At 40.1% G+C, this 106,251-nt stretch overlaps 2 protein-coding genes and 1 long non-coding RNA gene across 4 annotated transcripts; 1 reads left to right on the top strand and 2 right to left on the bottom strand.

Moving 5' to 3' along the window:
* Positions 1-21,585: 21,585 nt before the first annotated feature.
* Positions 21,586-33,791, bottom strand: arrdc3b (arrestin domain containing 3b). The gene is made up of 8 exons (XM_022202864.2): positions 33,291-33,791; positions 28,000-28,081; positions 27,379-27,526; positions 25,954-26,056; positions 25,572-25,828; positions 24,001-24,154; positions 23,747-23,901; positions 21,586-22,705 (listed from the first exon to the last, which is right to left on the bottom strand). The coding sequence occupies exons 1-8, from the start codon at positions 33,568-33,570 to the stop codon at positions 22,628-22,630; spliced, it is 1,257 nt and encodes a 418-aa protein (XP_022058556.1). The 5' UTR covers positions 33,571-33,791; the 3' UTR covers positions 21,586-22,627.
* On the top strand, positions 33,768-39,223 carry LOC110957046 (uncharacterized). Its single transcript, XR_007937676.1, has 2 exons — positions 33,768-33,892; positions 35,483-39,223. It is a non-coding gene; the product is annotated as an uncharacterized LOC110957046 (long non-coding RNA).
* Positions 39,224-42,324: 3,101 nt separating this feature from the next.
* mctp1b (multiple C2 domains, transmembrane 1b) lies at positions 42,325-103,117 on the bottom strand. Of its 2 annotated transcripts, XM_022202862.2 has the most exons (21): positions 102,254-103,116; positions 70,345-70,444; positions 70,131-70,273; positions 69,971-70,050; positions 67,985-68,108; positions 62,555-62,593; positions 58,238-58,405; positions 58,026-58,156; positions 56,721-56,907; positions 56,541-56,634; positions 56,316-56,418; positions 55,560-55,662; positions 55,329-55,430; positions 55,024-55,098; positions 53,424-53,543; positions 53,238-53,348; positions 53,090-53,143; positions 52,506-52,615; positions 52,173-52,282; positions 49,410-49,507; positions 42,325-48,713 (listed from the first exon to the last, which is right to left on the bottom strand). In XM_022202862.2, exons 1-21 carry the CDS (start codon positions 102,797-102,799, stop codon positions 48,642-48,644), a joined length of 2,670 nt encoding a protein of 889 aa, XP_022058554.2. In that variant the 5' UTR covers positions 102,800-103,116; the 3' UTR covers positions 42,325-48,641. The 2 variants fall into 2 exon arrangements, with proteins under 2 accessions (XP_022058554.2, XP_022058555.2); XM_022202863.2 differs by lacking the exon at positions 62,555-62,593 and having other exon boundaries at positions 102,254-103,117.
* Positions 103,118-106,251: the final 3,134 nt, after the last annotated feature.

Raw genomic sequence — 106,251 nt, 5'->3', positions numbered from 1 at the left:
AGGCACATGTTTCAGCAAGTACAGCTGCAGTCAAATGTTCCAGCCTGCTGAGTCTGTCAGGGAGAACACATTCAAGTAGAGCCCAACCGATATCACCAGCCAACATTGAGCTAGATCAGATGTATCGACATCAATGTATGTTGTCCAACATGTGCTGATATGAAAACTTTTTTTACAGAATATAATGCAGAAAAACAACACATAAGGTAGTGTAGAGATGATGTCATCACATAGTTTGCAAAGAGGAGTTGCTCTGTTGTGTACAGTGCACTGTCTGCAGCGCATGTAGCAGAGTATGCATCACAGCTGAGTAAGTGGTGTTTTTATGGTAAAGTAGTACTGCATTGCTAGAAGTATAAGAAATGACCCAAACAACAACATTTTCTTTTCTTTCTTAATATCATTCTACATCTCTACATCAACTGTTCAGAAGAGACTGCTCCAATCAGACCTGTATGGACAAATAGCTGCTAAGAAACCATTAGTAAGGAAAAACAACAAGCAGAAGAGATTTGTTTGGGCCAATAAAGACACGGAATGGAAATCTGTGCTTTGGTCTTATGAGTCCAAATTTGAGATCTTTGGTTCCACCAGGACTGTTGGAAAACCGTTTCAGGTGACGACCTCATGAAGCTCATCCAGAGAACGCCAAGAGTGTGCAAAGCAGGAATCAAAGCAAAGGTTGGCTATTTTGAAGAATCTAAAATCTAAAACATGTTTTGACTTATTTTGTACTTTTTTGTTTACTACATAATTCAATATGTGTATCTAAAACTGATATCAGTCCCAAAATTCACTATTGCACAAGCATTTACTGATCAGGGGAATTTGAACTTGACTGAGCTTTGACTGACACTAGTTTCATTCCTCTTTTAAACCTGTTATAACTTGATACAGTCAAGACTAGGTTATTACTTTTCTTTGCCAAAGCACTCACCCACATATGCTATCCTTTCATTTTCTTTTTCTTTTTTAAAAGTGACATTAAAGAGGAAGGAAAACTATGAAGACATAAACTTGTATTAAAAAAATATTGGTAGTTATAAGAAAGGGTTAAGGTGGTTTGATACCATTTTTCAGGTCACATTCTTTATGTACACAGAACATTGAAAGCAAAACATGTTGAGCAAAAGTGCTTTTAGTGAAATACAATGAAGGTTAGAAATTCACTTTACAAGTTTAGATCTAATCAAACTAACTAATTTAAGGTAAAGATCATAAATGATAATTTGCTACATACCACCTGACTCGTTCTAAATATTATGCCCAACATCCTATAATATTTTATACTAATATTTATACCAAATGATCTTCCAAAAGTCCAATACAAAAACATGCAGATTTTCCTGTTTCCAGCTTCTCAGATGTGATAATTGCAGTAAAAAGGTTCATTTTCAGATCTGCCTGAAAAACACAACATCTGAGGACGTCAGTTCGAGTTTTTTTGTGATCAAGAAAATGATGTATGCATGAAAAATCTAACTGGTTCTCTGCATTGAATATATTTAGTTTTGATACATTTTCCTGGTGCTATTCTTCAACATTTACTTACAGAGTGCAATGCAGCGCTGCAGGTTTACAAAGGAGTACAGGTAAAGATGCTGAATACTGATTTGGTTCAGGTTTTGCTCAGTGCTTCATATTGGCATTAAATAGGACTAAAAACTAACAAACTCCCAAATGTACACTTACAGTACTTTGTAGTGGTAGTAGAATCTACATGTAACATGTGTGTAACTGCATGTACACGTGGAACAGAAAGAACACCAAGAAATGATGGAATGAGCAACAATAACTCTACTTATCACATCATGACTGTTGCTGCAGATTGACCAGCAGGAGGCGCCACACACCTGTAGCTCCTGCATCCACATGTTCCTCAGGGTCCTCTGATCCGAATAATGCTTCTCAACAGCATCAAGAATTGTCATTTACTTTTGTTTAAGCTCTGCAGCTCTTCATTATCAGTAAACCAGAAAATCAGTTATATTCCAGTGCCTCGTCTGGAGCTGTCTGTTTTATAGTTTTCACATGCAATGAGATAAATGAATCATAGTTTTTATTTGGTGTTTTGTTGTGTCTGCTTTTCTATTTAACTGCTGTAACACAAAAATTTCTCTGTATATTCATCTGTCGATATAAAAACAAAATTAGAAAGCAGAGATAAAAATGCATATCACTGAAGTGATTTTTTTCAGTGCAAAAATCCAATTAAGTAATGAAAAAACAACAAATTCTATCACAAAAGAGTCTATAAAATGACTATACCTGGTCACTTTTGAGGCTGCACAGGGGAACGGTGGTTAGCATTGTTGTCTGGCACCTTGAAGATGCCCGGCTCGCGTCCTGGCCTGGACCTGGGATCTTTCTGCATGGAGTTTCCATGTTCTCCCTGTGCATGTGTGGATTTTCTCCAGATACTCTGCCTTCCTCTCATAGTCCAAAAACATGCTGAGGTGAACTGGTAACTCTAAATTGTCCATTTGTGTGAATGTGAGTGTGATTGTTTGTCTGTATATGTAGTCCTGTGACAGACTGGTGACCTGTCCAGAGTGTCTCCTGTCTTCACTCTAACTCACCTGGGATAGACTCCAGCCCTCCATGACCCTAGTGAGGATTAAGTGGTGTATAGATAATGAATTGATGGCTACCGTTGTGCGTGAAAATGATACATTTTCTGTCAGATCATCAGACAAACATGCAAACACATTTTCCTCTTGAATGATGTGAAATCTGTGCTGCTGCCAGTAACAGTGTGACTGGTCGCTGCAGAGGTAGTAAAGGCAGTAGTGAGCATATAAATGTCAGAGATGTAAAACAGAATATTGCGTACAGCAATAAATTTAAAAAATAAACTGGAATTAAAAGATTAAATCAGGAAAAATTAAATAATTTTTAAAAAAACAGCAAGTGTATGTCTGACAATGACACTGTAATATTGCAAATGAGGACAGTGTAGTTATTGTACATGAAAAATATTGCACAGAGCTGAAGGTTATTGTAATCCCTTAGAATTCAAGAGGAGAACAGCAGTGAGGACCAAGGTCGCTCTCCTTCTCTTACAGGGATAATATTGCTGCATCTACAGAGCATACATATGTGACAGTGTACCACACGCTATTTTACACGTTCAGGTGTCATTAGTGAAAAGTGTAATACAACATATTGTAGTTAAACAATATCCTGCATGATTTCAACCACGTCTTGCTGATAAGTCTCCTGGAACAGAAGGTTCCCGTCCACATTAAGCAAACATTTCCACATTTTCACTTTACTGATCCAGAAATTCAACTCATATGAACCTGAACAGTCAAAACAGAAGCAAACTGCTGAACTCCTACAAAACAACACCAGCAGCACCCAGCTCTGAGCTGTATGAACTCATCATTATGCTTACATAGATTTTCCTTTACTAAATAAAACATTAAAAACTGTACCTTTTTCAGTCAGCTCCCAGACACGCTGGTAATGTCTTGACACACCAGGTGAACAGAAATAAATCAGCAGATAAATGTTTGTTCTTTTTCATCAGGATGATCTGGGATCTACAGTTAGTCAAAGGCAGCTCTTCTTTGGATACATCATAAGCAGTGGCAAACGTTATTATCAGTTCTGGCTCCTTACTGCTTCAGTTTATGCTGAAACGCTGTAGGGAGGGAGGCTGCTCTGCTGAACATGTCCAGGCTCACCACTTTCTTGGAGACACTGTGCTTTTATAATTCAGAAGGTTGATGCTCCAATGCTGACAGCTGGTCCCAACCATGCTTTAACTGCAGTTTGTGTAATAATTGCATCATCTTGCTGTTTTAGCAAACATGTTTCCCACATGCTGAGGATTTATCGGTAATATTGCATTTACCGGTAGAAACACTCCCTTATTAGCATTTAGCTCAAAGCACTGCTGTTCTTAAGTGCAGCCTCTCACAGCTGCTAGTGAGACTGTAGACTGTTAGTCGTGTTATCTGCTGACTGAAGAGGAAACAAACTGACCGTCTTCCCAACAAATACATCAACATCAGCTATTTTAACAACTGCTCAAGGAAACACAGACTCAGCGCTAAAAGTCACAGGAACCCAGAGGAAAAGAAAATTCAAAAAGAGATCTCAAAAATGTTTCATTTACTTCTCCTAGACAACTTTGAGATCTGTGTGACACCAAACTGAGACTAAGGCTTATTTCTCCTGTGTCTCATTTTTTTCTCCTGAGCAATAAGATGCATTAAATCTCAGTTTAGTCTCCTTTAAAGTTTCAGAAGAGATCTCAACAAGCTCTCATATAATTCTCAGAGTTTCTCAACTTTTGTGTCTCTTTGTGATCTCAGGCAGAGAAATCAGAGAGCTCTCTCTAAGAACTCAATCTGTTCTCATCCCAGCTTCAGTTCATGCATCTCATACTAAGCTCAGAGAGAACAAATGAAGAGATCTCCACAAGCGCTCACTGAATTCTCAGACTCAGGTCAACGTTTTGGTTGTTTTTAATCATCTAGCATGTTGACTTCATTGTAATCCACATGATATTTTTTTAAATTAATTAATAAAGATTCAGATTACTTTATTCATCCCAAAAGGGAAATTCATTTGTCTGTCAGCTCATCTGCTATTTGCTATAGAATTATAAAGCCTGATCGCTGTGGGTACAAAGATCTTCTATATCTTTCCGTCCTGCAGTCCAGAGAGAGGCCCATCACGATATTATGAGTGGATGATCCGTGTTGTTTAGAATGATAAATCCAGTCAAGTGGGAGGAGAGGGTGACATGATTGAAGTCACCATATATTATTATAAGTGCCTCAAGATGTTTAGGCTGTATCCTGGCAACTTCTTATTTGTTGCAGCATTTATAAGGTGTGTGTGTGCAGACTAATATATGCATAGGGTGGCATAGCTCAGTGGGTAGAGTGGCTGGCTGACACCCAGAAGACCAGGGTTTGATTCTGAGTCTGTCGTGCTCATGTGGAGGTGTGAGTGAGTCTCACATATTGCTCTGTAGAAGCTCCACTATTGTTCATTTTCTTTTCCAGAGGAGAAATAAAGGAGCCATTAAACACACTGTATTGAGATTAGCAGGGTATCTCCCACAAGTCTCAAGTATGACTCCCTCTAATTATCCTGTCTCACCTATTTCTCCTAGTGAATTTTAGGAGAAACATATGAGAAACCTTTAGACAAAATAGAAACTAAAATGAGGCTGACATGAGAATCTCAAATTTGTCTCCTGAGTTGTAGAAGAGCAAGCTTTGAGCAGTAAAATTTTCCTCTGGGAATCACTGCAGGAAAAAAAACCCTACAATGTCATAAAAGCAAATGCTTTTAACCAAAGTGACATACATCTGAGAGCAGAGTATGCCGGGCAGCACTGAGGACCTTGTCTAAGGGTCCTCACTGGACAACTGTGTCCTCACCAGGATTTGAACCATCTGCTGCTACTACAGCTGATAACTACAGAGCTGCAATGGCTACAAAAAGAGGAGCTCTGGGCAGATGGAGGGGTCAACAAAATGACATTAACCACATGTTTACCAATGTAACAACAACAGCTGAGGTGCCCTAAGCTTAAAGGTCCTATACTGCTCCCCCTTTCAGTGAATTACTGAAAATCTCACATGAAGACATTGTATGTACTTCAATTTCTCAGCTCAACATGCTGCAAAGCCTGTTTGTTTCGACATGAGTTTATAACTGCTGGTTTTAGATCTGTTGGAAATTGCCTGTTTCTTTGTCTGTAGATTTAAATGCAGCTGAGCGACTGCTGTCCACGTCTACTCCAGGAAGAGTTCTGTTAGCACAACAAGGAACTTTGCTCAGCATTACGTTTCCACAGACCTCTGACCTGTGTGCATACCATAAAACTAATGGTAATTAGCCATGCAAAGCTAACACCGGGGCTGCTCAGTGGCGTAGTGGTTAGCACTTTTGACTTACAGCAAGAAGATTCCCGGTTCAAATCCCCGGGTGGGCCTGGGATCTTTCTGCATGGAGTTTGCATGTTCTCCCTGTGCATGCGTGGGTTTTCTACGGGCACTCCGGCTTCCTCCCACAGTCCAAAAATATGCTGAGGTTAATTGATTACTCTAAATTGTCTGGAGGTGTGATTGTTTGTCTGTATATGTAGCCCTGCAACAGACTGGCGACCTGTCCAGGGTGTCCCCTGCCTTCGCCCAAGTCAGCTGGGATAGACTCCAGCACCCCCTGCGACCCTAGTGAGGATAAAGTGGTGTATAGAGAATGGATGGATGGAACACTATCACTGAGTATTTTCCTTTTTTCTCTGCTGGTCACTTCTTAAGATGCTGGGAGTGTATGAGGACTTTTATATTCACTCTTAGAACCAACAGCCAAACATTTGGTGAGCTTTTTGCTCATGCCTGAAGCATTTTAGAGATAGCAGAAGCAACTAGAAAGACAACAACCTGGTGGACTGTGAAGCAGCAAGGAGGCAGTTATACAAAGCTTGAGCTGGATGACTATTAGTTTGTGTTTGTACTAAGCAGATCGAATTTCAGCTGACTTGCAAAGTTGGAAAGACTGTCTTGCTGGCGAGCTTGATAGGATTGGTAGAACTCAATGTCTTAACTCAATGCCAAAACACAATAAAAATGGATTTCATCATTTGGAACTTTAAATGTAGCCCTCATTTGAACCCAAACCATCTTGACCAAGTCATCTAAGCCACCCTTCAATATAAAATGGAAATCTTTTAACAATGAATGTACTGTTTTTTCATTGTTTGAATGACTGCTTCTCATCTGACGTCTATGCAAACCTTCTCATCAGGACTGTTCTAATGCTGATTACAGGATATTACTCATCTTTTTATGGCTGTTTTCTTACTGAGGCACAAGCCTCACATACATTCTGCATCACAGCTTCGAAGTGAACTCTGTTTGACTGTTTGTGTGTATTTTTGGCAGTCTGAGTGATGTACATAGATTGTTGGCTGGCTGTGCACATGGACAGGATACCAAAATAAAGGGCAAAGGTTTGAGCCGTTCTCACACCTACAGCAGGATGTAATCAGGTGGAATTAAACTGAGCTACTGTAGAGACAGACTAAACAATAAGATATGTGTCTGTGCATGTGCATGCCTACATTTTACACATGCACGATTTAAAATGGATTAAAATAAAGCTTCTGTTGCAGGTTCTGAAACAGCCGATCCACACACAGCGAGCGCAGCCCCCAAATCTGAGCTGTGTTTAGAAGTAGTCAAGGACAGCCTGTGAACTGGACACCAGCCCAGATTCCTGTTAGGCACCTTGCAAGAACGTGTCTGTTTGTGATGTGTGTGCACAAGCACTGGGATGGATCTGTTTGCTTTATGCACATATGCAACTTTTAAAAATGAAAGAATCCCAATTATCAAGTTAGACAACAACAGGTCAGGTGTCCATATGAACAGTATCTTCTCCTAAATGCTGTTCGTGTGTTGTCAGAGGGGTGAAGACTCGGTTGATCAAGGCATTTCTTTACTGATCTGTGTCTGCACATTAGAGGTGCGAATGTTCAATGCTTTTCTAAATCGGTAATTAGCAGCATTAAAAACAGTAACAGATCAGTTGAGAGCACAACAGACATTTGTCCAGAGCTGATTATAGTCAGCAGTCAGTATGTCACATGTGTCACCGGGATGTAAGGACGCCGACGTAGTTCATCCTGGATCGTCTCAAAGCCAAGAGCTCTGGCCAGAGACCATGAAGTATGGATGTCTTTGTCATGGTGGTCCTTTGTTAGCTTTATCCTCACAATGCTCTCTGCTTGCAAACACAGAACTGTTTTGGGGGGCTTGTGGAATGCCGTACACCCAATCCTCTCCACAGTACGCTAACACAGCTTTATCACAAGCTTGGTGACCACATATGTAACTTCTGGGAATGGCTTGAATGCAGATTTTTGCAAAGGTGTACACCAGACTGATTTGAATAACTTCACTGTATTTGAAGTTATGTAGGGAACCGTGTCAGATTGGGACACCGTATCAGCAGGAAGTAAATATTAAATAGCTTTGGTTGGACTGGGGGTAAAACAAAACAAAACAAAACCTAATATTTGATATTTTCCTGGTTGTGTTGTTGCACAGCACTGAGCTCAAGGCCACCATACTTATCTCTTACCTCAAAGTGCATTAGGATTTCCTAATGACCAGAATAAACATGAGGAATGCTAACGCCTCAGAAAATTTGTTTCCGTGTTCATATGTGCATCTGATTCTTATCTTACAACAGTCTCGAAAACATTGTGCAGCGATCCTTTCAGTATTCCCAGGCTGAGGTAAGAATGACCTACATCTGTGCTCTGTATTTCACTGGATGCCTTTATTCCAACACCTTCCAGAGGATTGTATGTCTCTCACAGCGGTTATTCAACAATTCAACACAAAAACCGAACCTTCCCAGTCAGCTGAGGAATACAAAGCATCGTCTTTCATGGCAGCATGACCAGGTCCTTCTAAAAACACGATGTGTATCTGTCAGTTTGTCTGCTGGCACGTACTCTGCTGAGCTTCTTCATCCAGTTCAAACCAGTTTCTGTTTATCAACCGGGTAGAAGCAGCCTGTATAGCAGAAGCCAAAACACTCTCCATGTGACCTCTCATCGTTGTGTTGTGTGTGTGTGTCTTGGTATGTGAGAGTGTTGTGTTGTTATGAGTCAAGGTAACAGTGAGCTGAGCAGAGACACAAAGCCCTTATCAACACCGTATATTTTCATATTAGACAAAGAGGAGCTGAGCGGCTTTGATTCATCAACAACAGCTCATCCTGAACGTGCAGTGACAGCACAGAAGATTGGTCTAAAACGTGCACAGAGGCGCTCGGTCAGTCTGATAATGAACAATCTGAACACCATTTTTCTTCTCTCTTACACATTCACGGATGCATGTGCACTCATGCAGATGTTCTCAAAGCCGAAAACGACCAACACAGCAATGCAAAAATACTCCAAAGTCCTGCATTCAAAGTAAAAAAACAAAAAATCTGAGCATCCAAGTCTGCTGAGAGATAATCCCTCAAATCAAACAGCTGCTGTCTGCTCAGGAAGTATTAACATGAAGCGCATTAGAGCCCCGATGCACCGTCCTGATTTACAGAAACACATGCTTATATATTGTATGTGTCACATCTCTCCAATAACTAAAGAGAATCAGTAGTTTAGCTAAATGTTTAATCATAATGAGAGAGTAAAGTAGAGCAACTGTGAGTCAATACAAAGAGACAGTCACCAGAGAAAATGTTCCACACTAATTCAGAAGCAACATTATTAGAAACAGCACAAGAAATCAGCTCCACTTCCTCACAAGGTGCCATCCATCCCGTATCTATACACCGCTTAATCCTCATTAGGGTCATTGAGGGGCTGGTGTCAATCCCAGCTAAACATGGCTTTGTTGAAATTTTAAATCCATCTGCTATCTTTTGATATATCTATCCATCATGTCCACTGAGAAGTACCAGTTCTCATTTAATCTGTGGGGGCAAACAAATTAGAGTTAACGAGATTTCCTATGTGTCCAGACTTTAAGGACACCCTGTAGTACAGAGAAAATGTGTTCCATAAATCCAAATACATGCGCAATGACCACAATAACACATAAAACAACCATAAAGATACATGCAAAATGACCACATCAACATAAAACAGCCATAAAGACACTCAAAACCACCACAAACAGGCACAAAATTAGTTTAAAAACACACAAAATGACTTTAAAAAGACACAAAATGGATTTAAAAAGATGTGAAATGGCCATCCAGAGTCAGACAATACCACCAGAAAGACCAACCACAGAGACACAAAACAGATGCCTGGGTGCTTGAATCAATCACAGAAAATCACATTTTCTGTTTGAAAAAAACCACAAAAGTTATGAATATGAATACCAGCATGGCAGTAAATGTACAACACGAGACAAAAAAAATGACCACATACACTGAAATGACAACTAAAAGACCCAAAATGATAAGAAGTGTTCCCAGAGGATTCCTTGCTCCATTACACAAACAAAAAAATCAGTTTGTCCCACTAACTTTCATCCATGTTTGGTGTATCTATGTACTTCTATCTTCCACTCATGTTGACAATCTGTGACTTCTGACCCACTGCAAAGAGAACACCCCCCATCATTACTACTGAAAAGTTATGAAACAGCTTGTATGAAAATAGCTTTACTCTAAAAGACAGTTTCTATTCATGCCAGTCTACAGTAGGGAATTAGGTCAGCGGCTCACGTGAGCTCTGTCCTACATCTGGTTAGCTGTTTCTGCAGTCGCCTGGAGGCTGAAATGAGGCTGAAGGAGTAGCTACAGCAGCTAGCCACACCTCCGGGTGTAATCCAGACGCTTCTACACAGTGGCACCAAAATCAGGTCTTACTTCCATGTGGGAGGAACATTTTTCCATTGTACGGCCTTCAGTTCTCCTAATGCTCTGAGTGGTGAGTTAGCTGGCCTGTATTAGTCAGCACATTATAAGATGCTGAATTAGCTGTTAGCAGGTCCAGTTTGTGAAGCACTCCCTCCTGTACACATTCATCACTGCAGCATTTTGACATGTGGGAAAACATAAAAATGTGATGATTCTTCAGTTAAAAGAAATCTTTCCCCTGATGTATAAAAGGATTTATGGGCATGTTTTATTAACTGATTGAAAAAATAATGCTATTTTCAAAAAGTGTAGCTTGAAAGCAATGAATCTATAAATATGTGGATGTTGTGTGTGGGTTCAGTTTGACTAAGTTACTGCTCTGGGAGGTAATCTGATTACTGATTTGCTTTGCCATCACTGTCTACACCCTTAGTCCTGTTGATTAAGTCTTGACTTGTTCATATTACAGTTCACCGGCACCATCAAAACGGTGCCAAATTACCCATTAGCAGGTCCTATTTGGATGTACCCATAGATGTACACTCGCAGTCAAAAGTCTGCACACCTTCTCATTCAATGGTTTTTATTTAATTATTTTATAAATTGTAGATTGATGCTGAAGACATCAAAGCTATAACATAATACTTATGGAATTGTGTTGTAAACAAAAAACTGTTAATCTTCAGTATTAATCTACAATGTAGAAAATAATACAAATAAATAACAAGCATTGAATGAGAAGATGTGTCCAAACATTTGACTCGTAGTGTATATAAAACTCACTGGATCGTTATGACATTGAGAACCCTTAATGATTCTCACGTAAGTTTTGAAGTTTTGAAGAATATTTTCCCCTTATAAGATTTAAATGTGTTTATGGGCATATTTTAAAGAATTATATAAAAGATAATGACACCATCAGAAGCTGTGAGACACACTGAAGGTGAAAATACGTGTGTGATGTCTATGCTTTCAGATCTGACTGAGTTACGGCTCAAAGAACAAGCCTGATTTTTCACTAGGTTGCAATGACTTCATTTAGTAGCACTGTGACTTACACCCTGAGTCCAGCTCATTAAGTCTCGACCTAGTTTACGTTTTGGCGAATTAGTGTCACTTACAGTAGCTGAATTAGCCATCAACAGCTCCTGTTTGAAAAAAAAAAGAAAAAAAAAGCTGCAGCTATGAAGACAGTCAGATTTTTTTCTGGAAATTCTCTGAAAGTCAGCAGATACATATCTTACAAATGTACATTGCAAACAGTGTTTCAGATTTGCAAATGAACAGACATATGGAACAAGCATAACAAAATAAAAAACAATTTAAAAAGAAACAGAACACATACACAACCAGTCAAAAAATTTGAGCACATCTCATTTAACGATGTTTCTTTATTTTCATGACTATTTACACTGTAGATTCTCACTGAAAGCATCAAAACTATGAATGAACGCATATAGAATTATGTAGTAAACAAAAAAATGTGAAATAAAAATCAGCTAAGTAAAGAGAAACGACAGTCTATGATTACTTCAGTCAGTCTGGAAAATTGCAAAAACCATCAAGCGCAACAATGAAACTGGCTCACATGAGGACCGCCCAAGGAAGACCAAGAGTCACCTCTGCTGCTGAGGATAAGTTCATCCAAGGCAAGTTAACAGCACCTCGTATTAGAGCCCAGATAAATGCCACACAGAATTCTAGTAGCAGACACATTTCTATATCAACTGTTCAGAAGAGACTGCACCAATCAGATCTTTATGGTCAAATAGCTGCGAAGAAACCACTATTAAAGAAAAGAAACAAGCAGAAGAGATTAGTTTGGGCCAAGAAACACAAGGAATCAGGGGTGGACTGGGGCAAAAAATCAGCTCTGGCATTTTTGGCCCAGACTGGCCCACAACATTATCGGTTGACTAAATCAAGCACTAATTTTTGAATGACAAAAAACTGACAGAGGTCGGATTTTCAAAACAAAAATTCAAAAACATCCCTCGAGACCTATACAAACTTGTTGACAAGTTGGAAAAAAAACAATTGAAGAGTTCATTTGCAAAAACAGGTAACTCCGTTTTCAGAAAACTCATTTTTTTATTGTTTACTTGAGATAATAATAATAATAACACTAATAATTTATTTCTTCTCTATTTTGTCATGTATTTTTCTACTGAGTCAAATACACTCAACTTCAGTTTGATTGATATTATCTCAAGTAAACAATAAAAAAAGAAGGTTTCTGAAAATTTAACAAAACGGTGTTAATCTGTTTTTGCAAATGAACTCTTCAATTGTAATCCAGTAGAGCAGGGGTATTCAACTAAAATTCTAAGTGGTCCAGTCTGAGAAAATGTATTAAAGCAAATGTCCGGCACATCATAATGTCAAACCTGAATTAGTGCGATAGCTATATGTCTGTATAATTATATGTCTCTTTTTGCATTCTTCATATGGGATGGAAATAAAGTAACGTTGGTTTAGCACGTCCATCAAATGCCTGTAGGTGTAAAGCAGGAACCCCTCTACAATGAGGATGTGAGTCTCCTCCTCCTTCTTGTGGTCAGACTTCGGGACAATCTCTGTGTCCAGAGTGTTATTAATTATTATTACTCATCATGGCGTCCATGTCCAGAGCAGTGATGACATCGTACTGCTTAAAGCTATCTTGCAACTTCAATCTGATCTTGGGGCTTGAAGAACTCATTCTGATGGACTACGCAGCAGTTGGGCAGGTTCTTGATCAGGCGGATGGTGAGGGTGGTTTTCCCTCCATTGGTTACGCCACTGATGCAGATGATGTACTTCATGTTCTCGGATCGTCAAAGCTCAGAAAAAGGGTCAAAAAGGTCAACAAAAACCGGGTCGGGAGTGATGGGACATGGAAGAAAGCTGAGAAAGAGAAGATTTCAGGAGGAAACATCAACTACTCAAGACCTCCATGGCATTTGAGTTTAGTGAGTAAGATAAGAGCAGAAATGGAGCTGCCACTCGGATGCGGTTCTTCCACCCAGAGAGGACCTCTTTCTGCTGTCGCTGCTACACATACTGCCCTAGTTGAGGTTTTAGGTGGAATATTCCTTTTAACCAGCCCCTCAGGTCTCTTTAAGGATTTTGGATGGAATACTCGGTTAAACCAACATTTTACGTGCATGTCCAGGTATTTTTGGTGGAATGTTCCTTTAAGGTGGATGTGTGAGGACCTTGTAGGTGGAATACTTCCTGAAACCAACCTTTGAGGTCAACATTCAAAGATTTAAGGTGGAATATTCCTTTAAACCAACCTAAATGTCATGTTTTGATCATTATCAAGTGAGTAACCTCAATCCAAACTCCTCATAATGACGTTTGAGATTTATGCTGCTGTTATTTGTTTAGTCCAGACTAAATAACAGAAATCCACAACTGTTAATTTATTTCAGGACTCGGTTATTAAATGTCAAAGCAATCCATGTGACTCTAAAAACTCAACAGCTTTACAAACTCTAAGATTAAACTCTCCACAAGGATCCAAAATAAGCTGGACTTCTACATGAGAGATTTAATTATTCTTCATCTACTTCCTGAAAAGTTTGGTCAATAAAAAAGACAAAAACTAATATTTTCAGCTGAACTAAAGACAGACTTTGTGATTTTTCTGCTCACATGTCATGTTATTGTAAACTTACTCTTTCAAATAAATAGCCTCCTAATCCTCTGGAAACCAGCGTTTGTTCCGTTTTTGTGTCGCTCCTCGGCGACCGTAGACAGCCGGTCGTAATGTTTTTAAAGCAACACACCATGCTATGACGTTTTTACAATGATGGTTCTACTATGAAACCAGTTTGCCATGTTCAGGCATTCTTTGTGTGAAAACTCAGAGATTTCAGGTATCAGAAGATGGTTTTCAACTTTCTTTATGAACTTTCTGCTTCAACTTTAAACTAAATTTACTTCATTAAGCCAGCCCTCTCGACTTCCAGTAAGCTGTGTTCCTATTGGCTGTCCAGGTGGCTGCTTGGTGTTATCAGGAACACCTGAGCAGCTCGGTGTCTTCCTGCTTTATGTCTGCAGTCAAACATTTCCTCTGCTTCTCTTCACTGAACAGAGTTTGGCTCCGTTGCTTTAGTTTGTTGTTTAGGCGTTGGCTTGCAGCTTCCAGCATTAAAATCATCTTTAATGTGTTTCTTGGTGTGTTTTAGGGCTTTGTACTGGATAGTTGTCTTGGTAAATGTGGTTCTTTAGCCACAGTTAGCACATGGTGCTAATGTGTGCAGTGATTAGTGGATTTGGTGCAGCTGAGTTGTCTTTATCTTGGCTGTAGTGAGTCTTTAGAGGTTTTTGGTCAGACACATTCTGTATTCTTGTTTGTGAACCAACGTTGGTTGTCCAGAAGGTAAGAGTTCCTGTCCTGATTCTCTGTTTAAAGAGCTTCTCTGGTAGGCTGCAGGAGACTTTAGTGTTTGGGTTATGCTAGTTTGGTTTTTGTGTGGTTTGATTTGGACAACTATCTTGAGGCCCCTCCATGTGGTTTAGTGAGGTTTTCTGTAACAGTTCCACAAAGCAACCTGCAGCAGAAGAGACTTTGAGAGTTTTTAGGAAGTTCTGGAAACCAGACTTTAGAGCAGCAGAAACATTTGTCAGCAGTTTGAGCAGGAGAAGGTGAGCTTCAGAATAGAAATGAGAAGGAAATGTTCTTGACCCATGTGGTGAGGTCCTGTACCAAGAGTTTGAGAAGGTTGTGAAGAGTCTGTAGTTCTTTGGTCTGAAGGCACAACAAGGGTCGACTCATTAAAGGAGAAAACAGGAGATATTGTTGGTTCTTCTATCACTGTGCAGTTTCCTTAGACTAAGGGGCCGTTTACACGAGGACCATCCTAACAGAAAACGCAAAAGTGGTGTCCTGTCATTTCACGTTTAGACGAGCGGTTTTGAAGGAAATCTGCGTGTATACGGTGACTCTATAGTGTGTGGAATTCGATTGGATATGCATGCCAGGCAGCTGGGTGGCACTGTGATAAAACTCCGCCATTTCTACGCGTATGCGTACTATCTCCCTTTTCGGATCTCCGCCGCGGTAAATGTTCATGAATGGAATCTGTACGTTTGTTGGTATGACTCCTGCAGTGTACATAGAACTGCCAGAGTTGCTTGAAGGTACGAAGGATGGAAATAATCACACATCTTTGTTTACATCCTTGTACCGGCCGGCAAACCAAAGCACCGGCGCACGTATGTGACGTAATCGCGTACACGACGTGGTCAGATCTCGGCAAAGTTTTGCATTTTGCTGTTTAGACTGAAACGTAACGGCGGAGCATTTTCTACTTTTCCACTCTGGAGGCCGGTTTCAAATTTTTGCGTTTTCAAGCCCCCAAAACGCCGTCCTAGTATAAACGATAGGGCGTTTTGTTGAAATATTTTGCCGTTTTTACCTGCAAGCGTCCTCGTGTAAATGGCCCCTGTATATCAAGTTTCTATTTTCAAATGATTTACCGTGTGACCCCAAGAAGACTTCAATAAACTCCCTCCATCCCCTGGACACAACATATTTTATTACCATGTTAAATCTTTTTAAAGATGTTTTTGAGTTTTAATCATAGTTTTAGCAGAGTTTTTTTTCTTTGCTTGTTTAGTTTTGTCATCTGTGTGAAAGATGCTAAAAAAATAAAGTTGAATTGATAAACTGAATAATTGACTAACTCATGATTGTGACAACAGAAGTATTTATATTGTGATTTAAGGGTTTGTTTCATTTTTAAGGTTGGGGTTAAAATCTTGACAGGAAAAAGATAAAAGAAATAAACTACACTAAAACAGCAACTAAATCAAAGGAAAAAACATTTAGTACAATAAAACTTTTAAAAAGAAAATTGAACATTAAATACCATTAAATTATATTAAGCAAACAATATTTAATTACATAATTAAACAGAAGATACAAGACATGTAATTCTGAAATTAAACAAAAATATTAAACATTAAAGATGAAATATTTTAGATAAATGTTTTAAAAAACACTATTAAGAATATTAAACATTTAAAAAATACAAAAAATAATTAGATTATTAAACATTTAAAAAGACAAAACATTTAATTAAAAAATTAAATGTTTAATTAGAAAATGAAATCTTAAAGACAATAAAACTTTAAATAGTAATTAAACAGAAAATACAATGAAAGATTTAAAAAGAAAATTAAACATTAAAAGGTGGTGAAACACTTAAAAAGAAAAACCCTAAAGACTTAATCAAAAAATTAAACACTGGGAAAGAAAAGAAAATTTTTAAAACAAGCTAATAAAACCTTTGAAAAAACAACAATTAAACATTAAAAAGACCAAACATTTCAAAATCAAATCAGACATTAGAAAAGAATAAAAGGCGAGAAAAGAGCAAAACTAAACATTTAAGAAAAGTCAAACTAAAGACAAAACATTTGAAAAGATACCAGTTAGATTTTAGAAGATCAAATTAAACAGAAGAGAAAATAAAACCATCAAAAAGAGCAAAAACAGATACAGGTCTTAAAGCGTTTTCTAGGCTGAAATGAAAACATCAAGTTGTTTCTTCAAACATTTCCTCTTTCTATGTTCTTGTTTTAATTGTGGACAGATTTACTGAGTGCTCATTTCAGAAAACTGCTTTCCAGATAAAGTCTACCAGTAGTTGAAGGCATCGATCAAACTAATGTTACCTTCTGATCTCCACAAATTTCACTGTTCAGTGAAGAGAATCAAAGTTTGTTCAGGATTTCTAAAGAACCCACAGGTGAAGGTCTGAGAAGAACTCAGATGGATGGTCTAAATGTGAAATCAAGACTCATGGTCACAAGGTTTAAGACTGCTGTTAACCAGAAAGTTCAAACTAACAGAGAGGTACTGAGAAACTTTTAAAACTTCAGTCCTCAGACTGTCTGAAGGTTCAAACTAACAGAACAACTCAAGAACTTTTAGGATTTCAGTCCTCAGGCTGTCGAAAGGTTCAAACTAACAGAAAATTACTCAGGAACATAGAAGACATCAGTCCTTGGACAGTCTGAAAGTTCAAGCTAACAGAGATCTACTGTGGGACTTCGAAAATTTCAGCCCTCAGACTGTGTGAAAGCTCAGGTCCTGAGGACTCGGGAGGTCTGGAGGCTATGGAAAGTCTTGGAACTGAGGGTTCAACCCTCCAGCACAAAGGCTGAAGTCCAACCTCCTGAGAAAAATGGTTGAGATGAGACTAGAGCTAAAAAGAATTCAAAAATGACAATGCGCAATAAAAAGACATGTTAATCTCTGAGTGAGTAGCTCAGGGGTTAAGAAGAGAGACTACTAAGTGGAAGGTAGCAGGTTCAAGACCCACAACTGGCCTTTGTCTTTGTCAGGATTTTGATAAAATTTAAGAAGAGTCTGCTCTTGAACCAGCAACCTGCAGCTCCACAGCCAAACCCTTAACTCACTAAGCTACAGATCAGATAAAATGATATGACTTCGTCGTCCCTTTGACATCGTAGTTTCCAAGTGACTACATGGGCAGACCCAAGGTGGAGTCAGGGTAGAGCCAGGGCGGAGAGTAGGCGGGTGGCGGCCTCCCCCCTCTACTCCCCCATCTCCCCCCACCGCCCACCACACCTTCCCCCGCCCGACGAGTTCTTCGAGTCTCGACAGGTTTTCCCAAGTTTCTGGAGTTTCCACGAGGTCTGAGGCAGAACAAGTTGTGATGAAGAGGTGTTGAACTTGGCGAGGATGGAGTGACTTTCACAGCGACGAGAAGAGCAGGGGCCTCATTTATAAAGCTTGCGTACGCACAAAACAGGGCTAGAAAGTGACGTACGCCACTTTCTACGCAAAGGTTGTGATTTATAAAAACAAACTTGGCGTGAAAATGTGCGCACCGGTGCGCCAACCTTGATGCTTGATGCTTGCTTACGCACAAAACAGGGCTAGAAAGTGGCATAAATCACAACCTTTGCGCAGAAAGTGGCGTACGCTGTGTACGTTGTGATTTCTAAAAACAAACTTGGCGTGAGAATGTGGGCACCGGTGCGCCAACTTTGATGCTTGCTTAAGCACATTTTGGAGACAGAGGGAACGGCAGTGCCGGAGGGTGAAGTGGTGAATTGATCTCAAACCTTTATTGTTTTCACATATTAGACTTGTCGAGCCAGATAATCATAACTGAGGTTTTAGTCATCAGTCCTGAGGCCCTGAGAGAGAATATTTTACCCAAATTACAAGAATTTTCTTTTAATCCTTCACCACACGTGAAAAACCTGGGCGTGATTTTTGACTCTGAGCTGAATTTTATCCCACACATCAAGAACATCACCAAAATCGTTTTTTATCATCTAAAAAACATAGCCAGAGTCCGCCCTATTCTCTCTCGGGCCAACACGGAGATGCTGATGCATGCTTTTATTACCAGTCGTATTGACTACTGTAATGGCCTGCTTTCTGGTCTTCCGAAGCAGAGTATTAGAGGGTTACAACTTTTACAAAATTCAGCAGCTCGTGTCCTGACGAAGACCAGAAAGCAGGCCCACATTACACCTGTTTTAAGATCGCTGCATTGGCTCCCCGTGTTTTTTAGGATCGATTTTAAGGTCCTTTTAATGGTTTTTAAGTGTCTTAATGGTCTTGGGCCTTCTTATCTTTCAGAACTGCTTTTACCCTACGAACCTTCGCGGACCCTGCGCTCCTCTGGCAAGCTTCTCCTCCAAATTCCTGATGTCAGTTTAAAGACTCAGGGGGAGATATCTTTTAAGTTCTATGGTCCTAAACTCTGGAACGACTTGCCGCAGGAGCTCAGGGATGCAGAGAATGTTCATATTTTTAAAAGCAGGCTCAAGACCCAGCTTTTTAATCAAACTTTTAACTAATATTTATTTTTAGTTTGGGTTCTATGTTTTTATGTTTTATTGGCTCTTATCATTTTTATCTTATTACAGTGTTTCCTCTGAGGGAGCTCTCTGCATCGGGAGCGTGGCTCGCCTGTGGCTGTCAGGATGCTGTGCCGATTGAAAGATTTCAGTCAATTAAAGCTTAAATTCATTTACCTAAGAAAACTGTCCTTTAATATCTTACCGGAAAATGATCAACATTTTTTAAAAAATATAGCTGCACAGTAAAAGTTTCACACTAAAGATGAGTCAGTGATGAACATTTAATGGCATTAACTCCATCATTATGAGGAAACAGATATCCATTATGTGTGTAAAATGTCTATAAAATGTACTGGACATCAATAAAAATGTCTGCATAGTGATATATATATATATATATATATATATATATATATATAATTTATAAAATGCGACTTTGAAAATGTAAACGAACTGTAATAAGCGCTAGCTAGCTGCTCCACTTGCTCTGAATATTTTTGTTCTCGTCTTTGTCAAGCCCAAATGAAAAATTAATCCATATTCTGGCTACATTACCGACAACAGCATCCATGGAGTGACCGGAAGTTAGCCGACCTAGCGGAAGTGCTTATGAGTTCTGCTCTGGCTCAAATTATTACCGTCACCGTCACACATGTAGCTTTGAAAATAAATCTTCTACAAGACACAGAGCTGTAGCTCCGTTTCAAAGTGAGCTCTAATGTTTCTCTGTGTGATTGTCTCTGGCTTCCTCTAATAAAATCCTCCTCACTGGGAGCTGCAGCCACAGATATTTATCTATCTACTGATTCATATCTATGCACATTAGTCTGGTTCAATGCAGTCTCGATGATGACGTTTCATGAGTACGTGAGAACGCAGGTACGGACAGTTACTGTACTGAGAAACGGCCACAGTCTTCTTACCGGAAAGGTATAAAGCTGCTCGTCTTCTCCTCCGGCATCAGGAAACGTCTTCAAAGCTTCTTCAAATCCAAACAAAATACAATCAAAAGATCAAACTAACGTCATTGGTGCATTCAGGTGCAGTCGGACAACGAAGTTGCGTTCAGGAACGTCAGAAATCGGGGCATCGGTAATGTAAATTATTGTTCTGGTGACACATGCTGAGTCACTGATCCAGCATGGCTTCCACAGCATCCTGCAGCGACATGCCATCTCGTCCAGTTTGTGTTTAGTTGGAACATCATTTATTTTTCAAGAGGACAATGACCTCAAACATACCTCCAGGCTGTGTAGGGACTATTTGACAAGAAGGAGAGTGATGGAGTGCTGCATCAGATGACCTGCCCTCCACAGTCATCTGACCTAAACCCAGTCCAGATAGTTTGGGATGAGATGGACCACAGCGTGAAGGCAAAAGACCAGCAAGTGCTCAGCATCTGTGGGAACTCCTTCAAGACTGTTGAACTTACACACCAGAAAAAGAAAAAGATGTGCTGATAAACTCAATCCAACCATTCCAACATTTATCAAACTAATCTATTTTGAGTCTGAGAGGACTGTTACAAAAATATCAACCAGTCTTCTGTTGAGGGTGAGTCCAGACATAGCCATCATTTTTGTAATGGCTTTTTTGTTGGCAACCAGCAGAATTCTAGACAAGTATGTCTTAGGGTAACAATGAGTTGTGGTAGCATTTTACAAGACCTATAAAACAAAGACCCAGCTTGATTCGTAAAACCTTCTCCATGCTATCTCTGACCACCTTCCAGAAGCTGTGAATCCTCGGGCACCCCAAAAACCCAAAATTATTTGCCCCCACATTTCAACATACTCTCCAGTATGCAGTCTGGATAGCATGTGGAAATGTTCTCTCCCTCAACTGTTTCTGAGCCGGTGTTATAAAGAATATGACCATATTCTTCGAGTTAAACAGTGAGCTGGTTGATTTCCATTGCTTGGCATTCAAATCTTCCCAGGAGAAGTCTGAGTTTTGATCCCTCCTCTCAATAGTGATTCAGCCATGTTTATTTTACATCTGACCACACTGGTACCAATAAAACTCTGCTGAATTAGTCATTAGCAACTCCAGTCTGTAGCCAACCCATGAATGTACAGACAACTAGTGTTGAAGAAAAAGAAAACCTAAAAATGTGAATACCATCAGGCAAGTTCTGCAGTAATGAGGAACCCTTTCCCCAGTATATCCAGGCATATGTATGGACGTGTACAAAAAGATAATGATGCTATCAGAAAATCTAAGTCACGTTGAATCTAAAAAGAGAAGTGTGATGTTAGTGACTTTAAATATGACTGACTAATAATTAGAGAACGTATGCTTTTTGATGTAAATTTCACATCGCTACTGACCTGGTGGTTGTCATAGCAACAGATGTTAAAAACAAAAGAAACACTGCAACTCGTCTCATTATTTTATAAAATAAACTTTTTATTTTATCAAAAGTTGATCATGACAGCAATAAGATCATGACAATAATATATAATGCACAGAAATGGAATAAACAGCAACAGAGTATATGAAAAATTAGTGCAAAAAAAATCACAAATACAAAAATATATTGCACTTGGTAATTTGAAGTTTTAGGTGGAAGAAGTCATGTTTGAATAACATTCTCAATTTGATATATTCATCTGTAAACATTAATCTTTTATGCTTTGCCTTTGTGTTTGCGAAGCTTCTTAGCATCCACAATCTGGAAAAATCTACAGCAAAGAGGAGCTTCAGTTCAGAGCAGAAACCAACAGGCGATTTGCGGTACTTTATCTCGGTTGGTCAGAGTTGTGCTTTTTCTCTACACCTGGTCATTTAAATCCACACACACTCTCTGTCTCTCTCTCACACACACACATACACACATTCACACACAACTTGAGCTTGACTTTTAGTGCTCGAGGTGGTCGTTGACGCAGTTTGTCATCAGAAACATATATTTTTTGTCTTTTTTTAAGCTCTTATTTAGCTTTGTTCTCGAAAAGAGACCACCTGAAGTCTGGTTACTGAGCTCAAACTATCATTTGAAGATAGCTTTTGTCCTGTCGTAAATAAGCCATTCAAGAACAATATCTGTGTTTACATCTGTGGACAGAATCTACTGTATCATATAGGCCTGCGGCAATCTGCAGAATATAAAACCACTGATAGAAAAACAGTAATTACGGCATGTGCAAACTTTACTGTGAGGCAGGAGGAGGCTTCTTCTGACCGCCAGCAGTGATCTGTCAGAGTCAAACATTGGCGTCAGAGAAGGTTTGTTCTGCCTCGTCCGGAGCACAGGATATGGAGGATTCAGCATGGCTGGAAATCCCTGGTCCATGGTCACCGAATGCTCTGTCGGCGGACTCTTCCCTGGTCAAAGAGGATTATTTATGGTCTTTTACAATCTGGTGAGAAGCTGGTTGTGCAGCCAAGAGTGACGGTGTCTTTGTTTGAGCAGAAGCCTCAGAGCTCCTCAGCGGGACGGACACATGTCGGGTCTCCTGACGTCGGCTGCCCCGCTCACCTCCACCGGGTCGGGGTACGGGTCCACCTGGGGGGGCAAGGAGGCAAATCGTTAACACAACTCGGTGCAGTGTTTTACAAGCAACACAACACAGGTGCTGAAAAGCAGATTTAAAGATCATAACTTAAGACAAAATAACAGATGACTAGTTAAGAAAAAGATAATACAGCAATAAAAATATAATTCTTTATTCTATAAAATTATATTGATACAATGAAGTTAATCAAATAAAATACAACAAAATAAATATTTATAATAATATGATTATATTTTGCATCTTAAAGGAATGTTTTGGATGTTGTTCTATGTTATAGCTATTCTATATTTATGTTTATATTTTGAATTTTAAAAGATATTTGATATATGTTCAAGTGCATCATAAGATATTTGATATATTTTCTTAGTGAGAAACTAACTGCTACTATTTTAGTTATTTAGGTTGACTTAAAAAAAACAACTCTAATAGGATATGCTTCATTTTCTTTATATGAAGTCTTAGAACACATTTGATATATTTATACATCTTAACAGCATATGTTTATTGAATTTTAAAGAGAAATATTACATATTTATAATATATATATTTAATTTAGATTTTTGAGATTTTTGTAGCACATTAGAAGGATCTTATATATATATATATATATATATATATATATTATCCTTTTGGTGATTTGTTAAAAAAAAGTACAGTTACAAAGATATTTTAATTTATTTTTAAAGTCCTGATATATATTGTTATTTTAGATTTTTCTTTTTTATCATTGCATAAAATTATATTTTATATACTTCAATAGCTTTCTGATGAGACATGCTGTTGTGTTTCATTATGTTTTTATTTATATTATTTTTTTGCTATTTAATTTCAATTAGACTTTTTTCCATTTTATTGTTAGGACTCTGTGTGTAAACTCGTATTAGTCATGTTGGAATATAAATCTGTTTACGAAGGTTGGCGAGGACTTGGTGTAAGATCGAGGTAAAGTCAAGGGTTAAGTCAGTTAAATGTCGTCTGGAAACACGACTCTTGTGTGTGTGTGTGTGTGTGTGTGTGTGTACTCTCTGTACCTCAGAGTAGAGTGGTGGGGGCAGATATCTGAACTCTGTGATGTATGTTAGCAGAGATGTCTGGTCTTCTCCCTCCCCCTCAGACCTATCAAAGCCCTGCAGACAATCCCGCCTGTGAGACTCTGATATTGCCAGCTCGCTGTAGCTCGGCGGCGCTGCGGTAAACAAACGGGCATGAGAGATTGTTGTGTTCTATATGCACATGACAAAAAACAGAAAACATGCATGTCTGCTCCTGTGTTTACACTACATACCTTCAGGCCTCTCGGGCAGGCCCAGCCAGCTCAGACTGCTGCAGTTGCTGCTGATGCTGGATGTGCGGGTGGCGCAGGCATGAAGAGGGATGGTCCCGATCACCAACGGCAACGACAGAGACAGATTCAGTCCACCAGGAACATCCACGTACACCTGCAGGCATGTTTTGTGTTAGTGGGAGCCAGTTCTGCCTGTTCACAGCAGTATGCTCATGTTCACATGACTTTCGGCGGCTGATGTACAAACTTTGAAGGCTGCATGACAAATAGAAACATGTCCCTGCCTCCAGCTGTATTATCTGTTTTTTCACTCATGACATCACACTGTGGGACAAAACAGTCACTTTACTCTTTATTAATGTGCATTTTCTACACAAAATTGTTTCCTTTCACCTGAAGCTGCAGTCGAAAACAATTCATGTTAATACTTTTTAATTTTATTTATTTATTGAACCTTCATTTTATCTGGTGAGTTAGTTGAGAACAAGTTCTCATTTTCAAAAATACAAACTTTGAAGGTTAATAAGAGCTTTTTGGTAGTTTGTATAGTGTTTTTTCATCCAAATTATTAGTAGTTTTTAGTGTGTCACTAGAAGACTATGAGTAGTTTCTGGGTCATTTCAGAATTGGAGGACATTTTACGTCCCACCCGTCAAATTTCAAATAATCAAATAATGTACAAAATGCTAAAACATGCAGTTGTTGTTTAAATGTACTTGTCCTGAGACAAAATCTAAAAACAAATTAGAAAAGAATGTTTGAAAACATTTTTTGAAATATCAAATTAGTCTGGAGTTCCCCCTAAAATGTAATTTCTGTCTTGACCCACTTTCCCAGTGACCAAATTGAATCTCAAATAAAACAGTTTAAATTAAATTTAAATCTCCTTTTTTTGTTAGGATTTTTTTCATTGATGTCTCTTGTAATTGTGGGAACATTTTTTTAGTCAACATAATATTTTAAATAATTATTATTATGCATGGAATGTGTGTCCTACAACAACCCTGTTAGCATGGCCTTTATAGCTGATAGAAGAAGAAGAAAACAATATATATAGAATATATAGTGTGACATCTGCAAGTTATTAGGAAGTTTTTAGCCAATTAGTAAATTCATGTATTGTTGTACAGTTACTCATTACAGTAGTTACTCTGCCAAGGAACGCAATGGAGTTATGTGACGACTGGCCTTGGTTTGTCTGTCTGTTTGTTCGTCTGTGCACAATAACGGACTTTGATGAAATCTTCAGGGAAGGTAACAAATAACACAAGGACCTAGTGATTAGATTTTGGCAGTGATGCTGCTTATAGTCTGGGTCCATGGATTTGTTAAAGATTTCTGTATCATTGCAAGATAGTGGCACAGAATCACTGTAACTATGACTGCAAGTGAACACTACGTCAGCTGCCTGCTGATGATCACATGATTGTGATTCTACTACAAATCGACCGCTGCGGGCCATTCATTCATTGGAAATCATGTAACAACTGGGCAGCCTTAGCGGAGTACTGCAATCTCTGAGTGCTTTTCTTGTATTGTTGAATGAGCTCACAGAAACACGCTGAACTCACCACGAGGGCGTATTCCACCCTGATGATGGGGCAGTCCAGGATTGAGGGTGACACCGGAGGAATTTTCAGTAGTTTGCCCTCCCAGCTCTGGCTCTTGCCCTGTGGCAGTGGATCTCCCCGCAGGTTGGACACCAGCTGCTGGATCTGCTTGCCCTTGCCCTTAGCAAAGAAGGTCTGGGTCTGGTACAGCGCTGCCTTGGGCACTACGACGCGGGACGAACAGTTCTCCACTTCAGCGAAAATCTGGATGGACTCACCTTGGAGAGAGGGGAGAAGACATCAGTCTGACAGACTGAGGAAGAAGCAACATGAGTGAAGTGTGAAAAGTAAAGACAGAAAAGAGGAAGACGAGCAGGAGTAGTTTGGAGGAGGCGCTGCTTACCTGGTGTGTAGCCCTTTCGCTCAATCTTGGCACTGAGGGAGATCGGGCCTGAAGCACAGAACCAGCAGCACAGCGTCTTCTCCTTGGTACCAGCCTGAGGGGCCTGGAAACACACATCATCTGGTTTAACTGCTGCAGCAACACTGCAGAAATCACATCCACTCCTGAACCTTTACAGGAGTTCAGCACTAAAAAAAAACAGCATACTTGTCAGGAATTAGCTAAAAAAAAAAACTGCAGGGAAAGAAAAAGTAATCAACAAATTTTTAAAAAACCACAGTAAAATTTCTCAATAAAAAATACTAGTAAGTAAGTAAAGAAGGACTTTCAGCAAAACAGTACTTAACATATGAAAAGTTAAAATTAACTTTTAATGGTGTAGTTCAACAACATGGAGCCAATTCTTTTCTTTTCTTTATACAGACAACACCTAAAGTGCTTTCTGAAGGGGAAATAACATGTCATCTTTGCCAAAATTAAACTATTTCTCAGCCAGAAGCTGTAAAAACAGAAAGAGAAGTTGTTTATTTTTACTTTCTGATTGCCCTTGAATAATCACCACCAAATCTAAGGTGTGACATCATGACATTTTGTCAAAATCAGTATATTCTAAATGTCTCTGGGAAATTTTTTTGGTCAAAAATAGAAAATTTGCTCTAATCAAGTCATGTAAAAAATTAAAAACTCTGCACTAAAACTGTGAAGCTATAACTAATTCAGCTAAAACTGGACAAAAACCCAGAGTTTCCAGATTAACTGCAGGCTGTGCTTCTACAGAGCAGAGAGGAGACGACTGAGAGGAAAATAAAACCTACTGGATCAATAAAATAAGAAAACTCTGAATAATAACAAAATAAGAAGAAAAAAAACAATTGTAGAGGCTTTAAAATGTCAATTTTTACTGTTGTACAGTAAATAAAGAAATTAAACTTTGGTCATGATTTCTGTTATTGTAATGGGCTACACAGCACGAAGGACATTTCTGAGTTCTGCCTCCTTCCAGCCATGCTTGTTCTGTTTCCACAGAGGTGCAGGACTTTATATTGCAGTGAAAAAGGAGCTCTGAATAAAGAAAAAAGAGGTCGTAGCAAATGGAGAAGGAATTCAGCTGTTTGGAGTTCAGAGGGTTTGTGACTCTTGTTGTATCCTTACTGTCTATTTAAGCTCTTTGTAACTCCAACTTATTTTCATTCACAGCTACATTTACTATACATAAACTACTGTTGAAAAATTTGAGGTTATCCAGGCAATTTAATATTTTCCATGAAAACTTACATTTTTATTTGTGTGCTAACATAAGTGATAAAAATAACTTTTGATCAGTAAAACTCATGTCTTCTAGTTAGAGCAGTGTGCGCCGTGTGGGGCTGATTTTCTGACCTTCATATTAGCCATACAGAGCGCTATCAGAGTAAACGTGCATACCAGCAGCAGTGGCGTGTTGATGTCGATGTGCTCGAACACAATGAACTCCTTCTTGACTTTGACGGGGAGCAGCCACGGCCGGTGCAGCTCAGCCTTCACCCAGTACCTCACGCTGCCGTGCTTCCCTTCAAAGGACGTGGCCAGAGCCCTGACAGCCGGAGGAGGAAAAACAAGGGCAAGGAGATTAGGAAGTGTGGGTGGTCTGTGGTCGGGCACTCAGATCCTTCACTTCACTCTGAGTCACAACATCAGCAAAATGTGCCTCAAGTTTCAAAGTAATTGCTGCTGGAGGTGCAGCAGGTGGGGCTTATTTTTACATGAAAACCCCTCTGAGCCTCCCACCTGACATGCTCAGAATGAGTGGGTTTTTATGCACAATGTAGTTACTCTTGAAGTCCATGCTGGTCGATCAAAACAACTTTCAATTTGTGTTACTTTTTAAATCCTTTCTGAGCCTTAAAACTTCACCAGTACAGCAGATAGACATGTGACATTTTCGAAGATTAAAAAAACATCTGATCTCTGTTAAAAATGGCAACCAAATCCATTTTACATCCACTCACAGCATCACAATGTAAAGCTGAACTTGTTGTATGTAGCATTAAATACTCAGTAACTCACATCTGCGGCAGGTTGAAGCTGAAAGCAAACTCGTGTAAACCGGCGTGCAGAACAGTCATCCCCTCCTCTGGACAGTCCTCATCTGAAACACAAAGAACACATTTCCTGATACACCTGCACCGTGCAGCCAGCCGCCACCCTCTCAGCACACACAGGCACGCAGCCACATTACACAACCAACTCCACCTCACCTCGGAGAACTGCTACAGGCACGTCGGGAGAAAATAAAACACACGTTTCTATCAGAAGGACAAAAAGTTATGAGATTACAAGACCAGGGCTGCAACAAAGACCAAATATTCTCCCCCTCTGATATTTGTCCTACTCGGATTTTCAACTCTACTTTATGCTGTTTTAGGCCACTAGTATGTCAAACACCTGGATTTTTAGTTTTTCACTATCTATGTTATTCTGTGTAAAAAGAAACAGTACTGAGTTTTCTCCACTGTATCAATGCATGTGTTGCCCCTATAGATATGTAAGGCTTTAGGAGTAATTTTGGACACATTTTGAGTCATTCTAGTTTTCATTTTTGACACATTTTGGGTGATTGTGGACAAAAATACAAAGTTATGTGTAAGCACCGTTTCTTTTTCTTTACAGTATTAGGGAAAAACATGTGGACACTTGGGAAAATGCTTGACATGTTGGTTCAGACATTTAAAATTTTTGACAAAAAACAATCGAAGAAATGTTGTAACATTTTACTTTTGTAGTCTGCCAAGAAACGCGGCAGAGTTATGTGATGATCGGTGGGTGTTTGTCCATCCGTTTGTCTGTCTGTACACAACTTTACTCAAAAACAGACAAGCGGATTTGAATGACATTTTCAGGGAAGGTCAGAAATGACACAAGGAGCAAGTGATTAGATTTTCGCAGTGATGCAGCTCAAAGTCTGGATCTATGATTTGTTAAAGTTTTTGGCATTGTTGCGAGATAGTGGCATGGCATCACTGTAACTATGACAACAAGCCAATAGTATGTCAGCTGCCTGCTGATACAAATCAATCGCTGCGGACTTATCCCTTGGAAATGAGACAAGAAACAACTGATTAAACTGTTGAGGTGTTTCCAAGTCCCATCAATTCCCACCGTCCACTACATATTTAGGTCCCGCGATTTGGTATCCGTACATACACATGCATAACACACGCCACAGAAAAGTCGTTTTTTTCTTAAAGATTTTATCCGTCGGAAATGATACAACGACTGAACATCCTTGATGGAGTACTGCGCTCTCTTGAGTGCTTTTCTTGTTTCATTCTGTGTCATACTGTACAGAAGACACTTCTGTAGTCATGGTTTTACTGTTTCATTAGTTTACATTTCAGTGAAAACGAGCCCACAGTGAGAGAAAGTGTGAATAACGCTGCTCGGGTTCAGACATTTAACGGCATTAACAGGCGCAGCACACCCTGTGGCAGAAACACTTCCTCATTTCTCCTGTTCTTGTTTGTATTTTAAATTCTGTGTAAATGTCTCCAGTCGACCCTGCTGAACTTCAGCTTCCTGCCACCTCAGCCTGCATCTCTGCTGCCTGTGTGTGTTGAGTGCTGTCATAAACAGCCTGCATACATGTGTGTGTATCAGTGTGTGTGTGTGTGTGTGTGTGTGTGTGTTGCCATGCCCGTGCGAGCGTGCACGCCCGTCAAGTCACCGGCAACACAGAGCAAGCAGGAGTAGACCGGTATGAACCAGACTGAGCAGCTTCCTCCAGCTGGAAACTCCAACGCATGCATTAAAACTCGGCCTCTCATTGGAGGACGCCGCGACACGCAGCACAGGCCGCGCTCTGATTGGTGCAGCGCCGACAGGCCCCTGCCCACATTTAGCACAGCCATGTGGTGTGTGGCATGAGGGGGGGAGGAGGGGGAGAGGAAGGGTGTTGTACTCCGCCAGCAGTGAACTCCAGGTAGACCTGCTCTCACGCAAACACTTGAAATGATGACAGAAGATAAAACTTCCAGTTTCATTAGAAATAATAGTAGAACTACACACTAAAAACTGTTCAAACTCACAACCAGCATTGAGTTTTGCTCATTTCTCTTTCTGTACAACCTCACGTTGTCACTCTCAATCTCGGAAACAACTGTAGATAATAACAAAGAAATAAATAGAAAGTTGATTCCTGAGCTTTCTATCAAGTAAGATAATACTTTATTGCATGACGGCAGTTCCATGGAGGTTTTTACAGCTTTTTACAGCTCCACAGAAGTACTAACACACTAAAACAAAAGTAAACCAACTAGGCACAGAATAAACTATAGAAACATGTCTGAACATACCACACATTCACACAATTGTAAGACCTTTGTACCTACTGCACTCCAGTTTAGTTGTCGGAACTAAACAATAAATTGTGGCAAAAAATTCATTCATTAGCAATTTTTTTTTTTTTTGAAGCACAGCTCAAATGATTTTTTTTTTCCTTTTTGAACTAATTTATAGCTAAAGTCTAATGTGTGAACAATTCTCTGACAACATCTTCCTGAATGGGAGTATTTGTTGCTGCAAACTGAACTTTTATGGGTTTTGTTGCTGCTGTTCATGTAAAACCAGAGGTCTGTAAATTGTAACAGCCGTTTGTCACCGTTCTCTTACATTTTGTAGAGCAAAACAAATAAAATAAAAATTGGATATTAATGCCACAAAGTGTCAAAAAATCTGGTCATTACTGTGCTAAAGTGTAAAAATTCTGTATATAAATGCACAAATGTTGTAAAAAACAGAATATTACAACAAAAAAACACTATTTGGCATTTTTAATCCTATGACATGAGACACATTTAATTTTCAAATGACCTTTTCATGATTTCTGATGAACTAATTACTTTAGTTCTAACTTACCTGCTGGAATAAATGAATCTGCATTGGAGCAACAATGAGTTGATTAACTGAATTAACTCACAGCTACTTTAAAAATCAAATAAACAATTGTTTTGTTTTGTTTAACTGTTGCTGTCTCAAAGCTCTCAAATGTTTGCAAAAAAGAATTTGCTGGTTTTATCTTTCTTATGATATTGTAAATGTAACATTTTGAAGTTTTGGATTGTTGTTAGGGCAAAATACCATGTGAGGACAGCCCCTGGGACTCCACCATCTTGTGGTTTACATCATTTTCAACAACTTACCGTGACATAAGGAGCGACCTAAATGTCGTTGAGGCTATTAGCTGATTGATCAATTCATCAAATTTACAGGCAACTATTTTAATTATTGTCTGAACTTTTGTTGAACCCTGAATGTGACCACAGATTTCTGGCGTTTTTACACTACAGTTTAAAAGTTTGGGGTCACTTGGGGAAAAGATCCTCATTTTTGAAAGAGAATTAAACATTCACTGGATCATAAATCCATTCTAGACATTGTTAATGTGGTAAATGACTATTCTAGCTGGAAACGGCTGATTTTTAATGAAATATCTGTATAGGGGTACAGAGGAACATTTCCAGCAACCATCACTCCTGCGTTCTAATGCTACATTGTGTTAGCTAATGGTGTTGAAAGGCTAATTGATGATTAGAACACCCTTGTGCTAATTATGCTAGCACTTGAATAAAAGTGTGAGTTTTCATGGAAAACATGAAATTGTGTGGGTGACCCCAAACTTTTGAACGGCAGTGTATGTCTTTTATTACTTTAAATGTAACATGAACACCTGCAGAGGAAGCTCGCGTGATTCAATCAAAAGCTCCAGAAACAGAAAGATGATTGACGCAACACCCGAAAACCAAAATGACAAATGTTTGGTTTATGACAGCAAACGTGGCCACAACCTGTATCTTTGGGTTGTGGGCAAGTTTACTGTCCTAAAGTAGGAAAGAAACCAGAAAATATTCTCATTTAAGAAGCTGCATATTAGACTATTTTCTTGAACAATTCGTCAGAGATTAATTGATTATTAAGATAATCGACGATTATTTGATAGTTGACATCTAATCGAACAATCGAGTAATAGCTGCAGCTCTAAGGTGGAAAACCTTTCATTGTCAAACAACTGAGAGTGAGCAAAGGTTTTACATTTGTCTTTAAACATGACATGAAAAACTACTCAGTTATTCAAAGAGTTAAAAAGCTGAAACTGGAGAACTGAGGGTGTTTTTTTCCATTAAAAATATCTCAAAATAGTTGCTTTTGAATGTTCCCGGGACTCTGACAGACTTTGGCAAAACAGCGTTCTCCCATCATGCACCATGGTCATGGAATAATCTTCAAAAAACTCGAAACATTCATATCCATTAATGAGTTTAAGAATAGAGCGAAGGAGGAATGTCGGTGTTTTTCTTGAGAGGTCTCTGTCCTTGAATAGCTGTGAATCTGTTTTATTGTTTGTTTATTATGTTTCTGTTTTATGTGACTCTTTCAGTTGTGTGGCTGCTGCCTTGGCTGGGTCTCCCTTGTAAAGAGATCTCTAATCTCAATGGGACTTCCTGGTTAAATAAAGGTAAATAATTAATAAAAAATAAATAGTTGACACCTAACTGATTAACTGTTGTATTGTCTGGAGGTTTAACAAAAATCCCTGAAAGTGGAGAGGCAGTGAAGTCACCACCTTTGACCCAAACTGCAGCTACCAGCAGCCCTCATGGGGAGACAAACCGACCTGAGAGCAGCTCTGTCTGACCAACACGCTGCAGGATCATCTCTACACATTTACATCACGTTTCCATCCAACTGTCCCTCCACTCATTTGCATGAGAAACGCAGCAGAGCAGCGCAGGTAGCGGACTGTTTTGGAGGCGGCAGCAGCAGCTCTAGCTCTTTACTCCACAGTCTGCCTCCCCTCCTCCCTCCTCCCTCCTCCTCCTCTCCCCTCCCTCCCTCTCTGGCAGTTTCTGAACAGGTTTGAACCGCTTCTAACAAAGGGAGTTGCCTGAGCTGGTCTTACTTCAGGATGTCATCAGTAAAAATGTTCGTTGCGCATCACTTTGGCACGAATGTTGCGTTAAAAGCACGAAGCCACGTCGGCTGCTTTCGATTTTGGTGCGTTTTTCTCCGTTTCGAACGCGGATCGGAACTTTTTTTTTTGTTTTCTTCCGCGAAGCAAATGTGAGGATGCGGAGTGTGCAGAAAAATAAAATAAAGCCCCCTTCGTGAGACTCAGGAGCGTTAATGTGCGCTTATGAAACGGGTTCATTAAATAATTCATGCGTTCATTGGCAGGGAGGATGTGTGCGCCGTCGATCAGCTGTTGCATCAGTACCACAGGCTGGGATGTGTGCGGCGCTGACGCATGACTGCGCCCTCTGCGCTAATAAAGTTTGTCATGAGGAAAGTTTGCCGGCTCTTACCTCTCTCCTCTCCGATCAGGGTGTCGTAGTGGTGCAGGTATTCCACCTCCTCCGTGTAGTTCTGGGTGTAAGCCGTGTTCGCTCCGGCGTTCCGAGACTCCGTCCAGCGGACCTTGGCGACTCCTCTGGCGGTTATGTCCAGACTCCTCACCCGCACGTCCCCGGTCACCTCCACCACCACCCGGCCGGACACCAGGTCTCCGCCGGAGAACACGGGCAGGTTGTTCTCATTCAGGCTGTCAAAGTAGACCGCCAAGGCCCTCACTTTGCCCAGCACCATGGTGAATTAACGAGAAAACAAGATGAGAAATAAAGAGTCTATGGAGTTGGGAGTAGAGCCGTGCGGCACAGATTCCTGCGCCTCGCTCCGGGTGCCCAGCGCAGAGCCGGGTCTGCGGCTGTCACTGGCCGCTCATCTGGGTTCTGATGGTAGGCTCGGCTCTCCGCTGTCCTCTCTCCTCCTCCGGTGCTGCCTCAGCTACTCTCCGCTCTCTGCTGCCGTCTGCCTCCAGCCGCTGCGCTCTTAAAGCTTCCGTGCGCAAAAATAACCCCACTGAGCATGTGCGCTCAGACCGGCCGGCCTGCTGACAAACACTCAGGAGGTAGGTCTCCACTTACAGCCCGGTTTCCTTATCACACCACACATTACATACAATAAAAATGTGCTGAATAATTCTGTCATCAATAAAAAAAGAAAGAATGTTTTTTCATCTTCAAGCAATAAAGCCAGAAAATATCTCCCCAAGCTGCTCACAGCATTTCTTTTTATTATCTGTATGTCAAGCACTTATTTTCTTATGTGTTGTGTAAAGAATCAGAAGATTGTGAAGAAAAAGAAACAACTTTAACATATTCAAATGTGTTGTTTTTGTCAGAACAGCATTAAAACCACAGAAATATTCAGTTTGCCCTTCAATTAAGAAGCAAATTCTGTCATTTAATATAAAAGAGTCATTCCAGACTTGTAGGACATTTGAACTTCAAAATTTATGAGAAATAAACCCCTTCTTTCACATTTTTCTGCTACATATTCATCAGTAATAGGTAATAAACTATCAAAGGCGTGATTGGCACACCTTCCATGCATAATATACTGTAGTATAATACATAATATTATTTAAAGTAAAATGGTGATTTCTAAAATACCCCCAGAATTACAAGATACAATGAAAAAAGGAGATTTAAATTTCATTTTAACTGTTTTATTTCAGATTCAATTTGGTCATCAGAGGGGTGGGACAAGAGAAAATGGCATTTTAGGGGAACTCCAGACTTATTTGATGTTAAAAAATTTTTTCAAGCATTCTTTTCTCCTAGTTTTTTTTTAGATTTGGTCTCAGGACCAGAACATTTACACAACAACTGCATGTGTTAGCATTTTATGCATGGATTATTTGAAATTTGATGGGTGGAACATAAAATGTCGTCCAATTCTGGAATGACCCATATAGTAAATGAGAATTTGCCATTTTTGTTTTGAAAAAATGCTAAAAAACTTTTTACAAATGATGAAAAAATGAACCAACTTATTTTCTCGTTCATGTGTAACGGGCCAGAAAATAGTAAAAATTATTTACATTTAAACGTTACTGTCTGAAGATGAAAATTTGGAGTTTAGCTACATTTTAAAATCTGATACCAGACATTATTTTATGAAAACAAGACAAAAACTGTAGTCAAAAGATAATCAATTATGAATATTTTTACCAAATTTATTTTCTTATTGGGAAGCCAGTTCAGCTTTGAAGTGATCATACCTGAGAGTTTTAGTCAACAGTCAATCCCATATCAAGACAAGTTTATTATTGTTCGATGTATAAAATGTCAGTTCTCCGAAGCCCAACTTTCGATATTCAGATGTTTGGTTCTTGTCAGCCTGAACTGAAAAATACAAGCATTTTCAGTTTAATGTGTAAAACCTGCTGATACTAAACTTTAAACAGCTGATATTTTACTATTTCTGACATTTTATACACCAAAAAAATTAGAAAAAAGAAAATTAATTAGCAAAAAATGACAATTATTTGGCATCTGCTTGGAAAAGTTGATCATTTGCTGGTTTCCCAGTTTAACAATACAGAAAACTCAACATTTGTATATCTTTTTTGTGAAACAAAAACAAGGCAACAGAAACCTTGAGTCGTGACATTCATGTGGATGTTTGACATCTACCACCCACCTAAACCCTGCAGGTCAAACAACCCCCCATGACAACAGCAGTCCTTGATGCCACCCTCAGCAGGACAATGCACCCCGACACGCCACAAAAACTGCTCAGGAGTGGCCCAGGGAGCACGACAGAGCTAAGATGTTCACCTGGGTTCATCACTCCCCAGATGCAAATCTTACCGAGCATCTGTGGGATGTACCAGGACAAGTCTGACCTAGGTAGGTCCCACCCTGTAAATCACAGGACCCACAGAATTCACTTTCACTATCCCGCTGCCATAGGACATTCCCAGAGGTCCCACTGGGTCAGAGGAGTTTTAGCAGCATTAAAGGGACCAACACAGTATTAGACAGGTGGTCATAATGTTATACCAGATCGGTGTACACTACTTCAAAAGTTTGGGGTCATCAAGACAATTTTATGTTTTCCATGAAAACTCACTTTTATTCATGTACTAACATAATTGCACAAGGGTTTTCTAGTCATTAATTAGCCTTTCAACACCATTAGCTAACACAATGTAGCATTAGAACACAGGAGTGATGGTTGCTGGAAATGTTCCTCTGTACCCCTATGGAGATATTCCATTAAAAAAACAGCTATATCCAGCTAGAATAGTCATTTACCACATTAATTCAATTCAAGTTTATTTATATAGCGGCAATTACAGGTCAAATTGTCTCAAGATGCTTCACAGAACCCATATGACCTGAACCCCCAGAGCAAGCCCTAAGGCGACAGTGGCAAGAAAAAAAAACTGCCTGTTAATGGGAAGAAACCTTGAGCAGAACCCGGCTCTGTATATGGAGGGACCCATCTGCCTGCTGGCTGGTGGGTTGAGAAGGACAGAAGAGGTATAGAGGTAGAGGTAGTGGGGGAGAGGTGAGGGGAGATGGAGGGGGAGGGACGGGAGAAGAGGAGGATGGGCAGGAAGGAGCATACAACACACAATTGTGCATTAGCAACGTGTAGACTGGATTTCTAATTCATTTAATGTTGTCTTCATTGAAAAAAAACTGATTTTCTTTGAAAAATAAGGACATTTCAAAGTGACCACACACTTTTCAACAGTACTGTATGTCTAGCTGTCTGCCCTTTGCACTTCTTTGTTCCCTCTTCTTTTCTTCCATCTCCTCTTCCTATCTTCTACTTTAGGGAGCTGCTGCCGATCCCTGACTAAACCTTCCCCACATCACAGCTGCCAAATCTCAGTCTCACCAACACAACACTCATTTCAATTCAAGAAACGATCATGTTTCATCTGATGGCGGGTTCCTAGCTCGAGAACTCGCAACACAAAATGACATTGCCCGCACCAGCCTTCGACAGCGTGGCTTATCACAGCAGTGTGTGTGCTCTCCAGGTGTGTTTGATATCTTTAATGAACTAGTGCATTCCATTTCATTGAGCTGTGGTTGCAGGTGTTGGTACCATTTCCTCATGGTCACACCGAGCAGCTTTTCCTGTACTGACATGTCTGCTCACTACATAACCAATCATTTTATCATCATCATCATCGTAAGTGTAAAGCGTCAGGTGTTTTAGGTATTTCAGAGCAGTGAGGAGCTCTGAGTGGAGCTGGTTGGACAGCTATCAGGGTTCTGTCCAATCAGGTTTTCTCACTCTTCCCTCCCTAACAGAGAGACGTTAAAGCTTCCTTTGTGATTGTTAGTCAGCTTTCTTGAGCTGTCATGCCATGACGAATCTTTTCTGTCTAAATGCATTAAAAAGAATATGACATTTAATTGACTGATTAACCAAATACCGCTGAAAGAGAATGTGTCGCTTCCAGCCGTTTAGTCATTTTTCCTCTGAGTTTATTAAATGCATGCAGCATCAGGATCCTTATGAGCGTCTCTAGAGTGATTTATCACAGTGGATCAGCTATTTGTTTCATCAGATCATCATGTCAGGTTTACTCTTTTGAACTTTTCTCTTGAAGTCTTGCAGTATTTTCTGTAGTGATGATTGTATCTGTGGATGTTTTCCCCTAAATGTGTGAGGGATTTGACCTTTCATGTACAATGAAAAACCACCACAGGTCACCTTGTAACAATGACAGCTGCTGTAATTTGTGTCATTTTGTGTAATTAAGCTTGGTGCTCAGTGCCGTAATGTAATGAAGAGAGATCAACCGACCAGCTGAATTATGTGATTCACCGTTTTCTTCTTTTTACCAGCTAAAAAGGTTATGTTAACATGTTGTAGGACACACCTTCTAAGCATAATAATCATTTAGGATATTATTTTGACTATATATATATATTCCCACAATTGCAAGAAACATCAATGGGAAAAAAAACCCCCAAAAAAGTAGATTTAAATTTCATTTCTACTGTTTTGAGATTCAGTTTGGTCGTCAGAGAGGTGGGACAAGAAAAACGAAAAATGGCATTTACAGGGGAACTCCAGACTTATTTGGTATTTTAAAAATATTTTCAAACATTTTTTTCCTTTTTTTTAAGATTTGGTCTCAGGACTACTACATTTACACAACAACTGCATGTTTTAGGATTTTGTACATGGATTTTTAGAAATTAGAGGTGTGGGACTTAAAATGTCGTCCAGTTCTGGAATGACCCATATACTGTCACAATGCTGTGTTTTTATACTATTTTCAGCCAAGTGGTTGGTTATACATGAATGCCCTAGCATTGAAAAATATTTTCAAAAATCCTTTGAAAATGTAATAACTGGAGCCGATTATGTAATTTAACGTAAGTAGGACTGCATTTCTTGTAAATAAGATTTTTTTTTTTCAATTTTTCCTGCAGTTTGCTCATTAAAAATAGGTAAAGTGGACGGCATAGTCATCACATTAATTCATCAAGATAGATTTAAGGTAGCTCTCACTCTCCTTAATTCTAGTTGTAAGAGCCAGTTTGAGAATTATTTGTTGTACAAAATCTTTAGAATATTTTTTATTTACTCATATATAAATTCATACTTCCATGTCAGCATCTCTGGTGGATGTTGCATTGTCAAATGAACTTACTGCACTTTTTCCTCAGAAAACATTTTTTAAGACTTTTCAAACATGGAAAAAAAACAATTCAGTCCTCACTTAAAATGGTATTTAAATAACTGGACTGACATTATAATAACACTTGACTCCAAAAAACTGAAGACGATTATGTATATAGTGAACTAAGGGGAAAACAACATAAAATTGACATCATTTCTTCCAGTAAATGTCCTTAACTTTACACATTACTGAGAAGAATCCAGGCTTCATCCACTGGCTGTTCTCAACTAATAACTGTTTTATGTGTGAACTTAGACACTGTTGGTCCAGCAGCCTTGTAGAGCTTCACACTACAAATAGAAAAGTCATCTTCTGTCTCATTCTAGGCTCTCTGCAAGTACTTCTCTTATAAGAAGAAATGCAGTCCCATTTATGTGTTATTACACTGTTGGCTGCAGTTATTACATTTTCAATTATTTATTGCTAGACCATGAATGTAATAATCAAAATATTACTTTTGGATCAAAAACTAATGCATTCTTGACTTCATTGAATTTAAAATGGCTAAAATTATTACATTGTTGGCTGCTGTTGCATGATTATACATGTAGCTATGTTTAGTTCCTTTATCTACCGTCTGCAGACCTGCAACTTGAATTTCCATTTCTTGCATAAGTTTTGTCAATATTTTATTGTCTATGTTTTTGGATTCTATCCTTATGTGAACTCATGCAACAGAACAATAAAGATAAAGATGTTTATTCCTTCTGCTCTAATAAATACTGAACAAACTTTTTATTCTGCTTCTCACAGTTTAAAACATGTTTTTATGCAGCCACCTTTCAAAAGTCAGCTCTGACTCAAGGGGCGTTAGGATCTTCTGTCCTGATACTCTGTTGATGTTTGTCACACTGTCAATGACACACAAACCATGATTTGAAAACAAGCAAACAAAAATACAAACTTATTTTATTCTATTTAACTTGTACATTTTAAATACATCTGTACAGTCTCTACAATCTTTCTCACTTGGCACTGCATATAAACTCCAGAAAGATGTTCCATCACGCTGAATGTATCCTCCAACAGCTTGTTCCTCTATGTACCATTTTTGAGCCATGCGACATTCATTTTAATGACTGTCTTCTCTCCGCTCTGTGGAGCAGGAGAACCCAAACGCAGACACACAGAAACAGGCTGACAGGCGAATAACGGGAGGAGATTTATTGAACTAAATAATCAACCAATACATAAACGGAGGGACAGAACTAAATCAAACCACCAAAAACTCTACAAGCAAAACCCTAAGAACTACAAAACTGAAGAAACAACTAAGCAAAAGGGAGGTACTCACAACATGGGGGAACTGACAACCGAGGGGAAAACGGGCTGGGGAAAATCCAAAACAGACAGAGGCACAACAGAGCCCAAGAGGGGAAGTAGAAGAGTCCATGTAGCAGTCCAGAGGGGGCAGGTTTGGTGGGGAATGGACTGACTGAGCAAGGTTTAAATAGTGAGGAGAGCTTGTGGAAAGGTGAGCTGAGTTTACTGATTATTGCAGCTGACAGTCATTGGGGTAATCAGCAGGCAGAGTGCAGGTAGAGCAGGAGGGCGAGTGGCAGGGAGAGAGAGAGACATGAGGGAGAGGTGACAGACAGGGAACCAAAAAGGCAGGACAAAACGGAAACAGATCAGGAGACAAGAAAGGAGGAAAAAGAGGAAGAAAGGGGGAAGAAGGGCAGGGGCCAAAGCAAGAGCCTAACAAAAATACATTGATTTGAATTAAAAATAACACATAGAACCTTATATTAGGTCAATTTTCCTGTCAGAACTGTATGTCACAGATGATACCGTACATTCAAGGACACAGTTGATAGCACAACAGTTTTTTCTGTTGCTACAATTTCTGGCTGACAGAAAGTCATCTTGATGTTTTTTTTTTTAAAGATAACATGGCTTTTGGGGTTCAGAGGATTGACAAACTGTGGAATCAAAATATCCTTCAGAAATGACCTCCTCTTATTTCATTCAACCCTTTTCCTTTAAGCCAGTAGACTGATTTAATGTGAAGGTGTGATTGCGTGGCCATTTCAAATCTCACTGTGATCCTACCTGGTCTAAGAAAAGAGAGCAAACCTGAAGTGGGACACCTTCTAACAACTGCAGCGGCTACAACTAGAAGGCTACAATGACAACAGAACAAACCACGATGAGCGAGATCTTACTGAAATGACCTCCACTAAAAGAAACGCTTTATCAGACAGCATTAGAGACGACACACAGAGCCAGAGATTTTAAACACTACGTCACTCCGAAAAAAAGATACTGTAGTAAATAGTACAATAGTAAAGCATCGTACATGAGATAATAACAGATCTGAGCTGTCGTATTACTGCCTGACTCTCCGTCCTATTTACACTTTAACATGCCAACTAGCATGGGTCACTGCATATAAAATCTCTTTATAAGGTTCCTACCTGACCTACTCAATTGTTAGCTGATTAAAAAAAAAATCTATATAAACTTTCAAAACATTTTTTTAGCTGTTCCACAACTTATCCAAACTTATTTTCACAGTACAACTTTTAAGGTTTAATGTAAATTTCTGCAGCAGAATTTCTTTTCTTTTTTTTTCTTTTTTGGTCTCATGAATGATCTCACAGCCCTTTAGATTTATCTGATGTCACTTTAAAGAGGCTCAACCTCAATGCTGGAAACCACTAAACTAGTAAAATTACACACAGGTGTTTCAGTGAATTGTTAAAATTATTTTTTTCTTAAATGAGCTTCCAATTTTATTATGTATAATAAAATATTTCACAACTGTAGTGTTAATACCGGTACTGGGTACAGTTTCAGGCTCTTGATTCAGGTAAAAATTAGGTTTGAAGCCCTCTGCTGGTCAAAAATACAACATTGAAGTAGATCAGAAGGCGTCGCCACAATGACATGCTAGTCAATGAATAAATAAAAGAGACAATGTTCTGACAAGCTAAATGCAGAGCTGTGTTGGCCTACAGAATTTATCATTCATATCGTGCAGAGAATCACTTATAACTTGGGAATTTAGAAGGAACTGAATCACCCACTGTGTATCTGTAAATGAATACATTTAATTTAATTGAACTTAACTACATTTTAAAACATATATTATCTATTTGGAATGGCTGGATTGAACCGGGGCACTACAAGCACAAAGAACCTCAAAGTGGAAATATTTATTTAAATGACTTGAAAGAAAATCAATTTAGCACCAGTTTCTGTTATGAGTTGAATTTCTTCACTAAGTATTTAAAAAAAGAAAAAAAAAACTGTTGTTATAATTCACACTTTAAAAAAATCATACAGCTTTTTCTTCAAAGAACACGACTGCCTGTATAACTTTTGGTTGCGGCTTTTTACCAAAGATTTTCTGTGGTAAGCACAGAAAAAAATGAACAATTTGATAAAACAAACTCCAACAACTCAAGTCACTATAAACTACAAAGAAAGTAAAGAGAATATTGAAAAATAATGAACATATCAAGGCAAACCTAGAAAGTCATATTCAGAGCTTGGCAGTTTAACTTCATCAAATGCTTTAAACATTTCAAAAGTCAGAGATTCACATTATTTTACAGTCAGTATTATGTCTTCAGTACAACTGACAGTTATCAGGTTTAGATAAAAACTGAATGTCACCAAACTTTATGGAGTGGCTGAGTGTGGGCATCAGCTAAAATCTAATACGGTGCATCCCAATACAGCCGTGCTCCTCATGGTTTGCATTGTTTTCATTTGGATCAGAGGCCTGTTTAGTCATCTTCTATGCTTCAGTACCACCTCTGCAAATATCTCCTCTAATGTTCTTGCCTAACCTCCGTCTTGAAACTTTAAATCAGCACATAAAGCCACATGGATCTGTGTAGAAATATGTTTACTCAGACAAATACTGCTCAGTCATTACAGTCTGTGTTTGACTTCAGCAGCACATCGAAACAGAAACAGAACATGTGCAAAGCATCAGAAGTGATGATTTGGTGGTGAGACAGTAAACAGCGTATCAGATCGATAACACAGCTTTCATTAGATGAGCTTCACATTCAGTATCCAGAAATGCACTTGCATATAGTTTATGTTCAGTCATGCAACAACACTCACAAACAGCTGCTTACACAGACATGCAGGATCAGTGAAGCCTTCCACGATCATTACAAACTGATTCAAAGAAAAAAAAGACACGTTGATGTTCATTAACTCTGATTAAATAAACTCAGCTTCCTGGAAAAACCTTTAGGGACCTTTTATGGAAGACTTAAAATGCCAAAATAAAAATATTCATATATATATATATATGTGTGTGTGTGTGTGTGTGTGTGCCCATGTTTTTGCTACATTGTGGGGACCAAATGTCCCCACAACTGTAGGAAAACCGAAAATTATGTCACTTGTGGGGACCTCATTTCGGTCCCCACAAGTTTAAACAGTGTTTTCTTGGCCATGTTGTTGTTACTGAAAAACGTAAAAGTGCAAAAACGTTTCTTTAGGGTTAGGCATTGTTTTGGTTAGGGTTAGGGTTTGGTTAAGGTTAGGGTTAGGGTAAGGGTTAGGGGTTAGATATGAATGGGAGTCAATGGTATGTCCCCACAATGATAGCAAGACACACACACGTGTGTGTGTGTGTGTGTGTCTGTGTGTGTGTGTGTGTGTGTGTGTGTGTGTGTCTGTGTGTGTGTGTGTGTGAGTTTTATGCCACCAAGGAACGTGGTAGAGTTATCCGTTGTCTGTCTGTCTGTCTGTTCACAACATTACTCAGAAACATATTCTTTTGAAATCTATTCTTTTTTCTTTGTTCTGTGCACTGGTACCAGTGCTGGATGTAAATCACAATGAGATATTGGTGTTTGGCTGAGAAAGAAGCACAGTATTTTACAGTTTTTAACCATATTTTGGGAAAGCGGTACATTACACACAATGTAATACAATCTGAAACTTGTGTTTTTGCTACCAGGCATCAAATATGTTGCAATCAACACTTTGAAACCGATTCCTCAAACTCAGTGTAGTTTGTTGGTTGAACATAACGTCATTAGAGGTTTAATAACTTACAAACATTAATGAAAACCTTTGTGTTTTGTGATAGTTTTCACTCAAGCATTTAGCTTTTACTTGAGTGAAAATTAAATAAAGTAACAGTACTTTTACTTTAGAATTTATCAGCACTTTCTCCATCTCCACATAACAGCTTTTATACTTTCTAGTCCTTTTTGATCTGAAAAAATAAGGACATTTCTAAGTGACCCCAAACTTTTCAACGGTATTGTACACAAATTCAGTGAAGTAAAACACAAACAACTAACTGAATTATTTGGAGCACAATCAAAGGTCCTTTAAAAATGTATTGTTGAAAAAAATACTTCCTATGTATTAATAATGAAAATAATCATTGTTGAAGCCATGGCTGATCAGCTGTTTCTGCTTCTAGAGACTACGGGCAGCATAAAAAACATGGCTGACACTAGTTGACTTAAAAAAAAATCAAAAACAAATCCTGAGCATTTATCTCCTTTATTTTCTTTGTAGATGGACAACGTTTTGTGTGTTGCTTTTGTTTGTGCAGGTTTTTACGTGTTTAGCAACCAACTGTATTTCTTGTATTTATTTTTATTGAGGCATCTTAAATCTTCCATACACTCTTAGTTGTTGTCGTTGGTGGTGGTAAAAGAAAAACATGGCTCCACTCTTACATCCATACTCCTAGTAATCTCTCGAGCTTCCCAAGCACACCACAGAGAGGCACATTTGTCAGTAAACACACATCCATCGATGAATTAGAGCTAAATGCTTAAAATCAGTGAACTGTCACACCTCCTCTCCACGTGACAGTCACCAGTCATTATTTCTGTATCTCCTTCTTAAAATTCATTCTTATCTTATGGCTTTATACCAATCAACTACAACACTAAAAACCACTGACAAGTGGAGTAAATAATATCAATCATTAATAAACGAAGCAGTGCTCTGCTGAGAATCCTTGTCTCCTGCTATTCATGACATCAGCACAACACCTGAGCAAAAACTGCTCAGGAATGACTCGAGGAACACGACCAAGAGCCCATTATGCTCACAGAACCTTCAATAATCCCAGATCTCATTCTGCTTATATTATTGTTATTATTATTGGAAGAAGTTCCCTTTTTACAGAAAAAGGTTTTAAATGCACAAAAATATCAATAATATTTTTTAAAAAAAATTAGACTGTCCAAAATAACATTAAAAGTTGAAACTTTGCATAACCTTCAAACCATAAAATGCATTTTTTTTTACATGACAAGGTAGTAAAAATATATTCACAAATGCATAATATTATTACTATTTTCTTGCTATTTAATAGATGAAATTGTCAGTTTAATTCCTAGATTTGTTTAGAGATTTCTTGTGCACTCTACCGTTCAAAAGTTTGGGGTCACTTAGAAATGTCCTTATTTTTGAAAGAAAAGCATCTTTTCCATTAAAGATAACATTAATCAGAAATACAGTCTAGTTATTGTTTTTGTGGTAAATGACTACTCTAGCTGGAAACAGCTACATTGTGTTAGCTAATTGTGTTGAAAGGCTAACTGATCATGAGAAAACCCTTTTGTGCAATTAAGTTAGCACATGAATAAAGTGAGTTTTCATGGATGACATGAAATTGTCAAGGTGATGCCAAACTTTTGAACGGTAGTGTAATTCTGATGATTTCACACCAAAAAGGTTAGATTAAAGTGTTTTCATCAGTGCATACTATTCAGAAGCGGTGGTACTCAAAATAAAGCTTTTATCATATAACTTGTCTTCTATCCATGTATCTATCGGTCATCATATACATTTATTGTCATTATTATAGGTAATTTCATTGTTTTTAATCATGTAAATATGATTCATTAAACATTAAAAAGCCCAAAACACAAATGATCTCAAGTAAAACTGACTCAACTTTGATTCCAGCAAATGAATATTTTCCATTATTTTTCTGTATTTTTTGCACCTCAATCAATGAAAAATGTGTGTTGTTGTTTTTTACATTTATGGTGTAGAGCTGAGCTAATTTGCTGATTAATCAGGGGACTCTTAGAAATTGAACTGGCAACCCCAATATGCACACATTTTCTTCAACAGTAAAAGCAACATTTTGGAGTTCTGACTGCTGGTCAGACAAATAAAGCATCTTGCCTTTGCTGAAATGTTGTTTTTCACTGTCTCATGATGTTTTATAGAGTGAACATTCAGTCATTAACTCTCTGACTGCTGCATCAAATGACTTTACTATACAAAATACGAAATAATCCTTTACTATATGATCAAAGCAAGTAGCTCAACCTTGGCCTGTTTCAATGTGTTGTGATTTTAAACACACAAAAACAATGAAGCTGTTATTCCCTGCTTGGACTGCTTGGCAGTGGATTATATTGCTGCACATTGTGTATTGCACCCACATACGCGTAAACTGAACTTAAATCACATGATGTCTGCAACATAAGTCGGACTGAAGATCTTCTGCTTTCATGGTACAAGAGTGAAACCTGCAGCTTCGGCATCAATAACAAGTCATAAGTGTGGTAACTTTGCATCTCAAAGGTCTTGAAACGACACCGACCAAATGTGAAGCTGCTGTGATTCACTCTCGAAGGGGAGCTTGTAGAAGGGCTCTAAATGCAAAAGATGTGCCAAAATGCCACAGCAAATTCAAACTGGAGTAACTATTGTGACATTCTGGGGCATGGCATCAATAGGCTTTTTTGTACATAAAACCACATGTGAAGGCTGAAACTATAAGGTTTTGTAGTGGAGATTATTGAGCCATTTGCCCCAGTCATGCCATAAAAGAACTAGACATGTCCTGATCAAGTTTTTGCCCCTGAGCCATTCAGTCATTTAAAATTTAGCATCTGCCAAAACCCACTCCCAATCTGACTCCATTCTAATTGCTAATACACACTTCAAAAGTTAATAAAAATAAATCCAATATACACTGCCAGTCAAAGGTTTGGACACACCCTATTTAATGGTTTTTCTTCATTATCATAACAATTTGCATTGTAGATTCCTACTGAAGGCATCAAAACAGTGAGTGAACACATATGGAATTATGTAGTAAACAAAAAAGTGTGAGATAAGTCAAACCATGTTTTATATTTTAGATTCTTCAGAATAGCCACCCTTTGCTTTGATTACTGCTTTGCACACTCGTGGCATTCTCTCCATGAGCTTCATGAAGTCGTCACCTGAAATGGTTTTAGGTCAGGTGACTGTGGAGACCAGGTCATCTGATGCAGCACTTCATCACTCTCCTTCTTGGTCAGATGGTCCTTACTCAGCATGGAGGTGTGTTTGGGGTCCTGTTGAAAAATAAATGATGGTCCAAGTAAATGCAAACCAGATGTGATGGCATGTCACTGCAGGATGCTGTGGTAGCCATGCTGGTTCAATGTGACTCCAAATTTGAATAAATCCCCAACAGTGTCACCAGCAAAGCACCCCCACACCATCACACCTCCTCCTCCATGCTTCATGGTGGGAACCATACATGTAGAGATCATCTGTTCACCTTTTCTGTAAAGACACGGCAGGTGGAACCAAAGATCTCAAATTTGGACTCATCAGACCAAAGCACGGATTTCCACTGGTCTAATGTCCACTCCTTGTGTTTGTTGTCCCAAACACATCTAGAAGAATCTAAAGTACAAAACATCTTTTGACTTATTTCATACTTTTTTGTTTACTGCATAATTCCATACGTGTTCATTCATAGTTTTGATGCCTTCAGTGAGAATCTACAATGTAAGTAGTCATGAAAATAAAGAAAAACCCCATAAATGAGAAGGTGTGTCCAAACCTTTGACTGGGAGTGTATGTGTTTGACAGTAAGTCAGAGATCATGTGTTTCAAACAAACTGAGACTGAGGACAGCGTTGTTATACCACAGTGACTTTTGTAATGGAGCTACATTTGCAGCTCGTTTGTCCACACAGAACAAACATCCACTGTGATCAGTGTGTGTTATCTGTGAATCCATTATTGATTGTAAATGCTGCTGATTACTAAGAAAATAATTCTAAATTTGCATCCTGCCACAAACTGTGCTCTTCCTTTACAACACCGGTGTGACAGCAGATGTAAACAAAGGATCAGGATTAGGTTTGTGCCTATACTGACTGGTTAAAAACTGCCTTGGTGCTTTCTAATCCCAATCTTTAACATCGGATTGGGACATCCCAAAAAGAAAAAAAAAAAACACTTAAAAAAAGCATTTTACCACTTCTGAAGCAAAGTTTCATGAGTTTTCAAGCAGCTTTAGACCCTCAAAAATGTTGTTCTCAACACTACAGGTCTAATAATTGATAGTTGCAGTCCCAAACATGTGACAAAATAACACAAGCATAATCAGTTGTTTATGGGAATTAGTTACTTTACATGTATACAAATTTAAACAAAAGAGCAATATATAAACCTAGATAATTTCAGCCATGAAAGTAAATTCTGACACAGAGTCATGCTAAAAGAGAAGGAAGACAATTTATGATTGATAAAATTATTTCGCATATCTGTGGATTCGGGACCCAGTGCCAGGTTTGCTCTTTTCTCTTCAGGATAAATCGAAACTTTACATGTAAAACTGGGTGCGAGTACCTCTTTTTCTTTGGTCTAAATCCCCATAGCAACACTTTATTCCGGCTGAAGTCCAGCTGATGCTACTAAGAACATAAAGGAACAGTTCATAAATCGAACATGCAGCGTGGTAGTGTGGAGTTTATGAAATATGAGGCATTATTTACTGAGTATGTGTTCATACTGTGATTACATGGAATAACAGCAGCAGCAATAACATGCAGCTCTATCTTTAAAATAGCTTCACACACTGACAACACATCCACTTCAACACGGCACAAAAAAGAAATAATAAAAAAGGAAATGCACCGGTTCCATGCAGCACACCTTCATCACATGCAGACTTTTTATAACACACACGTACAGACAGATTGTGACATTCATTATCAATAATATTATAAGTTTGTGTGGAGAAATAAAAAGGATTAAAAAAAAAACTCAAAGAGCTTCATTGTGTCCTTTACAAGATTTAGAAAATAAATCTTCCCACAGTAACAAAACAAAAACAAGTTCTCATAATAATGAGAATATACAAGAAATTTATAAATAACGTATTTGACTTTGTTTACAGGTAAAATGTTTACAGCTAGCTCAGGTTGGTCCTCCGGCGCTTGTTGGGACTTTGTCCAGGATCAACCCTCAGCTCACGATACTGCATCTGTGCACCAACAAACACAATCACAGTTAGCCACATTAGAATAGAAAACATAACACATCTACAAGTGCTCAAATGTTTGGGCTCACTTAGAAATTTCCTTATTTTTGAAAGAAAAGCATTTTTTACAATGACAATAACAATAAAAATCAGAAATACAGTCATGTTTTCCATGAAAACTCACACTTTTATTCATGTGCTAACATAATTGCACAAGGGTTTTTCTAGTCATCAGTGAGCCTTTCAACACCATTAGCTAACACAATGTAGCATTAGAACACAGGAGTGATGGTTGCTGGAAATGTTCCTCTGTACCTCTATGTAGATATTCCATTAAACATCAGCCGTTTCCAGCTACAATAGTTATTTACTACATCAACAATACCTAGACTGTATTTCTGATTCATTTAATGTTATCTTCATTGAAAAAAATTGCTTTTCTTCCAATAATAAGTACATTTCTAAGTGGCCCCAAACTTTGGAATGGTAGTGTAGTGATGACCCTTAAACATGCTTTTAGTGCTGCCATTAAAAGGTGCATGAACTGTGCATGCAAGAAGTGTGAGCAGCAACTCTCAAGAAACTGGATTCAGTGTGATGTTGTGCCATCAGCGTTACAATTTACTGACTCCGCATGCTCCTGCATACAGTGTACCTTACAGAGCTCCTAGTCATGTGTTCCTGTCTGCAGTTACTCACCACTTGAACATCAGAGGGCACCCTGGATAGGAAGTCAAGAAGCTCGTTGTTGTCGATCGCATACGGATTTCGCAGCTTCTTGGTAAACTTATTCACACCTACAGAAGAGAAGAGATCAGGGTGTGACTCCCTCCCCCATCATGATATGCTGCACACTATTACACTGTAACTATCCAGTTCAACAGTACAAGTCACAAGGATAAAAAAATGCTATATTCCAATAATTAGGTAGAAAAGCACTCAGAGTGCACAGTACTCCACCAAGGCTGCTCAGTCGTTGCGTGATTTCTGACGTATAAGTCCCAATAAGTCTGCAGCGGTCCATTAGGATCACTAATGTTGTAATGTTGCGCACACACAAACAGATGGACAAGCATAACAGATAATATGTCTATTTCTTACAGCAGGGGTGTCAAACTCATTTTAGTTCAGGTGTCACATACAGTCCAATTTGATTTCAAGTGTTCCGTAACAGCAAAATCAGAGCATAATAGCACATAACCAACCACAACCAGCGCCAAATGTTTCCCTGTGTTTTAGTGCAAAAATGTACACTCTGAAAATGTTCACATTTAATCAATTATCTTTTCACAAAACATTATAATCAGCCTGAAATGTCTAAAGAAAAATAAGCTCAGTTTCAACAATATTATGCCTCAGTTTATCATTTACACATTACAACTTACAGATCACAGCATGTCTACAAAGACACAAAATATTTAGTAGCACATATCTGGAACTAAACAACATAGTATTTTACTTTATGATCAAAACAACTTGTCAAGGTCTAGATACAGGGATTAAAGCAAAAAAAAATTTTTTGACTGAATTTTTTTTTCAGACCAGTTCATATTCCCCTGCAATATGCTGCACTGCACATTAAGAATGACACCTTTTTCGGGCAATAGTTTCCCAAAGATTTCAAGAAAAAAGGTTAAATGCTGTATTAGTCCCTCAGTTTCTCTAATACAGCATTTAAGTTGTTTTGAGAGGTTTATTTATTGTTGTCATTTGCTTTTAACTTAAATGTTTTGTTCTATTCAATTAAAACTGATGCTTTTTGCAGGGCTTGACTCAGTTTGTATTGGAGTCAAACAAGTAACCATCTACAAATCTTTTCTGTTCAGGTTTTATTCCTCAGGAACAGGACAGAACAATTATAAATAGAACAATTAACAAAAGTGTAATAGTGCCAGAACTAAACACAAGTTTGAATTATTTATTTTGTTTTTTAGAGGTAAAACCAAATAATTTAAGCACACTCGATGTTCGTTTCTGGGTTTTCTTTGGTGTTGCTGCGACTCCAGCTGGCTGACAGTTCAATTTGGTGCTGAACAGCAATGCCATGTGTGCAGAGATAGGAGGCATGTGCATTTGAAATGGACAATCTGAAGAGTGCTCTCAGATCTTGTGCAATGGACTTGACTAGGTCAACGAGTGGCTGAGACATGGTGAAAGACAGGTCATGCTCAGCGATATGCGAACTTTCAAGTTACACACACAGTCAGTCATAGTTGCACAGATCTCACTTGTTGTTGTAGCACCTGGCAAGGAGGTAGTGTGCTGCAGGGAACGAACAGCACTTCTGCCTGATGGCGCATAAGCACTTTTTTTTGCCATTACTGCCATACGGAATATTTTTGTGGCACACAACACAAACACAAGTTCCTGGCAGTTTTAGCTTTTTGCACCAAGAGCTAACTGGCTTTCCGTCGTCGCCTGTCTCATTAAGCCATGCCCATCTCCATTTGTTTTTTAACATATTTATCAATTCTGAAACGTTCGAACCTTCTTTCAGAATCAGTGCGTCCACATTAGCATGTGGAAAATACGGCAAACTCGGTGCGGGACCTGACGTAAACAGGCACGGGCGGGGGTGAGCGCGCACGCGGGCCGCGACTTGAGTGTCTCACCACTGTTGGAGCGAAGCAGCCGACGCGGGACAGATAACAGGTGGTGGTGGAAGCCACTGGTGACACGCGCTGGGCTAGACCGGACCCCTGAGCCCCGAACGCCTACTGGACCTCCGCTACCGCGTCATGGACGTTTCATTTGTGCATTAGCGCGGCACCACAGCCCCGCTTGTCCGGCCGGCTGAGGAGGGGGTGCTTTTTTTATTTTTATATTTTCTGGTTACATTGTCCCCTCATACCAGCGGACCCGTTCGTGCTTTGTTTTTTCATCACTGGAGCGGAGTGGCTGAGAGAAGCTCCAGATCCTTCTCTGGGGGGCAGTGGTGAAGCCGCCGTCCTGTGTTTCTGATTGGCTAATAGCAAGGCTCTGACTGGCTTTACTGGTTTACACCAGCGTCATTAATTCCATAGTCAAAACTCAATCACAACAAATGCGCGTGCAACTTTTTTTTCCCTCCCTCTTTTTCCAACTGACGGAAATCCGTCTACAGACGGAGAACTTTAATCCCTGTCTAGATATTATTTTAAATACAGTTTTAAAAGTTTACAATTTGGAGTTGATGTTGTCGCTTTAATTTTTACACTTTGCAAAGTTGTTCTGTGGGCCAGATTGGACCGTCTGGCAGCCCAGTTTTGGTCCACTGGCCGTATATTTGACACCCCTGTCTTGCAGTATGTGTTTTTATTTTAATTATTCTTCAGATGACAAAAACTGCAATATACAAGAAAACCTATACCAGTTACATACACAAGATAACATCTATCTATCTATCTATCTATCTATCTATCTATCTATCTATCTATCTATCTATCTATCTATCTATCTATATAGTTATTGTGTGAAACTCACCCCATGCGAGCACGAGGTATCGTAGAGGTATGAGGTAGAGCAGAAATGTGGCAAAACATAAGGCAGTGATCGCCAGCCAGCTTAGAAAAGGCACTGTCCAGTTAGCGGTGCTGTAATAGAAACAAATAAAACACCAAAAATGAATAAAAACTAAATATCAAGAAGCATTTCATTCATTCATAAAATCGACATCAAGAAAGCTTTAGTCCTCTTAACTAGAAATCTTAGCAGAACTTGGTATAGTGTGAGGTTCAGACAGCTCATTTAAAGTTCAGATAACTTGCTGGAAACACCACAAAGGAAAAAAACGATGCACATGTTCCTGATACCTACTTCTTCATCCTCTCTCCGTAGGACGCCACATCATCCAGAGCGCTCTGCACGCTGATGAACACGTCCTGGATGGCGTACAGTTTATCCATGAAGCCCTTGTGCTCTGAGTCCTGACAGAAACAAGGACAAACATCCGCGAGTGTGTTTCATACACTCATCAGAGTCATGCCTGTGTGATGTTTTATTCATGGAGGCAACCATATTTCAAGAACCTGGATAAATCTTGGATGTGGTTTTGACAAACCTGGAGTCTTTTTAAAGAAAGCAGGAAGATGTTGTATGTGTGAATCCTGTCCAGGTTTGCGATTGTTGTCAAATACACTACCAGTCAAAAGTTTGGAGCAGCAACCATCACTCCTGTCTTCTAATGCTATATTGTGTTAGCTAATGGTGCTGAAAGGCTAATTGATGATTAGAAAACCCTTGTGTAATTATGTTACATGAAAAAAGTGTGAGTTTTAATGGATTATATGAAATTGCGTGGGTGAGCCCAAACTTTTGAACGGTGGTGTATGTAAACACCAAAACATGAGTATAGTTGAAATTTCTGACATGGATGTGTAACAGTTTTATAACAACACTACCTTGTCTTCCTTATCCTCGTCTTCATCTTCCCATTCAAACATGGCCTCCATGGACTGCAGCAGCACAGAAGTCAACAATCATTTCACTTTTTTTCAACACATTTGCCGTTCCTTTGTGCCTCTTTGTGTTCTGTTCTTGTTTTCTCACCATGTCAGTCATGTCCCTGCTGGAGGAGAAGAAGTAGTTCCAGACCAGCAGCAGCAGCAGGCCCAGAGGCAGCATATAGAGCTCGAAGTTCCACACCACCACCACAAACAGCTGCAAAAAGGCAAGATACTCAAGCACAACACAACAACACGTGCGCATGCAAGTGTGTATCAGTGCTTTTCTTACCACCAAAGAGATGGTGCTTCGCTGTGCAGACTCCCATTCAAAGCAGCTGTTGATGTATGTCCCATAGCTGATCAGGACCATGATGCACCGCTTCACCCGGTTAAAGTTCTGCTGGAGCAACTGAAGGACACAAAGTAAACACATTTCTGTCATTTTCAGCTGTCAACATGTGCAGAAGCAAACCAACAGTGGATGTATCCTCAATAATCTGCACTGTAACGTCACTATATCAACACGTATTCATCTTCAGTAGTAATCTGCAACGTAGAAAATAATACAAAGAAATAAAAAGCATTGAATGAGAAGGTGTGTCCAAACTTTTGACTGGTAGTGTACACTAATGAAGTTAAAAAATGCTATAAAATTAAAAAATAAAAATTTCAACTCACCCTTATGTACTTCAAGGGCACATAACTAAAAGAAGCTTCATTAAATATACTAAAGATATTGTACATAAAAAACAGCTGATTCCTAAGCTGTCAGGTGGGGGCTTTGACTGATTGTTCACGTGATGAGTCCATAAATAACAAGAAAAGCATTTAGAGAGCGCAGTGCTTCACCAAGGCTGTTCATTCTCCCATATAGCATTGACAGAAATGCAGCATTTTTTATAGAAATCCATCCTTTGTTTATTAGTTATTGATGATCAGAAATCACGGCACTACATAGCGTGGTCATTTAATCTAGATAAAATTATCTTGCGCTGGGCACAGGCGTGTGTTGTGCACGCGTACGTTATGTACGGATACTGAATCACATCACCTAAATGTGTAGCGGGCGGCGACAATTGATGGGACTCGGAAACACCCCCGCAATTTAATCATTTCCGATGAATAACTCCCGATAAGCGGTCGATTTGTAGTAGATTGCAATCATGTGATCCTCAGCAGGCAGCTGACGTAGTGTTCACTTGTTGTCATAGTTACAGTGACACCGTGTTATCTTGCAATGATATAGAAACCTTTAACAAATCTGTGGCTCCAGACTATAATCCGCATCACTGCCAAAATATAATCTGTTTAACCTTATGTCATTTCTGACCTTTCCTGAAAATGTCATAGAAATGTGTTAGTCCGTTTTTGAGCAATGTTGCTAACAGACGAACAGACAGACAGACAAAACAACGCTGATCGTCACATGAGTAACTAGAAAAGCACTCAGAGAGCGCAGACCTCCGCCAAGGATATTGACATTCCCACAGAGAGGAAAACAGGAAACCCATGCAGTAAAGGATCATGAGCTGGAATCAAACCTGCGTCTCCGACACAGTTCTGTTTACGAATCACCTTCTTAACCAGTTGAGCTATCTGGACACCTTGCTCCAGTTTGTTGGACGACATACTAACCTATGATGTTTTTGTCCTATTTTGGACCACATACTAAAACATACTAAAAAATTCAAAGTGATCCAGAATCCAGGATCCTTTCCGGATTGCCACCAAAATTAAATCAGCTCTTCCTCCTACCATAGTCTACATCCCCTCAAAATTTCATGTGAATCTGCCCAGGCGTTTTTGAGTTATCTTGCTAATAGACAGACAGACAGACAGACAAACACCGGGTGTCACATAACCTCCTTGGCGGAGGTAATAAAACACACCTGCTTGGAGACTTTTGGTTCTTCCTCTATGTATTTCTGCTCTGCGGGGACCACAGTCCTCAAAGCAGCTTTAACCTGAAGAGGAAAAACACCCATGGAGGTCACATCACAGCTTTAGAGTGCTTAGCTAAGAACAGAGGAGGGACTACAGACAGAAATGTGTTGTATTGTGCTAAAGCTTCATGTAGCTAAAGCTGTTTCGTTTCATATGGACCATCATGACGGAGACCAAACGTCTCCTGATTTCAGCATAATGGAGACAGACTGAATCATTTCTTTACTTCACAGCACAGTGTGACGCTCACAGTGTTGTAGATGACGTCGATCTCCAGGTAGATGGCTCCTTTGGTCGGGCCCGTCAGCTCCTTGTTCTTCAGCACGTAGCCCTTCTGCTCACCATTACGGATCTAACAAAGAGAAGGGAGGTCACAGTTTGGGTTTACTCACTTTAAAGTGTACCTACATATTCTGAACAGTCTTTCTAATGCTTCGTAGAAATGCATGTCAGACTGTAGATTGTCTTTTGTTGTGCTCACACTTAATAAAGGAATGACCGCTTTTCCCAGAAAGTCTGCGCTTCTGTCTCTGTCTTCATCCATCACCGTCACCTCCAGCACTGAGTTGATGTCCTTCACATTACTGAGGAAGCAGAGAATCAACATGACAAAAAGAACGTCACTGCAGCTCTGTGTAAAAATGTCTTTTGTGGAATCTGATACAGTTACACAAATCATTAAAAAATAAAAATGAAAGTTGAATTTCTTGAAATATCCACATTACAAAAGAGCCCACATGTGTTACCAACAGTGGAAACAAACAGTGGCTCTACACACTACAGATATTTTACTGTGTAGATTTTTACAGATTCTATAAATCAGGTTACTCTGCATATCAACTCTAGATAAATATTCCACTTCTGAATGTAACTTAAAACAACCTGTTGACAACTTGCTCCTCTGTGTACTGTTTTAGAGTCATGCTGTATTTATTTTATTGCTCCAATATGTTTTATTTTACTCTCAGTCTATGAGATTGAATGAACCATGTAGAATAATATGAATTTAAAGAAACATCATGACTTTAAGCTCAGATTTGTTCCATTGGAGACGACATTATGATCTGTTCAAGGGACTGTTGGAAATCTGAAAATCTGATGATTCTTTCTGTTTTTAAAGTTTCCGGCTGATAAATGACATCATGTTTATGATTTCTGAGTTTTTGGGGTTTAGATGGTTAGTTCTGCTCTGCTATTGCCTTTACCAAAACATGGAGACAGAGAAATGTTGACTCACAAGGTGAAGACTTTGTTCCACTCTGGATTGAGGTTCTTGTAAACAGTATGTGTCTGCAGTCTGTCGTTATTCAGTTCCAGCACACAGAAAGGGTCGCTTTTACCTGAGAGAGCAATCCAGTTAAAATGCGTAATATCAGATTGACAGTTGCTGTATACTGGAACACATCAAAGCACATGAGCATGATGAGCAGAAGACAGCAGAAAATCCAACTTTTTTTATTACCGTTTACATCTGCAGCCATGAGTCCTTCTGCTCTCATCACCTTCACCTGTACGATGCCCACATCTTTGAAGTTGGAGAGTGACTTCAACATGCCCTGGACAACGAGAGCGGTCACACAAAGTTATCCTGGTTTAAATTTTGTAGACGTTCCATCTGGATAGTAATTAGACTTCTGCTTACGTATCGCTTCAGTATCTCCCTGCGCTCCTGTGGGTCGTCCAGCGGCGTCACGGCCAGGTCGGCGATGGAGACGGCAGCCGAGGCGGTCAGTGTGACCAGCAGCACCACGAAGCCCCGGGACTCCTCCAGCGGCAGCTCCAAGTGATGAGTCCGCTCCTTGGACAGAGTGGAGAGGTCCAACTGGCAGCTGGACCACAAACACAGCACACACACCCTGATTTGTTAAAAAAAAAAAAAACTTATCCCATAGAACTGCATCATTTCAGTGATAATGATCTGCACTTTGTTTAATTAATGTTAAACATCTAATTAGAAGCATTGTAGAACAGGAAGGAGATACTTTGTGTTGACATCAAGCTAAGAATACAGCCATGGCCATAAGTTTGGACACAGCATGACTTACTATGTCTGTTTTGATGTCTATTACAGAACATAACTAATATTTTTTGACAGCACCAGTTTAATTAGTCAACAAATCAACAAGGGATATAATATTATCAATAAATTCCAACAATTGGAACAACTTTGTTCCCAAAACATAATATTAGAAGAAAATAACAAAAAAAATGCAGTACTTTCACAACCGAATTTGGTAAGAACAACAAAATGACACCAAACTCTTTGATGTTTTCTTTAAATATGAACCTAATATAGTTCTCAGGAGTTGTGTACTGTATTGTAAGTGACAATTTTGTGGTATTTTCTAAGATTCACAAGCGTCATGGTACTTGTGTCCAAACCTATGGCCATGGCTGTATGCATTAAGAAAAAACCATTTGTCCATCCATCCATTCTCTATACGCCGCTTAATCCTCATTAGGGTTGTGGGGGCTGGAGTCTATCCCAGCTGACTTAGGGGGAAGGTAGGAGACACCCTGGACAGGTCACCAGTCTATCAGAGGGCTAGACCATAGAGACAAACAATCACACTCACATTCACACCTACAGACAAATTAGAATAATCAATTAACCTCAGCATACAGTGGGTACGGAAAGTATTCAGACCCCTTGAAATTTTTCACTCTCTGTGTCATTGCAGCCATTTGCCAAAATCAAAAAAGTTCATTTTATTTCTCATTAATGTACACTCAGCACCCCATCTTGACAGAAAAAAAACAGAAATGTAGAAATTTTTGCAAATTTATTAAATAAGAAAAACTGAAATATCACATAGTCATAAGTATTCAGACCCTTTGCAGAAATGACAGAACACATTTTTAGAAGAATGGTGTTCAGAAGGTGTGAAGAATCTCTGACAAGGAGCACTAAACACTAAATGTGCCCGACACACAAAGACTGACTGACCGTCCAATGAAGTCGTCTCTCCTGCCGGTGTCTCTGTCCCACACTGTGATCTCCAGCACCCCTCCGGTCTCTTCATACAGATGCAGGTCGAACTGCTCTCTCCACTGAGGACTCAGGGTTTTTGGCACCGTCTGCTCAAACACACACATCTCATTACTTCCAGATGAAGCAGACATGAAAGTGCCTCACCAGTAAACAGACAGCTGATGTACCTTGCTCTTGTACTTCTGTGGTCCCAGTCTGAACTTCACGTACGGGTCGCTCAGACCGTTGTCGTCCATGGGGATGAGGTTTCGGCCCTCAAGTAGTGCAATGCTGACAATCCCTCGCCAGAGCTGGGACTTCCGATGCAGCTCTGAGAGACGTATTGACTGCTGGTTCTGGTCCACAAACAAAGATACACACAAACACACACACACACTGAAATGTATTCACCAGATGGTAGGAAAAACGACATAATGCAGGGCTCTGCTCTTCTTCATCTGAATGGTAATGATTTAACTAAAGCCTAGATTCCTGTTCCTCAAAGGAACATAAAAAATGTTCAATTACTTTGTCAGAATTAATTTGTCAAAATAATGTCCTGTATCTACAGTATAGCTATCCAGAGTTGAAACTGAACAAAAATAGAAGCAGTTCGCTAAAGCTTCTGTCTGTTATCAGGCCCAAAAATTCCAAAACCGAGTAACACCGAACAGACACGGTGTTATCAGCATATTGAAAAAAGTCTGCTGTACTTAATTCATTTCAACAATGAATCGATAGTTAAAGAAGTTGCTTAAAATTTGCCTTCCAAGTGGTGATTTTAGAGGATTAGATTGTCAATAAATTGCATCAAGTGACCCAAACCAACAATTCGTTGTGGGACTTCTCCACTTTGCTTGATGCTCTTAGCTCAAAATCTTTAAAAAAAAAACAACAACAACAACAAACAAACTCAGAAACACATAAATTATATTTATTTAATTTATTTTTAATAGAGATTCTGCAGTTCAATAAAAACAATTGGCCACTGCATATTCATCCACAGCTGATGGTACAGTGAGTATTTGCTGCAGTAGGATGATGTGTGTGGGACTTGAGTGCTTTCTGGACAACAATGGAGCTCTGTGGCACAGAGGAATAACATTCATCAGCCTCTGATATGCACACAATACTAGGAAACAGTCATTGTTGGTTTTGAAGAAGCATAAAATTTCTTTTCATTGTTTTGCACACGATATATGAATCTATCTGCCCAATAAAAATACAATGCAAACACTAAGTACAGCATTTACTGTTACTGGACCTTTTGGCCGACTCCCTTGGCCCCTTTGACTTCATGTAGTCGAAATGAAAACAAAAAACAAACAAACACACAAAAAAACCCTACAGTGATCTTCTTCATTTAGCAGGACTCTCTCATCGTCACACTCTGGTTAGAGCAATGAGGAACCATGTGTTCTTGGATGTTCTGAGATCCAGGAACAAAAACAGGTGATGGAGCTGTGTACCTTTTCATGTAAAAACTGTCTCTGCTTAAGGCCCAGCTCTTCTCATTTGATTCAAATAAAGCTTGACACTCTGATTTAATCTCTTTGTACTCTTATTATCAGACCATGGCCAAGACCAAAGGCAAGTATGAAAGTAGTGAAAAAAGTATCAAACAAAGTCCAAGACCAATCCAAAAAAAATTTTGTCTAAATCTAATCTAAAAATCAGTCCAACACCAGCCTAAAACCAGCCCAACACCAAGTATGAAAGCAATCTAAAACCAAGTCCTAAAACCAGCCCAAAACCAAATTCAAAAGCAGTCTAAGCAAATCTAAACAAATTCCAAACATGTCTAAAGCCAGCCTAAAACATAAAAGTACTCTAAAATCAGTGTAAGACAAAACCTAAAAGCTATCAAAAAACTTCAAAAGTTCAAAAGTCTAAAACCAGTCTAGAACAAGTGGAAAATCAGTTGAGGATCAAGTTCAGAAGCAGTCTCAAACAAGGTACAAAAGCAGTCTAAACAATTCAATCAAAACCAATCTAAAATCATGTCCAAGTCTAGTCTAAAGTCAAGAAAAAACCTCATCTAAAATAAATCCAAGATTCAGTCCAAAACCAGTTCAGAACCAGCACAAAACTAGTCTAAGATTAGTCCAAGGCCATGTCCAAAATCCAACTAAAACGCTTTCAAAACCAGTGTAGACAAACCCAAAACCACATCCAAAAGCAGTCTTAAACCAAACTAAAAATACATCTGGAAGCAATGCAGAGCCAAGTCCAGAATCTCTTTAAAAACAATCTGGAACTAGTCCAAAAACAATCTAATACCAGCACAAAACAGCACCTCTTCTTGTTGGCATTAGATCCAAGTCGAGTTCGACACCCTGACTCCATCTCTTACTGTGTTGTAACTCTTTTTTCAAACTATTTTACTGTCTTTTAATTTAGATTGTTGTTTAGTCATTGTGATATACACACGTGGACAAAATTGTTGGTACCCCTCAGTTAAAGAAGGAAAAACCCACAATTCTCACTGAAATCACTTGAAACTCACAAAAGTAACAATAAATAAAAATTTATTGAAAATTAAATAATCAAAATCAGCCATCACTTTTGAATTGTTGATTAACATAATTATTTAAAAAAACAAACTAATGAAATAGGGCTGGACAAAAATGATGGTACCCATAACTTAATATTTTGTTGCACAACCTTTTGAGGCAATCACTGCAATTAAACGATTTCTGTATTTGTCAATGAGCGTTCTGCAGCTGTCAACAGGTATTTTGGCCCACTCCTCATGAGCAAACAGCTCCAGTTGTCTCAGGTTTGATGGGTGTCTTCTCCAAATGGCATGTTTCAGCTCCTTCCACATATGTTCAATGGGATTCAGATCTGGGCTCATAGAAGGCCACTTTAGAATAGTCCAACGCTTTTCTCTCAGCCATTCTTGGGTGTTTTTGGCTGTGTGTTTTGGATCGTTGTCCTGTTGGAAGACCCATGACCTGCGACTGAGACCAAGCTTTCTGACACTAGGCAGCACATTTCTCTCCAGAATGCCTTGATAGTCTTCAGATTTCATCGTACCTTGCACACTTTCAAGACACCCTGTGCCAGATGCAGCAAAGCAGCCCCAAAACATTACTGAGCCTCCTCCATGTTTCACCGTAGGGACAGTGTTCTTTTCTTCGTATGCTTGGTTTTTGAGTCTATGAACATAGAGTTGATGTGCCTTACCAAAAAGCTCCAGTTTGGTCTCATCTGTCCAAAGGACATTCTCCCAGAAGCTTTGTGGCTTGTCAACATGCATTTTTGCAAATTCCAGTCTGGCTTTTTTATGAGTTTTTTTCAGCAGTGGTGTCCTCCTTGGTCGTCTCCCATGAAGTCCACTTTGGCTCAAACAACGACGAATGGTGCGATCTGACACTGATGTACCTTGGCCTTGGAGTTCACCTTTAATTTCTTTGGAGGTTGCTCTGGGCTCTTTGGATACAATTCGAACGATCCGTCTCTTCAATTTGTCATCAGTTTTCCTCTTGCGGCCACGTCCAGGGAGGTTGGCTACTGTCCCGTGGGTCTTGAACTTCTGAATAATATGAGCCACTGTTGTCACAGGAACTTCAAGCTGTTTAGAGATGGTCTTATAGCCTTTACCTTTAAGATGTTTGTCTATCATTTTTTTTCGGATGTCCTGGGACAATTCTCTCCTTCGCTTTCTGTTGTCCATGTTCAGTGTGGTACACACCTTTTCACCAAACAGCAGGGTGACTACTTGTCTCCCTTTAAATAGGCAGACTGACTGATTATGAGTTTGGAAACACCTGTGATGTCAATTAAATGACACACCTGAGTTAATCATGTCACTCTGGTCAAATAGTTTTCAATCTTTTATAGAGGTACCATCATTTTTGTCCAGGCCTGTTTCATTAGTTTGTTTTTTTAAATAATTATGTTAATCAACAATTCAAAAGTAATGGCTGTTTTTGATTATTTAATTTTCAATAAATTTTTATTTATTGTTACTTTTGTGAGTTTCAAGTGATTTCAGTGAGAATTGTGGGTTTTTCCTTCTTTAACTGAGGGGTACCAACAATTTTGTCCACGTGTGTATTGCGCTTTTTGGCCAGCTATTCAAATTGTACAACACTTTGGTTGAACTGTTGTTGTTTTTGATTGTGCCTGACAGATCATTTTTAAAAACATATTTTTTGTTACACTTCTAAAGGGATTTATTGACAATAATAAAACTTGTATTTGAAGAAGTTACTCAATCAGTTTAGCCTGATAACATCATGTTAGTCTGGTTTGAAGAGCAGAGTCCTGTTTGTGGCCAGTGAATAGAAATGACAGCAGCAACAATGCATGAAAACAACATTTAAGGATCCCACAGCATGTATTGGAACTCTAAAAAGAAAACAACTTCGACACGAGATGGAAAGTGCTTTCCGAAATACAGACAAAATAAACTGAACAGTGATGAACATGAAGGCATCAGGACGTTAATGAAAAGCTGCGATAGCACACAGACGACGACAATGATGATGGTTATTTACCTTAGTGGACCGTTTCCAGGACCTCCTGAGCAGCATAGTCTGAATATACATTAAAATACATTATTTCAACTGGCTCCTGCAGGGTGGGAAACACTGTAACTATAGGGCTGCTACATGTCTGCATTTTAACCCTCTGAACCCCAAATCCCACTGACGGGTTTAAAAGGCAGGTTATCTTAAAAAAAATGACACCATTTATCAGCCAGGAGCTGCAAAAACAGGCTTTCAACCATCAGACGATTGGTGCAAGTATCGCGTGAGGTGTGCTAAATGTTTGTGGCTACAATTAGGCAAAAAATTAGAAAGGTTCTGTACAAAACCTAAAATTCTGTGCTCCTCGATACAACTGTGGAGTCATGACTGACTCAGCTGTGACAAACAGTCAGACACATTTTCAGGTAACCGGCAGGTCTGTGTTTACACAGAGTAGAAAGAAGGTGATTGTGGAAACACAATAAAATATCAATACAAATTTTGAGTATTTCTAGACAAACTTTGACTCATACTAGACAGTTTTTGGGGAGTTTTGGACCAATTTTAAGTAGTCTCTGACAATATCTGGGTCATTCTGTACATATTTTTTTTTAGCAATTTTGGAAACATTTGAAGTCATTTTGGACATTTCTTGGAACTTTGTCCAGAATGACTCAAAATTTGTCCAAATTTTTGAGTCATTCTGGACAAAGTCTGAGCTTTTTAGAACATATTGCAAGCAATTCTGGACAATCTTTGGGTCATTTTGGTCAAGCTTTGAGTCATTCTGGACCAACAGTTGTGACAAAAATATCAGAGTTACTGCAGGCTGTATGTACACAGAGTGGAAAGTAAACAATAAGAGAGACTGAGTGGAAAGTAAAACATCTTGGGTTAATCTACACTACCATTCAAAAGACTGGGGTCATTTAGAAATGTCTTTATTTTTGTACAGAAAACATTTTTTCCAATGACGATAACATTAAATTCACATAACATTAAATTAATCAAAAATCGTCTAGAGTCTAGACATGGTTAATGTGGTGAATGACTATTCTAGCTGGAAACAGCTGATTTTTAATGGAATATCTCCATAGAGGTACAGAGGAACATTTCCAGCAACCATCACTCCTGTGTTCTAATGCTACATTGTGTTAGCTAATGGTGTTGAAAGGCTAGCTGATGATTAGAAAACCCTTGTGCAGCTATGTTAGCACATGAATAAAAGTGTAAGTTTTCATGGAAAACAAGAAATCGCCTGGGAAACCCCAAACTTTTGCAAGGTAGTATGTTTGTTTTGTAAAACAAGTAATTAAAAAAATCGCAGAGGTGTACCCCTTAACTGTTATACTGCATTGGTGCTGTTTCCACAGAGGTACAGGACTTTATATTGCAGTGAAAAATTACTCTACTGTGAGGAAAAATGTGAAAGGAGCAAAGACATGTTCAGAAACTGTTTGGAGTTCAGAGGGTCAATAAAAGAAAAAGAAAGCAGTCAGAACCTTCTTTCCTTTAATCAACATACCATCATTTCTACACCACTAGAGGAGGCTACAGGACAGGTTGAATTCTGACTACTAGCAGCTAAAACGTCTTAAAGGGGATGCGCCCTACTTCAATTAAGCCTCATGAATAAAGCACCCAAAAATAGATTCAGACAGTGAAAAATGCTCTCCACCAGTACTCAGCATTCATTATTACTGCCTCTCTGGTGTGCTCATTAGCTTTAATGAGACTTTGATCAATCTGAGACACTTGATTCAGTGCGTTGATTCTTCTGTTGGTATTTGTTTCCATATCTTCATTTCTCCATCTCTTTCTCTCTTATTTATCTTTCTGAGCGGAGCTGCAGCTCAGACTAGGACTTGGCCTATTATTAATTTATACACTGAATAAAACATGAACGAGACATGTTGTGCTTAATATCTTAGAGCTCAAGATACATTTGGAAACCATTCTGTCATCAAAACCAAGGAAACTGAGCAGAAACCGTAAGTGCAGCTGGAGACATAAAAATTGTGAAATTTAATCAGTATAGATTATTTATGATTAAAGTGGCTGTAATCTATGCTTTTATAACAACAATGTAGTGCTGTCTAGCTTGCATATTAACTGTTCATAGCAGGTTTTGTTGCAGCATGAGGCTGTTATAATGGAAAATTCTTCACAAAATCACCCTTGGCAGATGGTGGAGACTTAAAAACTCTGAGTGAAGCTGCAAAGTTTGTGACTTTCACATTATGCACACTCATTTGATTTAATATATATTTATAATTTGAGTTGCAAAATATTGTTTTGAAGATTAAATGTCCAATACTTTCAAAATATGTTCCCAATTTTAATTCCAAAAAAATCTACTCCCTCCTGCTGTCTACCACTGATTAAAAAGCAAAAATGTCCCCAAATTGCTACAAATCGCTTTGGATAGGTAAAGCTTTTTTAAAGACAACTTTAAAATCAGTATCATGGGACATGTAGTTTTAACAGCAAAACTGCACTAGTCTATTGTCTGTGACATATAGAAACAGAAACAAGCCTGAGTTCATTGGATGTCATTTCTTTTTTTCTGATAATTCACCAGGGAGAACTTTGAAAAGTGCATTTTGGGATAAACCTTCAAAGGTCATATTACCTGGTTGGTTGAAACAAGCTATAGCAAATTAAACGCCTATTTTTTACCTACATTTTGTTACCAGGCTGGTCTCCTAGCAAAGATTCCTTTTGTGTCACAATCATTTTCCAGTAGATTAAACAGGGTTTCTGCAGAAAACAGCCAGTCAAATGTAATGCTTTTTAATGCCATTTTAATGCTATACTGTAAAAATGTTAATGCCACGACCGTGAACTCAACAAGTTACATGGGTTTGTTTTTTGTAGAAAATGATTTTTATATGAAAACTGTCCCTACATTTCACTATTTCTGAATCCAGAAACCACCCCTGACCACCCATGGGCTGTAGTTCTTCTCTGAGATCCACGGTTTCTTGCCATTTTTGCTGGAATTTGCATTTCCCCATTTCCCAGCTCCCCTCTACCTGGTCCAGCCTGCCGGCCACTTTAAAAACATGCAGTTTTTGGCAATTATACCCGACAATGCCGGAACAATTATCGCAATTACTCGGCATGTTTACACAGATGCACATATCTGACGAATGGCAGTCTACAATTATATACTATTATTGTCAAATATTTTCTTGAAAATTGCAGAAAGAATTTTTTATGTCACTGAGAATCAAATTTAATGACTTTTATTGCTATTTAAGGCCTTAATTTTCATAAAATCAACTTAATGACTATTAATGCTTTTTAATGCCCTGCAGAAACCCTGTTAAAGTTTGCATGGTTTCATTAAATATGCTGATGTTATTACACATTAAAAATCAGCTGATTCTGAGAGGCACTGGTGGGATCATTTTTCAGATTTGCTTAATTTGAAATGGAATGCCTCTGGAGAGAATTGAAAACATTAAATCAGGTTTAAAAAGTAAAATAGTGTGATTTAGATCAGTTTAGTGGAATTTAGATTTCCACATTAAATCAGTTTTCTTGTCTCGCTTGCAACAGCTGTATAATAGTTTTCTAAAGAGTGACGGTACGTGTCCACAGAGGGCAGAGTAAAAAGTTTGCAAAGACTGTAGGAACTGTAGGAACATAATAGTTAAGTGTCTATAGCATAGTCTGTGGACACAGGGTTCAAAGATGTGGGCATTTACAAAGCAGTGGACACAAAGAAAAGATGCTGCTGAGCACTTTAGGACTAAAAGTCAGACTATTTCAGTCTCTGCTTTCATTCAGACTATTTGTGGTTCTAAAATAAATCAATCTTTTGTGAGTCTGATTTCACTTGAAGTGAGCCACTGGATGAAAGTCCTGATTTCATCCTTTCTTTGAATGTCAACCAGTTCATCTCGTACTAAGGGTAGTGGTGAGTGGAAATGTTGTAATAGTTTCTATAATTCATTTTGACCTTTATTTTATTCATAAGGAGTGCTTAAGCAAGATGAATAAATAAAAATACTCAGATCAAATCTTTGAAAAAACTCTACAGCAAACAGGAAGCACAATATAAAAGTGTATAAACAGAGGCAAAACTGGAAGTGTAGCGGACATCTAACAGAGCACAAAGACACCTGATAAATGCCTATTACATGGCAATAAACTAATTAACTCTCTAGTGCTACTGATAAGGAAGAAGCTTTGAACTAGACTAGAAAACGGGGCAGATGAGGGTGAAGCTACAGGAGGAGCCTAATCACCACTACACTCACTTTCTTCACATATGGCTTCCACCGATACATTTTAACCTCATTCTGCTGCTGCAGAAAACACAAAGACCCATTTTTACTGTGTGAAAACAAAACTGAAATCTAAACTAACTGAGTACTTTAACTGAAGTACTGCATTCAGGTTTCAATTTGAGATATTTGTACATTATCATCATTTCAAGACACTTTAGAGCAAAGCTCCATTTATATTTATTTGACAGTTTCACTATTTATTGACTTTACAAATACATACACTGTCGCTCAAAAGTTTAGGGTCATTTAGAAATGTCCATATTTTTTGAAATAAAAGCAGTTTTTCAATGAAAATAACATTAAACGAATCAGAAAGACAGGCTGGGCATCGGTAATGTGGTGAATGACTATTCTAGCTGGAAACAGCAGATTTTTAATAGAATATCTACATAGGGGTACAGAGGAACATTTCCAGCAGCCATCACTCCTGTGTTCTAATGCGACAATGTGTTAGCTACCGGTGTTGAAAGGCTAATTGGTGATTAGAAAACCCTTGTGCAGTTATGTTAGCACATGAATAAGAGTGTGAGTTTTCATGGAAAACATGAAATCATCTGGCTGACCCCAAACTTCTGAACGGCAGTGTATATATACAAATGAAGCTGCTTATTTGATTAATAAATGAGTTGACTGACACACAGCAATGAAGGTTAACTGAGATGATTTCATTTGTTAGTCAAGCAAGTTTCTTTTAAAAAGTCACATTTAAGGTATTCCAACTGCGCACTGTAGAAATGCAAAAGCAATTCAGACAATCCGACATAATAATTTTATATCAACTGAGGTTATTTTTGTGATTGATTTGTTATTGATTTGTTTTTTGGTGCTGTAAAAAGGTTGTATGTGGTCATAACTGACAGCTCGATCAACTGTGTAAGAATAGGGAATATATGGCCAATCACAGCACACAGCAGGGTCAAATTGTGAGCCTTCACTACTGGTTGCACATGTCTACAAATGTCCAGATATCACAAAGATAGAAGCAGACATTACAGGTTAGTCTGACACAATTATGTAAGAGAAAATGTAGACTATAAGAAAGAAAGGTGTATGCTGTCCTGATTGTAATAATTTACTTTTCTTCACAGTAACATCACTGTAGTGTCGTTGTAAGTAGGTCATATTAAATGTGACAGACCGCGGATATATGATCACATACCGTTGAGTCTCGTCGCTCCTCCATGGGGCTGTCTTTAGGCGTCAGGGTGACGGCCAGCTCCAGGCTGCCCAGGTCCTCATCAGGAGACTGAGGGTCTTTCAGCACCAGAGTCACAGGTATTGTTCTGTAACACACAGGTAGGAATCAGAGCTGCTCCAACAAATGATGTTTAGGTGAAACTCCTTTGGAGTCAGGAGGTGGTCTGGGTGGATGGTGGGCATACAAAACACGAGACTGGTGTAATATTTCATTTCAGGTTTTTTTTAATGGTTTTTAGAAAATATTTTTCTCTTTGCATGGACTATTATTTTTTCCTTCATCTATTTATTTACTCTATATGTCATGTTGTGTCACGCTATGTTAATTAACCTGAGAGCCACAGTCATTTTTAAATAGATTTCTATTTCAAGCCTTTAAAAAAAATGTTTCTTTATGTAATTATTTTATTTTGAAGTTTTCAAAATTCTTTTGCTATCTTAAATAATGCAAAGCTTATGTTTTTTAAGAATAATTGTTAACCTGCAAATGATATATTTTGTATTTTATATAAACTTTAAAAATGTATTTAAATTTTTTAGATATTTTTTAAATTATTTTTTATTTCTCCTATGCACTCATGTATGTATATTTATTATTTATACTATAAAATTAACCTGATTATTTGTATGCAATTAATAAAATCACTTTTCTTTTTAAATATTCTAATATATTTTCAAGTTATCTTTTTTTTCATACTTTATTTTTATAGAATCAGTTGTTTTACAATATATATAAAAAACAAAAAAACACAAAAGGCACAGATGGGAAGATGAAGGAGTGGGGTGAGACAAGTCACGATGACAACATGTGTACACATTAAGAGGCAGGGCCAAGTCCAGAGCCAGGTGAATATAGATAGATAAGTGTATCAGCTCTTGCAGCTCCCTCCGATCACATTCTCTTCACTACCTCGAGGTGAGGCAAAGGTCTCCCTACTTAGGCACTTAATCAGTACCTAAAGAGTATATCCAGCAGTACGTGAGGTTAGTCCTATCCAGCAGCTGTTACTGGATCTTGTTGTGATGAAGGGGCAGTCACTCCATATTAGCTGTCCATTTCCTCCAATACGAATTAAATTTGTCCATGCACAGGTTCAAGGAGAAAGTCAGTCTTTCCATGTCATATATTTCTTTGACAATTCCAATCCACTCCCCTTTTGACGGAGGGTCCTTTAATAGCCATCTTCGTGTGATAGCTTTTTTACTGGCTACTAACATTATCTTAACCAGATATTTATCAGGAACGCTGATTGAAGGAGAGATATTCCTGAGGTAGACAGTACAGAAATCAAGTTTTATCTCAAAGCCTATAATCAATTTAATTTCCTGACTACAGCACCTACCATAACTTGGCTGACCTTTCTGAAGCTGTTTAATTTTTGGAGTGATAAAAAATCGAATTATATTCTTCCACGAGAATTTTGAGTTATCTTTTTAAATGTACTAGTATTTATTTCTTCATTTTTATTTTATGTTTTTACCTTACTTCTTATTTTAGCTCCTTATCTATTTGTTCTTTGTGTTATTTTTTAACTAGACATAGATATGATTGTTATTACATTTCATTTATTATATTTTATTTAATACACATTACTTTGAGAATGTTTGTTGACTGTGTTTTTCTGTATTATTGATTTTTATTTTGTTTATCACTATAAGACATAGGATATCACAAACAGATGAAAAATGAACACACAAAAAATGCTACAAAGACACAAAACAGCCACAGACTGGCATCAAATGACTAACAAGATATGACACACACAAAAAAAGAAACAAACATCAACACATGCAAATGAAGATTTGGTATTCTGGATATCTAATATGTGAGTGGCTTCATTACTGTAAGGCTACCTTTCAGTAACTTCATTATATAAAAAAGACGATACACAGTATTCTATTGTACTACTATCAGATGGTGTGTTTGAAAAAGGGAAACATGACCAACCTCTGCTGCTCCAAAGACTCCAGGTAAAGAAAAGCAGAACCCATGAAGTCGTCCTGAAGGCCAAAGTCGTAGTCAAACACCTACAGGAGAGCATCAACGCACTCTTCTGTTTATTAAGAATTCATATGGAAAAGTTCTTTGAGTGCATCCAGGTTTTTACCTTCACATACAGCGGCTCACTCAGACTGTCCAATGTTAACGTTATCTTCTCGTCCCACACAGGGTTGAGGTTTTTGTGGATGATTTTGCTTCTGAACACCTCTTTCCCTCCCATCTTGAACTTCACATAGGGATCACTGGAGCCTGTAGAGACAAATAAAGCTATTATGTATCCATAAAAGAGAACAGGAGAGAGAAGAAAGACAGGACCTCACCTCCTCTGTCTCTGACGGCCAGGTTGTGTCCCCTCTTCAGCTCGATCTCCAGCTTGTACATCCCTGAGCTGGGGGCTGCTCGCTCAGAAGCTCCCATCCCCTGTTGGAGAAACAGAGGTGTTAATTAGAAGCAATAATGAGCTGCTCCGTCCATCACCTCACTCTCAGAGCAAACTTACCAACATATTTTAAAAGAAACAGACGTTCGTTTGATCTGTTGCTGCAGCAAAATCTTGACTCTCTCAGCATCCACACTGAGACTGAAGCAGCTAATTCAGCTCAGCAACTCGTCCCAGGGGCGACCACAGACGGGAAATTACAGAAGAAGCTTCCTCCCATCAGACCACAGTGCTGTTGAGCTAATTCTTTTTTTCCATTTTTGTACCATCCTCATTTCTACAACAGCACCAAGCCTCATAAACAACAGCTGTACATTAAGAAAGTGGCTTTGCAACAGGCTGAACTCTGGCAGCTGCAACAACTACAAACATTTTAACAGCATTTTGCAACTTCTGCATCATTTGGAAATTCAGACAGCACTGATAGGTTACTACCACGCACACTCCTAACATTATGTCATTTTGTCTCTCGTTGTGGTTGCACAGAGACTTTTCGTAGTTATTTTCTTTCCTTGTGATTGGTTTGCATCCACTAGTGGTTGTTTTATGTTTGTTGTCATTTTGTCTCTCTTTGTGGTTGTTTAATGTCATTTTGTCGTTATTTTATCTTTCCTTGTGATTGTTTTGCATCCACTAGTGGTTGCTTTATGTCTATTTGTTGTCATTTTGTGTCTCTTTGTGTTTGTACAGCATCTTTTTATAGCCATTTTGTCTTTCCTTGTGATTTTTTTGCATCCACTAGTGGTTGTTTTGTCTATTTGTTGTCATCTTGTGTCTCTCAGTTGTTGTTTAATATGTCTTTGGTGTCACTTTGCATCTCCTTGTGGTCAATTTGTGTCTCTTTGTGGCTGTCTAGTGTTTCTTTGTGCTTGTTTAGCATCTATTTGTGGTTATTTGGCGTCTCTTTGTTGTCATTTCATGTTATTAACAGAGTTGTTTTGATGTCATCATGTGAGCACAGCCCATATCAGATCCACTGCCAACATGGACAGAGAGATAAAACAAACACTGCACAATCTGATTATGCTGATTCTGAGGGCAGCCAGTCGAGACAGTCAGTATCTGAAACACGACACATCAAAAAAGTAAAACAAAACACCACAAAGCTGCCGTTTACCTACGGACAACTATAATTATTTTTTTCATTATTATGTTTCAGAATCCTCCTTCATATTGTTTCTCCCCAACTGCTGTCACTATTTCTGTGCAAGCTTCAGATCAAAATTTAGAAGATGTCGTTCTTTTCCTCAGCCGGTGAAAGTGTGTTTCACCCTATATGTAAGCAACAGCGATAATCAAACATCGATCTCACAACACGTCATTTTAAATGAAGATCTACTCTGCTGGGGCTGCTGCATCCTGTCAACACAAGCTTCCACTTACAGAGACGCTCTGATCAATACTCATATAAAGTGATAAAATATGAGGATTGCACTACAGGGTGTGGAAAACAAACATGTGCCTTACCGCTCAGACATCTAGAGGTCTGATTTACCTCATGGTCAGAGAATAAAACCTAGAAAAGCAGCAAATCCTCACAGTGGAGAGGAGAATTTTTGTATATATCATGAATATTTAACAATGATTAAATCTGGATAGCTGCAAATAGTTTAACTGTAGCTTCAATATGCTCTTGCACATTTCTGGACAAAGCTTAAAAAGCATTAGTATTAACCAGCTGGTGTCACACTATTGCATGAGCCAGAGAAAAAATTCTTTATCTGCTTGAAGGTGAAGCTTCTGCCCTCTAGTCATGTGATGATGCAATGTGTCTGTGAGTGATGTTTGTCTTGTTTACATGCAAATGAATGTGGGTGCCGGTGGCTGACACTGTTTCACTGACATACAGGTGAGAGATAATACAACAAGAACTTAAGTTGTCTTGAACAAATTATGAAACTGTAGTCGTTCAAAAAAATCTAACTTTAAAAAGCAGTGAAAGGAATTCAGTGTCAGTCTGTGCAAACTACCATTCAAAAGTTTGGGCTCACTTAGAAATGTCCTTATTTTTGAAAGAAAAGACTTTTTTTTCAATGAAGATGACATTAAATGAATCAGAAATTCAGTTTGGACATTGATAGTGTGATAAATGATTATTCTAACTGGAAATGGCTGATTTTTAATGGAATATTTCCATAGAGGCACAGAGGAACATTTCCAGCAACCATCACTCCTGTGTTCTGGTGCTACATTGTGTTAGCTAATGGTGTTGAAAGGTAGCCTAGCCACGCTAGACCCATGTTCTGAAGGCACAAGGGTCTAGGGCCGTTCGACAGGGAGGGAGGCGGGCTAAAAGGTTGTCTTTCAAATCACTCTGCAGCAATTGGGTAGGTATACAACCAATCAGGGCAACGAATAGGCTGACGGAGTTCCTAGAGCGCCGGCGGATTGTGGCTAAGTCCCATTAGCTTCCCAACCAGTGGAGACAACTGGTATATTAAGGATTTGCCATATCCCGTCGGCATAAGTCCAAATACGTCTTTCTTCTCAATGAAACACTTCAGTGCCGTCCTTTGTTTATCTTTCAAGTTGAATTTTAGCTTCAAATCTTTAAGGGCTGTGGCCAAAGCCGAGTCGAAAGATAACTGTTTATCGTGCGCCGGTTGTTTCTGTCAGAATCGTCGCGCCTCTGTCGTCACTTAGCTACGCCCGCCTTCTGACTCTACACTTCATGGTGATTCGTCCGGCCAGTTTTAGGAGAATCTAGCCTCGAGCCTTATGGAGGGTAACTAGACCCACCCTGGCAGAGAATTTAATTTGTTGCCGTGGGTTGTCTAGCGCGGCTAGGCTAGTTGAAAGGCTAATTGATGATTAGAATACCCTTGTGCAATTATGTTAGCACATGAATAAAAGCGTGAGTTTTTATGGAAAACATGAAATGGCCTGGGTGATCCCAGATTTTTCAATGGTAGTGTAGTTTAAAATACAATCATAGTAATACAAGATGTTATTTATCAATGCGGCATCAGATCATAGTCACAGATGACATCTGAATACACAACAGTATGCTCCAGGGCCAGCTGGAAAGAAATAAAGTATGTCTGTGGGGTCGATCCATGAAAAAACTATCAATCTAATAATAGTCCTAATTAACTAATGGACAATTTTACCTTTATCCTATAAATATGTAAGTTACAGGCCCTTGAAAGACATATAGGTGAATAAAAATTGTGTTCTTTCTGTTCATTTTAAGCTGAATAGTTTTATAAGTACAGTTGACTGATGCATTAATTTGAAAAACACATTTGAGTTCTACTGAAAACTGCAGCCAGATCATTTTTATATCCACTCCAGGTGTCAAAATCTTATTTTGTTAAGCATATTTTTTCTATAACCAACACTGAGCATCAATATCATGGGATATATTATAGTTTCAGCAGCAAAAACTGCAGCTGTTGAATCTGTTCTTTATCTGGTTTCTTATCATTCACCTGAGATCATTTAAAAAAAAAAAAAATTTGGGTAAACTTTCAAGAGTGTACATCACCTTGTGAGATAGGTGGTTAATCAAAAGAAGTCTTATTCTAACCTACCTTTTGACCAGGCACATCTTCTAACCAAAACATTTTTAATATATTCACATTTGAACACTGGTGAATCTGGCTGTGAAATGGAGAAATATCATTGGTTCTGACATGTTTTATATAACAAATATAATTTTGTAAGTAATGAGTCTGTCACGAACTGAGCAGGTGGACCCGAGCAGAAAGCCACACTACCAGGGCTGGCTGAATGCAAGTGGTTTATTGTTGGGGGTGAAAACGGTGGCTTGGTGGGGGAAAACCAGGGTGTAGGAGCGGGGGGTTCCGGGCAGGAGTGGGGGGGTCCAGGCAGGAGTGGGGGGGGGGTCCAGGCAGGAGAAACCGGTGAAGGCTTGTCGGGGAGAGCCGGAGGGGAAGGAGGATGGCGGGGGATCCCGGACAGCTGAACTGAGGGAGGCAGGAGAAAACAAGGTCAGAAATTAAGGCAGGAACTCAAAAACAGATCATGTAGAGGGCTAGAGAGCAAACCGAACTGCGTGGTTCTTGTTTAACGCTCTGGCAGGGAGTGGAAGGCTGAGCCGGTCTTTATTGCAGAGGTGAGTCGTTAGTGAATGATCGTCAGCTGTCCGGGAGCCGTGCAGGTAGTTGATTACCTGAGTGGAGTCAGCTGAGAAGCTAGACTCCACTCAGGCACCGAGCTGTAGGGGGAGAGACAGGGCAGAGGAGCGGAACTGTGACAGTACCCCCCCCCTCAACGGGCACCTCCCGGCGCCCCATGGACCCAACCAAGCCTACCGGGGCAACCAAGGAGCAGACAGAGACATGCATACAGACACAGGGACCAGATGGAACAGAAGGGACCAAAAGGACAGGAAGGGCAGAAAACAAGGGGAACAGACAGGAGGGAAGGACGGGAGGGAGAGAAATGGGAGCGGGACTGAACTAAGACTGGACTGGACCGAGACTGAGCTGAGCGAAGCTGAGGACTGGACCGAGACTGAGCTGAGAGCAGAGCAGGGCAGGGCAGGGCGGGACGGGACAGGGACGGGACCGGACTGGACTGAGAGCAGGGCAGGACGGGGACTGGACTGAGAGCAGGGCAGGACGGGGACTGGACTGAGAGCAGGGCAGGACGGGGACTGGACTGAGAGCAGGGCAGGACGGGGACTGGACTGAGAGCAGGGCAGGACGGGGACTGGACTGAGAGCAGGGCAGGACGGGGACTGGACTGGACTGAACTGAGAACAGGGCAGGACGGGGACTGGACCGGACTGAACTGAGAACAGGGCAGGACGGGGACTGGACCCACGGGGACTGGACCGGACTGAACTGAACTGAGAACAGGGCAGGACGGGGACTGGACCGGACTGAACTGAGAACAGGGCAGGACGGGGACTGGGCTGGCCAGACAGTAGCTCCGGGGGTCGACCCGAAGGCAGAACTGGCCGGGGATGGACAGGGCGGAGGGTCCGCTCTGGAGGACGGACCGTAGGCTAGACAGGGCGGAGGGTCCGCTCCGGAGGACGGACCGTAGGCTAGACAGGGCGGAGGGTCCGCTCCGGAGGACGGACCGTAGGCTAGACAGGGCGGAGGGTCCGCTCCGGAGGACGGACCGTAGGCTAGACAGGGCGGAGGGTCCGCTCCGGAGGACGGACCGTAGGCTAGACAGGGCGGAGGGTCCGCTCCGGAGGACGGACCGTAGGCTAGACAGGCCGGGGATGGACAGGGCGGAGGGTCCGTTCCGGCGGGCGGACCGTAGGTCGGACTGGCTGGGGATGAGTGGGCCGGTGAGTCCGTTCCGGTAAGCGGAGGGTCCGTTCCGGCGGGCGGACCGTAGGTCGGACTGGCTGGGGATGAGTGGGCCGGTGAGTCCGTTCCAGTAGGCGGAGGGTCCGTTCCGGCGGGCGGACCGTAGGTCGGACTGGCTGGGGATGAGTGGGCCGGAGGGACCGCTCCGGGGGACGGCCCGAAGGCGGGACAGGCTGAGACCGGACCGGGCGGAGGGCCCGCTTCAGAGGGACGGCCTGGAGGCCGGACGGGCCAGGACTTGACAGGGTGGATCGTTCAGGGGGACGGCCCGGGGGCGGTAAAGCCAGTATAGACTGCTCCAGAGGATTGACAGACAGGCGGGGCCGCTCCGGCGGACGGCCCGGACAGGGCAGAGGGGCCGCTCCGGCGGACGGCCCGGACAGGGCAGAGGGGGTCCTCCGGGGGCGGGAACAGGAGGCGGTGCGTCGACCACCGCGGGAACAGGAGGCGGTGCGTCGACCACCGCGGGAACTGGAGGCGGTGCGTCGACCACCGCGGGAACTGGAGGCGGTGCGTCGACCACCGCGGGAACTGGAGGCGGTGCGTCGACCACCGCGGGAACTGGAGGCGGTGCGTCGACCACCGCGGGAACTGGAGGCGGTGCGTCGACCACCGCGGGAACTGGAGGCGGTGCGTCGACCACCGCGGGAACTGGAGGCGAGTGGCTGCCATGGGGAAGTGTGACGGGGCTGTCCAGGAACTGCTGAATGTAGTCGGGTAGATAATTAATCAGACCAGGTCGCTGAACCGCCAGTCGAAGGCCCTGGGCCACAGTCTCCTCCCTGGGATCTTTCCTCCACTCGTCATGTAGATCGCGTAATGCATAAAAGTATATGCTGTTCTCCAAACAGGAGAAGAGAACTACAAGGGAGGAGCCCTGGGTCCAGGGCAGGGAGTCAGGGTCCTCAGTTGGTGGAATTGGGGTCTGGGTCTGGTTCTGAGAAACAGAGGTCTGGGTCGGGGTCCGGTTCTGGGGAGCAGAGGTCGGGGTCCGGTTCTGGGGAGCAGAGGTCGGGGTCCGGTTCTGGGGAGCAGAGGTCGGGGTCCGGTTCTGGGGAGCAGAGGTCAGAAAGATGGCTCCCGTGTGGACTGGAGACGGAGGGCCGGAGTGCGGTCTCGCTGAGGCAGAACCCAGGGAACCATGGTGCCTCTTGGAAGGCAGTTTTATTGCCCAACGGGTTCCCCAGAAGGGAGAGGATGTGTCATAACCTGCCATGGGAACTGTAGGATCCGGAGATGAGGTGAGGGGCAGAGCAGAAGGAATCCGGTTGCAGGGTTGGCAGCGACTGTGAGAGGAGAGGGTTGGTCCAAACCCTGGTAGTGCTCTCCGGGTCCATTTGTTGGCCAGAGCGTTCTGTCACGAACTGAGCAGGTGGACCCGAGCAGAAAGCCACACTACCAGGGCTGGCTGAATGCAAGTGGTTTATTGTTGGGGGTGAAAATGGTGGCTTGGTGGGGGAAAACCAGGGTGTAGGAGCGGGGGGGTTCCAGGCAAGAGTGGGGGGTCCAGGCAAGAGTGGGGGGTCCAGGCAAGAGTGGGGGGTCCAGGCAGGAGAAACCGGTGAAGGCTTGTCGGGGAGAGCCGGAGGGGAAGGAGGATGGCGGGGGATCCCGGACAGCTGAACTGAGGGAGGCAGGAGAAAACAAGGTCAGAAATTAAGGCAGGAACTCAAAAACAGATCATGTAGAGGGCTAGAGAGCAAACCGAACTGCGTGGTTCTTGTTTAACGCTCTGGCAGGGAGTGGAAGGCTGAGCCGGTCTTTATTGCAGAGGTGAGTCGTTAGTGAATGATCGTCAGCTGTCCGGGAGCCGTGCAGGTAGTTGATTACCTGAGTGGAGTCAGCTGAGAAGCTAGACTCCACTCAGGCACCGAGCTGTAGGGGGAGAGACAGGGCAGAGGAGCGGATGGGAGACAACCAGACAAACAGGGCAGAGGAGCGGACGGGAGACAACCAGACAGAGACAGGGCAGAGGAGAGGATGGGAGACAACCAGACAGACAGACAGGACAGAGGAGCGGAACTGTGACAGAGTCTTTTTATTATTATTATGGAGTCTTTCCGATTCTCCTCTGGTAGTGTTCAGCTCAGTTCTTGTTCTGTCAGTTTATTCTGTCAGCCTGTTTCTGTCCTCAGGTTGTGAACAACAGTGGTGATATGTCATCTTAGTTTCCAACACTTCTCTTTTCTAAGTGACAGGAAAACCTTTGTGCAGGAATTACCATAATTTTGTTCCCATCAAGAAACAGAATCTTAGCAGAATTCCAGTTGAGAGAGGTTCAGCCGTTGCTTTCTACTAAAAACATCACTGTCACATTGTCTACATCCTGTTACTGCTGGTGAACTGTGACATATCTGATGAACCCAGTCATCACAATTTGTACTGAAGAAAACTGGGTTTATCTGAACTTGAGCTCCTTTTGGCCCTCATCAGGTTTAGCTTAGTGCAAAGTTGCGTTTCAAATGCCTGTGATTTGCTTTTACTGTTCAATCAAGCTCTGGTCTGGTCATAGTACATGGGTTTATAGTTGATGGCTGTGAGGCTGTAACAACACACAGTATCAGTAGTGTCAGAATCATCATATCTGCTGTTATCACAGCAGACCAACCAAACCAGAAATCCGTTACACACATTATGAAACACACTTGCTTCCTGATTCTGAAAACTTTCTCAAGTGTGCCAAGTTCTGCTCTGGCATTTTGCAAGCGGCGGAAATTCCACTGGGCACAAAGTGAAAACACGGTAATAAAATAAGTGTGTAACATGAGGAGGCTGAGTGTGTCTGGTTGTCTGTGTGGAGGAGGTATGTAGGCTGGTGAATGTTATGTAGTCTCTGTCTTCAGTTGAAGAAACTGGGGTAAGTCCAGTTCAGACCTGACGGTGTTAAATAAGGAGAGGAGGAAGTGTGCCAGGTCAACCACACATAGCTGAAAACAGTCACATGCCGACATATAAAGGCCAACGTGTTCACAAACACCTGCCTATTTATACATTATCATTCACCTGAAGTGCTGGTAGTGTCTACCTGATGAATTTAAGTCCAACATTTCCACTCTTTCTTTTAGCTCTGTTTTTTTGTCACCACCGCTGACAGAAGTATCTGCACCTGTATTCAGGAGCAGGTTGTACACAGTCACTTTTAAAAGCTTTTCTCTGAAAATAGTTGGATGTTGTGACTGAAAAAGATACTACGGGAGGCATGTTGACGAACTACAACAGCACAGTTGTGGGCCATAAAATCAAGGCAAAGAATTGAATGATGGTAAAACATTCACAGAGCTACACAGAGGATCCACAAAAACATTTCTACATATTAACAATAATGCCACTATATGTATAACAAGAAAAGCACTTAGAGAGCGCAGTGCTGCACCAAGGCTGCTCAGTCATTGTATGATTTCTGACAAATGAAATCTTTAAAAAATTTGTGTTCTGCAGCGGTGGATTTGTAGTAGGATCACAATCATGTCATCATCAGCAAGCAGCTGATGTAGTGTTCACTTGTTGTCATAGTTACAGTGAAGCACTGACACTATCTCACAATGATACAGAAATCTTTAACAAATCCGTGGATCCAGACTATAAGCTGCATCACTGCCAAAATCTAATCACTTGGTCCTTGTGTCATTTCTGACCTTCCCTGAAAATTCCATCTAAATCTGTTAATCCGTTGTAGAGTAACGTTGCTAACAGACAGACAAATCATTGCCGATCATCACATAACTCTGCCACGTTCCTTGACGGCTATCACTTGCAGTGACCAAATTAAAGAAGTATGCATTGTTTTAATGTCTTTTAGCTCATTGTTTTGGTTTTCCAGGCTCCAAACTCTACTCTAATCTGCCCAAGAGTAACATGCAAGGTGGACAGAAATGTAATATTGGCATACAGACCGGAAGTCAGACTGTGATTAGCTTAGGTTAGCAATACGACTGGAAATGGGGAGAAACAGCTAGCCTTTCTCTGTTCAAAAAGTTAAAAAAAATACACCTCCAACAACACCAAACCTCAGAGCTTTTTATCCCATGTGTTTAATCTCTACATAAACTCAGTGAGGGTTTAGGGCGTGGTGTGTGGTGTGGCTTCAGTTTATCCTTTCAACCTGTCACTCCCACTAAAGCAACAAACTGTTGCTTGTATGTTTGTATTGTTGTTTTGCACTGTGAGCTGCAGCAGGATAGTATTTCCCCTTGTTTTCAGTCATTATGCTAAGCTAAGCTAATACTGACTTTGCAGCTGAGTAGCTGAGACCGATTTCCTCAACTCACTCCAATAATCAAGCATAGTTCATAAGCCAGGTGACCCCGAGGGCAGTCTCTTGTTGTATTTTGGTCTTTGTCATGTGAAAGACAAATTCTGGACTAATTACAGGAAATATGTAGCCTTAACTTCTCTTGAAATCATACCAGCCACACTTTAGTGCTTCTGTTTGGCCACTCTCACTAGTTGGTTTTAAACTACATTCCAGTTGTCATAAATTACCATGAAAATTTGATTTTTTTTCATCTCTAGCTCAGAATTTGAAACAACCTCCTCTATCTTAGCATGCCTGAATATTAAGGCTGAAAAATATAAATATCTTGGATTGCAGAGGTAAGTTAATTCCCCTAAAGGCCAATTCATGGTTTCCACATCTGTGTGTGCAGGCTGATAGTCAATATAGTTGAACATGATTTCAAGTTATACAATTCAAAAAGACTGATATAAACTGTTGTGTTATTTTTTGTTGTTGAAGCAAAAAAATTTTTTAGTTTGACTACTATAAGTAACAACTGTGAAAGTTAAGTAGAAATGACTCAGGGTGAATATCAAGGGGAAAATTCTAAACTTATAAAGCAAGTCTTTTGTAATCCAGATGGACAAAAAGAAAAACAAGAAAAGCACTCAGAGAGCGCAGTACTCCCACAAGGCTGCTCAGTCGTATCATTTCTGGTGACTGAAATCTTGAAAAACTCATTGCAGAAATCATGGCAACATAGAATGTGGCTGCACAAACAAAATGAGCTGAGAACAGGTGTGTGTCCTCCATGTGTACGATATGTACAGATACACAATCGCATGACCTAAGTATGTAGCAGGCGGTGGGAATTGATGGGACTCAGAAACACCCCCAAAATTGAATCAATTGTTTCTTGTATCACTTCCGACAGGTAAGTCCCAAAAAGTCAGCACCGGTCGATTTGTAGTAGGATCACAATCATGTGATCATCAGCAGGCAGCTCACATAGTGTTCACTTGTTGTCATAGTTACAGTGACGAAGTGCTGCTATCTTGCAAAGATACAAAAATCCTTATCAAATCCGTGGATCCAGGCTATAATCTGCATCATTGCTAAAATCCAATCACTTGGTCCTTGTGTCATTTCTGACCTTCCCTGAAAATTTCACCAAATCTGTTTTTGAGTAATGTTGATAACAGACAAACAAACAGACAGACAAACCAATGCTAATCATCACATAACTCTGCAGAGGCTCCACCTCCTTGACAGAGTAATAAACCAAAACACTACAATCATCAGTTCTCCCAAATTAGATAACCTGTGACATGCAAACATCACACTATGTCGCTCTCCTCCTTCATTCCATGTCTGCAGAAAAATAGATGTTTTTTTGTTTGTTAGACAGAATGGTTTAATAAAAGCAAAAAGATTTGTCAGATCATCAACTCTCTGACAATTCTTAAATGTATCATCTGTGATGTGCAGGTTAGTCGGGGAAAATTAACCATTCCCATATAAGAATTCACACAAAAAAAACACTTTGCAAAAGATTCCATAAAAAACAAAAAATGCAAAACTCAGTAGCACAACCGACAGTTTCCAGCTGAACTGCAGGAGGTGTTTCCACAGAGCAAAGAGGAGACGACAAGAGAGACTGAGAGGAAAATAAAACCTACTGGATCAATAAAATACAATACAGTATGGCTCAAAAGAGTTTACAGCAGAAGTTTTTGGAAGATACATTCAGCATGGTGAAACATCTTCCTTCAGTTCATGAGCAGAGTAGAGTGAAAAAGTTTATAAAAATTGTAGACATGTAAATAATTAAGCATCTATTAGACCCTCCAGAAAAATGCGATTATGCGATCGCATGAATTCCCGCATTCATCACCAAAATGCCGCTGATTATGCGGGGGCCAATTATTTCTCAAAAGGCCGCATAATCCCCGCAAAACAGCACATAATTCCCGCAAGAATCTCACATTTCCACAAAAAAAAAGAGAAATATGCGGGTCCCGCTTGATTTCATAATTTCTGCATAAAATGAGAAAACTACAACCAATATAAATGGAGTTGTGAGTTTTTATGTGACGCCCGGCCTGACGTCATCAGTTCGCGCATTCACACACACACACACTAGAAGCATGAGCTGATGCGGAGCGCGACGCCAGTGTTGCCAACTTAGCGACTTTCTTGCTAAATCTAGCGACTTTCCAAAGCGTCCTAGCGACTTTTTTTGTCAAAAGCGACTAGCCACAAATCTAGCGACTTTTTCTGCCGTTTTGGAGACTGTGACAGGAAAACTCGGATCATTCTGCAGTTACTGTTTTCAACGAGCAGCAGGTGCTGCTGTGAGCTTCTCCCCCTCCCAAAGCACAGGCTGTCAGTCCAGTAACCCCGCAGCAGTCCCAGTGTCTGATTAGAGGACACATCCCTCCGCGGCCAGACGGCAGGTGAATCGCGCATCTTTTTGCATATTTCACAACTATTCGCATACTTTGCAACTTTCTGCAATTTCCCCGCATAAAATGGCATAAAACCCCAGCATATTTATTCACATAATCAAGGATTTTAGCTCACGTTTTTTCTGGAGGGTCTAATCTATAGCAGATGGAGCCACCATTGTTTCCAGCACTGTAACACCTGTTGGCGAAAGTTGCACATGCTGATTCTGTTTTTTTCATAACTAATGAAAGACATTCAACTTTTTTCTTTTGTTATGATTAAAACATTGTAGCTGAGTCATACAGAAACAAGACATTTCTGAGTTCTCTCTCTTTCTTCATGGTTGTTCTGTTTCCACAGAGGTGCAAGACTGTTGATTACAGAGAAAAATGACCCAGAGTGAGAAGAAAATGAGCCAGCAGCAGGTAACGCCCAGGAAATGCTTGTAGTTTCAGGACTGATAAAATCTCCCCTGAGAACACTTTCATTGGTTGCCGACTGCAGCCGTCTGAAGCAGCTCCTCAGGTGGTAGATTTTACAGCTTCATCATTGCAAAGCACAAGTGCCTAAACTCTCACTGCATCTAATCACTTCTGTGGGTGTGAATGAGGAAACATGAGGTTAAAAACTGCAACGATCCCAGTCAAAGGATGAGTCAGGGCGTTCACGTTACAGGACTTACTGCCAGAGTTAACAAGCTGCTTGGGAGGATTAACTGTCTTGTGGGAGTAAATCAGGAAGCAAAGCACCATACTGAGAATAGCATCGGATTGCGCACAATCCCATCAGCTGACAGCGATGCACGCCTATTTTAGGACTGTACAGTTCTGTTTACGCACATCTGTGCACCAGGCTTCAAGCTACAACTACAAGTTATTACTCAGTCTATTGATTCAGAGGCCTACGTTTGGTTTGTGGAGTACCAAAAAAGGGAAAAATCACACCATCACAAATTCCCAGAATGAGACAATTTTCCTTTGTTTTTTTCTAACCAGCACCTCAAACCCCCAAAATCCAATTTCATTTACTACATTAAATGAAAAATGCACTGCCTGTCCAAAAAAAAAAGTCATCACTTGGATTTGCAGTGAGAAGATCCTCAGCTCTTAAACAACCATGTCAGAAGACATATCCTGTGGTCGTGGAAAGATTGTTAATCTGCCTCGGAAGGGTAAAAATTATTGGCCTGCTTCAAGCAAAGAAAACAGCTTAGGAGATTTCTGAAACTACTAAAATCAGGTTAAGAGCTGTCCAACGCATTATTAAAACCTGGAAGGATAGTGGAGTACCATCATCTTTGAGGAAGAAATGTGGTCTATCACATGGTCTGATGAAGTGATGCACTCATCTTGCGTAGTGCCTACAAGCCTGTGGGGGTTCAGGTTATGATCTGGGGTTGGTCAGGTTCAGCAATGTTATGTTCCCAAAGAATGAGATCAGCTGACTACCTGAATATACTGAATGACCAGGCCTTTGCATCAATGGAGTTTTTCTTCCCTGATGGCATAATCCAAGATGACGATGTCAGGATTCATGGGGCTCACATTGTGAATGAGTGGTTCAGGGAGCATGAGACGTCATTTTCACACATGGATTGGCCTCCACAGAGTCCAGACCTCAACCCCACTGACAATCTTTGGGGTGTGCTGGAGACAGACTTTGCGCAGCGGACTCTCCCATCATCAATGCAAGATCTTGGTACAAAATTACTGCAGTTCTGGACAGAAATAAAAGCTGTGACTTTGCAGAAGTTAACTGAAATGACGCCACAGTGAATATGTGTCATTCTCAAAGCTAAAGGTGGTCCAATGAAATAACAGAGTGTGCGACTTTGTTTTTTTTTGGACGGACAGTGTATAAGCAGTGCATCTCCTGATTTGAGAAGCCTGATAAAGAAGCTGTTCGGCATTTCTGCTCGGATTCATTTTTTTTTTCAATTAATGCATAATAGTAATGGTTGCAGTAGTACGTTATCTATTCTCAATAAACTTGCAACCTCATCTTTACGCATACAATATATTGAAACACTGTAAGCAGTACACCAAAGACCACAAGCAGTAAGTGGAAATTACAGTGGCTGGTTGTGGAGGCTGAAAATCAGGTCAATATAGTCAGCTGCTGAGGAGAGTGGTGAGTAACACACTGTGCAGTGAACCTCCTTCATGTCAACAACAGAGCCACAGCGTGACAGCTTTGCCTCATGGGCCCGTTTACATGAACACCAATGCCAGTACACACTATGGTAATCAATACTGCAACGAAAAAGCACAGCAGGTTCAGAGGAAGTGGAAAAAGAGTTTTAGACAGGTTCAATCCAACACATTTTCCTGTATAGTTTCACAGTTTTACTCATTATAAATTGCTGTGAGTTTAAATACCCACAAAAAAACCCTCCAGCCCCAGTAAAAGAACACCAGCTGCTATGGTTCAAAGTGGCTGCACACGTCAGTCTGTGCAGTGCTGCCAAAACCACAAGCAACACATAGTTGAGTCAACAACCTCAAACCCTGCAGAAATTCATACTGTGGTGCTGCAGACTGTTTAGTAAAACACCACAAATGCTGCTCAACTTCAGTCATGTGCACTGTTTTTACACTTCTCAGACACGTCCTTGGCTCTCAAAATGTGTAAAACAGTTTTGATGCAACCATTAAGGGTTAATCGTTGACAATAGTTTATATTTTTCTTCGTGGTAACACTTCCTTTGTTTACTTTTGTAAATTAAATCTTTTTATCATTAGTCGGTCTGTCACACATAGTAAAAATGGGTTATCTCAGGGCATCAGTGTAAAGTTTGCAATAATATTCTCAACTGCAGTTCTCTCTACTGGCCTGGCGGCCATCTCTCAATTGTCCTTCGACCTTCAAAAAATTCCTGGATCCAGACGGTGATTCGGATAACCTCCAAAATCTAATCGATTCTTACTCTTGCTCTTCTGGACATCCTGTAAAAATTTGGTGAAAATCCGTCCATGACTTTTTGAGTTATGCTGTTAACAGACAAACAGACACACACACACACACACATACACACACACACACAGACAGACAAACAAACTCCGGCCTATTTGCCTTTATTATAGTGCACAGTGGAGAGAGAGACAGGAAACGTAGGGAGAAGAGTAGAGGAAAGATGTAGTAAATGGCAATGGGTCCAACTCAAAAGCACTTCTCATCTGGATCCCTAGCAAAAGTCTGCAACAACTCCAATATACTCAAAACAGCGCTGCCAGGATCCTGATGAGAGTGCAGAAGCACGATAAAATCACCCCCATCCTCCATTCACTCCCCTGGCTCCCCGTCTCCTTCAAAAGTCAGTACAAAATCACTCTCTTCACCCATCAGTGTATTCATGGCAATGCCCCGGATTATCTGAAAAAACTCCTCTGCCACCAATCATCCACACAAAACCTCCACACCAATAATTGTGACCTTCTCCACCTGCCCAGAACCAAGCTCCAGACCACGGGAGACAGAGCCTTCAACTCAGCCACCCATCACATCTGGATCTCCAGATGTGATGGATTTTATAGAAAAAAAAAAGGCCTAAAGAGCTTTGTTTTTAACAAAGCTTTTAACTAAACATGTCCTTGAAACTTTAATTTTTATTTTACCTGTTTGTTTTGTTTTTATCTCTTTATATGTTTAAAGTAGCACTTTGAGATTCTGTTGAAATTATACACACATTAGAAAAAAAAATTATTATTAACCCATGAGTACTGCATTGGAGACTATAGCCCATGTTTATGGGTTGTCCGTTCAACCTATTGACCGACAGGGGCACCCGTCTCGCTATATATGATTAACCTAACTGATAAAAACACAACACACAGGCTGATGGACCTCACCGACAGCAGCCGTCCACATGTAGACATGAGGGAAAAGTAGTCATCACTAGAAGCACAGCGAAGTAACCCTCGGATCGCCTGACGGGACTCTGCCACCGGGGCCTCGCTTAGAAAGAGATCCAGGGTCGAGCAGGAGGCAGCAGGATGATAATGACAAGAAGATGTGGTGGAAGGTGGACAGGGCAAAACACCTACGAAGGGATAACTGACACTGAGTCTGAGGATACTTCAAAACTGACAGGAAAACGAACTTCGAAGAGCAAAAAAGTAGCTCCCAAGAGAAGAACATCAGCTGAGCTGAGCAGGTGAAGGAGCTGAATGAATGACGGAGCAGCAGGTGAGTGGGAGGGAGGAGCCACGCTGATTAGCTCGACTGTAATCCTTTTTCAGTGGATTAGGCCTGACTGGAGGGTTGGACTAAAGGAGGACGACAAGACAGGAGTCGCTCACAGACAGATCTACTTCCAGCTGGAACTCTCGCAGCTTGTGGGCCAACTTTGGGGTCAGAAACAGGTCAATTCCCACACAGCACTCAGATGAAAGGCTGAGATATATATCACAGTAAAAGAGGAGTTGGTTTCCATGTTCAGTGTGGTGGATGCAGGAGAAATGGGCAGATGTAAAGTTTTGATTGACTGATGAAAGCGGAAAGGGCCAGGTGACCTTGACGGAGCTTCTCAAGACACTCCAGACCACAAGGTGTTAATGAGTCTGCTGTGAGGAGCCTTATCCAGTGAGGGTCCAGGTCACATCTTAAGCTCTTTCCAGACATGGGATGTGTAGCGCTGCTGCTTCCTCAGTCTGATAAAGTGACCGCATTCTGTCATTCAGACAGAGGTCAATGTTAGGGTCATTCCAGGTTTAAACAAGGAAATGTGAAAAAAGTTTCCACCTGACCTCATTAGAATCAGCTGACTCTATTTGTGCAATAACTTTAGTATATTTACGGAGCCTCGACGGAGTTATGTGACGAACAGCGTTAGTTTGTCTGTTAACAACATTACTCAAAAACGGACAAACAAATTTGGATGAAATTTTCAGGGAAGGTCAGAAATGACACAAGGACCAACTGATTAGATTTTAGCAGCGATGTGGTTTAAAGTCTGGATCCATGCATTTGTTAAAGATTTCTGTATCATTGCATTACGGTGTCACTCTATAGCAACAAGTGAACACTATGTCAGCTGCCTGCGGACGATCACATGATTGCAATCCTACTAAAAATCGACCGCCACAGACTTAGAGGGACTTACCTGTAGGAAAGCATCCTCTGTCTTGGACAGCCTTGGCCAAGTACTGCGCTCTGAGTGCTTTTGTAGTTATTAAAGTCATGCAAAATTTTAGCTTCATCCTATTGATACTGTCTGAGTTACAGGCCTTTGAAGTACACAAGACTTGGGGTAAAATTTTTGCAGGGCTGAAAAAAACCCATCTGTTATGTTAAAAACAACAACCAAATCAATGTTTTATCCACTCTAGATGTCACAATCTATCATCAAAATCAGCACAGGTTTTTATATAACCAGCTGTCAATATCAGTGTCTACGATATGAATTCATAGAAACAAGCATTGATACCCTGGACATGTTATGTTTTCTGATAATCCACTGGAAAAAACTTTAAAATGTGCATTTTGGGTAAACCTTTTTTGACACTAATGCTCAAAGCTGGCTATAGCAAAATTTGTGCTGTTTGTGACAAAAACACCAAACTGCATCCTAAAGGCAAACACTAAAATCCTGTTTAATCATTGTAATTCAATAGGAAATCATTTGAAATTTTGACCGACCTAACATTCTGCTTAATCAGATTAATTTCAAATGAATTATTTGATATTTTGACCAATTTAAAATTACGGTATCATGACGTTTAGCAGCAACAACAACTGAACAAACAGCCTAAAGCAGTGCTGCTCGCAATCTGACAGGGATGAATGCTCACTTTTCTTGATAACCTCATCCATTCTGACGGCTGTTTGTCTTGTGCAAAAAACTAAAACATATTTACTGTCAGCCTTAAAACACACAAGCAGTTTGTTTTCCCCGAGTCAGCCACTTCAACTCTATCAGTGACATAACATCAATAGCCAATCACAGAGCAGCTGGTGCACAGCTTCCTCCTAAATACAAGCCTGACAGCCTTACAGCTGTTCACACTGTTCAATTACTTCTGTCCAATTCCTGAAACAATGACTTACAGCTACCACTTTCTCTTACAGGTCTGGTTAACACCATTCAAATGGACACCAGCATTTAGTTGCAGCCGCATGCAGGAGTCACAAAGAGGAGGCAGATAAGCATCTATCAGCTCAGTCTCCTCCGACAGTCCTCCACACAATAGCAAACAAAACAGCCGTCACTGTTGGAAGAAAGCTCATTCACTTAACCCTGTTCACCCCAGAGATCCTTGCAACAACACCAGACTTATTCTGTCAGAAAAATACAACTGGTATCAGCCTACAGAGTGTGACATGTTGACTGAAGAGGCTGCCCGGTGCAACTGTGAATCATCTGAATTCAGAAGTGTTTCATTTCTGTTGCATCACATTTGGTAGAGCTGCAAATGAACATTCAAAGAGCAGGGTCGATAATATCAGTGCCACTGACTCGTTGTCATAAGGCCCTGGTCTTTACCTCCAGCAGCTACAAAGTGGTCAACTGAGACACAAACTAATCACAGAGAGATGACTGGCAAATACAAGAAGCACAAAACAGGTCACTTCCGGACGCCGCCGAGGAAGATAGCCGCATAGAACTCTCCTCCTTGAAGAAACTCCTGATTTTCATGAACATTTCATTGTTCAAGTCCTAAAAAACAGATAAGTTCTTCTTCACCTGGAAGGGGCAGAAGATGTCATTTGAAGACCACAAGAAAGGCACAAAAGTTCCTTGAGAAGGACACAGAAGGCCCAGAGTGACTGTGGGGTAGGCTTATCTCTAAATGTGTGACAAATGGTTAAATAATATTGGTTTCACGTACGTAGATTCCTAATTTCGTCACGCAAATTACATTATTGGGCTTTCATAGGCTTAGTTTCATTAAAAAAGTTCAATATTTAATAATAACCTTCATGGAAATTGTGGTTATAATTTACAAGTTTTGTTCTCTCATTTTAATAACTGCAATAACAAGTGTTATACCTACGATATTTAATAGGTGGGGTCATCTTGTTGCATGCAATAGGGCTTAAATAACTTACTACAATAGGAGGATTGACGGGTAACCACTGCTTAGTTGCTGCATGGATCAGGTAGAGGGTGGGGTTTCCCTCAGGAAGAGGAGGGAGCAGGTTTTGTGGGGGATTATGGGTCAATGCTGGGGGTGGTCATTGTTATTTATCCCAGTTCTAGGGGTGTGGTTGAGAACGTTTGTTGAATGTTTTGATAGGTTTATGGCCGTTTTGTATTTTCTTTTCTCTGTCTGCTTGTTTTTTTTATCCCCTTTCTTTATTTCTGTCTGAATGGTGGCACTACATTTTGATTTGTAACACTAATGAGCATACAAGGGACCAATAGTGTTTGTATGAAGGTGATTTTGTGGAACAGTAATGGGACACAGAACATAACAAAACTGAAGAAATGCCTTGTCTATCTTAAAGCGAGGCAGGGAGATGTTGTTTATCTCCAAGAGACCCATATGAAGAAATTGGAGGCAATGAGACTCAAAAGAGGATGGGTGGGCCATGTTTTTCATAGCTCATTTGATAGCAGTAAAAGAGGAGTTGCAATACTTTTACATAAGAAACTGAAGTTTGTTCTGCTTAAAGAACACAAAGACGAGGAGGGGCAACTTATATGTATTGAAATTGTAATTAACAGGAGGAGACTAAATCTATGTAACATTTATGCCCCTAATGAAGACAGTCCCGATTTTTTTCATAAGGTCAACAGGCTTTTGGGATCATTTGAAGATGGTAATATAATATTGGGAGGAGACTTTAATCAGACTCTCGACTTGGTATTAGATAAATCTAGATATTCTCCAGCCCTAATAAAAGGCAGACAAGCACTGCATCAGCTCCAGGAAGATGTTGGAGTAGTTGACATCTGGAGACTAACAAACCCGAATAAACGGGAATACACCTTTTATTCTCATAATCATAAATCATACAGCGGAATTGACTATTTTCTAATTTCTAAGAACCTGGTTGAAGCTGTACAGGATATTGCCATTGGTGTAATAGCACTAACAGACCATGCTATGGTAGAGCTCAGTATTTCTACTTGTCTTCAGAGCATCAGGAGTAACAGGTGGAGACTTAATACATCCCTTTTACAAAATACTGTATTTAAACAGACATAAGCAGAAGATCTTTAAATCTTTTTTCAGATTAATATTGGCTCTACCCCCAGAACAGGCACAGCCTGGGAGGCTTGTAAGGCGTTTATAAGGTGGAAAATTATTGCTGAAGCATCGAGGAAAAAGAAACAAGATAAACAGACAATGATAGGATTGGAGAATGAAATAAAACAGAAAGAAAGAGAATTGTCAGAGAACTACAGTGAGGATTTTTTGAAGCAGGTGTGTGAGCTGAAATACAATCTCAATGGTATATACAGTAAGAAGGCTGAATATGTCATGCTTAGACTAAAATGCAGCTTTTATGAGAGTGGAGAAAAGGCAGGGAGGCTATTAGCAAGACAATTAAAAAAAACAGGAGACTTCACTGACTATACCATGTGTTAGAGATATTCATGGAAAAAATTGTAACCACAGCCAAAGAAATTAACTAGGTGTTCAGGGATTTTTACAAAACTCTACATGTCTGATACTCCTCCAAACCTTGAAAAACTGGAAAACTGGTTTTCCCAAATTGAGCTCCCAAATCTATCCTCAGAGCAGACGCAGCACCTGGAAACCCCTGTTACAGAGGAGGAGGTGAGAAAGGCCATAAAATCAATGCAATCAGGCAAAGCTCCTGGGTTAGATGGGTTTCCCATTGAGTTTTACAAATTATATGTTGATATTCTAGCCCCCGTCTTAACACAGGTGTACTCAGAGGCCTTAGAAATAGGTAGTTTGCAGAACACTCTCAATGAATCAGTCATTTCTGTCATTCTCAAGAAAGGTAAAGATCCAGTGGACCCAGCCAGTTATCGTCCCATTAGCCTGGCTAATGTAGATTATAAAATTCTTACGAAAGTTCTTTTTATGCGTATTGAACATATTATTCCATGCATTATAGGTTCAGATCAGGTAGGATTTGTAAAAGGTAGATCTTTCTCTGATAATTTACAACACCTTCTCCACTTGATGTGGCAAAGCAGAGAGTCTGATGAATCCGTTGCCGCCTTCTCTTTAGACGCAGAGAAGGCGTTTGATAGAGTGGAGTGGAATTTTTTGATGTATGCGCTAGGAAGATTTGGTTTCGGACGAGGATTCATTAAGTGGATACGGGTAATATATGCTGAGCCTAAGGTCTTGGTTCTGACCAGTGGCATGGTTTCGTCATTTTTCAGTGTAACCAGAGGTGCAAAACAGGGAGATCCTCTTTCTCCATTATTATTTATTTTATTCCTGGAACCACTTGCAGTGGCAGTTAGAACAGACACAAGCATAAGAGGGGTGAGGGCAGGTGGTAGGGAGCATAAACTTTTTCTATATGCGGATGATGTCCTCTGGCTATCTGTAGATCCTGCTTCTTCGGCCCCAAGATTTTTTAAGACTATGGAAGCATTCTCTGAAATCTCAGGTTATAAAATTAACCTAGGTAAGTCAGAGGTAATGCCAGTGTCAAGAACGTGTCAATCGAGAATAAATGATACGCTTAAGTTTAAGTGGATTGACTCGGGGACGCAGTATCTTGGGATTCATCTTACCCCAAATATTGAAGATATGGTGCAAACAAATTATATCCCATTACTTCAGGGTATCAAGGCTAACTTGGAGAAGTGGAAACTGATTAATCTTAGCTTATGGGGAAAAGTTAACACTATCAAAATGATGGTAGCACCTCAGGTGAATTATATATCTATGATGGTGCCATTAATGGTCCCAAATTCTTTCTTTAAGCAATACAACCAAATTGTCAGAGACTTTCTATGGAACGGAAAGAAACCCCATCTAAAACTTGAAAAATTATTTATCATTAGAAGCAAAGGGGGGTTGGGTTTGCCTAATGTGGAGTTGTATAAAACGTCTTTTGAGATACTTAAACTCTCTAAGCACTGGTCTGACAAAAGGTCAAGTCTAGGTTGGGTGGATATAGAAAGGGAATTGATGCTTCCATTTGGGCCAATTGAAACATTTTCACAGATACTAAGGAGAAAGGGTCGGCTAAACCCAATTTTGAAGTGTTCCAGAGAAATATGGGCAAAGATACATAAACTACTTCATATACCCCACTCTAGACAAATGTATTCATCAATCTGGAACAATCCTTCTATTAAGATTGGTAGAGAAACAATCATATGGACTACTTGGCTGAACAAAAATATCAATAGAATTAGTGACCTGTATGTGAATGGCCTGTTTCAGACATTTGAAGAACTAAAACAAAAATTTGATCTGGAGAAAGCAGATTTCTGGAAGTATCTGAGGAGCTGTATAATGAGCTTAAAGATCTCACCTGATGACACAAATACGTTGGTTGAGTGTTTCAAAATGCCTGGATCTAAGCGTAATGCCTCTACTATTTATACAATCATAGCTGATGATATGTATGGTGATACTAAGCACATAAGACGAATCTGGGAGAGAGACTTGAATACGAGGATAGATGAGGAAGCGTGGGAGGAACTGGTAAAGAATGTGGGTTGGTCTGTGAGGGATGCAGTCAATAAATTCCTGCATTATAAAGTCATTCATAGATATTACTATACACCTGTTAAGCTCCACAAAATGGGATTGATGAGGGATAACAAATGCTGGAAATGTGTGAGTGACACAGGTTCATTTTTACATCTTTTGTGGGACTGTTCTTTTGTTTTTCCTTTTTGGAAACAAGTGCTTCATGTAATTGGAGAATGGCTGGATACATCACTACCAGAATCCCCCCGATTATGTCTACTTGGAGATCGATCTCTCCTACCACCTAGTGTGTCAAAGGCGGAGGCTGCCCTGGCCTCAGCTGGTTTTATTATTGCGTTAAGAATTATCCTCCGACACTGGAAGAGTCAAGTGAGGCCTGGCTTTACAGAATGGCTGACATTAATGACAGACACTGCCTCGTTTGAGAATCTCATTGCCAGACTGAATGATGGTAAGGGAAAATTCTATAAGGTATGGTCTCAGTTTTTGCATTTTATACGATATCAATGGTCTCAGAACTCATAAGTGTACTGAAAATTCCATTGCATGCATTGAACACCACCTCTTTCCCTTTTATTTTATTAAGTGCAGTGTTTCCCCTCCTATATGACCGACGAGGTGGGCCGCCTCGCTGGTATAGGCGACCGCCTCATTACAATTTTGCCGACATTGCCGCCTCACTGGTCCGCGCCAAAAAAAAAAAAAAAAAAAAAAAGTAATGCTAAGTATTAGAAAGCATTGACACATAAGTCCGGTATATTCGCCGCTGAAATCAACAAGCCAGAATGGCAGCCTTTTCTCGCCATGGGTGAAGACAGCAAGGCACATCCCCATTGATCGGTAACACTCAGTTCTCGTATGACATCCCGCGAGATCGTGTAATAAAGGTCGGTCGTTCCGATTGGCGAACGTTCCTAGCGTCAACAAGCATGGCGGACAAGAAGCGGCAGCGCTCCATCGTTTGGTTTTTCGGGGCTAAAAGCTGACATATGTCAAATTAAGCATCAAAACTATCGCATGTCATCAAAATGAAGTGAGCAACGCAGTGTAGGCATCGATCTCACTTCCTTTACTGAGTTTGCTTACTGTTTTGTTGTCCGCGGTGATACGAATTGACAGTGACTGCAAAAATGGCTCCCGTTAAAACATTTAGGCACGACAAAGCCCGTTCTCACGAACGAGACAAATGATTTCAACGGAATAAAAAGTTCCTAGTTTCTTTTGATAAAATGATTTACAGAGTGCCCGAAATTATATCATTCAATGGCAAAACAAATTCTGTGTTCAAATTCTAGTTCTGTGCTCAAAAAGGTAACGGTTTTGAAAACAGAAATAACTCCTTCAGAAAACCAGTTGTTAACCCAGAGCTGAAGTTTTCTTTCACATTTTTAAGTAAAATGAAGGTCATGACATAACCTTTTTATTATAAATAAAAATGAAGTGGGAATTTGGTACCTAACATGTAGTTGTTTTTAGAAAAAAAGTAAAAGTCACCACTTGATTCCAGATTCAAGTCCTTTGTCATCTTTTTCAAATTTGTAATAAGAACTGATGTGGCATTTTGGAATGGCTTGTTGAAATCTGACCAGAATATAATAGACTGGACTAGTTGACATGTTTTGATCGCATGGACAAGTGGGTTTATATTTGTCATATTTTCTCCCTATCACTAATTTTTAGAAAAGAAACATGAAAATTTTATTTAATTTAGTTTTTGGAAATGGCTACAAATACAACAAAATGTGCTCCAAATTGTGCCAGAATGCCCCATTTTGCATCTTGATTTTCAAAATTTCATGGTGTTGTGTAGGCAAGGGCCCCACCACCTCACAGCCATTTCAACCCAGGGGAAACACTGAAGTGTACTTATTTTCCCTATGTTAATTACTTATTTTTATTTTATTGTATTAATTATTATCAGTAGTAATAATATTAATCTGAACACTATTGTTTAATTACTTCCTTTTGTTAATTAGTTAATTATTTTATTTATTACTATTATCTTTGATATGTGTATTGTATTTTCTTTTGGCCAAAGTTGTACTATATATATATATATATATATATATATATATATATATATATATATATATATATATATATATATATGTATATATGTATGCTTGTATAATGTTGATTGTTGAAAAAACAATAAAAAACTTTAATTGAAAAAAAAGAAGAAGCACAAAACACCCACAACGGATCACGAAACAACCATGCAGAGGTGACAAATGAAAACAAAGAGATGAAAATGGCGACAGTGAGGAAGAGACACAAAAAACTACACAGATAACACAACTGAAGACACCACGTGACTACAAAGAACATGGCTACAAGGGTTGTGTTCCCCTTCAGTGTGGGGTCTTGTTCTGCTGTAAGAGGGTGGGGGGGCTTTCACTTGTCTGTGCCCAGGGGTCCATTGTTTTTATGATCCATCCATGAGGTTGTGTACTTTGCAATTCACAGTTTTAGTAAGGTGAATGTAAAACTGTCTGAACTGATGGTGGTGGGGTCAAAAAGATTTTTTGTAGATGAAAACTTTAATATACACTACCGCTCAAAAGTTTGGGGTCACTTAGAAATGTCCTTATTTTTGAAAGGAAAGCATTTTGTTTCAATGGAGATAACATTAAATGAATCAAAAATACAGTCTACACATTGTTAATGTGGTAAATGACTATTCCAGCTGGAAATGGCTGATTTTTAAGGGAATATCTACATAGGGGTACAGAGGAACATTTCCAGCAACCATCACTCCTGTGTTCTAATGCTACATTGTGTTAGCTAATGGTGTTGAAAGGCTAACTGATGATCAGAAAACCTTTGTGCAACTATATTAGCACATGAATAAAAGTGTGAGTTTTCATGAAAAACATGAAATTGTCTGGGTGACCCCAAACTTTTGAATGGTAGTGCACTTTTGTTTTGTTTAGAAGGATCAACAGAACCCTTATTTATGCTGTCATTTTTACAGTTACATTAAGATGCACCATAAACTCTGACTGGATTCTACACACATCAGAATTAGCATCCCATCTGTGGATGGGCAAAAAAAAGATTGGAGTTTAAATTTTTAGATTATTATTAGATTTAGGGGGAGCACAGGGAATGCACCCCCTCAATAATTAGAACACGTGCATTAATAGCTAAAAAACGCTATGATATTACCAATAATCGCGACAATGGGGTGGTTCTTTTTCCTTCATTGCTGGGTTTTTCTTCACTCTCAGAATGTGAATTATGAGCTCAAACAACCACACCACCACCATAATGTATTGCATGTACTGTTTTTTCCTTTAGGTTAATGAATATTTTTCAAACATAAACTGATGCAGAAAAAGAAAAAATTGGCATATAAATGCTCAGCAGAATGCAGGTAATTGTTTAGTGCTCAAAGCTTTTGGACCCAGCCCTGGCAGGACTTTTTGGAACTGAAACATGTCCTAGTGTAATTAGCCGGGAGCCTCCATGAGTTGGGTCTTCTGGTGGTGTTATAGAGAGACCCAGCTGGTGGAGCCGATGGACAATTTTAGAGGCTAAAGCTGCAGGTAACAAGAGGACGTTGGGAGAAATGATAAGGATTCGACTGCTAACTTGCGTTCTGAAGGATCTGTAGAGCATTCTGTGTGGAGTACACCATGATAAAAAGTAAATTTACTCAGGTACTGCACTTCAGTACAGTTTTCAGACACTTCCAGCACTTTAAGACTGTTTTGTTCAGTTTCAGAGGTCAGTGTTGAAGTGTTTACTGCATTGTATTTGTTTATTTATAGCTTCTATACTTTCATGTTATGGTATATAATAATATGATTTTTACAAGAGAACATATGTTTGATAGTCACATTTCTTTCAGCCCTCACCTACACCGATCAGGTGTAACATTATGACCACCTGTCTAATACCGTGTTGGTCCACTTTATGCTGCTAAAACTCCTCTGACCCAGTGGTTCATGGACATAGGACCTCTGGGGATGTCCTGGGGCACCAGGATGGCAGCAGTGAATTCTGTGGGTTGCATGGTGGGACCTTCCTAGATCAGGATTATCCTGGTACATCCCACAGATGCTCAATAAGATTTGGATCTGGAGAGTGTGAAACCCAGGTGAACACTTTAGCTGTGTCATGTCGTGTTTTGTGTTGTGTCGGGGTGTATTGTCCTGCTGAGGGTGGCAACTGGCATCAAGGACTGCTGTTGTCATGGGGGGTTGTGGAGTTGGACACTGACCCCAAACCTTTGAACGGTAGTGTATATCTGAGCAGTCACTTACAGTAACTTTAACAACAACAACAATGTAGCTAATAATTACATCACTCAAAATGCAAATGTGTAAATTGCAATTGAGGCTGCAACTAATGATTATTTTCAGTGTTGATTAATCTTTCCACTGTTTTCATGATTATTAGATAATTTATTTCTGTTTAAAATTACAGATGTCAAATGAGTAAAAATGTCATTCAAAAGAATTTAAGTTTAAATTCAGTCCTCTGTACTTGTAGCCATGGTTGTGTTGTTTCCATAGAGGTGCATTTTTCTTACAATTCGTCAATAAGCCATTACAGCTGTAACTGATTAAACTATAATTTAGTGGGTCTTCTAGTGTGCAACAGGCCTCCAAAACTCTACGTTTGAATAAAAAGCAGCCAGAACTGACGTTTATTCTTTGTTTCTGGATGTGACTCATCTTCCAAAATCAGTCATTATGGTTTCCAGCTGTAAACCTTCATGTCTTGTGTATGCTCAACTGTTAGACAGCAGCACAAGTCAGCACTGTCGGAAATCCAGCAATTGTCTACTTTCCAGTTAGATTTCATACAATGAAGAGGAATTGCAACATACTATCTTACTTGACTTTCAACCTAGTCATGATTACAGGCCTCACTCCAAAACAAAATTCCTTGCAGCTTCTATTGTCAGAGCCAGCTCTTTTATTCTGTTTGAATTGAGACCTAAAACCTCTACATGAGCTGGTTTACTTTAGCAAAGTTTAGTTTAGAGTGCAGCCTAATTCCTGGCTTTGTGCATGGAAGTGTCAGCAGGCTGTGTTTATACAGAGCAGAAAGGAGACAACAAGGGAGAATTAGAGGGAAATATACCTACTGGATCAATAAAAGAAACACAGCATGGCTCAGAAACAGTACACAGAGGAGCAAGTTGTCAACCATCCATCCACCTATTATCTATACACCGTTTAATCCTCATTAGGGTCGCAGGGGAGCTGGAGTCTATTCCAGCTGACTGAGGGTGAAGCTCACCAGTCTGTCACAGGGACAAACAATCACACTCGCATTCATACCTGCAGACAATTTAAAGTTACCAATTAACCTTAGCATGTTTTTGGACTGTGGGAGGAAGCTGGAGTACCCGGAGAAAACCCACGCATGCACAGGGAGAACATGCAAACTCCCAGATCCTGGGAAGGCCAGGATGCGAAACAGGGATCTTCAGGCAAAAGTGTTAACCACCAAGCCACTGTTCACGTTGTTGAACAAATGTTGGAAAAATACATTCCACATGGTGAAACATCTCTCTAGAGCCGATGTGCAAAGTAGTGTGAAAAGCTTGTAGAGGCTGTAAAAATGTAAATAGCTAAACATCGTATGTGGAGCCTCCATATTTGTAGCATTGGTAACACATGTGGGCAAAATGTTGGACATATGGATTAATGGAATTTCATTTGTTGTAAATTAAATTATCAAAGAACTTCAACTATATGCAGTGTCATACTGCTGCACAGAAGACATTTTAAAGTTCTTTCGACTTCGAACGATGGTTGTGTTGTTTCCATGGAGGTGCAGGCCTTTATATTGCAGTGAAAATGAACCCACAGTGAAGAAAACTGTGACAGGACCAAAAACATTCATGAACGGGGTCACCTAACAAACAAGAAAAGTACACAATCATGTGATCGTCAGCAGGCAGCTGATGTAGTGTTCACTTGTTGTCATAGTTACAGTGACGCTGTGTCACTATCTCACAATGATACAGAAATCTTTAACAAATCTGTGGATCCAGACTATAAGCTGCATCACTGCCAAAATCTAGCCAGGTGGTCCTTGTGTCATTTCTGACATTCCCTGAAAATTTCATCCAAATCCATTAGTCCGTTTTTGAGTAATGTTACGGAAAGACAAACAGACAGACGGACAGACAAACAAACACCAGTCATCACATAACTCTGCTGTGATCTTTGGCGGAGTAATTATTTTACATTTTTAAAAGACCCTTTTTAAAATCCACCACAACAGATTATTATATAAGTTTACAGGTATACAGTGGGTACGGAAAGTATTCAGACCCCTTGAAATTTTTCACTCTCTGTGTCATTGCAGCCATTTGCCAAAATCCAAAAAGTTCATTTTATTTTTCTCATTAATGTACACTCAGCACCCCATCTTGACAGAAAAAAACCAGAAATGTAGAAATTTTTGCAAATTTATTAAAAAAGAAAAACTGAAATATCACATGGTCATAAGAATTCAGACCCTTTGCAGCGACATTCATATTTAACTCACATGCTGTCCATTTCTTCTGATCCTCCTTGAGATGGTTCTGCTTCTTTACTGGAGTCCAGCTGTGTTTAATTAAACTGATTAAACTTGATTAGGAAAGGGACACATCTGTCTATATAAAACCTTACAGCTCACAATGAGAATCATGGGGTCAAAGGAACTGCCCAAGGAGCTCAGAGACAGAATTGTGGCAAGGCACAGATCTGGCCAAGGTTACAAAAGAATTTCTGCAGCACTCAAGGTTCCTAAGAGCACAGTGGCCTCCATAATCCTCAAATGGAAGAAGTTTGGGACGACCACAACTCTTCCTAGACCTGGTCGTCCAGCCAAACTGAGCAATGGTGGGAGAAGAGCCTTGGTGAGAGAGGTAAAGAAGAACCCAAAGATCACTGTGGCTGAGCTCCAGAGATGCAGTCGGGAGATAGGAGAAAGTTCCACAAAGTCAACTATCACTGCAACCCTCCACCAGTCGGGGCTTTATGGCAGAGTGGCCCGACGGAAGCCTCTCCTCAGTGCAAGACACATGAAAGCCCGCATAGAGTTTGCCAAAAAACACATGAAGGACTCCCAGACTGAGAAATAAGATTCTCTGGTCTGATGAGACCAAGGTTGAACTTTCTGGTGTTAATTCTAAGCGGTATGTGTGGAGAAAACCAGGCACTGCTCATCACCTGCCCAATACAATCCCTACAGTGAAACATGGTGGTGGGAGCATCATGTTGTGGGGGTGTTTTTCAGCTGCAGGGACAAGACGACTGGTTGCAATTGAAGGAAGGATGAATGCGGCCAAGTACAGAGATATCCTGGAGGAAAACCTCTTCCAGAGTGCTCAAGACCTCAGACTGGGCCGAAGGTTCACCTTTCAACAGGACAATGACCCTAAGCACACAGCTAAAATAACAAAGGAGTGGCTTCACAACAACTCTGTGACCGTTCTTGACTGGCCCAGCCAGAGCCCTGACCTAAACCTAATTGAGCATCTCTGGAGAGACCTCAAATGGCTGTCCACCAACGTTCACCGTCCAACCTGACAGAACTGGAGAGGATCTGCAAGGAAGAATGGCAGAGGATCCCCAAATCCAGGTGTGAAAAACTTGTTGCATCATTCCCAAGAAGACTCATGGCTGTACTAGCTGAAAAAGGTGCTTCTACTCAGTACTGAGCATAGGGTCTGAATACTTATAACCATGTGATATTTCAGTTATTCTTTTTTAATAAATTTGCAAAAATTTCTACATTTCTGTTTTTTTCTGTCAAGATGGGGTGCTGAGTGTACATTAATGAGAAATAAAATGAACTTTTTTGATTTTGGCAAATGGCTGCAATGACACAGAGTGAAAAATTTCAAGGGGTCAGAATACTTTCACTACCCACTGTATTAGACATGGGTTTGTTTTAGTTCCAATTTTGGCTTTACTGAAACACCAATTGAGTCAGACTTTGTATTCTTTCCCCCAATAATTGCTCACATTACACCTCAGAAGTTCTTCTCTGTAAAGCAGCTCAGATCTCAAAAAAACAAACTAACTTGGACATCAACAAATCTGGAAGCACTTTCCAAATGCCTCAAGAAACCAAGGTCATCTGTACAGCAGCCAGCTTGCTGCTCAGTGCTCAGAAAGGAGTTCTGTCTCTTAGAAACAAACTTACATTTGGTACAAAAAGTGCAAAAATCAATCCAAAACAGCAGCAAGTATGTACAGTACATTCACAGGAGAACCAAGTCTGTCTCGATATGACCTGAGAGCCGCTCAGCAAGGAAGAAGCTCCAAAAGTGCATGAAAAAGCCTGACTGTAGTTTTCAGCTTCACACAGGCATGTCTTCTGCACTGATGAAACAAAACAGAACTGCCTATATTCTCCTACTGTCAGACAATTCTCCACAGCTCTGTGTCAATGCTGCACTTTTTAAAGTAACTCAAAGGATCTATTCCCACCACTTGATTAAATGCTTTCTTGCAAGATAAAATATTTTAGGTTTCAAACATGATTTTGAACCATTGACATAATGATGCCTATAATGTAATTTCAGAGTTTGTTCATTAAAAATTGATGTTAATAAAAATTGACTTGATGATTTGATTTTTCTTTACCTCAAGTTCAGATGCAGATAGCAGAAAGGGACAAGAAAATATGAGGTGGAATAGGAGATTTATGTCTGAAATTTACATCCTGCCAGTTAAACTGACTATACTGACCACTATTATGTTTGGAAGAATAATGGTGAGGCTTACAAGTCAAAGAACACCATCCCTATTGTGAAGCACGGAGGTGGCAGCATCACGTCATGAGGACATTTTGTTGCACGTGGTATCAGGGGTTAAACAAAAACTTTAGTTTAAATGTGCTGAACTACGTGTCTGTAAACACAAGTATAAAACCTCTATTTGAAAAACACTTTGAAACCCCCACTTTATCTATACTAATTTGTATGTGATGTCTTTGGTTTACGATTTATTAGGTTTCTATGGCTTATATGATTGAATTATTATTTAATGATATCATTTTTGTCATTTTTTTTTGTTTTCTTGTTGTAACTTTATCGTATTTCTTGTAATGTTTCCCTTGCTTTTGCTTGTCTGTCACAGCACATCGTAAACGCTTGCTTTAGAATATGAATATGCAGCTGAACTAAACTTCCTTACAAACAGCTGTCCCACCATCCTTTACCTTAGGATGAAATGTCAGAACGAGGCTCCATGCAGGACAGATATTCTCCGTGTTTACCTGTTGGAAGCTCACCGGATCCTCATCTTTGCGCTCCAGCTGTGGCTCCGCTGCAGCTGTTGCCGCGTCGTTGCCGCCCCCGCTGCCGCTGTTGCCGCTGCTGCCGCTGCTGCTGCCGGGCGGCTCGGCAAGTCTCTCCAGGCACGCAGAGCCCAGAGAGGAGCTCTTGTGGTGGGACTGCACCAGCTGAGCTACCGTGGGTTTGTTCGGGCTGCCGGACTTGTGCTTGACGGACGCCTGCAGCCTCTCCCGGCCGACTCCGGAGCCGCTCCCGGCCGCTTTGCCGCAGAGCTGAGCCTCCTTCGCCTCCACCTGGGAGGAGAAGAGCAGGTCGGGCTGCGAGGAGGAGATCACCCGGTCCAGGGCGACGTTCTCCTTCCGCTTCATCTTCCTGAACATCCACATGCCGCGCTCCTTCTTGTCGTCGGGCTCCCTGGAGCCCAGTTTGGGGCTGAGCAGCGGCTTGGCTCGAGCTTGAAACTGTTTCCACATCGTGTTTTGTTGGGACGCGCCGCTCTCACTCTCGTCCCCGTCGCCCCGCTCCATTCCCGCCTCTTCTCGGGGCTACGACAGGCTGACAGATCGACGGAAGGGCTACTGATGCTCCGAGACTCTTACGCAACCTGTGTTCACCTTATTGCACCGCATCACACCGGCACAAACACGGTGAAACAGGCGCACAGAGCCTCGACATTTTGTGGCTGCACCGCTGGAGCTCAGCGGGGTCGTCCAGCCCCTTTTTGCACGGAAATATTTACACCAGCAGGGCCGCTCGTAGCTTAACGTGGGTCCCAACTCAAGATTCCTCCCCTCCCCCACCTCCAATAAGTTTGAAGTGGCATCAGCTCAGACTTAATACACTCCACATGCAGCCAATCATTAAAGCTGGGGAGCCTCATGAACACAGTCTGCAACCAAATTCACATCCCTATGGGGCATGAAAAACAATCAGTGTCCCCCATCTGGGCCCTTTCTGAGTCAGATGGTTTATTTTTTTTATTTTTTGATGTCCAGTCATTTTAAAATATTTTAATGTATCCATTTCTCATAAGGTTGATGCTACGGGTACCCGTAGCATCTGTACTAGAGGTACGGACAGTTAAGGTCACTGAAGAGCTGGCGCCGGTTAACTACTATTTGCTGCACATTACAGGCAGTTTATATGAATGACTTTGACGGCGAACATTGTATAATTTAACCAAAAATACACTGTCTCCTCTCACACTTTAGACATTGCAGTTTTTACGCTTTTAGACGCCGTGTATAAATTGTTTGAAGTCCAGTTCCTATTAATTAGTTTACCGCGTTCAGTGGTGGAAGCGGCTGACGAACTCCATTGCAAATGTTCCCATTTAATTTCGGATGCTAATTTACAAGATAAAGTTAAGGATGTCGAATATGAAACAAACACTCGTGAATGGTGAGAAGCAGCTCTTTAATTCGGCATGAATTAAAAAAAAACCACAAACTCGATTTACTGTGATATTGTGAGATTTGTTTGTGGTTATGTAACTTAGCCATTCAACAGAGTCCGCTAACATTAAAGTGACTGACGTGCAGTGTCTGTGTTGACAGACGTAGAAAATACGTCAGGGTTTTGTTTAGGTTGTTATTATGTAATAGTCTGTCACTACTTTTGAAGGTAAAAAAATACTTGTAGTTTGCTGGCTGTTAGTTCCGCCATTTGTTTTGTTTGCTGTTTGTGCTTTATTAGAACAGGGTCACGTGAATAAAAAGTTTTGCTATTTTTAATAGTAGTGCTGATTTCAACCCCCAAATCGCTGTCCGTGAAAAAGTCAGATAATGATATTTATAAGATATTATGCATGATAGAAAAGAGAACAGCAGATGACTGACATGACAGGCTCGGCACGCAGATTCACCTCGAATCACGGAAGCGCCTTCATCACTCCGATTACTAAGCCGGCTCATTAATATTTATGTACGTCGGATTACCAGCCAATCACAAAGCGCGTTCATCAGCCGGCTCATTAATATTCATGTACGTCTCATTAATATTTATGATAAGGGAAAGTGCCGTATCCGTAGGCCACAGGCTACGGGTACGGGTCCGTATCTGTAGACACTACCTTCTCATAAAGCCATGCAAAATGCTGCTTTCATACTGTGAAGAAGGATGACAGGACCAGGCAATCTTAATAGACAACCAAGCCATTAGCCAATCAGAAGCCCGCAGAGGAGCACTCTCATTTCATGTTAGTTATATATATTTGGTGTGTTGGCTGTTACTTTTCTTCAGTGTGCATGCATTTACAGGAAGGTAAGTGTGTTCTTCATTTAGTTTTTTATGATAGTTTAGTTTTTTTGTTGCATGCTTACCCAGTCTTCCTTTGTTGCTGCAGATTGTCCACTGGGCTATGTGATTTGATTTCTTTCAACTGATAGTGTCATTAACATGTAGAGTCAGAAAGTATTGTGATAGTGCAAAACTTATTATTTACTTCTTTCTATTTACCTCTTGTTTCAGAACCACACACATACAGATACTTGCATAACCTTTGTTACAAATAAAGAGCAAAAGGGAACACTTTGCCTTGGATTGCATTCTAACTGATGCCCCTCTGGTGGTCGCAACCCTATTAGCTAGTGAAAAATCATACAGTCTCTCTAATCTCCAAAACACATACTATGAATATATTCACAGTAACAGGACATTCAAGTACAGCTGAAGACAAAATTATGTCTGTCTGTCCATTTGCAACACTACTCAAAAACAGAATAACAGATTTGGATGAAATTTTCAGGGAAGGTCAGAAATGACACACGGATCAAGTGATTAGATTTTGGTAGTGATGCGGCTTATAGTCTGGATCCACGGATTTATTAAAGATTTCTGTATCATTACAAGATAGCGGCACAGCGTCACTGTAACTATGACAACAAGTGAACACTACATCAGCTGCCTGCTGACGATCACATGATTGTGGTCCAACTAAAATCGACTGCTGCAGACCACGAATTATTTAAAGATTTCATCCGTCAGAAATCATACTAAGACAGAACACCCATGGCAGAGTATTGCACTCTCTGAGTGCTTTTCTTGCGACCTATTTGTTGATGTCATTTTCTAGCCAAGATTTCTTCTGTGACAAAACATATTTCTAATAGAGGCATATTTTGGAACATATGCTCCTAGTTAATTAAAGAAAACAACTGTGCCAAACAAAAAGCAAGATTTTGACTTTAGACTGGGGAAGCACTGACTGATTGTTCATTGAATAATGCTCCTTCTTTGTGTTGACATACTTACCACAGTATCACCCAGTGTGATCAACAACAACAGAATCTAATCATGTCTCCACCCAAGCATTAAGCTTAATCTTAATCAAATTATGTACATAAACCATGATTCTCAATTTACCCATTCTCTGCACACTGTTTTCTCATTCAAGCGTGATTTTTATGTTCTAACAAGGTAAAAAGTATGTAGTTACAACAGGAAAAGGTCATGACAATAACGTCATAAATTTGTATGTCGTAATGAAAAATTTTGTTATAACGATAACATTTTCAAGTTATACTGAGTGTTAAATCTCTGTGCCTAAACAGCAACCTGTGAACCTGAATTCCATTTTGAGGAAGAGAAAGAAGTCACACGGAGCCACATCTGTTGAGTAGGGCAGATGCAGGGTGACAGTGGTGCTGTTGTAGCCAAAAACTCAAATGTTTGCATTTTGAGCTTCACTGGAGCACACCCATGCCATCATATATTGGTTTAGGCTGTTTGGATATGCTTCTTCAGATAACTTAGGATGTTACAGTAGAACTCTGTGTTGACAGTACGAACCTGAGGGAGAAATATAAACGTGTGGCTTTTCCACTGGTAAACCTGCTGTTTTTTCTCCTGATGACAGCCACAGGAACACCTCTCATCACCACTGATGATCCTTCATATGAAGGTTGAGTCAGTTTGAAACAGAATGTAACGTTTGAGCCCTGCACAAGTGAAACTGCAAATGTGACAGACTACAAACTTC

The sequence above is a fragment of the Acanthochromis polyacanthus genome, chromosome 18, assembly GCF_021347895.1.
Source record: "Acanthochromis polyacanthus isolate Apoly-LR-REF ecotype Palm Island chromosome 18, KAUST_Apoly_ChrSc, whole genome shotgun sequence".
Classification (NCBI taxonomy): Eukaryota; Metazoa; Chordata; class Actinopteri; family Pomacentridae; genus Acanthochromis; species Acanthochromis polyacanthus.
This window is presented reverse-complemented; position numbering and strand designations above follow the sequence as displayed.

Coding starts and splice junctions, on each gene's coding strand:
- mctp1b (XM_022202862.2), bottom strand. CDS start 102,799: ATGGAGCGGGGCGACGGGGACGAGAGTGAGAGCGGCGCGTCCCAACAA. Junction 70,445..102,253: donor ATCCGGTGAGCTTCCAACAG/GTAAACACGGAG, acceptor TTTCTCCAACAG/GGGATGGGAGCTTCTGAGCG. Junction 70,274..70,344: donor GGCCGTCAGAGACAGAGGAG/GTGAGGTCCTGT, acceptor TTGTCTCTACAG/GCTCCAGTGATCCCTATGTG.
- arrdc3b (XM_022202864.2), bottom strand. CDS start 33,570: ATGGTGCTGGGCAAAGTGAGGGCCTTGGCGGTCTACTTTGACAGCCTG. Junction 27,527..27,999: donor AGCTTCAACCTGCCGCAGAT/GTGAGTTACTGA, acceptor TCCGGCTGTCAG/GGCTCTGGCCACGTCCTTTG. Junction 23,902..24,000: donor CCTGCCCGAGAGGCCTGAAG/GTATGTAGTGTA, acceptor TGTTTACCGCAG/CGCCGCCGAGCTACAGCGAG.